The 144,179-nt window shown below is 38.8% G+C and overlaps 7 protein-coding genes across 11 annotated transcripts; 3 read left to right on the top strand and 4 right to left on the bottom strand.

The window, feature by feature from the left end:
• Nucleotides 1-878: 878 nt before the first annotated feature.
• Nucleotides 879-16,916, bottom strand: si:ch211-278j3.3 (E3 ubiquitin-protein ligase RNF19B). Its single transcript, XM_054618759.1, has 9 exons — nt 16,698-16,916; nt 15,229-15,710; nt 11,201-11,406; nt 10,903-11,050; nt 8,587-8,749; nt 7,392-7,506; nt 4,143-4,274; nt 3,270-3,540; nt 879-2,475 (listed from the first exon to the last, which is right to left on the bottom strand). The coding sequence occupies exons 1-9, from the start codon at nt 16,848-16,850 to the stop codon at nt 2,193-2,195; spliced, it is 1,953 nt and encodes a 650-aa protein (XP_054474734.1). The 5' UTR covers nt 16,851-16,916; the 3' UTR covers nt 879-2,192.
• Nucleotides 16,917-27,621: 10,705 nt separating this feature from the next.
• On the top strand, nt 27,622-36,733 carry znf513a (zinc finger protein 513a). 2 transcript variants are annotated; one of them, XM_054618760.1, is made up of 5 exons: nt 27,622-27,831; nt 28,964-29,100; nt 31,072-31,206; nt 34,416-35,186; nt 35,348-36,733. In XM_054618760.1, exons 2-5 carry the CDS (start codon nt 29,061-29,063, stop codon nt 36,310-36,312), a joined length of 1,911 nt encoding a protein of 636 aa, XP_054474735.1. In that variant the 5' UTR covers nt 27,622-27,831; nt 28,964-29,060; the 3' UTR covers nt 36,313-36,733. The 2 variants fall into 2 exon arrangements, with proteins under 2 accessions (XP_054474735.1, XP_054474736.1); XM_054618761.1 differs by lacking the exon at nt 27,622-27,831 and adding an exon at nt 27,949-27,977.
• A 2,911-nt stretch (nt 36,734-39,644) lies between these two features.
• snx17 (sorting nexin 17) lies at nt 39,645-65,296 on the bottom strand. Of its 2 annotated transcripts, XM_054618729.1 has the most exons (16): nt 65,201-65,296; nt 64,721-65,005; nt 60,342-60,416; nt 58,437-58,554; nt 56,735-56,799; nt 55,210-55,320; nt 53,683-53,773; nt 50,537-50,624; nt 47,389-47,458; nt 46,701-46,793; nt 46,216-46,419; nt 43,022-43,150; nt 42,726-42,803; nt 42,143-42,217; nt 42,004-42,045; nt 39,645-41,857 (listed from the first exon to the last, which is right to left on the bottom strand). In XM_054618729.1, the coding sequence occupies exons 2-16, from the start codon at nt 64,778-64,780 to the stop codon at nt 41,738-41,740; spliced, it is 1,419 nt and encodes a 472-aa protein (XP_054474704.1). In that variant the 5' UTR covers nt 64,781-65,005; nt 65,201-65,296; the 3' UTR covers nt 39,645-41,737. The 2 variants fall into 2 exon arrangements, with proteins under 2 accessions (XP_054474704.1, XP_054474703.1); XM_054618728.1 differs by having other exon boundaries at nt 64,721-65,296.
• An 856-nt stretch (nt 65,297-66,152) lies between these two features.
• On the top strand, nt 66,153-68,839 carry atraid (all-trans retinoic acid-induced differentiation factor). Of its 2 annotated transcripts, none has more exons than XM_054618701.1 (7): nt 66,153-66,347; nt 66,485-66,618; nt 67,005-67,073; nt 67,539-67,610; nt 67,682-67,824; nt 67,935-68,035; nt 68,160-68,839. In XM_054618701.1, exons 1-7 carry the CDS (start codon nt 66,255-66,257, stop codon nt 68,262-68,264), a joined length of 717 nt encoding a protein of 238 aa, XP_054474676.1. In that variant the 5' UTR covers nt 66,153-66,254; the 3' UTR covers nt 68,265-68,839. The 2 variants fall into 2 exon arrangements, with proteins under 2 accessions (XP_054474676.1, XP_054474678.1); XM_054618703.1 differs by having other exon boundaries at nt 66,160-66,347; nt 67,703-67,824.
• A 765-nt stretch (nt 68,840-69,604) lies between these two features.
• eif2b4 (eukaryotic translation initiation factor 2B, subunit 4 delta) lies at nt 69,605-74,250 on the bottom strand. 2 transcript variants are annotated; one of them, XM_054618617.1, is made up of 13 exons: nt 74,164-74,250; nt 73,652-73,689; nt 73,370-73,550; nt 73,048-73,251; nt 72,868-72,950; nt 71,822-71,913; nt 71,619-71,733; nt 71,370-71,446; nt 71,104-71,206; nt 70,830-70,957; nt 70,394-70,571; nt 70,079-70,259; nt 69,605-69,960 (listed from the first exon to the last, which is right to left on the bottom strand). In XM_054618617.1, exons 1-13 carry the CDS (start codon nt 74,183-74,185, stop codon nt 69,761-69,763), a joined length of 1,602 nt encoding a protein of 533 aa, XP_054474592.1. In that variant the 5' UTR covers nt 74,186-74,250; the 3' UTR covers nt 69,605-69,760. The 2 variants fall into 2 exon arrangements, with proteins under 2 accessions (XP_054474592.1, XP_054474591.1); XM_054618616.1 differs by having other exon boundaries at nt 73,048-73,254.
• Nucleotides 74,251-86,124: 11,874 nt separating this feature from the next.
• On the top strand, nt 86,125-89,599 carry nme6 (NME/NM23 nucleoside diphosphate kinase 6). Its single transcript, XM_054618868.1, has 6 exons — nt 86,125-86,316; nt 86,870-86,965; nt 87,697-87,799; nt 88,105-88,144; nt 88,862-89,022; nt 89,198-89,599. The coding sequence occupies exons 2-6, from the start codon at nt 86,873-86,875 to the stop codon at nt 89,347-89,349; spliced, it is 549 nt and encodes a 182-aa protein (XP_054474843.1). The 5' UTR covers nt 86,125-86,316; nt 86,870-86,872; the 3' UTR covers nt 89,350-89,599.
• A 267-nt stretch (nt 89,600-89,866) lies between these two features.
• Nucleotides 89,867-94,633, bottom strand: baalcb (BAALC binder of MAP3K1 and KLF4 b). Its single transcript, XM_054618973.1, has 5 exons — nt 94,571-94,633; nt 93,544-93,724; nt 92,655-92,871; nt 91,083-91,279; nt 89,867-90,551 (listed from the first exon to the last, which is right to left on the bottom strand). The coding sequence occupies exons 3-5, from the start codon at nt 92,833-92,835 to the stop codon at nt 90,387-90,389; spliced, it is 543 nt and encodes a 180-aa protein (XP_054474948.1). The 5' UTR covers nt 92,836-92,871; nt 93,544-93,724; nt 94,571-94,633; the 3' UTR covers nt 89,867-90,386.
• Nucleotides 94,634-144,179: the final 49,546 nt, after the last annotated feature.

The following is a 144,179-nucleotide window of genomic DNA, read 5'->3' on the forward strand; positions in this document are numbered from 1 at the left end:
TCTATTAGTAAGTTATTTAAAAATCAAAAATGATTTGAAAATCGTTTATTTCTTGAATCATCAGTTTGAAAAAAATATAATTATAGGCACCCTGGTAACCTAAGACAAAGGTTCCAAAACTGAGGATAAAGACACCTCTCGTGAATAATTGGACCATTTTACTTCAGAAAAATATTCAAATAGCACAAAGTAGATCTAGAACTACGGCCTTACTGCTGTACACCTCCGCCAACCAGTCAAAGTTGCAGATTCCATCTATGTCCGTCCAAAATTCATCATGTTATCCTATTAGACATTTGTGTGAAATAGTCATCCATTGCATAATTAATTCTTGTCAGTTATGGTTTGTGATCAATTCTTTTCAGTTCATCCTTGAGTGCAAGTGACGTTTGTGCTAAATTTGAAGAAATTCCCTCCAGGTGTTCCTGAGATATCGCGAGAATGGGATGGATGTGAGGTCACAGTGACCTTGACCTTGGACCTCCAAATTCTAACCAGTTCATCCTTGAGTCCAGGTGGACTTTTGTGCGCCTTAAACATGATGCCTCTGGCCATGACTGTCGGCACAGAAGCATAAAAAATGTTAGACCAGACTTGGAGTTTGTTGGACAGGTTTCCAACAATACATTTTAGAGGTCACATGCCAAACAGATTATGAACCACTAAATAAAATGATTTACATAATCTGCAACATCCCCAGTTCAATTTCCTTTGTATGACCTTTGTATGACTCCAAAGTTTCCAGTCTGTACCTTTACTGTAAAGCCATTGTGTAAATTGTGCCATATAAGGAAACGGGGGAACTCTACATTAGAACCTCTACTGAAGGTAAATCAATTTGTGACAGACACAAAATATGCATTGTGTTTTTTGTCCTTGGTGAAATCTTTATTTAATTTCTCTCCACAACCCAGCACAGGTTATCATTTCATGTCCGAGTTCATCTCTCACAAGTATTTCACACCAATACTTGAAGCTAAGCAGAGCATGTATGTAATTCCCATAAATCATCTAGTGGGGGGTTATTAGAGTTCAGCCTGAGGTGGCATGCTGCTGTTGTAATGTTGGTGCTCTGTGATCATTTGAGAGGGTCTTAAGTTTATATTTAATGCTCTCAGCAGCACACACTACTGCAATTACACTGACAGCTGCGTGTGTGTGTGTGTGTATGTGTGTGCGTGTGTGTTTATGTGTAATCCTGGATACACAGCGAGTAGTAGAATCATGCAGCTACTTTTAAATTTAAGAAAAAAAGGCTGCAGTTTAAAAGGAAATAGCCTCTTGAAGGCTAAAAAGCTGCACTAAAATGATGCAAAAGTGGCATTGCCTCCTGTCTGCTTCCTTGGAAGACTGTGGATTTGTGATCGATACTTATAATTAATGGTATTTAAAAGCCATCCAGTCAATAAAATCACTGCCATAATGTCACAGAGCACTTTTTACCCCACTAGAGAGCAACAGTTACAAGCTTAAACAGTTTTCAGATGTCATTTTCAACTGCTTCACAAAATATAACAGTGCAACATGCGTCGTCTGTTTAAGTTTGTCCAATTTAGGTGTGACCAATGCATCTTAAAATGCTGGAGGTATTTCTTTAAGGTAGAAAATAAAAATCACCCCTGATGTCCTGCAACTTGGCCTGTGAAACATGTGATATTAACTTGCTGACACAACAGTTTTTAAATCCTTAATGCCCCATAAAACAAATCATGCTCTTGGGTGTCTCTTTATTTGTAAAGGGAGAGTGAGGAGGGAGGTGAGGTCACTAAAAGAAGTGTTGAAGTACAGTCAGATGAAGAGAGAGTCTCATGAAATAGATTTATGACAGGTGGAGTGTAAGGTAGTCTCTTTCAGAAAAGGACAACACAGAAAAGAAACATGCTCTCAGTCACTTCCGTTTTAAGATGAATTGATGGATGCTATCCTGTCTCCTTTACAATCTATACCCCTCCAATGCGTATGTCATAGTCTCATGCTATTTGTCTCATACACACACTCACACACACGTTTACATTATCTCTCTCTAAACCCGCGTCTTCCTTAGAGGCTGGAGCTAGAAGGCAACTGGTGGGAGGGCCTGTCTTGGAAGCAGGAGGTGGCCAACGATTTTCAGGTCAATCCAGTGTCAGCTCATGGATTTCCTTATTTTCCATAAAATCTCCAACTAAGTACAAAGTCTACATTAAAGGACCTCATACGCCGTCTATTTCAAAGACTGGGAAAACTGTCCCTTCATCTCCTCCTGCTGCTTCCCCTCCTGGTTTCTCTCTTCCTTCCTGCTCCTCTCCTCCTCCTTCTCCCTCTCGTCTTCCTTCCAGTTCTGAGGCACACAGGTAGTCTTGGGACTGGGACTGCGAGTGTCCCAGGGACTCCACTGACAAGCTTCGGCTAGACAGGATGCTACTTAGGCTGGACTGGCGGGCGCCTCTGGGATGGGTCTCAATTTCCACACGGACTTCAATATTGGTTCCTTCCCTGTGGTGAAAGTAGAATAAAAAAGGAAATCAATATGAAGCTGCAAGGCAATCGAAATTGAAAACGGAACTATATGCAAAGAATCTGCTGAAGTCATACGACAGATCAACAGCAGGATTATATGCTTAAACATAGGTATCATATTTAATGAAAGTTTCCAAAATAACAATTAAAGAACAAGACTAAGAATGTACAATCATGCCAGCAGCTCTGTAAGGCAGTACTTAGGGCACTTACCTAGTTCACCATCTTAGTTTATGGTGTTAGAATGCTAATATCTGCTAAATAGCACTAAACACAAAGTACAGCTGTGGCTGATGGAAAACGTTATTATTTTTAACCAAAGTATTGAACACTTTTGACGATATTCTCTCTACTTTTATTGTTTCTGTAACCTTTGTAAAGGGTAAATAATGCATAACTTTGTAATTTTAATCTTATATTCTGTTTTTAGGGTGACTTTGAACATCTGTCTAGGGACTTCAGATGAAAAATATCCTCTTGGCTAACTCTGGCGCATTTACAGAAATGGTTTATTAATGTGCATTCTATATATAATAAATCAAATAAATAAACCAATAAAATAAAATAAAATAAAAAGTTATAACAAATAATCCTGAGGGTAACATGGATATCTGTACCTCATTTTCGGCCAATTCATTAAATAGTAGATGAGATATGTTTTCAAATATCCCTGCTGTGGGACTAATAAAGGATTATCTTATCTTCTCTTATATTTCAGTCAAAAAAAAGAGAGTGGTAGAAAAAGGAGGAGAAACAGAGGCCACATTTACCTCAAATGAAGCCCTTGTGTGTCATCAAGCTTGCTGTCAGGCACAATAACCACCTGGCAGTCCGATTGGCTGTCCTGATGGGTGTATCCGTGGTGATTAGTGGCTTCATCCAATTCTTCATAGCTATCTAGCTCGGGGGGCGTGGTGCTCGTACTGGGGAGGACGCCCACTTCCTGTACACTGACTCGGACTTCCTGGACGCTGGTGTCGCTGAGCGTTGGGTTTTTCTGACCCGGCCAGTGGTCACTGACTACATGAGAGAATAGAAGATCTATAAGAGAAGTTGAAACTGCATCAGATCAGGTCGCGCTTTGGAGCAGAAAATTACAATGCACCTAGTACTGATGTCAAGAGTCCTTAACTTAAGTTAATTACACAGTTATAAAAGGAATAGCTCTATAATTTGGGATATACGCTTATTAACATTCGTGTTTTGTTTATTATATGAAGCTAGCCAGGAGATGATTACCTTAGCTTAGCATCAAGACTGGAAACAGCTGATCTGGCTATGGCCAAATAAAAAAATAATAAAAAAACACATTGTATCTTGTTTGTTTGAATCACACACACACACACACACACACACACACACACACACACACACACACACACACACACACACACACACACACACACACACACACACACACACACACACAGAAACAGTTACAGTTACTTTCTTGAGCTGGTTTCCTCTGCTTCTAGTCTTTATGCTAAGCTAATCTACGCTAAACTGTTTGCTGTCTGGCTCCAGCTCCATGGTTAACGTCGAAAAATGAGAGCGGTAGCCATTTACTCATCTAACTTTTGGCAATGAAGCTAATGAGCGTGTTTCCCAAATTGTTAAACTATTCCTTTAAATTCTATACTCACAGCTGGCTAAGTCCTCCAGTTGGATTTTGTGTGTTTCAGGGGGCTCATTCTGCGGTCGACACCAGCCGTTCCTACAGAGCGACATGGGGACGACCCCATAGACATAAGTCAGCATTAGCGGCACACCCATACCTGCAGGAAAACAGAAGAGTATAAGAAAAAAACTCATAATACATTTCTCATTATGGTTGGTCTTGAGTTTGTGAGAGAAAATGGTCAAAGCCAAAAGCAGCAGATGTAAAGATGTCCAGGTTTTCAGTCCCTGGTATGGATCAGCCTCCAAAGACACTCGATTCTAGACTTCACATAATGCAACAGGACACTATATTTTGGTAGACCCTCTATGTCCAATAAATCCTCCACATTCCCAAAGAGTAATGCAGTCTTTCTTGAGCCAAAACCAAGATGTAACTTGAGTAATTGACAGACTTGTTTTCCGCTGAAGACATTACACATCTGATTCAATACTACTCCCTGTGACTGAGTAATGCCTTTATGTTAATGGATTTTAAGTTTTACAACAAGTTAAATTGATGGTTGGCCTATTATAACAGTTTTATTATATTATTATTTCTGCAATACCCCAAATAAACACAAGAGGGATCCCCTCCCGCGTCTCTGTGCATGGCACACAATAATCTGGAACACACTGATCTATAAAGCTTCTATTGGCATTTTAGCCTCCATATCTATGCAATTGTATTGTTTTGAAATACTGGGAGCTTTTGCTAATGCTCTAGGAAGTTATATCTTCTCCTAGGAATCAATTTCCTTGCACACTTCCGAATCCATTCTCTTTTAATTGGATGCAAGCTGATCATGCATTTTATGTTTTTATCTTAATCTGCTGCATATCTAAATGTTTTTCCTATATTTCTTGCGCTTATTTATAAATCTCATTTCATGCCTTTCAGCTTATGCGATTTGTGAATCTTGATTATTCTCTTCATATTTGATTTAATTCATTGTAATTCAGACTCATGTGTTTTAAAACCTGTATGTTTTGTGTTCTATGAGATGCTGTTATGTTCTCTGGGACACCCATGGACAAAACCTTAATTGCATCTAGTATACTGTAAGATGATGTGTATATGTATTTATCATAATGAGAGGCGGACGAGAGTGGTGCCTCAGTGGACACTTGAGAGTGACTAAGAGTTAGAAGCAAAACAGAAACCTGTTGATTGCAAGAAATGACTGAATCTACAGAGCCCTTTTCATATTTAGTGATTATTTGCCTTCTTAATTTCTTATGGTAATTAAAAGTCTTCAACTCACACTGACAGAACAATAAAGTAATAAATGAAGTGTTCATTGCGATGGATCATTTTCTTTCATATAAAGTCAAAATAAGAATATCACAAGTTAGATTTTCCCCCACTCTCCTTCATAACCTTCACAAAAGTACTTTCAACAAGCCTCACAACCCGTTGAGCAGCAGCCTCCCTACGCTGTGTGATTATGCAACCTGTGATTGAGATAGGAATTTGGTAACACAAAGCAGCTCCGACCAAACAAAGGGACATCATTAACACAGCGGGAACACCGGGGCGCTATTGACTCAGCGGTGGGGTGAAACCAGGGCAAGAGGATGAGCCTGCCAACCCAAAAAGTCCACAGACAAGAGAGGGATGTGTGTGTGTGTCTGTTATGGTTCAAAAAGAGAGGAACAACAAAACAGGGAGCAAGAGAAGAGAGAGAAAACAAAATGAGACTGAAGGGGCGTAGAGACAGGGATGCAAACACAAGGGGAGATACACAGGTGATGGGAGAAGAAGGTGAAAGGTAGAGTGCGGCTGAATGTGTTTAAGTGTGTCTGTGAGGGTGTGTGTGTGTGTGTGTGTGTGTGTGTGTGTGTGTGTGCCGAGGAGGGCCCGTCAGTGTGCGGTTCAGTGATGGTTGTGACATCGCAGAGGGAAGCTGAGAACCTGCTAAAGCCTTGAGGATTTCTGTCGCAGCCATGAATGTTACCTACAGTAGAACGGGGCGTTAGTCATCAAAATGCTACTTTGAACTGTATGCGTGTTTTTAATGAAATCAAGTGGTATGTTTCATACAAAAACTTCACTTGTTGGTATTTATACATACACATATATATATATATATATATATATATATATATATATATATATATATATATATATATATATATATATATATATATATATATATATATATATATATATGGCTTTACAAGGTTTATGGCAGATCAAGCCCTGATATAAGTTCAGCTGATGATTGACATAAGACTCACTTTTCCAGTCCTTGTGGACAAACATGTGGAGTCTGGAGTGCCTAACAACCCAAAAACTGAAATAAAAAAAATAACAATTGTGGGCTGCCTGGATCAGAAAACAAATGATTCACGAGCAATTCAGATTTGGCTTCCCTTCTTACTTCACATGAAGGCTAATTAGAATATTCCGCCCCCATCCGAGTATCTCTACCTATAGCTTGCAAACTACCTTTACAAAGGAGTGCATTGCTTTTCTTGCCAGCCAATCAGTGCAGACTGGGCTTTTTTTGGGAGGGGACGGAGAAAAAAGTTAATTTTGAATATTAAAGCAGGTAAATATGTTTTAGTAGAAACCTAAAATGCAAGAACGAACCTGAAAATAAGCATGATATATGCGCCCTTTAAAGCAGTAGTTTTACATTTTGGGAAATCTGTCCATTCATTCGCTTTCCCTCCAACAGGATTGATACCATTTTTGTGTCTGTATGGTCATTTTGAAGCTCTTGCCAGCAGCTTTAAACATGGGAAACAGGTAACAAGGCTCTGTTGAAAGGCAACAAAATACTAGCGCCTCACTGCTTACTGAAGCATATTTCACAAAATGTTGACATAACTAGTTTTTAAATTGTGTATGCAGAGTGTGAAAATATATATAAATATGTGATGTTTCTCTCTCTCGTTGATCCAAGACTGCTCACTCATTATTATGGAAGGGATTATCCGAGACACTCCACAGCTAGAAGCCAGTTGACCCACATGAATCATATTTTCTTTAATGGCTTTTTTAACAACATGAATATTGCCCTCTGATATTAGACATTTTGCTAGAACTACAGTTTTATTATTCAAATAAAAAAAGATGATTTACATATGATGCCTTTTTGGTGTCTGACCTTAACTGTTCTGTCTCGGGATACGGTTGTAATTTGATCTCCTTTTTTTCATTTTACACTTTAATCACTCCAATCTGTGTGCTGTGCAGAAGGTGGCCATGTTGTTGTTTTGTTCCTTACCCACAGTGATAGCCGCTATGACCGGCGACACAAACACTGACATCATCACCCCACTTGCCACAGTCAAGTAGTGTTTACTTCCTGAGATATTGTTTTTCTTACAGCGACCATGGACCTAGAAGGCAATACAGAGAACACAAATTAGATAATGGGAAATTTAATCTGATCTTTGTTGCTCTCATTCTCTGCAACCACTTATTCGTGTCCACTCATACATGCATCCCAGCATGCATGAGGGGAAAGGAAACCAAAGAGCTCCAACACAAAGACATACACAATTAATGAATATTAAGTGAACACTTAAGCTGCATGTAGGCGTGTCATTAGTTTCCAATTCAACTGATTCCATGAATGTGTTGATTCAGGATAATTAATTTCACTTTAAACATACTAGTCCGCAATATGGGAGCAGTTTGCACATTCTGGACTGTCTGCTGTCGTTGCTGACACAGGCATAAAACTCAACCAGGCGCTCAGGAAGTAAGAACATCCATTTAAAGCTAGGGTGGGCGAAAACATCCATTTAACCGATAGTTATGCGCGTTCATGTGAATTCAGTTACATTGATAGGAAGATAATGACCGGACAGTCCCACAGCCAATAAGAACGGAGAATCGGAGCCTCGCTCTGATTGGTCAAAGTGTACATGAGCGGTGGCAATTTTTGGGTGCGGCCCACAGAGGCAGGGGAGAGCAAAGTTATGAGCAGATATTCTCAGAGCACTTCACCTACATATAGCTGACTGGCTATTAGGACAGTTTTGCCAAATATTACAGTAAAGAAATTAATTAATTAATACCCACCCTAGCTTTAAGATAAGATAAAATAAGATAATCCCACATTAGTCCCGCAGCGGGGAAATTTGAGGATTACCTCAGCAGAGAGGATAGTGCAAACAAGAGACATAGTAAAAAAAAAAAATGATCAAAACAAGTAAATAAGTAATAACACAGTAAAGAATATTAAATAAGTTAAAAAGTTAAAAATCCACAATAACTAAAATATTATATATACAGACAGAATAATTGTAGTATTGTACAGTATATTGCACATATTTTTATATTGCACAGATTTATATATTTGTTTTTTAGTGATGTGTGGTCTACTGGGAGCAGAGTTGGTTGTGCAGCCTGACAGCAACAGGAATTCAAAAGTTATTTGACAAGAAACAGGATTTACTGGCTGTTGTTTGTACCTTGCGGCCCATGTAGATTGGTATGCCCACAATGATGACTGGGATGGCGATGCCCGCTATAAGGGAGATGACCACCGGTGCTCCGAGCAACATGCCCACCTGCCACAGAACCTTGCGGGTTTGAGACCATGGCTTCTTCCCCCAGAATGTACACCCTGAGGGACTGAGACACACGGGAGAAACAACAGGGGAGATCAGATAGGAGGTCAAACTATCATTATGCACATAGCTCAGAAAATAAATGGTAGAGAATAAAAAAACATATAGCCATTTTAGCCGCATGAGAGTTATGGCTGTATAGGTGTCAACCTTCTTGATTCTGTCAGTTTGTCCTTCACTTTGGTCTAGACTGAAATATCATTAAAACTATTGGATGGATTGCCGTGAAAACTTGCTACAGATATTAAAGGTTCAAATTCTAATCACCTCCCCTGAGTTTTCATCTCTGGTCAACATTTTTTAATTTGCCCATTACTTTGTTTTGTGGCCAAATACCTGCAAAACTAATGACATATTTTTTAACTTTGTTTTTTTAGTGTAAATTAAGAAATGTTAGCCTGCAGGTTAAACTAAGATGGTGAAAGTAGTATAATAATAATAATAATAAATAATAATACAATTTTACTTGCTGAACATTTAGCTCAAATGACAAACTTCATTCTTCAAATATACACAAATGGTGTGTACACTCTCATAGACACACTCATATTGATCATAACCCTTAATGCAGCATCGTCTGACTCTGACACAAACATAAAACGATTTTTAAGGAAACAAGTCAAATAAATGAGTACTGACAATATGAAATGTCTGTCTCATTGCTGTCATTACATCATTACCTAAACGCAATGACCTCATCTGCATTTCTCATTCTAGCTTTGTCCTCTTCCAATCAATTACAGTCATTTGCAACTACCATTCACACACTCACTTATCTCATGCTGCTGTTAGATCACTTGATATGACATTAGGTATAATAAAGTTGCCTTAAAGTGCTTCTTTAATGTAGAATCAGCCTTTGGTGGTGTTGTGGTGTACTTCTAACTGCCAAGGAGAGCAGCACAACACAGAATAATGCCCTTTGGTCTTAATTAAGCAGCAATTAACTCGGAGCAGCACTGGCAATATGAGCAACAGAATTAGCACCTTAGGGCTACTCTATTTCTGAATGCATGCTTTTGTATCACAACAGCAAATGTCACTTTAAAGCCTGAGTGGGGGGAATTATGGGAAGGTATTAAAGTTGTGCTCTCTGTTGCTCTGAACTGGTTGATTTGTTGTGTGATGGTAAAAGCTTTGCCCTTCTTTAGGATGTTGTAAATATAATGTGAAGTGTGACAGACAGATAAGAGTGAGGGGAGAAAAGAAGAAGGGTGTAAAGACAAAATGAGGCGCATGCAGACAAACACAAAACATCTCTTTCTCATCTGAGACATTCATCAAAAAATGCATGTGACAGCATGACAATCAAAAAATCCATACATATATACACACTTCTTCCAATTTAGCTTATCAGCTTCTAGCTAGCCTCATGGCTTGAGTTACATATTCTGCTGCATGGAAATATGGAGGCAGAAAGAGCTGATTAATCGATGACAAGTCAGCAGTGACTCCCTTCCAGGACTGGAAAAATCAATGGAAGCCCAGACTGGCCCAGTTTTTTTTTATCTCTGACTGGGTATTGCTTTAAAAACATACAGATGGAATGGAGGTTTTATGAACACAGGTATATTAATTCTAGTACAACTCTTCCTTATCTTACATATGCTGGAGTTACTTGTGTCACAGAGCATTCTTTCTCCTCATGCTGCTGTGTGACTAGGATCAAATTCTGCTGTTCTTTGTGTCATGATTTTTCTGTACATTCATTCACTGTGTACAGTTGGTCCCACGCACCAAAATAGCAAACTGTGCTGATGCAACTAAGGCTTATTTATTATTATTATTATTAATATTTTGATGATTATTTTTTCAGATTTTAGTTTGGTCTATAACATGTTCGAAAAAAAAGTAAAAAATGCCCAAGCAACATCTTTAAAGACTTTGTTTGGACTGACCAACAGCCCCTTACCAAATTACTTTAAATTTACAATCAGAAAAGAAGCAGAAAATCCTTACATTTAGGAATCTGAAACAAGCAAGTACTCTGCATTTTTCCTCGATAAATGACTTGAACAATTTCTTTGTCATTATATTTAGTGTTGACTAATTCTCAATCGACTAATCATGTGATTATCTGATCTCAAAGTTAATAAACTTACATTGTTTAGTTAGATGTGGCCATTTGGTTTGGTGTGTTAATGCGTTCATGAGTACCTGAGGTAGTGCACGTCGGTAATCTCCTGCATACACAGCCAGCAGAACTGACAGGCACACACAGTGCAGTTCATACGGTTACAGCTGCCATCGTTGGTCTTCATGATGTAGGCACCGCAGCGAGGGCACGCTTTGATCTCCTCTGCATCTTCAACAACAGAGTAAATATGTGAGAGGTGTCCACAATAATTTATTCATCCATGAAAACATAGTAAAAATAAAAATAAATCAACTAGTTCCTGGCAGAAAAGGTTTGGAATAGAGAAAAACAAAAGGTAACAGCAGCTGCTAGTCTCACCTCCTCCAGGTTCTTCATTGAAGACGTACAGCGTGGAGGCGTCGTTGCCGCCTGAGGTGTGGCGGGCTCGCTGACGCCGGGCCTGATCACACGTCTGGTTGGGGTGCCACAGCTGCCGACAGTGGTAGCAGAACTCTGTGTCACATCCCTCACGGCCACAGCTCAGCTTGGGACACTCTGCACAGCCGTAAGCTATCACTGCATAGCTGAGGAGAGAGGAAAACATGATAGAGGGGACAGTATTAATATGTCCATAAAGGGGAATTCTTTGTTGTTAGGGACTCTTCATAAAGGACACGTCAGCATCCGGCATCATGCGAGGATTAAACACAGGCGCTCTCCCTACTCACTGTTCCACCCTGTTGCCCTGAAATCTTCTGCTGAGACTCACGGTGGCTGCCGTTTCATTTAAACATCACATATTTTGTGGCTGACTGGAATATCTGTGAAAAGTTGAGTTGTTTCATTGTTGTCTTTGCTCACAAACAGCACAATAGTTGACTGTGTGCGCCTCAGTAAATCACAATTCAAAGAGTGTCACAAGTGTCTGAGGGACTGCTTTCCACAGTTCAACTCCTGAACCAGAAATAACAAGGAGCTTTTTAAGCCTGTGGACCTGATCTCACTTCTCAGAAGGGACATTAACATACATTTAAATATGAGTGAAGTACTTGAAAAGATCCTCTAGGCTTTTTCCTTTAGAGTTTCCATTATTTTGTGGCTTTCAGGTTTGTCAGAAAGGTAGATGAATCAGACAGTCTGAGGGCCACACACACATAAGAGGATAATGACACTGCTGCCTGGATCCCACTTCGGTGTCGGACTAGATTTAAACAGTTATTGTCTGATGTTCAAGTTGAGACCTCATGGCTGAACAACAAAGCTAGCGTGGAGCAGTTCATGCATAAAAACGTGTTCAGGTATCTGTGAATGTCTTTATCAAAGAATGCAGCATTTTAACGCCATACATTTATTAAAAACCTTAACACGCTTCGTCATGCAAAGATGTTTAATGAGGCTATGACAAAACATACAGAAACAACAGTCAACATCAATCATATCATAATTTATATCAATCAGATTTGGTGCACTTTTATTTCTTGCCGTTGTAGACTGATCAACATGTTTCCAAAGCCTTTTGGAAAAAACATCCTTTTACACATATATTAATTGTTAAAGAAATGTTTTAAGACATCTAAAACTATTCTGCTTTGAATCATAATTTGTACCCAAACCTATGAATATATCTTATTTCAAAAGTATAACTACTGGACACAGGATATCTTCTAAGTCCATTCCCAGTGTATGTGTGGTAGAGGCTTCAAGCTTCCATATCACAGACATGTAAGTTACATATTGGACCATGATTGACTTCAGAACTGTTTGTGATGTCACTTAATCCTCTTAAAGGTACACATTCAGACTTATAAATAGAGTTTATTGACCACTAATACCATCAAAGTGCAATTCTTTTAAAGCTGGTCCCTATTATGTTTGTATCATGTGCACAAGGTTGCACATGTCTTGTGCAGAAGCACTTGGTCAAACAACACACGGATCTGCAGTTTCACACAGATCTTTGACTGAACTATTATAACTTTTCAGACTGTACTGTTTTAACATAATGTTTTACGTCATGTATTTTATGTATTATATTGTCATTTCTGTGGACCCAAGGAGGTTTAGCTGTCGCCAAGGCGTCATCTATAGGGGATCCAGCTAATAAACAACAATAGACAACACAGCAACATAGTGTGACAGCATATGGTAGAGAAGAAGAAGAGTTTTAGTGGATGTAAATAAAGTTTTAAAATACTTAAAAAGTATCAGCTCTGCAAATGTCCAATGAGAAAGGAAATGCATTTAACACACTTGTGATTCGGTGGGAAAAACTGAATGTAAACAGAACTTTGTTTGTTAACAGGAAAACTACTATGTAACTGACAAACTGTATGTTTAATAATAATCAGGGGGAAATTATTTCTCTGCATTTAACCCAAAAAGAAGCGCCCGGGGAGCAACTTGGGGTTAGGTGTCTTGCTCAAGGACACCTCGGCATGTTGCCGGTAGAGGGGTTTGAACCACCAACCTTGTGGTTACGGGACAAGCGCTCTACCTCATGTGCCACAGCCACCCACAACAGAAGTCCAAACTAAAATGTTCTTTATTATTCAGATCAATCTGATAAGCGAGCTCTGCAGCTACAGTAACATCACGGTTGAGAACTTAATGTAAACTTTATGCTCCGTCAAACAGAACACACACGCTTCATTTTTAGGGCATAGACAAAAATCCTTCCTCAAACCATAGAGTATGGTTATGTTAGGTAGAAAATGCTGCTAATTGACATCAGCACAGGCACAGAAAGATTTGCACCTTGAAATACTTGTACTGCGGCTTCTGTCTGTGTGCGCTGAGAAAACATGACAAAGAAAGAACCACTTTTTGCCACACTTTCTCAGAGCCGACATAATCTCCAGCTAAGCTTCTGTCACTAAGATCTCGAGGAATGTGTGCATGTTGGGAGCATGGGAATACACAGACCATAACCAGTTTACGTAATCAGTCACATCCTCAAAGGCTGCTCTATGTGGGAAGTATGTTATTTCAAATATTAAACTCCACTGACCTCCACATGTAAACATTTTTATATATATATATATACGGAACTCATAATTCTGCAGATTTGTAGGAGAGGCTCTAGAAATCTGATCCTGTTTCTGTGAGTTATATTTAATTCAGAGCAGCATCCGACAGATTGGCGTATTGATTTTTGCTCCACTCATTCCTCATGACCAGGCAGTGAACACTGAGTCGGGGAGACGCACATTCTGGGAAGACCGACAGTCTACCGCAGAGTCATGAACCCTGGTGCATTCGTGCTTTTGACCACAAAAATTCGCTGGACATATTCACACAGAACATGCACACACACACACACACACACACACACACACACACACACACACACACACACACACACACACACACACACATTATGGTTTCCCGTCAGCTGCCCTATCCTGTTACCTCTTCATGAACATTAAGGTCATCCAGCAATGCATCAGTGTCTGTACATTTTGTTAACAACAGCAGAGAAGATGAGTTAACTCAGAACATGCCTTGATTTTCCATTGCATTGTGGTCTATTGTGGAAATGGAAAAGAAAAAACAAATCTAATATATATTTTTAGAGGGTATGTCTCCCTGAATCATTTATGATGAAGTCATCGATCGATTTTGCAATGAAATTACATTGTAGCTGTGCTTTAAACATCTCTATGTAACATGATGTAATCCACATATCAGCCAGTTCTCCTCAGGGAGCAAGAAGAAGTAAAATGGCCTCAGATATGAAAGGCACATAACTATTTTTAAAGTGTCATTGTTAGTTGATTTAAGGCGAGTTCTTCCTTAACCTCCCAATGCAACATGTATTTTGGTGTTACTATATGTAGTCCCACATTTACATTGATTATTGTAGATACGAAATGGAGAGAGGCGTGCTTCATTCAAGACCAGCTCGTTTTGTTTCAGGATCTGCAAAAATATTTTGGTTGCATCACACTTTTAACAGCCTTGGGATGCATATGCAGCTCAAACTGAGCTTTCATTGGCTGTCAGTTCATCTTTTCAAAGCTCCGCCAATCATCCTGACACCGAAAAACTGCTCCAAGTCTTGTGTTTTACAACATAAAGCCGGTGGTGGGATGACAGGGTTTTGACAAAAGCTGCCATATTGTAACAGTGAAATAGGCCTCTCTTTCTTTTTTTATCAAGATAATTACAGTACAGGGAATTGCTACTGTGTGACTAAAGATGTCAATAAAAAAGACATTTCTCGGCAAGTTTAGACTATTTAGAGAAGCCATTGTTGTCAATATTCAACCCTTATTAGTTTATCGTCTCTCAATGTTGTTTGGGAACTCTCTTTATACCAAAAGTGGGTCTTTGTTATTGTTTGTGATTGTGAAGTGAAACATTGTATAGTGTAAATATGCAACCAGCTGTGGTGTTCTGATGCTCACCTGCAGTCAGGTGCAGGGCACCAGCGTGTATCTGGATCAGAGGCCAGGAAACGCCTCAACTGGTACTCCTCAAAGCGCTCCAGCAGCGCCCGGTCGTCCAGGATGTCACGAACATCCAGTGGCGCCAGTGTCTCGGGGCACTGCGGGCACGCGATGCACACCCTGCTCTCCGATATCTCGATGCGCAGGTACTGGCGGAGGCAGTCGGAGCACGTTCGGTGGGAACAGGAGGAGAGTCGTGGGAAGTGGCAACGTGGTTGACTGAGCAGGCACAGTGGGCACTCCTCCAGGTGTTCCTCCAACAGCTGCTCCTGGCTGGTGGAGGAGACGGACAGGACGCCGGTGGAGCCGCTGCTGGCCCCGCCCACGCACTCAGCTATGGCGGCACCGTCATCGCCTCCATCCGCCGCCGCCGCCGCTGCAGGTTGACCTCCTCCTTCTCCTCTTTCTCCTCCAGCATCTTCTGCTGTGAGGCTGAGGTCCTGCGAACCATTACAGAGCTGCTGATTTACCAAAGCCAATAAGATAAGATAAGATAAGATAAGATAAGATAATCCTTTATTAGTCCCGCAGCGGGGAAATTTGCAGGCTTACAGCAGCGTAGAGTAAAGTGCACACAAGAGACATAGTAGAAGAAAGACAAGATAAAAGTAAAAAATTAAAAATAAAAAAAAACAAGTATTATAAATAAGCAATAAAAAACTGTAGAAAATCAACAATAACTGAAATATTATATTTACAGACAGAAAAAACTATTTTAACTATTATTTAACTATTATTGCACAGTGTAATGTATTGCAATCACGTATAATAAAGAAATTCTCATACACAGGTTGACTTGTGAGGGTTTTCTGCTTGCTGCTGTTCACAAAAATGGTTTATATTAAGAAATACAAAAGGAGCAAATGGAACATCCTCACATTTCTAGTGAAAATCATTAATACTGAGTGAACATGGAAGTGGATACTTGGTGTACTTGGTTTCTAGGCAACATAATTTCTCTAAACTACCAATTAATTGAATAAACACTCTAACACACTAATGGATTTGGGCTATAATGAGAGAGGATGGAATCAAGCAGAAACTGAAGTTAATGATCTACAGCCTTGCTTCAAGTTCTTCTTTCTTTCCTGAGACATTTCACTTCTGCCCGAAAAAACTAGACATTAAAATAAATAAATAATCTGTGTCATAATGTGTAAATCAGCTGTGATTATGAAACAAATATATAAATACCTGACACATTAGTACATTTTCATACAAATGCAATTTATGTCTGTGTTTTTGCAAAGACAGCAATATAGATAAAGATCCAAGTAGACTTCTTAACAGACTGGAATATAATAAATCCAAAGATTAAACGTTATAGAAAAATAGAAAAAAACTGCCTAATTTAAACTCTAAAAAAAAAAAAAAAAAAAATAGGGAGGATTAATACGATAAATATGGGATTACTTGCTCAGTCTCACCTGCTCTGGATGCTCGCTCGGGGTCAGGGTGATGGCCACCTCCTCTCTGGGCCAGGCTTCCACCGGCCTCTCGGGCTTTGGCTCCGATTTGGGCTTCCTGCTGAAGAAGTTCAGGAAGCTCAGCGGTCCCGTCTGCTGCTTGGGCCTCTTCATGGTCAATGACTAGAGCGGTGGCAGCAGCTGAGGTGGACAGGCCAACGACCATGAGCAGGATGCAAAAGCGTGTGGGTGTGTGTGTGTGTGTGTGTGTGTGTTTGTGTAAGAGAGTGTGAGTTTTGTGTGTGGGTGGGGGGTGGGGGGGTGCAGCGGGAGCTCTCACGGCTCAGAGTCTTGGAGCTGGGCGGCTGCTCTGCTGTGCGAGGGAGGAAGAGCGGGAGAGATGGAGAGGCAGACGACGGGGAGGAGGTAATCCCTGCCCGAGGGGAACATCACTAATTTGGAACCTTTCCGAGGCCTGGTCATGTGTCTCTTCAGGCTTCTCTCCCTCCTCCTCAGTCTGAATTAGTCCTGAACTGGCCGACTGTCCTTCATCGTTTTTTTTGGAGTCGTCTTCACCGCGAGCGGTCACTTACCCTGAAAACAAACATCACAAAATTACAGTGAGTCCGAAATGATGGGATGTGCATTCTGACTTTTTGTCAGGAAATATTTGGTTATACAAAAAAGTCCCTACAGGAAAAGCGGAGCTGCTAAAAAAAGTCACAGGCGTTTGCAAAAGTTCAATACAACTATTTATAAAATTTCAGTGGAATGACATCACGATGATTATATATTTAGTTTTTTGACAAATGATTCCAAGAAAAATACAAAATGTAAAAAGAGTTTTTGTTTTGTTTAATGTAATGCATTACAGCAGAACACATGTTATTGCATTCATTTTAATCACCATATTTTATGTGTACTTACATTTTCCATATTTTGATACATATCCATATCCCTTAAAGTTTTTACATTAATAGGAATATTTTGAGACATCTGGAATTGGATATTAATTTAATCTTGTGATATTGATCTAAACCAGTGAATGCCAACCTGGGGGTAAGGACGACGGTCACAGGATGGTTAACGGGAGAGGGAAGCAAGAAAACCATATTTCTGTTGTACAATATTATATTTATTTTCCTGACTTTACACAAGCCTTTGCTCTTCTTGTGAATTCATGGGGAATTTGTCTTCTTCAGAACCCCAAAAACTATTCAAATATAGCAATAAATAGCAAGGAAATGAACTCTTTGGTTTAACTGGTCACCACCTGTTGACATATGCAGCTGGTGACGAAGGTACACATGTCTTTGTTTCACAAGCCAAAAAGGTTGGGAATTAATTATCCAAATTGTCCAGCCCTTCATCATTTACAACTGAGTAACAAAATCATTGGTGTTAACCATGTATTCAGCTACAGATTGCTTTGATTCATACTGTAATTAAACTTTTATTCTCTTTTCTTTATACATTTTCTTGTAGAAAAACCTCTCAGTGAACCCCATGCTCATGAATATAAATGCTATCTAGGAACTCTTTTTCCTCTGGCTGCAAATTCTGAATCCTATTATACAAAACAACAACAGCAAGATGACTTTTACTCAAAAACATAGATGGCACAATCCGTGCTTTGAGGGTTGATTTGTTATATGATATTAATATTTAATCGCTGCAAAACTACTTCACATAAAAACAAGATATATTGTGTTTTAAATAGTGAGCCCAGTTTCTCTCATTTACTCAAAACCTGAGCAGACAAATAAACAGGAACTAATCCGAGATTTCAATTAGGCCACAAAGAGAGCAGAATCAATGCCATTTAACTCCAGAAACTTAATTTAAAATCTCTTGAGAGTCGTTGATGATGAAGAAAGTTCAAACAGATAAGACACTAAGGGGTTTTGGGGTCTCTGCGACACAGCCTGGCCAACATACCGTCTGAGACATGAGCAATAAGGTCACAGCCATGACACACAAAGAGCAGATGGACGAGAGAGATGCAGGGTGAGGCAGAGGAGAGGCAGTGATAGACAGCACAGACAACTCATTCTGTCTCCATTAGGCAGAGGCGAGCTTTCATAATCAGGCCCAGAGAGCAAAGAGAGCATGAGGTGATTCATGCAACCCCAGACCAATTAAAATAGCTGTCTCCATATTGACACTGTGTCAAATCGGACCATGGAACACTGCATGAAATATGAAGTGATGATGGACTGTCATCTATTTTAAGATCTGTTTCACATTTTCAAAACTAAAAATATTTTTTTTTATATCAAATGATTTGGAGTGGCTAGAGGCAGGGTATACATGGCTATATGCCTCATCATTCTTCAAACAGGGATGCACAAAGAACCTGGATTTATGTAACACTGCAGTGCCTAACCTGCCTTCTCGCATAGAGACTGAGAGTTGCAGTAGTATTTATATTCTAGTCCTGTGGATATGTTGAAATCCACATGAGTAGCCGGCTATTCTTGCAGCAGCACATCATTATATACAGTATGGTAATTAAAGAGAGACATTCTTGCCCTTTGAAAAGTTGGCACCATAAACTGATGATTACTGTTGATATTTTAAATGCAAGATATGTTTCCACTGGCTCTGCCGGGAATACTGTATCTCTGTATTTTGCTGAGAAACAATTCGGCCAATACGCAATAACATAACAAAACGGGTACTGAAATGCATGAAACATTTGCAAACAGCTGTTTTTGTCAAGAGTTCATTTGTTTTGACGCCGGAATTTTCTGTTAAAACAGCTGCAAACTTTAAGATCCTATTTCAAAGGATGTTCCAAATCTGTTTAAAAACGTATAAACCTTATATTCAAAAACTTTACAGATTTTTTGAAACAAAGATTGCTAATAAACACGAAGTAAAATCAACATATTTTGTGATGATATCAGTCCTGGTCCTCTTTCAGACATCTACAGGAATATGAACTGGCTAGACAAGAGGTGTTTGTGAACACATTCAAAGCTTTATGTTTCACACAGGCAGACATAATATGGAGGATACCATAACAAAGCCACAGCTACAGTATCCATACAACTCTTACAAACAGTTTCCTGTGCTGGCAAATTCAGCTCACTGGTGTTTGTTCAAAGGTCTACTTTATTTTTTTCAAACATTTTTTATGCAAAAACTGTTATCTAGAAGTACGTATAAATTCAGACTCAGTTCTCTCATGAAAACCTTTGTTCGTAGGCTTTACATATTTCATGTTTTATTTTCACCAAACAGAGCTTTTCTGCATCGAATTCCTAGCAACTGTGTTGTGGATCCGCTTGAATTTCCCCAACATCCATTTTCCACAGGGACTAACTTTCTTAGTACAAGTAAGCCAAGTACAGGTTCCAAAGCACCGACCTATGTGATGAACACATCCCTGTGCTGCTGTTTATTTATAGACATGATTCCCACATATGAAGAGATCTAATGCACACACGTAACACATTGAAAATAGCTCAATTTGCATGCAGTGCACATACTGTCTCTGCTGTGTAGCTACACATTCACATATACACACTAAAACACACACACATGCACACTGACACATGCTGGAGTACGCGCATACACACACAGTATTGAGTGTTTTTGAATTATAGCTTGGTGAGTTCCAGCCATGGCTTATCATTCCACGCTTAAATGACAGATAGAAAAGTAATTAAGCAACACAATTTAAAGCCTTACTTAGACAAGTTGTCACTCTGAGGGAAGGTTTCCCATCAAAAATGTTCAGAAATGTTCATTTTGCACAAACCTCACTGCTCTTACACAGCTGAGCAAAGATAAAGCCAAAGGCAGACAGTGACTTCGTACTGACATAAAATCAACAAGAAGTTAAATATCTTCTAACCTAAATGATAATATTATCATACACAGAAATATAAACAATGAAGGACTTTGTCCTGAAAGTTCACAGATAAATATACAAAATCAATTCATTTTAAGATAAAACAAACATTTCTATATGACATTATACAAACAATGTATTTCACTGTTAAGTGTTGGCTAACTTTGCTGAGTTTTGGCACCTGAGGACCAAGATTTTACAAGGATTTATGTTCTCAGACTTGGATCGATCTGGACATAGAATCAGCTCCAGTTAGTCAGACTAGCTTTTGGACCAGTTATGGCCCTTAGAATCAGCCCAAGTATTCTGGAAAATTAGATTGAGACTACCAACTAAGAGTGCCGATGTAAGGCCAAAGCTGGGCCGAGCACGTCTGGCTTCCATTTATCACAGATCATGTTCTTTCACTCCAATTGTCTTGTTCACAATCTGTGCAGAGCATCATTGCACTGTTATAGATCATCATCATTTTGAATCAGATCATGCATCCATCAGAAACTGCAGAAAAAAAGACCACTGACACACACACACACACACACACACACACACACACACACACACACACACACACACACACACACACACACACACACACACACACACACACACACACACACACACACACACACACACACACACACATCCGAAGACACACAAACACAAAGGCACACATACACATTTGAATTACAGAGATGGAAAAGACGGAAGAAAAAGCTTCTTGCAGATGAGATGCTGTTTGTTTTCTATGATCAGTGGCTATGATACAGAATCAATGTTAGTGTTTCAGCTGACTCAAGATCAGTGAGAACTACTGAATATAAACTTCTCACAACAGAACAGGCGCTAGTGAAACATCAAAAAGCTGTGTTCCTCTTAACCTCTTAAACCTCATGTTTGTGGACAAACAGTTCCTTGTTTAGTTGTTCACTGAAGCTACCATATATTGGGAACATGTGTATAAAATTATGCTAGACATTGGGTATATTTCTATTGGAAATAATAGTGGAGCAGCCATGAGTTTAGCTTGATTTTTTTTTTTTAAAGTACACAGATTTAAAATATGTTAGCCTCAAGGTAGAGTTAGAAAAAGGTGCAACTACCGTCAGATGCAATGTGACCTGAGTCATTCACACACATAAATCAAAAAACCTTCTTGTTTCAATTTGTATTTTCTAGTAAGTTTTGTGCCAAAAAGAAAACACCTTCTTATATCTTAAGCATGATAATATTTATCTGAAATTGCTGAAACTTTATGACCCATCTCTGTATATATGCAATGCCAAGGCGGTGGGCTGTAAGATAAAAGGGGGAAAGACGAGTCCTACTGTCTTGAATGTCACCCCTCAGAAGTCTCAGGGGAACATATAGTTAACAACACGAGGGGTGGACCCAGATGCTGCTCGGAAAGAGGGCGTACACCATCTGTAAACAGCTTAATGATTTTTCTTTTCCTTGAATAAGTGTGTGTGTGTATACAGTATAATGTAAAATGCTCCTGAGGTCAAAGACACACTTAAAGATTTGACCTACTCTCTTTACACTCAAGGGCGGCGGCACTCCAGAAATACGGCCTTCACAAGAATTCAAATTCTTAAGGCGTCTCAGGGGATTACGGAGAATTAAAGGACAAATTCAAAATCTGTCCTAGAACTTTCTTTCTGTGCCAGAGCACACAGTGATTAAATCCCTAATTCTGACAGTGTTTTTTCACCCCTCCATTATTGCAGAAATTCTAACCTTAATTGGAGATTAAATGGCTTTGAATAACTGTGATAACACTTTAAGTATTAGTTCAAGTTATGTGTCATACACATGAGTAAAACTGCACAGTGTTTTGTACTGTAACCTGCTGCTAAAGGTTTGGGAGACATCCAGTACCTCTGAGAGTTAAACAGACACACCACTGGAGAGGGTAAGAATATGTTATGTTGAATTCAGTCCCATGGGAATTAAGATAAATAAATAACTCACTGTAGTCCTAAAAAAGAAATCCTCTAGTACATATCTGTGCAGTTCTACTGTTCTACGGTGTATAGTGTATACAATGACTAGTGTTTTATAAAACATACTTAGTCATACAATCTGTATATTTTATATATAATGTTATGGACTTTAAGTCCTCTGTCTAACTACAGAGGACTTCAACAAGATGGCTGTTCGACCTTGTGACCTGCCGAAGCACTTTACAACGGACCAACACTTATTCTGTGTACTATTAGCTACGCTGGCTCACAAAAACAAAAGCTTCAGCCTCACGTCTCACTCCTAATTCACAGCAGCAAAGCCTCATTTTTTATTTATTTGCAACAGGCAAAAGAAAACTGATCCGTTGGCCAGAAGCACCAGCAGGCATCATTACATAATGAATAAAGGCTTTGGCTGGAGTCTTGTTTTCTTACCTACTTACTGACATGATTTAGCATGCTGATTCACACCAATTTTAACCCGACAACAAAATATGCACAAACTCTAACATATTTCTACAGAAAATGTTATAGCTAAAACTTTTAAAAGGGGCATTCTACCAGTCTTACATATAAATAACGGTTTAATCCTGACGATGTCACTAGGGTTATCTCAGCTTGGGCTTGGAGACTTTTTACCCCCAAAAAATTATTAGTCTCAAAACTGGCCCTAGAATCGGCCCAAGTATTCTGGCTCAACATGTGTTACAAACTGGAGGCACGGAGTTGGGAAGACATTAGCATTTAACAGGCAAGGATGGTCAAATTAAATTATACTATTGGGATCATTATTGGAAATGTAGGACATCTCTGGCATAATCTGTCTCTTGGGAGTTCTCAACTTAATGAAAGTGCGATACTAAATAGCTGGAGGAGCCCTTTGAAAAACTGTTGAAAATAAAGCAGCTTGTACTGATTTTGTTTTTCTCAAAGTTAATCATTAACTCATCTACAGGTGACGATACAGTGAAATTACTCTTTAAATGAGTGATGCCCTATCACTGTAACATTTGACCTGAGCATATGGTTGACTTTGTGACAAGATCATTTAATATCCAAACATAATTAATCTAAGTTACATTTTAAACAAATGGGAGGTCATGACTTTAATGTTATGCATTTATTGCAATAAATCTGGACAAAATGCACAGTAATCCGGTGCATGTGGAAGTTTTTTGGGGGGTAAATATAGAAATTTATAATTTCACAAATGACTGTCTATAGGTTAAAGTCTACCGTGGCACTCTTCTTATTGATGACAGATAAAATGACAATGACAGATGGGATTATTACACAACCAGCTTCTGCCCTGAAGCATTTCCCCCCTTTTTGAAAAGCCAAACAGGCACTAAACTGGCCACCTTTTTTTCTCACTATTTTGTCCTTTGAATGAACCATATCCTCACAACCGTGTTATCTCCTCAGCTTTGAGGCATTTTTTGAGGACACTTGTTAACAAGCTGTTGCTATGCAATCACCGATCAGAGAGGATGTCTGATGTTGAGTTCTGCCTCAGCTGAGGGGAAACCTGATGATACACCCTATTAAATATCTCCTTCTCTTCACTGGACACAAGCCCACATCAGCAATGCGGGTTTCACAGGCATGAGAGTGACCTCAGTCTGCCCACACACACACACACACACACACACACACACACACACACACACACACACACACACACACACACACACACACACACACACACACACACACACACACACACACACACACACACACACACACACACACACACACACACACACACTCCTGCACCCAGCGGCATCCCTGACCAAAATGTGCTGTTTCTGCATCATGTGGAGCTCAACACTGAGCCTTAGTGACCTCTGGCAGCCTGCAGAATACTTTACGTTGTCAAATAACCACAATATAAGGGATTACAATTTTTTTAAATGATATTAAACAGTAGCCTATATTGGTGAGGGATTGCATAACAATGCTGTATGTGTTCGTAGTGTATTGTAAGTCACTGATCCATGTGTTTAACTCCACAGATTAAATAAGAGAAGAACCAAATAAAACAATAATAAGGACATTTATTGGGGGTGCAATTCGAAAGCCTGTCATAATAGCATACTGATCAAAAACTCAGCCTTGCATAACCTCCACATTCATATAATAAAATAATTTACACATGTCCATACTTCCATTTTAATCATGTATAGAGGGGTCTGTCCAGGGCATCAGTATGCTCTTGCAGGGAGTGGCATGTTTAATAGGCTACGTATTCGCATTCACCTCCATCTCCACATCTCCCCGCATAAACACGAGTCATAGCGAATTTCAAAGTCGTCTGAAATGCGCGTCGCAGAGTCTGCGGATAAAACACACATTATGTTTTCTATTACGTAAACGGTATCTTACCTCTCAGTGCGGCGCCTTGTCTTTGCAGCGTAGAAATCAACAACTGGCTCCTCCCCTTGAGGACCAAACAGTGGCACAGAGATCTCCCCCCATCCTCCACCACCCCCCCCCCCCCAGGTCTCCTCTTCTTCACTGCTGCACACAAAACATATCTGGAGGTCCTAAAAAAGCTGCTGAGAGGCGATGGTCCGGTGCGGTGCGGTGCGGGAGAGAGAGCCGAGGAGAGGAGGAGATTTGGCGGTGAGGAGAGGCTGACCCTCCCGGTGCAGCAGCAGCGGACTGATGGCTGTGCTGTGCGGTGGCCTGGAGGGGAGGCACACTGCAGTGACATGAACCAATGGGATGACGCAGAATCCCAGGATCTCCTATTCATAAATGCCCAGTCCCATGCAGAAACACAGTGGTGGTCACAGGTTCTCACTGCTAAATATACACACACACACACACACACACACACACCATCTCCTTTTTATAATTTGACCCGGTCATCTAAAAATATGTTTTTGCTGATCATTTAATATTTAAAACTCATCTTTCACTCTCCTGCCCAGGAGAGTTTTATATTTTGTAGGTCTGATGATGATTTTAAAAAAAAATAAAAGCCAACAATTCCTTAGGGATCTCCTGATGCACCTTCTGAGGCCCTGGGATCCCATTGTTAAAAACACTGCATTGTCAATGTTGAATAACAAATAGGACATTGATTATAAGGGTACGAGGTCAACCAATATATTATTTAGACTAGCCTAATCCCAGATAAATCTATATGCCATAGATGTACGTCTGGGTCTTTGTGACTGAACAAGGACCTTATAAATCTTTGTATTGTCCCTATAATGTGCTGTATACGTTTGAATCATATATCATAACTTTTGTTGGACTGGGAATTATAATAAACAATATAGAAAATGCAATTTAGAGGGCCTTTCCCTAAATATAACATTTGATTATTTTGTGAAATGCAGATAAATACCTCAAATGTCACAAGACATAAGCAAAATGATGCAACTTTTGCATATTTGCCCATATTTAACATGTTAAAAAACAATGTTGCTACACTTGAGGCTCTTATGCACTTCCTACAAATTAACAATGTACTATATTGTATCTTCATCAATTTGGATCGTCTATTGGGGTAAGCTTATAGTTAGAGCGTTAAATAGTATTGTGTAAGAGGAGGGTTTTTTGTATTTTGCCATACTGTGATGAGGTTACAATGTCAAAGTAGACTGCTGTCTACTGCTTTTTGGAAGTATGTCTGCTTGGGAGTCAATTTCCTTTCTAAATAACTAAATGAATGCATTGTGTTTTGTTGTACTGATTACATTCTCTGTTTGACTAACAGACGCACAGGCCCAGAACTATAAAATAATTCAGTCAAGATGATCATAATATGTGTAATTCCGCCTATATGTACAGTACCAGTCAAACGTTTGGACACACCTTCTCATTCAACTGCTTTGAAGAATCTAAAATATAAAACATATTCTGGTTTGTTGAGCATTTGTTTGTTTACCACATAATTCCATATGTGTTCCTTCATAGTTTGGATGTCTTCAATATTAATCTACAATGTAGAAAAAAATAAGAAAGAAAAATAAAGAAAAAACATTGAATGAGAAGGTGTGTCCAAACTTTTGACTGGTTCTGTATTTGTAAAAAAAAAAACTACAACTACAATGACTTTGTTAGGGGTAGCAACCGGAAATTGTTTTCGGAAACGGAAACACCCAACTCACAGAGAGGATATGGATACAACACAATGGAATCAAGATCCCGCCAGCAACAATAACACGTCCGGTGTGCGCCCCTGGCCTTCAGGATAAAAGCAGCACATCTAAACCATTCAAAAAATAGGTTCTAAAAAAAATGTGATTTTGATATTAATAGTACTAATTAAATGCAAAGGCATGATATAGTTGAGCCACTACCAACATATCGTTTTGTTCCATCCAAAGAAGTATAACGTTGTCTGGATGAAAATAGAAATAGAGACAAAATGAAGCCACAAACAAGTTGTGCTCTCATTTATCACAGTGTCTGCAAGGTCATACAACTCATTAATGCCACTAGAAATAAAAGAAATACAGTACCAGTCAAAAGTTTGGACACACCTTCTCATTCAATGGTTTTTCTTTATTTTTTATTTTTTATACATTGTAGATTAATATTGAAGACATCCAAACTATGAAGGAACACATATGGAATTATGTGGTAAACAAACAAATGCTCAACAAACCAGAATATGTTTTATATTTTAGATTCTTCAAAGTAGTTGAATGAGAAGGTGTGTCCAAACTTTTGACCGGTTACTGTAAATCCGACGTTTACACTGTATAGTGAGGTGATTTTATGATTTTTTTCTCATTCAACTATGTGAAGTACCAGTCAAAAATTTAAATAAAGAAAAACCATTGAATGAGAAGGTGTGTGGTACATGTTTTACTTCCTTTTTTTTTATTTACACAGATTAAATGACTGAAGAACAAGAACTTAACGTCCGATAATTAATTAATTATATATATATAATATATATATATATACACACATATATTATATATACACACATATATATATATATATATATATATATATATATATATATATATATATATATATATATATATATATATATATATATATATATATATGTGCAGTTTAGTGTTTAATCTGACTTTTACTTTGTCACTAGTGCAGACGTCGCTTTTATTCTGAAGGATTCAGACCGGATGTCCTCTTGTTGTTGCCGTCGCTGGATCACACGCGTATCAGAAAATCAATTAAGTTATGAAAAATACCATTAATTGCCTTTCTTTGTCACCGCAGCTCATGAAGAAATGGCGGATCTCCAGACGTTGTGCATCTGAGGACGAACCCTTCGCACCCAATGGCGTGTTTTCCGACGACAAAGCCCAGCTCAACCCACGGGGACATTTACGTCTTCTAGGTGAGTTAGCTCGATGCTAACTAGTGAAGTTGACATTAGCTGCTCGGCTAATTTAGCTTTAGGTTAACGTGTTAATCCACGGCTAACAGGGGCTGTCAGTCACCACTACGTGCTGATGAGGACGCCTTTTGCTCAGCTACTAGTAGGTCAGTTTTCCACCCCAAAAAAACCCAATGCAAACCTTTCATGCTGCCATGTTGTGCAGGGACAACATCTGTTAGCTGCATGCTACATGGAGACATCTGTGTTTAAACTGCGAGCTGATTCGCCTGATTGCTCTCTTGTCGGACTGCAGCAGCAGAGCTAATGTGTTAGCCATTTTTTTTGCTAAAGTAGCCTGATAGCTGGCTGCTTAATGGTGGATTTTGTGTGTTTTGTATACAGTTTATTTTTATATATATATATATATATATATATATATATATATATATATATATATATATACACACAAAGTCCAGATAAAACACTTGTGTGTCCTGTGATGCTCATTTGCATCCTCCTACACTGGCTTCATTAGGACTAAATGGATTTCCTGGATAATGATAGACTAGATACACTGCAGCAAGAGCATTTATAGTCAGCAGCTTTATTTAGGTATGGGGCTAAACAGATGTGAACTTGCTAGATAATCTATGTATCTATATACCTGTGAAATTACTCAGGTTTCTGTAGTCTTTTATGTACTCTGGGTGTGCAGTATTGGTTTTGATCACACTATCACTCTTGTTCAGCTCAAGGAGTGACTTGATCAAATTCAGTCTCTATTAAGAAACTATTAACTATAAAGCACATTTTGGAGCTGAAACAATTTTTTTATATTTGTTAGTTGATCAACAGAAAATGCATGGTAACAATTCTAATTATTAATCATACATGTAATTTAAAAGAAAAAAAAAATCAAAATTCACTGGTCCAAGCTGTCAACTTTCTTTATTTTGTGATATCTGTGTGGGTTTAGGACTGTTGGTCAGATAAAACACAATTTGAGGAATGCTTTAGGAAATTGTGTTGGGTTTGAATTCTAATGGGTGGGTAACATTTCATTTTCTAAATTAAAAACTTAGACTATTCATCTACAAAAATAATAACTACTACTGATTGATTTTAAAATGATTTTGTCTTGCATCCATAGAAATACTGAAGAATATCTCCCAAACGGATGACAATGAGTTGATGGTTTTCGAAGTCTTCGAGAAGACGTTGCAAAAAAGAGAGAGGCTGTCTGGAAGATGCCAAGAAAAAAACAACAGAATCCACAGCCAGTCAAGTGTAGGTATTCAAAGATCCTTTTAACTTTGAAATGTTGGTCCCATAACTGAGCTTCATAAACTGTCTGGCATCTTTATTTTAACAACATACAGTAACTCTTGGCTTCGCATTTAAGTCTCAGATTCAATCCCTGTGAATGTTTGCCTGGTCGTTTACAACGCGTGTCCTCTTTCTCTGCTCACATCTGGATACCAGGCGTTGCTGTTTGAGTACTTGAAATGTTTCACATTCTGCATAAATTAGATTAAGTTTGGCATGTGCATACTGCAAGTTGCATCTAAAATTGATAAAGTTAGAAATGCGCAGATGTAAAAACAGATGTCATAGTCTTCTATTCTGTGTCGAAACCGATTTAGAAAGAGATGACTGATCATGTTAGTAATTACTTGAGCCGTTTCGGGGAGATATTATATACACAGTACTTTTCCTGCTGCACCATGCTAACAAAATGTGGACTAAACCAATTTCTCAAACCTCACAGTATGGCTAGATGTTAGTGTTGCCAATTAGCAGAAGGATAGTATTTGTTAAACCAACTTCTTTATCCCCCAACATTCACATTCATATAGTTGTAAAAAGAATATATAAAGCTTAAGAGAGACTGTCACTAATTCTTCATGTTGTTCCATCTGTTTTGCATAGAAAAGGACCACAATCTTTTAAATGCTCAGTTACTCATGGCTCATTATTTATTAGTATGTACTTAAAAACAGTGTTATTGTCATGCAGTTATAACACATCAGAGGGTTTCTTAAGAATTGCTTTTTTTAGAGAGACATTCACTTGACCAGCATATCCTAGTAAGGTTGTTTTTGTTTTGTACCTATTTAATAGTCACCTACTATCTAATTTGATTTGATGTGGTTCTGTGAGAAAAAGAAACGTCCCCCCTGATAGATTACTGTCATCATGTTATACACCAAAACGACCAGTAGATGGCAGCATGGTGCCGTTTCTGAAGGATTTGCTCAGCAGCCCTGATGAGCATGATGCCCTTGGATTGGCCCGGTGAACGGTGACAGCTGTGCGATATCTGTTTGGATTCCATCAAGCTTGAGAGACCAAGTTAGGATTTCAGGCATCATTAGCTGTAACTGCAGTAAAAGAGCTCCATCTGTCAACTCTAAGCGGTTAACTTTTTTGTGCATAAGATGCTGTTTGTACACTGGGGACGTAAATAAGATTGTCTGCCAGATTTTTACTATTATCCAGTATGTTAAACAAATAACCTTGTCGTGTCACTGAAAGGATATTCACAAGCACAAAGACAAACCTATTACTGATTACATGGCTGATTGCTTTTAAATACACCCCATATTTGCATACTTTACTCAATTTAATTTACTGCTCAGCTTAATTCCTTTATGTTTCAAAAATAGTTGTAGTTTATTTTATTTTATTTTATTTTTTTTATAAAAACTGTACAGCTGTGCCCCAAATTGTTTAATAACAACAAATGCATGAGGCCTGGTGTCATAGGACCTGGCGACCGGCCAAACAGCAGGTAGCCGGAGGCAAATGTCCTTGGATCATTCCTGCTTTATGAGATCCAAACAAAGCATTTTGTAAAGTCTGCAGGAAAGAACGATATTATTATTATTATTATTATTATTATTATTATTATTATTATTATTATTATTACTACTACTGTTCATTCACACTGAATACATTGCAATGGAGACCAAGCACCTAACTCCCCTGTCCTGACTTTCACCCATTCTCATCTGGTCACCCGATTAAAGTTAACTTGCCGTGGGCGAACATTAATAGTCCTGATCGGGCTTCCATGATTGTATTTGAAACTGGGCTGTGGAGTTTCTCTAAAGGGTTTCTGTCTGCTTTATGTGTCATAGTCCGTTAAGTGCTTGCCAATAACAGTGAAATATTCGTGCAAATTGATTAAAACTGCCCACTCAGTGAAATGATAATAGTCATACAATGTTGTTGATTCTCTCTTTTCTTTGACTGTAGTGGATTCAGAAGATGGTGTAGCCATTGAAGCTCCGGGAAACCTCAACTTAGACACAGACTTCCTTCTAGGACAAGACCTTGAGTTCGGTGATCCTGATCATGACCACAAGATTCTAGGCCTGGAAAAGTTCTCAGGTTTGTAAACCTTTTCTTTTTTTTAAGAAAGCGATTTAAGCATTTAAAGTTATAATCCTTAAGATTTCAGTCCTGGTTGATTTGGCAGCAACAACGGTTGCCATGGAAACAGCAAGTGCTTGAGCCGCTGCTTTGTCAGAAATATAACAGGAGAGCAACTGGTATATTTTTTTGCACCAATCACCAGCCGGACAAACTCATGATAATTCAAGACAAAAAAGTTTCACTCTACACAATATCAGTGCATTCTAAAATGGAAATTCAAAATTACATTGTGACATTTTCTAAAATGTCACATGAACTTTATTTGCTCTAAATTCAAATTAATTTTGAAAGGAATCATCCTGTTTCCATTTCACTTCATAATGATAGACCACCTCAGCATGTAACTCAAGACAATATCAGGACCTGTATAGACGTGTAGATTGAATTTCAACGTAAAAGCCTTCTAAAATTTCACATTAAGCTATGTTCCCCTTGAATTCAGGTTTTGAATTAAAAGGAAACGTCTTGGTTTCCACTGCAGAGTAATTGCAGACCACCTCAGAGAGTCACTGACAACGTAAGGAAATTCTGAGGTCGAATTTCAAAATTAAAGCCCTCTAAAATGTCATGAGCCATGTTCCCTCTAAATTCAGATTGATATTAAAATGAAATGTCCCATTTCCACAGACCAGTTATACTTTGCAAGGATAGCTGACCACCTCTGAGTGTAACTCAGACAGTATTGGGACAATATTTGTTGAATTTCTAAATTAAATCCATCTTAGATGTTGCTCGTGACATTTTGGATGGCTTTAATTTTGACATTGAATGTCCAGGTTGGCCTGACTGCAGTCATTTCACCAGGTGAACACTATTAATGTGAAGCAGCAGCAGTAGAAAATATCCAGTTTGTTTTAGCAGTAACTTAATAGAGCTCTCAAACAGTGAAGCTGAAATCAGTTGGATAAAATGACCTGCTGCATCTTTTCCTGGTAATCCAACGTGTGAAAGTAGGAATTTTACTGGGACTAGCATGACTTCAATAACAATGAAAACTGCCATATAATTACAGAATGTAAAACACTAAAGTGTTGTTGCAGAAAAAAATGTTGACCATGAATAGTATCAAAAATGAGGTTTGATTTCATTTCAATTTAAAGGATTATAGCTTTAACAGGTGGCGTGTGTTGTTGAGGTCTGCCTGTCAGCTTGTCTGTCTTTATAATGAATCTGTTTTCCACTCGTAAGGTCGATCTATCAAACACATTTTTCTCTCGGTGTCTTAATTGTTTTCAGTTGCGTGTTCCCCTTCCTGCGTGTGTTTCTATTAGCATATTTCCTAAACATCTTAACCCACATATGGTAAATGAGTATTGATTATACAATAAAGCGAATGGGGGGGTATCACACAGCCGGATCATTAAAGCACATTTCAAATCGACTCCAGTTTTGAACCACACTTTCCTGCAGAAAGGACGATCGCATCATTATGTTTTGACTTCCTGCCGTTACTATGTAAAACATTTAATGAATCGCTGTATTACTAAAGGAAGTGGAGGCTTCATTTGTGAAGTATTCGCGCCACAAACGAGGACCAGTAGGTTTTTACAGTTTGTTTGTCAGCGTAGCCCCTCTGTGCGACTGTCAGAGTGATGGAACCACCAGCTCATATTTCCCAGCATGACTCTTTGTCAGAGAGAATGATCTGAAAACTGGAAAAGTAGAGGGAAAAAAAGGAGCTGAGACACCATTCCATTATTATATAAAGGGTCATAAAAATAGGACCATTACCATCAAGGACACCATTATGCGAGGGCATTTATTTATCATCATCATCATCATCATCATCATCATCTGCTGCTGCCTCTGCTCCCCACTGCCATTACCATTTCCCCCTCATCATCATCATCTACATCTACCCTCACCATCGTCATCATCATCATCATCAACTACCCTCATCATCATCATCATCATCATCATCATCATCCACCCTCATCATCATTATCATCAGACGCAGCAGCCTCACCATTATAGTCATCATCATCATCATTAGGCTCAGTAATCATCCGCGAGGGGTTTCCACGGGGCAGATAAAAGGGCAGCGTCGACTCTCGCCCTCCTCACATTTTGCCTCGGCGTCTGTGAAGGAGGGTTGTTTTTCTCTTCTGGCTTGTTCTCTCTCTAGAAGAAGACAGTGAAGCGTTCTTTGTCTTGAAGCTTTCTCTTCCCGTCTCTCTGGGAAAAGTTTCTCTCTTTTTTTTTTCTTTTCATTGCCTGAAAACCTCAGATTGCATGAAACCGCTCAAACCTCGCAAGTAGCGCAGTGAGTATGAACTGTTTCTCTGAAATGGACTTTTCTCACTTTTTTTTTTTTTTTTTTTTTTTTTTTTTTTGCTGTGAAGAGAGATTCTGTCTGTGCTGAAGTCATGTTACTCTCTGTGGTGGAAATGGAGGGGCATTATGTGTTACAGCTTGTTGTTGCTGGTGGTTTTCTTTATACGAGTTTTAAGTCATTCAGTGAGATTTGTAAAAAGATCTGGTTTGAGTTGGATGTGTGCCTCCAGGTGTCAGTCTGACCTCAGTTCTTTTGTATGGAAGTGAGCATCTTGGTTAAACTCAGTAATATAAAATGTGTCATTTATTCTTAAATAACAGTGAAAACATAAAAAATAAGTGTTTGATTCACATACATGTTGTGAGTTTAGCATTGAATTTTTTTCACAATTTATCAGTAATCACAAACAAATGAATTATTTAAAAATGGTATATTTTGGATGTCCATATATTTGAGTTCAACATCTGCAATAGTGATGGTACTTCTGTTTGGTTTAGAGGAACAATACAAATAGTCTTATTTATAATGATAGAGATGGTTGTGTGTTTGTCTCTGATGCTGGTTGTGTAGGTGCTTTTGTGTGACTGGCTATGTTTGTTGTTTTCTGTTTGCATTATGTCTGCTGTACTCAGATCTGTATTGCAAAATGAATATTGTAGGGCTGTATACAGTATAATGCAAAATAAGCCATTCTAGATAGATTGAGGACAGTTGCAAATGTAAACCCTTGGTGTGAAACATTGCAGATTGGAATAAATAGCAGTATAGAAATGTGCTCTGAGTTTGTCAAGGTCTGCAATGACAATCAGTGTTTTGGGAAAGGTCTTTGTTCTGAAAATATGTGCAGTGTTTAAAAACGTGTTTCTTCTGTTTGTCTTCCCGCCTTCAGAAGTAGCTGCTGAGATCGGTTTCTCTGTGTATCCTCTGGGTGAGGAGGAGAGCCCTCCCTACAGCCAGCTCAGCATGGAAAGTGAAACGGACAACTCCCACAGCACAAGCGACAACGGTAGGGATGACGAGGGCAGCGCATCCCAGTCCGAGCCCTCTTTTCCTCCCTACCTGTCCTGCAGGGGCTGCGGACAGCTCCGCGATGAACCTCTGGGGCCGGGCATAGACCTGGTCGGTCCATACTGCCTAAGGTGCTGCAAAGCCTCCAGGGAAGCCAAAAGCACGGACTTCTGTTCACCTTTCGGAGGCATCAGCGGGATCCGCTCCGGTTCCCATTTGCACCTCGACGGTGAAGGGTTGGGCAACGGGATGGATGACAAAGAAATGACAGCTGAGGACAAACTGGCCAAGCTGCACCAGTGCCACCTGTGTGGCTTCTCCTCGCGTTACGCCAACCACGTGAAGCGCCACATGAAGACGCACAACGGGGAGAAGCCCTATAACTGCCCCTTGTGCACTTACGCCTCGGCCCAGCTGGTCAACCTGCAGAGACACCTGCGCATTCACACCGGGGAAAAACCTTACAAATGTGACATCTGCACGTTCGCCTGCAGTTCCCTTGGCAACCTCAAGAGGCATCAGCGCATGCACGTGCCGTCTGCAGGGCCGGGACAGGACATCCCGCAGCGACCTGCCGGTGGCCAAATCAGCCTGAAGAGGCATGTGACTGGGCAAAGACCCAATGAGGAAGTGTCTTGTTCTTCAGCCAAGGGTATGTATCACGTCCTTCATTAATTATTTCATCATCTCCATAACTACTTTGTTGTCTTTTTTTTAATGTTGTGACTCATGATACAGGATCTTGTAACATGATGCATCCTTTGAAAGCCTCAATCTGTCTCTTAGTTTCTAATAACTCATCTTTTTGTGAAGTTTCAGAAGTTACAAGGCCCACTTCAAATGTGAGTTTGGGAGCCCAGAACAATGACTACCTATCAGCCTTTGATGGCTTAAAGGGGGCATCACCACCTCCCGTACCAGCCTCTAACCCAGCTCCCGTCCACCAGCCTCCCCCCCCGCTGAACACCACAGACAGCGGGGGCAGCAGCAGCAGGGCGCCCAGAGGGGGCGTAGCGGACGGCGCCGCCCTCGCTCCTTCACTTTTCCCCTACACCTGCCGGCTGTGCGGCATCGTCCTGGAAGACGAGGACGGCTCCTCGGCCCAGATCTGTGCCAAGTGTACCCTCGAGATGCTGACTAAAGACTCCTCGTCGTCTCCCAACAGCCCCGGCGAGCGCAGCGACAAGGTGTACACCTGCGCCGCCTGCCCTTTCCTCACACACTACCCGAACCATTTGGCGCGCCACATGAAAACTCACAGCGGCGAGAAACCGTACAAGTGCCCACAGTGCGACTACGCCTCAGCGCACTTCGACAACCTCAAGCGCCACCACAGAGTGCACACAGGCGAGAAACCTTACAAGTGCCATTTGTGCGATTACGCCTGCGGGAACCTCGCCAACCTGAAGCGCCACCAGCGGGTGCACTCGGGCGCGAAGCCCTTCCAGTGTGCCGTGTGCAGTTACAGCTGCAACCAGAGCATGAACCTGAAGCGCCACATGCTGCGGCACACCGGAGAGAAGCCGTACAAATGTCAGGAGTGCGGCTACACGACCGGCCACTGGGACAATTACAAGAGACACCAGAAGAAACACGGCCTGGCCACGGACGGGTGGGTCAAAGTCCCAATGACCGGCAACGACGAAGAAGAGGACGCGAGGAAAAGGATGGGAGGGGGCAATCCAGCTCACAGAAAAGAAACAGGCGTTGATATGCAGTATATGTCTAGGGAGGGAGGTCAGACACTACACTCGTGCTACAAACTTGAGATTGTATAAAATTTTACTCAGCAAAACTAAGCTACCAGCATTTTTCTTTTTTTCACAGAGCCTTTATATTGTTTTAGTGTGTGTCGGTCTGTTAGTGTTGTCGGATGTCTTCAGAGGCTGCTAATTGTTTATTTGTAGATCTCGCACAATTAGTTCTGAATATTATGATCCGCTTTTTTTTTTTGGGACTAAATAAAGTGGATGAGTGGAATTGTTTTCTACTCTGCGTTTGTGTCAGGACAAATATACGTTGTCTACTGTGGAAGCCCTTTGACTGTCTTATTCTGTACGTTAGGCTAATTATAACAATCCCCTCTCATATGACAACACATATCTGGTTATTACATTATCAAATACTCTTCATTATAACACATTTTTGCCTGAACTGTTGAGCTGCACTGTGTAGTTTATGTTTTTTTTGTTTTTTTAATAAGGGGTATTTCCTTTTTTTTTTTTTTTTTTTTTTTTTTTTTTTTTTTAAATCGAAGATGTAAGTCTCAAAATTTTATCTCAAATCTTTAAGTTTTCTACCAAAAATCGAATGAAAGAACTTGAATGTTATTAATAGATGATCACATTTTACATAACTTAACTTACTAGCTTCATGAGGTTCTTTTAACTCGGCTACACAGTGCAGCTTTAAGTAAAGACGGGTCCTTATTGTGCTCTGGTAATGGCATGCCTTCCGATTGATTTACTAATGTATGTACTTCTAGCAAAGTGCTATTTAATTAATACTGGAATTGTTTTACCCTTACTGAACTATATTGATTCATTAGGTTGCGTTAACCTAACTAAGTAACTGCATTTGTCATTTTTTGCCAAACCCCTCAGGATTATATCTGTGTGATTTGGAAAACTATAAAGACTATTTTACCACTAAAATTGCATGCACAAGCATTTTGACAGGCCCTCTACAGGTTGTATGGTTAAAGTAAAAGCACAATCAGACTAACTTGTGCAGGGGGGGGGGAGCATTGGGTGATTCCAGAGTAACAAATCGTAATCGAGCATGTCGTTCAAAGGATTTCTTTCCTCTCAAACTTGTACTTTCTACAAATAATTCATTTAAAAAAAATAAAAAATCATGGGTCATTTCGGTCACGTTCCTTTTGATTAATGTTTACTGTTAACTGTGAAAATAGCCCATTCTCGTGTTTTTTACTTGAAAAATATCACACTATTAGTCAGCATGTGAGTGTGTAATAGTTGTTTTATTTTTCTAATGTGGCTGTAATACACTGCTAGGAGTGCATTCTTTAATATATAGAAATGTATTTTTCTTTATCATTTTGAATGTGTGATGTGTCATTTAGTTCCAATGGGAAACATAATAGGGACTGTGATTTAAGTTAACGCTCTTTTTGAATTACTATTATATGCAAGGGAGATATTTTTCAGGTTGCCAACATGCCATGACACAATGGAGAATTGATTAGTGCTGACGTCCCCCAAGTGTCCGTTTTTGTCTTTATGCAGTGTCTCATAAATGCCTTAAGTGAGGATTTTGAAATAAACACATTGAATTCATTTCATTGAATGTCAGACAACAGGCTGGATCTGATTTATTTCTTCTTTCAGCACTCTTTCTATGGATGACAGTGTGTTGATTGGTTAGTCAGTCCGTCACTTTGGTCGTTCACGTTGACATTTGTGGTTCTGAGTGAAATATTTGGGCTGGGTTGCCATCATTTTTATTACAGACATTCAGGATCATGATTACCAAATATCTGCAAAACTGGCATCGCTCATCCCAGCTATACTTTGACTTTAGTGATATTTAAATTAGTAAATGTTGGCATGCTAACGTGCTACACTAAGATGGTCAACATGAGCATCGTTGTGTTTTCTAAGCATGTTGGCATGCAGACGTTTAGTTTAGCTTTTCAGTTTCTAAATTACCTCAAATATAACTTTCTCTCCTGGAATTTCTTGTTTTTTTATTGACAGATGGATCTAAATATATTGATTTGTTTGTGCCAAGAAAATATCTGCCAATTTATTGGCCTGGCTCTTATTATTTATTGACAGACGTGTTTGCCGATATTGATTTAGCTGTTCCAAGAAAATATTAGCCTGCTGTAAAGACACATTAATGAGATTCAATGTAATATTACAAACGAATGAAGGTATGTAGAGTCAGACCGATAAATCGGCTGATATTTTCTTTGCAGAGATTAATTGAAAGCGGCAAAGCAGTCTGTCAATAAGAAACAGGAAATTATAATTAAAGTAAGTTAGAAACTGTGAAGCAGTTCTATAGTTTGTCCTTCAGACAGCACAGACGAGTCTTAATTGTCAACTATAAATTGTCCTGCACACGATATTTCTCGTTTGTGTATGGTGTTTTTAAGACAAATCAGAATATTTGCTTTTGTTTTGTCATTTGGGCTTTAACTAGATAATAACTAAAGAACTTAAAACAATCAGCTTCACTTTTAGTTAGTAAAGTAAAGTTCAAAGGCTACTGTGGTGCTAAGAATTGGTCGAGAGAGGAACTGAAAATAATATGGGTTGCCTTTAAATCCATCATGAACCCAACAAAGTAAAGCAATAAGAGTAGACTTAAAAAAAACTTAAGAAATCCAACCCCTATCTCAAATAAGAGCACAAAAAAGTAACTTGATTGTAAAAAAATGTATCAAAAACTGTCTTCCTAAATGCGACAAATCAATGGGTAAATGTCCTCCCTTCAAAATGCAAAATATAAACCAGGAAAAGGCATTATCGCTTAAACAGCAAAGACTAAAATGGTATCAAACTCACCGGATGTTGGGTTGAGAGAAAAACAGGATCAGGTCTTGGCTTTGTTTACCTGCTGTCTCCAGTCGGTCGACGTACCACCATAAAAAATAAATATTAAAACGTTAAACGTGTAATTTCTCCCCAGCTCCAACCATACTCCATCTCTCCTCCCAAACAAAACCAAAGCTTCCTCCCAAACAATTCTCATTTCCCTTTGTTCCCCTAGGCCACGCCCCCTTACACCTGTGGTAACAGAACACCTGACCAGTGTTGAATTGTGGGAAGTGAGAAGTTAAAGGAGGGATGAGAGGGACACAATGCACCAGAGGTTTAACCTTCCAAGGAATTTCACCATTAAACCCTCTATAGTTATTGCACATATATTTGAATTCTTCTCATTTCCAAATACTACCATGAGGGGAGTTCTCTTGACTTAAAACTATTTTTTAAATTGTTGTGATGTTGGTTGCTCTCTATACTGGGTAAGATTCTTTGCATATTACATCAGACAACATTCTGCTGATAAAGAATGCTTAGCAATGATAAAAAAAACACGAATAAAGTAGACCATTAACAGACAACTGAGAACCACAAGATCACCTAAATCGTATTTATTTTAGCATCATGACATTTGTCGCTGACCTTACCACTAAAATCAAAATGAAACGTGGAATGAATAAAGACAATACAATCATGAAATTTGACATTTTTCTGGAAAAGTGATGCTGATGATGAATCCACTTAAATTTGGCACCTACACATTTATTAACATCCAGGACCTTGCATGGTATTGAATAATGAAAATAAAAACGAATAGTGGTGTCCACATTCCCTCTACTGTAAATGCAACTGAAAACAGAGAAGAAGCACAGCAGTGAAAGAAGACATTTAGTATATTGAGAACATTTTGTTTTCTACAGTTCTGGCTACCAGTGAGAGTAAAGCTGTTGATCGGTTGGCATCGATTTACATTTAAAGGCTTCGAAACGCGCCAAGATGCAGCGCGACAGACAGCACGCCAGTAAAAAATGGAATGACGTGTCTTATAAAACAGTGGGATATGGTCATTTTGTTGCCCGCTCCTCATAAACTTTGTTCGATCCAGCAATTGAGATCACATGAGCCACTTCACCAAAGCACCTTTTCAACTAAATCCTCTGAGATGATTGGCACAATGTACATACAAATTACAATGAACTGAAGCCAAAGAATGATCCCAACAACACGATGAAGATGAAGAAAATCAGATGCAAAATTTGTAAACACTTTACATTGAATCTAATAAAGTCCCCTAAACATTATGTAAACAATGATGCGTTAGTCCATTTAAACTTTTTGTCCTATACAGCTTAGATTACATTTGATCTATTTGATTACAATAAGCTATTGGTGATAAAGATATTAGTAAATGTTCAGAATACTTAATTGCATGTACATAATATAAAAAGTGACATTGTCATAATTTTTTATGTTTATTTTGTGCAAAATGCTTTAGTAAACTATAATTTGGCATTTATGAGAAACCTTTTTAAAAAATGGTTTAAAAAAAAAAAAAAAAGAAATCATTGATGGATTAACAGAGCCCCATGGAAGAAAATGTATCTCCACACAATGTTTGAAGCCGACGCTTCCACTCAAACGTTCATCTCCACCTGTAATACTGTGCAAAAGTGATGGCTTCAGCAAGTGCAAGCAGCTCGGCCAAAACGACCATCTATCAAGTTCTGCAAGATTCTAGGTATCACCGGCCGACACTACCCTTTATTTGAAGCTTCAACCAATGTCTTGTTAAATGACCACTTAACTCACGAGCTGAAAAAAAGGAAAAGTTAAGGCATCAGACTATTTCTGAAGGCAGTATGAGTGACTGTGCCAAAAAACGTAAGCTGAAAACGCCGCTGGTATCCTGCTAGTATATTTTCTGACTTGGCACATGAGTAGCATGACACACAGAGGATCACTAACAGTATAAAAAAAAACATGCCATTTTGGTATATAGCCAAGCCAAACATTGATCATCCATATAAGTAAGCAGTTGCTCTGAATAGTCTACAGTTTTTGAGATCAATTTCAACACATTCACTGGACTCTGGGTCGTTATGAGGACTGTCCATGTCCGGTTCTGCTGTATTATCACTAGTGCCGGGTCTAATAAACATTTGGCTCTCGCGTTGGTGGGGTAATATGCAGCCAGAATTCAGGATCTCGCAAGTTTTCTACATGTAGTTTATAATATATATTAATTTACTTTGTACCTCATGTATCGAACTGCATGACAGAACCTCACATATACTGTGGATGAAACGGCAATCCTTGTGTGAGTGAAACTGAATTCACCAGTAACAAACTATAAAGCGTCCCTATTTGCGTACCTGTAGCTTTACATGCTATTGACTGTACGTTGCCACAAGTTTAATAACATAAGGACAAAGTTGTTTTTTATATGAATATGATGATCGTAACTGAAATATAAATCAAGATGGGCTTTCAGAGTCTAACAGAAAGGACACGGTCAAAGATTAAACGAGAGCTTAAGGCAGCGGTTTCTCCAGGAAGAGGCTACAATCTTGCAGAATCGGAGGAGGCGTGTGTGGCCCGCTCGGCTCGGCTCGGCTCAGCTCAGCTTGTAATCTTTGTCGTCCCAGTCGCTGACGGTTGGATGAAGATGGGAAGTGGGGCGGATCAGGGGTTACAGGTCGTCATCCCCGATTCCCTCGAAAGCATAGTTGCCATGGAAATCATTGCCGCTGATGTCGTTTGCCGAGTTGGAGGCGCTGATCCCTCGGAGGGACACCGAGCTCAGCTTGGTCTAAATGGAATAATGAATAATATACTTAAGACCCAAATGACATTGATTCATAAGAATATATGCGTGTATGTTTTTTTTTTTTTAAAACACAGTTTTTCTTTTTAATAGATTCACAACAGATTTTAAAAAGTCAGAAATATACTCACTGAGAGTTTGACGATTTGTTCACGGTTCGGGTCAGGGGAGTCCTGCAGACAAAAACAACAACAACAAATGATCCTGACGTCAACATAAAAGTCCAAATTCAAACCTTCAAAAACTCAGGCATGTTATTCCATTTCTCACCAGTAGAGGGGGAGATTTCACAGCTTGCTGACTGTCTGACCGGTGGATGGAGCCGCTGTGTCGTTTCCTCAGCATCTAGAAGGAGACGGAGGACAGCAACAGGAGAGAAGAATACAATCAACATTATTGAGAGGATATCCTTTCAATTATGAGCTTTGCTTTGCTTTTACGCGTGTTGTGACCTCTGCAAATGTGTGTATTAAATATAAACAAATTCGATATCAATCCAATATATCCACCGTGCAATATACATCTGTGCTATAACAACAATCATTCTGTCCGTTTATATAATATTTTTGTTATTTTTGTTTTTCTAAAAGTTTTTTACCTATTTATTATACTTTACTGTGTGATTATTTATTTGTTGTACATGTTTTTTTTTAATCTTGTTTTCTACTTATGTTTCTTATTGGTTTGTTTGCACTATCCACTATGCTGCTGTATGCCTGCAAAGTTCCCCGCTGTGGGACTAATAAAGGATTATCTTATCTTTTTCTTATCTTAAATTCAAAAAGAACGTGGCCAATTTGTTCATATATAGGATAAAGGATTATAGGAGTGTTTCATTTATCTTAACACCAACCTTCTTAATGCTGCCGCCTGACTTCTTCACCATTAATTCGTCCACCATCGACTGAAGGCAGATGCTCATCATGATAGCCTGAAATCACAAACCCAAAGTCAATACCATCTTTAACATTTAACAGTATGAAGCACGCTTTAACTCAGCGTCTTTCCTAGACATTTTGAAGAACACATAATGGAGTAGTTTGAGTCAAGAAGAACTGCAGGTCTTACCATACTAATCAAACTAATTCAATGCTCTACCCTCTCATCCTTCTAGCCCCCCCACACTGACCACCCCGGTCTGTTTCCTACCTGTTGACTGGTGATGGTGACCCACTGGAGGCGGTCCTTGCTCATCAGATACTCGAAGGCCAGCTCCAGTTTGACGTCACATTTGGAGGCGCTGCAGGGATTGGTGGTGCCGTTGGCTACCGGGACTTGCTGCAGAGTCAAAGGGGGTGGTGTCGTCATTCCTATGATCCTCCAAATACACCACAGCTATCTGAACTGCTATCAACAACCGCCTATGATTTAAGTTTATTCTGTAGTGGGCTTTTCCCCTCATTTAGCATTCAAGTTAAATATTTCTTCTCCTGTTTAAAATGCATGGAACAGATTTCAATATTTTTCTAACCAACATCCAACTTGCATTCCTAAATCGAGGATAAGCTTGGTATTCTGCTCCATGACTAGAGAGGGTCGTGTAAGCAGCTTAATCACATTTCCTATCCAGCAGCACATCTCGTCTTGTTAAGCTGCCACTCTTAAGCTACTGCATCACCGATGACAGGCAGCCAAATCTTAAGAAGACACATGCTAAAAGATTAACACTGGGGCAATGAAAGAAAGAAAGAAATATGTATGAATACAGAATATCAAAATCCCACAAGAATATGTGGAGCTCAGAGAGACACGGCTTCCCTGGAGACGAGCCCTCATTCCTCATTAATGGAGCCTGAGCTCTTCACTGAGACTATAAACTCGCTGTACCTCCCACCTAACCACACACACACACAACATAACAAAAAGAAGAAATACTGACTAAAACAAAGGTCTCACACACACACACGCACGCACGCACGCACACACACACACACGCACACGCTAACTGTTTATACATTTTCTCTCGGATGCATTATTTGAGATTTGACTACGAGGGGGGTTGCAGCGCTGCACCAAATGAGATGTTTTGAACAGTTTTTTTCAGACGAAAAGGCTCATTAAAACGACTTTGACCTCTGAGAATGAGCTCAGGAATGAACCACCCTTCTGGACAGCGCGGGGGCTCGGCCTGTAATCAAACGAGCCAAGATGCATTTTAATTTTAGAAGTGTTGCCATGTGTACAGATCTCTGTGAGAATGAACTTTTGTAGAATCATAAAAGCCATAACGGCTGTGCTGCAGGAACACTAATGCAATACGAACAGTGAACTGTTTTTCCCATCTCAATTTAAATGAGGTCGCAAGTCTAAAAATGTTTGCATGTAAAGCATTTTTCAGCTAGCTACAGAAATGAAAATTGATCCTCCAAGCTATTAGAGGAACTGTCTTTTTTCAAGACGACTGGCAACAATGAGTGCCGCATAATGCTTTGAATTAATGCTGACACTGGGTGACAATTATGGATTTTTTTTTAATTCCTTAAAAAAGGATTTTGTTATAGATTTCTTGCCAGCTACAGTTTCAAGTAAAGCATAATAAAGAGGCAACCAGAGAGTGGTGGATTTATTAGTTTACATATTAAAATAGAAACAGAAATCTGAGCAGCATCTTAAGTATTGGTCAAGCTAACTAACCATCGGATACTACATTTCCCTTAATGCAACTGGATCTGAATCTTCATTAGACCCACCCTGACTCCTTAAAATCCCACAACACTTTGGGGTAAAAATGATCATTTTACAAAAGTTTAAAGTTTCAAACTCGAGCCGAGATTCCCCCGATGACATAATCAGAGTTATTTCCTCAGTTTAGAGAACTCCTCCAGGACACAGCAGGCATTATAAAACAGGCTTTAACAGGCAGAGTGGTACTACCCTAAAGTGACGCCCCAGATGGTTTGTTACACAGAACCAGCTGAGAAGCACTCATTAAAAACTATTTGGAAAAGGGCAGGCACTTTCAGAAAATACTTGGCAGGTGGATGGACCATCTGTCAATCAAACTGTTACCAAAGCCAGTCAAGAAAAGGGCAAAAACATCTTTGCCTTCGAGAAAAGCTTTCAGTGCCGTTCTCTGCTTTTCTTTCAATGAGGAAATACTCTCCAGTTCCTTTGCAACATCTATCCAAACCTCTTGAGGCACTGCCATTGTTTTGAATGATCAGTTGCCTCTCTGTGTCCGTGGCTGCCAGTAGTTCCTCACAGGACCCTGATTGATCAGACTCACTGTGGTTCAGACACGAACGCAATACTTAAAGCCTGACAGGATGGGTTTTCATATTATCTTGTGATCCTGCCTTTTTCCCTTGATACCACGAGAATCCAGCTGCCGTGAAAGGTAGGTATTCCACATTCTGAGTAAACTGATCTAAAAATGTTGGTGAAATGTCCCGATAATACTCAACACAGGCTGTTATTTTTCCAGTCGTTTCAAATCTGTGTGGCAAGCTGTTTTTTTCCCCCTCAAATGCCTGGCAGACTGTGACTAATCGAGTCTTCTGCCTCCAACATATTCCTTGAAAATAACAAAAACAAAAAGGAAATCTTTCGCTGAAAGTACAACACGGTGTTTTGAGTCATTAGTGAAAATCAAAAGGCACAGTGTGTAGCCGCTCAATCAATCACTGTCATCTTCTGAGCCGAGTCCGACAGATCCAGACAGCACCTCATGTTTACTAATCAATACAGTTACTAGGTGACTGTCTAAACAGTAGCCTCATGCGTTAAACAAATTACCATTGTTGTGTGAAACAGCATCTTTGCTCTTTCTTTCTTTTTTATTCTAAAAAGTCTGTTATTATTATTGTTATTATTATTATTATTATTATTATTATTATTATTATTATGTACAGATGTACACAGAGCGGGCTGTGTAGGTGCTTCCTCTTACCGCATACCATCAGAGTCCCTTCTCGCCAACAGACTATTATCACTTTGAATAAAGGATTGCTGCTCTATATGTGAGGCTGGAGGATCAATACAGCGCTATCCTTGTGTGGGCTGCGTGTTTGGGTAATTGCACTGATGAAGATGAATGGTGTGGAGGTCAGCACTAGGAGTAAAAAAAAACAAAAACGAATGCTTGGCAAGTCTAAAGACTTTAGTTCCTGCTGCAGTGGTGAGATGAGCTTTGTTAAAAAAAAGGCAGCTTTGGAATGACAGGAGCCCTTGTTGGTTTGAGATGGACTCAGGCCAGAGCTGCTGCACCTCTACTCTGCCAGCTCATAGTCTCCTACTAATATGGAGCGATTCCAATTTGATTATTTCACAGCTTCGGAGACACAATCATGCTTGAAGGTGAATTCGCTCATCCTCAGCCTGTCCCACGCAAACATTGTACTTACGGAGGACGTGACTCGCCAACACCGCATGCGTGTGACCTTGAAGCTCCCCTCCTTCATCTGTTCATTGGGCAGCTTCACGTGGAAGTTGAGCTCGTTGTTGCCGGCACTGACGATGACCTGGCAGCCCTTCTCGGGGAAGTCGGTGATACAAGGGTCAAACTTGATATAGCCGTAATATTTGAGAGTCTGACCCAGATGGATGAACTGGAGGAAAAAAAGTTAACAATTTTTCAGATAACTAACATTTTTTGGGGCGGAAATTTCGTCTTTGAATCTGATCCCTGGGGAAAATAACTTTGAATTCTCTACTGGATTGGTGTAATTAAAAAAAAATCCTATCAGGGGAAAAACTAGGCTAATTGCATCACAGAATGCATTAGAGGCAGTGCTCTCTACGGCCTACAGATTTATCCTTGGACAAAGACACTTCAGAGTTATCAGCTCATGTGAGGTAGAATCATCCAGAAGAGACGCCCTTTGCTTACTTCTTTCTTGGAGCCTTTCTCCTGCAGTGACTTGAGCTGCCTGTGCTGTTCTTTGTTGACGAGTATCCAGCCTCGCTCAATGTCAGACACTGTCTGGTGAAGCAAAAACAAGAACTGAAGTTCAAAGCAAAGCAGGTCCTTGCGTTTCCTTCAGTACACGTGGGAGAAATCACACCCTAAGTCGTTCCATGAAAGAGCGCAGGTCAGCAAACAATTACACAGAAACACTCCCTGCTACACAGAGGCAACACTCAGCAGTTCAAGATGATAATCAAAGTTGTAGCCTGAAAAGTGCTTAATACAACAGATCACAGTTGTTGCAGCAAAGGGAATCACTATTAATAGGATCAGGGAGGTACACAGAAGATGTACAGGATTCAAGGTGTTGCAAAGTCAAAACAAGCTGACATCGCAATCAGATAATGGAGACCCGGGGGATGGACAAAAAGCATTTGGCAGCCCGGGGACGTGTGCTTGATTTAGTTTTCTTGGTGTGAAGCTGGCACCAGACAAGCTCGATAAAGAACAACAGATGCAAGATGTACACAAACCAAATCACACATCGTTTGGATTATCTTTTTGGTTCTCAATGCCAATTCAATTTTAAACGTTTTTTTCTTTTCTTTTTTAAGACCACTGTTGCAATAAACGACTGCATCTGGTTTCCCTTCATAATGAGACCTCTTACCTGGGCGTATAGCAAATTCAGGCCCACTCTGTTGTCCATGACATCACCGTCGTACGCCATGTCCCAGTAGCTGCAGAAAGGAAAGGCAGTCACTCTTTACATCCATCTTTTCCCCCAAACATAAATTAAAATGAACAAAGTGGCACAGTTACAATTATAATTTGTTTGAATGACTTGAAGAGTCGTTTGCCACCAAGAATATATCATCTCCTATGACCATTTGTCTCCTCACCCAGCAGCATCCCCCCCCCTTAGCGTTAATGTCATGTGAGGACTACGTGTCCAAAGAAAGCGTCAACTTTTCATGAGTAAATAGGAAGAGGTCTATTTTAAGCTTTGTGACGGAAGCGAGCTTATCAGCAAAATCCAGTGGTTTGATCCCTGGCTGCTACAGTTCGCATGTCGAAATGTCCTTGTCCAAGGCCCCTTGCCATCAGTGTATGAATGGGTGAATGTAGCGTACAGCACTTTGAGTGGTCGGAAAACTAGAAAGATATAAGATATATAAATGCATTCAATTTACCATTGGATCAAATTACATTGAAAAAACGGGAATTAACTTTGCTGAAACTGTGAAATGAGAGTGACTTGGAGACTAAATTCCTCAACTCAATGTCAATGAAATAGCAGTGCAAGAGATTTAATCTCAAGGAGTATCTCCTGTCGAGGTTGAAGGACAGCTGGTATTCTGTGAGTGAGACGGTACAGAGTTTTGTAAGGCAGCGCTACACTTGTATTAGACGCTATTAGTGGTACTTCTGTGCATGGAGATGTATCAGAAATTAAACCACATATTAAAATGGCCCAAATTGGATTACAAAAAAAGATTTAGGCTATATTGTGCAATTAGTGTGCAATTTAGAATACTTTATTTTCAAGTGGTTTTATATTGTAGCCACTGGATGTGAAATTTCTATATTCAACACTGGTTTAAACAGTTCAGGATTATTATTGTCTGAGTTAGCAGAGTACTGAATTTTGTTTTTCCACATGAACTCTTTGGGTAGAATCTAATTTCATTCATGTGTCTCAACGCCTTACTGCAGGCGTGAAGTTTAACATCTTGTAATTGCGTAACACAAGTGGTGTTTAGTGGATGGAAAAGTTGTTCAAGGAGATGTGAAGCGTGCTGCCTGACCACATCTGCAATTCAAAGCAGGTAACAAGGGAGAAAGAAGACGGAGACACACAGAGAAGGGATCTGGGAAGGAAGGGGATAAGAGTGTGGGGGGGGAGGAGTGCTTTTATTTTGCTGCTTTAGGTTCAATTAAAAGTGCCCTGAAAGCCCCTTCTGAGACATATGGTCCTTGAATTCCCTTAATGCATATACAGGCTACAAATGTCCATTAGCCACACTATTGCATTATAAATATATAAGTGCATATTGGTGCTGACCTACAAAAACCTCCACTACTATTCAAATCCCCCTTTTTATTCCATGACTACTCTAACATGAAAAGGTTTAAATTATGTTAATTCAATGTTTAACAAAATCTCCTCCCTTTTTTTAGCAGTTACTTTTAGCCAAAAAGAGCTTTTCTTTTCATTTTGAACTGATCCTCCCCTGGATCGGTTACACTGGGGGTCTGTTTCTTTCCTCCACCTCCACTTGTTAGGTCCACATTCATTCTTTCCTCCTCTTCCGCAGAGAAACTAGGTCAGGAGTACTTAGACTTTCCTTGAGGCAGAAAGAAAGTAAACATCCCGTGTACCTCAGTCAGCAGGAGGCAGGGTGACGATGGAGCGGGCATATGAGGAAGTAGAAAAATGTTGTGTAGAAGAGCGGAGCAGTCACCAACTTCAGGCTTGGTGGGGAAGCAACGTCAGTGTTTTTTCCGCGCATACCCACCCACACAGATCTGCTCCCACCAAGGAGGATTTTTTCACATTTGTTTATTTGCTGTAACATGGCGCTCTTGAGGGCAGATTCTAATTCCCCTGCACAAGCAGCCCTGACCTCCTTCCCTTTCATTGAAGACGTTTTCATCCTTAACTTTTAACTGTTTTCAGAAAAGGGTAAATGAGCCATAAATGGAGCAGAACCAGAGCGTTTTTTTCTGTAAAGCCAAAATAAATCAAATACACCACACGTGCTCTAGTTGGTTAATTGGCTAGTTTGATACTTAAGAATAGAAAGAGTTTTGCTTCATTAAGCTGGGGTTACTTTGTACGTTCAAATAAATTCTCAACACCGAGTATCCACACATCCAATACAGTCCCCTCAAGGAAAACAGCCTTTTTTTAAACTGTCTAATGTTAAAATGTAGTTGGGAGACGATATCAGAGTAGTGGTGGTTCAGATTCAAGACAATTGTTGCGGCTGTTTAAATATAATGAGAGTAAATGACCCGTCTGATTCAAGGGTGTCCAGTTCTCAGTGGCCAGAGCTGAAGATGTTAGTATGTACAAAGAGCAGTAGGGCTGGATGACAAGACCTCAAATCTATAGCAAACAAAATTATCATATTTACTTTTTAAATTTAAATACATTATCTGTTAGACATTAGTGCATGTACTTCCATTATCGCGTTGGCTCTGTTTTTGTTCCTGTTTGTCCTGTTAAAGTACAGTATGACCCGTTATAGATAATGGGCTGTCAGCCCTGTGGTTGGTTAAACTTCAGGTTGTTGTCAGTTCATAGACATTCATTTAAAAATGGAACAAAGGCAAAATTAGGTCATCAGATTCATGTCTATGATATGCCAGTCAAATGCGCCACCTGTCTTGTAATTTTAACTGTCGTCCTTGGCAAAATGAATTGTAAAACTAATGAATATGGTCTCTTTTCCAAATGAACTGCCACAGATGTTGAAGTCAGATAGGCAGCCTCTGGTTAGGCAAACCGCTGCTCTGACAGATTAAGAGCAAGTGCAGATAAGGAATTAAATGAGAAACGCCCAGAATGAAAAAAAGAAAAGAAAACAGTGTCTACTGGTTGACTGATTAAAATTACACAAAGTACAGCACATGTAGTCAATGTTCTGCCAAAGATATCTGACCTCCTTTTTTTTTTTTTTTTTACAAGATTAGACGAAGAGCACATGCAGACCCTGGACAATGAATCACATCTATAATTACATGTGGAGGGGAGCACTTTGGGATGAACATGATAAAAATTCAACGTCATGATGTGAGCAGGTGGTGGGTACCTTTTCCGTAGGATTATGTGAAATTCAGAGCTCCGCAAGCTGGTTATAGATACATAAGGCAGCTCAAACTCCTGCAGCTTCCTCACAACTGAGAGAGAGAGAGAGAAAAAAACAGAGTGTTAGGAACAAGGGCAGCTCCAATAAAGTTAGTCCCAAAGACTTTTGGATAATGATGGTAACAACAAACAACGAGGGAGGGGAGAACTCCATCTGGACAGGTCCCAGCAGGCAGAGTAAAACTTTGTCTGTGTGTAAGTGTATTTAAATGTGATGAAAAAGATAATGGGCTCTATGTGTGTGTGTGTTTGTCCCTAATCTGCAGCTGTTTCATTGCTGCCTGTTCCCTAAGGAGATTGAAGGAGATCTCAGGTGCTTAGTGCGGCTGCTGCTGTGTTTTCAGGCATCAATAAATGTGCACAACACCACAAATCTGATGACTAAACAGCCCCTCGTTTGCCATTAGGTTTGTAAAAGTATGTTTAGGGCTTTATGGGCAGATATGCTGTGTACAGGAAGCAGAAACACATAATGGTTGGTTTGATGTTGGAAATGTCTGCAGGAATAAACAAAAAAGGACACAAACTGAATGCTTAAAAAGGTTTTTTTTAACATTTTTATGCCGACTAAATCATCGGCAGAAAACGGCAAAAAGAACTTTAAAATGCAGATAATACTGGCACGGCTGTTTCAAAACACATTTTCTTGACATGTCTTTGCATATTTAGCCACATTCATTGATTTACACACAGATGTCTGGAAACTTCCTGCGTGTCAGAGAGGAATTGAATTCTTCTAGCTATCCTGTAATGTCAATACACCCACCAGCAGTTTTGTTTGATCTGCGGCCTGCTGCGCCGGATTTATTCTGGTAGTCGAGTCGTATTCAACACATGGCCCTTCTCTTTCATACCACTCAGGGATTCAGATTTAAACTGTGCCAAGAATATACAACATGCCTGCAATATTTGCAGATTCCTCTAAGTTCACCAGGCACCTTTTTAAGCCTGGAATGGATTTGGCGTGAGGTGTGGGGAGCATTTGGCAGGTGGAGGATGAGAGAAGAGAACCTTTGGGATTGAGAGGGGATTTAACCTGACAGCACGGCTGTGATGAATGGGAAAAGAAGGGATTTGGAAACTGAAATATGTTGATGTGGAAAGCTTTATGCCTGTGCCACTTTGGTAGTCTTGTGACAACAAATGTAAATGCAAATATTCTACTATGATTTGCATTCACACAGTTACTTATAAGTAAACAAGTGAGTGTAGACAAATATGTCAGCACCTTTTGAGTACCGGTGTGAGGGGTTTAGGGGGTATTCATGATAAAGAAGGGGGGCACAGAGGATAATGTAACAACACGAGTCAAATCAAAACTTCTATAAAAAATAAATGTTTTTTTAAAAGAAACTTGAGAGAGCCAACACAGCTTGAAAGACGGTAATAATCTGTACCTAATTTGCCGGGGCAGTGCTCAGAAACCAGTAAAGCTGTATATTAAGCCAGGAAGGTGGTGAACAAGATCACAATCATGGTAACATTTAGGGTTTTAGGCTTATAGAAAAGCAATTGGTCCTTGGCTCTTAGTCAACTAAGATTTCTGTAGTTGATTCTTAATTTTCATTTTCCTCCTGAATGACTAAATTGCGTTACATACAATTTAAAAAAGGTCTAACAAATACGACTGACTGACATGAAACCAACTCACAATTGAGACCATGTTTGCAATTCCAGTGAAGCACCTTGTCATATCAATGCATGACAATATACAGTATACACTAGACTAGCAAACCATGAATAGAATATTAACTGGAACTAGATTTTCGTTATTAATGTTTATATTACTTATAAATTCTCTTTTGTTAGGGTGTTTTTTTTGGCCATGCTGCTGCTGTTACAAGGGTGTTACCCAATGGGATTCATAAAGTATCTAACTATTTATTGTCCATCTATTTATGTTGTCCTGCTCCTGTAAACTGACTTGTAAAACTTCACTTATTAACAGTGAAGGACCATGGTACAGTTTTGGAAATAAAGAGAATGAACAAAGTGTTTCATTCATACACAAACATGGCCAATTTACATACAGAAGATGGGGGCAAAGAAAATTATAGCATACAACATATCTAGATAATGAATAATGATGAATAATTTGGGAAACCCAAACAAATACATTTTCCACAACCCCAAATTAAGAGTTTTTGTTTACAGAATAAGAATTACTTTATTTATACCCTGGGGGAAATGTTATATTACAGTTGCTCCTATATATAAACATAAAGAAATATAAGCATTTTGGATGGTCTAATATCTAAATGGTAATGATCTGGAAAATGACTTGACTAATCAGAAGTTAGTCATTTTGCATTTATCCCCAAAAAGACTTTAAAGCTTAGACCACAACCAAAACATCCTCAACCTAAAAAAAACCCTGCACACAGCCTGGTGTGACAGCTAATGCTACTTTAAACACAGCACAACTGTTTTGCATGAACTGGCCAACAAACACAAAGGGCCTGGCTCTCTCTGAGCTTCCGGGCAGCTAATAAATAAGATATAAACTCCAGCCAGCGATACAGTAGGAACTCCAGTAAAAGACGCAACTCTCATGAGGAAATGTGGTTGTTTGTTTTTTTTAATCAAACTACAGTAAATCTCCAGACGTCGAGAGAGATAAACAGAAGACAGTTGCCAGAGCAAACTCTTGAGAATTTAGCAACACCGGTAATGTAACAGCATTAACTCCAACTCATAGTTCCTTTGGTTCTCTGTTTGCAAGAATAATTTGTCAGCTATGTTCTGTGTGTCTTCTGAGAATAGTCCTTGGCTGGCTGATGAAGTTGTTTACATTATTTGATCAAAGCTCTTCCCGTACAGCTCATTTATTTTTCTGGTTATCTGATGGTTTGCAGCTGTAATGTGTCAAAAAAAAAAAAAAAAAAAAAAAAAAAAAAAAAAAAAAAAAAAAAAAAGAAATGCAGCATTTTCAAAAATCTCTGAAAATACATTCCGGGGGGGACTCTAAATACTCGGCAGTAATGAATTATGGAGAGTACAGAGAATACTTTTCTATTAGTAATAAAAGCAAAATATTAGCATTACCTTGAAATTCTTCTGATTCTTTACAAAAATGTTGTTGAGACTTACATGTTAGACCTCCATCCACACCTTCACGGACGAGGAAGAGACTGAAGTAGCCAACAAGGTCGTCTGGAAGGTCGAGCTTTGTTGCAACAGCCTGCAGAAAGATGAGGGAGTATGTTTTCATGATCAAATACATTCCATTCATCTAAGTTTCATTTTTCAGTAAGTTAGAACAAATGCAGAAACAAGATTGAAGGCAGATGGGATGTCAAAAAAAAGCTCTGTATTAAATGGGATTTTTCTTTTTTGTTTTGGTCCTTTTCTACACCGTCTGTGTATTTTGTGATAATTTTCCTGTTGAAAAAGGGGTCAAATCAAACCACATATCAAACAGCAGTACATGTAGTACAACCCTAAAGATGAAGGAGGGCTGTAGCCTGTAGTCTTAGGATTCCATGTATAAAGAGCTTTTGGTTTTGCAAAATATCACAATTATAAATATAGAATTCATCCAAGCAGCTACCTCGATAAGAAAATGTAATGTTTAGTATATATCATCTTTGTTAATATCTATTTCCAGTCCTGCACAAGGCATTATTGTTACATTCCCACACAAAGCAATGGCACTCTCTGACAGAACAACATCATCAACAATTTTTGCTGACTTGTGCTTATAGTACTACTTATTCCTATCAATCAACTCCTGCAGTGCAACCGCAAACAAATATAAACGTTGCAAACACTAGGTGTAACTTTGTATTGTTGAGACAATATACAGGAAATATAAGGCATTTCTGGTCACTGAAAAACACACACACACACACACACACACACACACACACACACACACACATTGAGAAACTCTTTGTTGCGATTAAGAGTACTGTGGCCTCAGACTTGCTGTGGTAAACAGAGGTCAATTGTGGTTAAACTTTCACAAGAACACTTTAACAAAACTCTAACGCAATGGATTAACAGGCAAGAGCAACAAGAGGACAAGTAGAAGTCAAGTACTAAAATGTTGACCTATAAAAACCCACATGTTGAAATCAGTTGGCCAAGGATTATTTTCCTTCGTGACTTCATAAAGTCCTGTCATGGTTGCTATAATCGAGAGGGTCTATATTGACTTAATTTGATTTACAATACAGTCTGTAGTGTCTGTAAAGCATCAGAGCTTACAGAAGAGTCTACATCTGTATTTGCTGTTATGAAAAACAACACAAAAATCCAATGTCTGTAGTTTAACAGACACAAACGCTGCAGAGGCTGATAACACACAGTGTTAAAAACCTCAGATGGTAACCATGAAGACTTCTGGCCACTTAAATACTTAATCAGCACTTTATTGTGTAATTTGCTCAGCAGTCGCCATGTTGAGAGCCATGTTGAGGCAATCCATCAATCATAGATATGCTCTGAATTTAGAATTTAGCTTGTTTAACACAGCGGTTTTTCTAAGATTTTTTTAAAATTAATTTTATTACCTTTTTATGATCAAACTAAATCAGATACATTCACAAATAGCTACTTAGGGGAGTACTGGCTGACAACAGAGTTTTTATGTACTCTTACACAGTGCACACTTACATCAAGGACGTCCTCCGTCTGATCTGAAGTCAGAATGTTGACTGTAACCTTCTGACCGTTGGAGAGGCAGATGTCTAGAGCGACATCCTCTGTGGGAATCTGCTGCGTCTCCTGTGGGAACGACACAAAACATAACAGGCTTTCCTTCAGCTTCACGGGTCAGCTGTGTGTTTTCATTCCTATCGGTCGACAACAGAATCAAACCCAGTCTCACAGGCAGAAAAAATATGGGCTGGTCAAAGAGGAGGCAAATATCCAGTGGAGATAAAAACAAAACAGACAAGCTACCCAAATGTCGAAAAAGAAGTCAAAGAAGGTGAAAACGGCCATCCCAGTTTCTCAGAGCTCAAATTGATGTTGTCCAACAAAATGTCCAAAACCCAAAAGATATTCAATTCAAACCAACAAATTTGAAAAGCTGGATACAGATTATTTTGCCAGTCATTTCTTTAAAAAAATGCTCAATTAATCAAGTAAAACTAAAAAAAAAAGCTAATTAAATAATTGACAAATTGTCATAGCTCCATTTATTTCACTACTCTGGGCTCACACAGAAATTAAGGGAACGGCATTAATTAGTTGTTTGTGCGACGATAAAACAAAATCCCGCAATGAATAACAAGTGAGGAGAATAAAGCAGATAACCCCAGCCTCTGTTGGCCTCAGGCAGTCCATCACCACCGCGGCTAAATCATCGCTTATCTCCCCTGTTTTGTCAGCGGGGGGGTCCTCCAAGTACATCCCTACCACTCAAGGTGCAGATGAAATGACAACACCGGGTGGTAACTCATCTACTATTCTGCACCTGCTGTCCTCACAGTACATGAGGTGCTGAGGAGGGGGGGGGAGAGACAAACACAGACTGTAATGAGAGAGGAAGACAGAGGAGGAGAAGCAGAATGGGTGCGACGTGGCCGCAGACGGATGAATCTGTCCATGAAGGTTATTGGATTTCACAGCCCTCCTGGCTACGCAGGTCACAGCTTGAACGATGACGAACAACCTCGCTACCTGGTCTGAATACCGTCATGAGTTTGTGTTTTTACAACATTATCCACTTCAGCAAATACCTTTTTTGCATTTTTAGTACCACAGATCTGGTGGGATGACTGGTTAGCCTACTTGTTCTTTTTTCTAATACAATCATTCAAAAAAGGATCCAGCTCCAAGACATGATGCAACAATGTTCCTCTATTTGTTAAAAGGTTGCCCAGTTCCCTCAGTAATGTGTCTGACGTAATCATTTCCCTCGTTTCTGCTTGCTAGGCAAACTCATTCTGACACATCTAACCAACTTCTTTAAGAGATAAGAGAACATGCTGACACAAACTGAGACAAACACAGCTACCTGATCCGTGCACGTTACCAAAAGCAATTACTAGTCGGGAAGAAATTACTGCATCAGCCCTGTGGGTTCAGGGAGATCAGCCTTCTTCCTCAAAAGGCTTGTTGACCATGTTGATGCAACAGAGAACAAACGACCTAATGCAGTTAGAGTAGATTCAAGCCAAAGCACACAACCAACCTGCTGTGCTTTCCTTAAGAAGCTGTTGAACATCTCACTGGCTCCAAGCAAAGGATCCTGACGCACTGGGAAAACAAAATGAGCAGGAGCGAAATTAGCAACTTGAGTACAAAATGATCTCACTTAGGGAGGAGCACGGGAAGTCAAGGAGAGATATGTTCGGTTTTCAACTGCAGCTTAACAAATAGTTAAGGGTCTTTAAGTGGACGTTATGTAAACATAAACCTCAGGGGAAGCCATTTCCCAATTGTTCTTAATTTTCCTCCTATAACAGAATTTTTATTGTGTTCCTGCGGAATGAGTTTGACCTTTCAAGGCAATTTAGCTTCAAATGGAAGTGTTTACTGGCATAGGTTCAATAAACTGTTAATTATTACAAGCCAGTTTCATCATAATGTAGTCCCCCGAATTGAAAAAAAATAAAAAATTCTATTGAGGCCGTTTTCAGCTGCAGTGTAGAGCATTTAATTATCTGCATGATAACCCTGTATGACTAACATTACTAAGTGTGTGTGTGTGTGTGTGTCCGCACGCTATTGTCCTTTAACAAATGAGTCTAACCCTTTGACAAAATGTCGGAGTTCTGAGCCATCTGCGTCAGAGGCAGATTGTGTTTGTGGCAGTTCATTTTCCATAACTATGTAAAAAGCCATGATGTAACCAAGTGAACTTGTAGCCAAGAACACCCTGTGTGCGTATGCTCCCAGACTATGAGCAAATACACACTTGAACAACGCTTCCTTGTTCTGCTGTAACTGCCAGTGCTTGAGAGGATTAAAACAAACCCTCTGCCTTGCTGCCAGTTCTACTTATTCGTGTGTGTGTGTGTGTGTGTGTGTGTGTGTGTGTGTGTGTGTGTGTGTGTGTGTGTGTGTGTGTGTGTGTGTGTGTGTGTGTGTGGTGTGTGTGTGTGTGGTAAGTTCACCCTCGGCCTGTTTACAACATTTGGTAAATATGGTGAAACCTTCTAAATTAGGATAAGAAAAAAACTCCAATTGAGCATTTAAGACTTAAAAGAACAACGCTTTTAAAACTGTCACATGCAGACATGTTTACCCCAAAATAAGAAGTTTATCTCCTGGTGTAAACAGCACAAAAGTATTAATTATACTTTATAGAATTCCGTTCAATTCGGAGAAAAGTATGAATCCCAAGAGGTGGCACATCATCACTAGAGAATCCAAACCCACAACATTTTTAAACACCCTACCAGGTCTGAAATACTGAGAAGGGATTGTTTTTTTTTTTCCATCAGGTGTGTCAGCATAACTCTGTCTAGTGAGGCTTTGGCTCAGTGTCCCAGCTCAGTCTGTGCTCAGATCATCAGGTCTTTAGTGAAACACTTTTATGCTTTTATAATGGCATGAATAGACCAGTGTGTGGCTGGACTCCCTGCAGCCACAGAGCCAACTCATTCTTGTGATTGTTGTGTAAAAGCAAATATTTCAAGGAAATTGTGTTTGTGCTGCAAACTATACTGGTACAATAACAAAGTCTAGATTTACTTTCCTATCATAACATGAAAACCCAAACCCCCTCAGGGATACATGCACTGCAATTCAGAGAAGAATAGTAGCAAATTTTTTTAAAAAAAACTGACAAAAACAACCATATTGTAGCTGGAATTTTAATTCAGCCAGAAACGGAGTGAAATGCAATACAACCCATCTGTAAAAAAGTCCATTCAGCATGAATAACTTACCAGCCTGCATGTATTTCTCCAGCTGTTCTCGTCTCTGTTCGACCTCAGCAGGAGTCAAAGTGAAGATCTTCTTTGGAGGGAATGCAGGCACCACATTGCTGCCATATTCTTTCTTTATCTGTTGGTACAAAACATAGGTTGTGTGAAGGTGAGGTTTGCAGAATGACAAGCTATTCAACCTGTGGTTTTTTTTTGTTTTTTCTTTCGGTCAGATGATTAAATTCATTTTTATTTAAATTTAGAAGTGAATGAAAACAGATATATAAGTGTATATGACCAAACCAATTAACTTCAGTACAGGGTAGCAGCATCTTAAATTAAAGAGTCATGGATTCATTTTTCTAAGAGGTACATTCATGCTGCTCGAGATGAATCACAGGTTTATTTTAAGCCCCGTTTCAACGACTAGCCGGTGAAGTTTCCGTGCATAACGCGCACACACACACTCTCACACACAGACACACACAGAAACAGACACACATCTGGAACTCTGAACGTCTAGTCATTCCAAGTTTACTTTGTCTTCCAGCTTCTTGACTCATTTCTTCCCTTTTTTTTTTATCATTTAAGGGCTGGTAGCTTTGAACCATGGAAGCCTTAAACTAAGCCATCACAGATCTAAAAAACATCACACATCAAATGTGGTCTAATTTTAACCTGCATGTTGCTGCAGGCAAAATCTGTACATCATGCTCATCATAAGGAATTTACTGTTTTTTTCTCATTATAAAACCCTCAGCTGCACAGAGAGTGCTTGAGGAAGGAGGGGATTTTCACCTTAACATACTGCCCTTTGGTATTTTCAGTACATCAGCGCCAGCACTGGTTCCACATACAAATCAGCTCTCATAGCCAGAGACACTAAGCAAAGGTAACAGATAAATTAGCTTTCATGGTTGGTTTTAAATAAGCTCTGGCTCTAACAGAAGTGTGACCTTGTTACAAATCTTTGTAGAGGAGAAAAACAGGAGAAACAATTAACATTCAAATTTCTCAGCAATGGTGCGTGCCCTGCAATCAGTGGAGTGTTTTGGGGTCATGCAAACGCCACAGGAAGTCCTCTGGGGTTGGTTCTTAAAGATTTGAGTATGTCTTCCTCACACCCTGTTGCCAGGCAACAGCAACTGTCAGACTAGATAACACAGACTTGAGGACGGAGATGGTAAAGTTTGGGCCTTGCTTGCTTATTTATTAATGTGTGAAAACTAGAGACTGGGCACTTTTATAACGTTGTGTTACAGTATATGCCATGGTGTACACATTTATAGCACAAAGAGCTTACAGGTTGTCAGCTAGAAACCCGGCTAATCTATTTCTTATAGACAATGCAGCTACCTCTGCAACAGCATTTGTTTCCCAAAAAAATGGTATGGTGAGCACTTTCACAAGTAAGTCAACTTTTAACTGCAACACTATAGAAAAAACAAGTAGATGCTAAATACACTAATTGCCCAATAACAGCTCCAACAAATAGCTGCGTCTGTGTAAAGCTCCACTGAGGCAGAGACAGGAAAAAATGCAGGCAACTCAACCCTTTCCAACAACATTTCTTTTCAGATTAAGATGCTTTTCCAAGCAGGTGAAGTGAAAGAAAGGCCAAGAACATTCCTTCCACGTCTCCAACCCCCACAAACCTCTTCCACAATACTGCCCATTTAAATGCAATAGTTTGGACTCTGGGAGCAATAACAGCACAGGACTTCAAGCCACCGTCGTGATTCAAAGTGATGGGGAGGTCTTTGTGTCGCGCGTATCGACCGTACGACACAAAGACGAGTGAAAGGTCACCCTGGGTGGATGTGGTGGCATTTAAACAGAGTTCGGCTCATCTCACAAGCAGAACAGTCACATCTGGTCCAAAGCACGCTAACAGCAATGGGTTCGTTGTGATGGCTGAAGCCTTACCTGTTCATGGAGGCCAAGAAGTTGACTGTAGCGTACCCGACAGTGCAGCACACCGTTGACGTGGATGTTGTAGGCCTGTGGGAAAGAGTGGGGACAAATCAAAACGTGAAAGACTGTGTGGAGGTCTGACATAGTGCAGAGAAACCTATCATCAAACGCTTGTGTGTATCCGTCTGAAAAGCTTGTGGGTGGACATCAAAACTGTCTAAATAGAATAATAACATACATAAGGATAGGAACATAAGAAGGAAAAATAGATACATATAAAATAATAACCTTTCTTTTTTTTCTTTTCTACATGCAGACCAAAGCTGACTGGACTTTCTTCAGATGCAATTCTTACAGTGTCAAGATATAAAACTGGTAAAAGACAGTGAAACAACCGCTATCATACTGTAACCTGAACATACAGTAAGTTTCCCCACCTATTTCCCTCACACCACTTCAAAACAACCTCAATGTCTTCAATCTTATCTTATCTCAACACCATCTGTTTCCTCACTCTTTGTTTTCATAAGGAGGACCAAATAAATCAATTGTAAATTGGATTCAATCGAAAGCTACTTATGAGCAAATTTCAGCTTGCATAATGCATAATGCAGGCTCTAAACAATACAAAAGGCAAAGATCCCATTGCTAAGAGAAAACCCTGGTTTGTTTTGACAGATATACAAGGAGATATCACTGAATATTCATCTGCAAAAACACCATTTGGAAGCAGCAGTCCAAATATCTGCTAGCCATCATGTTTAGAGCCAATCTCAAAGAGTAAATCTTTTTTTCATGCCAGATGCCTCATTAAGCATTGGGAATGATACTAAACCACAAAAATAACAAAGTGATACTTTAAATATACGCCCAAGAAAAGAAAAATATCTCTTAGTTTGCCCAAATACTGACTCGCTTACAAAACAGCTCTCTTGACCTGTAAAATAATCTTGTGTTTTTCGGAAGGTACCACAAGTCTGATTATTCAAGTCTGTTCATATTTATTTAATTTTTTAGAAAATGGTTAAAAAAAACATGACTTTTCCACCACCACACTGTCAATGGTCAAACTCATGGTCAAAGGCTGCTAAATGTTTGTCAAATATTGTGATTAAAAACAAAACCATTATTAGAACTAAAGACGACCGAGATGCAGATTATCTTTCCTTCCTTTTGCTTGACACAAGTATCTAAATTGCAGATTGTTTTTATGATTTATTTATGAGAAAAAAGTTAAATGGCCTGTAATAGTTGTTTAAACCCTGAAGACATTTGTCATTGAAAATAAAACGTGCCCTTTCATTTGCTAAGAGATATACGCGTCCACCAGCATGTGTGCAGCTCTGGTCGGGGTAGAGAGGAAGTGGGCTCAGTATGCTAGTATGTCAGGGCACAAACTGTCAGTACTTTAATCTTCCCCTTCTGTTTCAAATGAATATGTATAATAAACATGGTGGTAATCTGTCAAAACAAAAAACAAAAAATGTAAAAGACGCTTGACACCACTTTTGCATGCACTAATCAATCAATCTATAGTTAAAAAAAAAAAAAAAAAGTAAGAACAAACCAAAACTTCCAGAGGGAAAGAGGAAGTATAATAAATGGAGCAAGGCCAACGAAACTGAAATGTGTATGTAGGCAGAATCCAGGTCGGAAAGGAGAATGAGTATGCAGAATGTCTTGGCTCTTTTTGATAACACACAAAAAATAACCCTTCATTGTTTTGTATAGCAAGCAGTTCAACTCAGGGACAGGGACAACAATCAAACACTTCGATCTATTGTGCTTTTCTGCACACTAGCTCCAAAACAAAAATGTATTTAGATAAGGCACACTCATTCCAGTCAGATCTTTATCAGGCAAAAGGCATTTAGGATCGATGAAGATATGACTGGAAACGAAACATTGTATATTCAAATACATTTGTAGTTCAGGGTCAGTTTGCAGGCTTGACTCTTTTTAGCATTGCAAATGTCCAATAGCCCTGTGCCTACACCTACATATTTTCACTTATATGAAGTATGTGTAGGAAGAAATCAATTCCAGCCTGAGGAATTTTAAGATAGGTGCTTGTTGTAGCACATTTTAGGTTTATACATATTGCTCACTGGCAGATGCAGGTTAATACAAAACTATAAACAGAAACAGATGAACTTGTCTATTATAGTTCCTACCTGTTCCTCATCTCAAGTAAATGAGTCACCATCACTTACAGTGCGGCAAAGTCTATCTCTCTTTTTTACACACCCACAAACAAAATGTGAACCAGAGAGGAAGATACAAGTCCAACAGACAAGAGGAAGTGTGAGCACTCAAAATAAAAAGATATGTCTGCTTGCACCATATTTTTTAAAAAAAAAACGCAAAACTGCAGCCCTTGTTATTCTAAAAGGCCTTTTGCAAACCGTGCAGTTTCTGTGGCTTACTGGTTCCAAGGTACACATCCCATCTCTCAGCATTATAATCAAGCAAAGTCCCTTCCTGTGGGATAGATACAGGAAGGTCACAATGACAGGACTGCCAGCTGAGAGGTGAAAAACAGTCGCTTTAAAGTTCACACTGCAATCTAATCATATTACTGCGCAGCTTGCACACACACCATTAATCCATGAAACATAAAAGTGTTTTAGTTTAAATTCAAAGTTAATTTAGTACTTCTTAAGGCAGCTGGGAGATGAACATGTTTAAAAATGAATGAGCTTATTCCAAGATGTTTTTTTCCCTCCTTGGAGCACATGGAGTCAAGATGGAAGATAGTCATTCGCAGGTGTGCGACACTGAGAATGGCCAGCGTGATGTCACATGGAAATCAGATGTTGCAGATCAAAGCATCTGGAGAATATCAGAATGGTAGCGTTCTTCTATGAAAGAAACATTTTTTTTTTTTTATGAAAACTATAGAAAGAATATTCTAAAAGTATCCCAGTTATTTGTTGCTATGGTGTCATATTGACAGGAAACACACTTGAACCCAAGCTGTTCCCTAGCAACGAAATGACTGGATAGGTCTGGTTTATATGTTAATAGACACACATTCACACCAAGAAAAGGGAGAAAATACTTTTAGTTGTCAGTAATTCTTCTGAACAATACTGCCTCTGCCACAGACTAGCACAATGTATCCTGACTTTGTCCATAACTAAGGAAACATCCATCGTGAAACATCCACAACATGTTTGACGTCTATGATGCTTCATACAGCAGCCCTTTACCATACTCCATTAGTTGTCCTCTCTGACCACTGCAGAACATGTCAGCCGTTGTCTCAAGGCATAGCAATGGCAATTCAAAATGCTTTAGATAAGATATAAAACAACATTAAAGACAACGAGACAAGTGTCAAGTAAAATAAACACACAGTTGGATAATAGGAAACCTGCTGAACAACAACCAGAGCAAGATGATGGAGCCACAGATTATTGCTGCTCTTGATGTGTGGTCAAGACTGATATTGCTGTTAGTTGGGGGACTTGACAATAAAGTGAAAGCAATGTTGGCTGTAAACAACATGGAGGAGTGTGACATCATGGCGGCAAACCTCAAATCTCACGCAGATTTCAGGGGCTGACTTAAACCTGTTAAACAAAAGTGACTCGCAAAAGGACTGATGTGCTTTATGTGCAAAATCTGAGATTTTTGGCAAAGTCTCTTGATGTGGCGTTGACAGTAAATGACAACATGTCAATTAGTACCAACTTAAGACACATCATAACAATGCAACATTTTTGAGCCACATTAAAACGTTTACCAGGTGGAGGTCGATGCCGGATATAATGTAGCAGCATTATGAAGAACATAGGGTGCAAATTTCCCCGCTGCGGGATTAATAAAGGATTATCTTATTTTATTAATGCGTCCTCACATAATCACATTCAATCTATGCAGGATGTGTTGGAGGTCAGGAAGACTTTTACTCAACTTCCTCACGTTTTAATGACCTAAATCAGGTAGGTTTACTCGCCTCACCTGGATTGCATCCTTATGAAACAGAGTAATTGCATTTGAGATACAAATGAGTATTTATACATACTTACACCATACCGTTATACCATAAATATACTGTATATATCTTGCATTTCATTTATTATTTATCTGTTATTTATGTATCTAGTATACTGCACTGCACCTTTACTGCTTCTTTTTGCACTTCTGGTTAGATGCTACAAAAACTACATTTCGTTGACCTGGTACCTTGTGCAATGACAATAAAGTTGAACCTAATCATCTAATCTAATCTAATTTGTAGTCAAACATTATGCCATAGTTTGGCCTATGGTGATGCACCACTGTTCATACTATCAGATCATTTATAACAGTAAACAGAGGAACTGGTGCTGCATTGACATTAACCCGACCTGTAGACAGCATAAAACACCAATGATCATGCTCACCACATAGGTTGATCCATTTTCTCCCGAACGGACCTCCGTTTCGGGGATGGAAAAATGCATTTTTCTCTGGGTGTCTGACGACCAAAGTCCTCAAACGCCACAGCAGCGTTACGATGGAGAGGAAGGACACCACAGTTTCACCACAAAGTCCACTGCAGTGACTGTCGGCGGTGACTACGGAGGAGGAGGAGGAGGAGGAGGAGGAGGAGGCGGCTCTTTATCTGCTGGTTTGTAGTCCGAGGAAGGCGCTGCCAGGCCGGGGGAGACTGCTGACGACTTTACTATCTGTCCAACAACAAGTCATGCACCGACGATCATTCGCACAAAACTTCTCCCACGTCAGTGTCAAACTTTTCCAACTCCAGTTCCTGCAGCAGCCATGTTGCAAGTGTTGAGTAATTGCACCCTCAGTGTTGGCGTTTTAAAAAAAATCCCTTTAACGCACTTTTAAACAATCCGTGATAACTTAAAACCACCTACTGTAATATTTGAGTTTCAGCGTGTACAGGTGACTGTATTCAGATGAAGTTTCGGCTGAAGAAGGTGCAGTTTCTTCCTGCAAAAAAAAAAAAAAAAAAAAAAGCCCCAAAAGCGTCGCAGAGTCGGTGGCAAACCTTTTTTTTTTCCCAAAATATGAGGGGAGACTGTTACACTTTTTGTGCTTTCATTTATTTGGCTTGTCAACTACATTTAGAAGAAGAAAAATTGATACGACGACGAAAGGTAACTCATGGATAAGATGTGAAAGAAATCGCAGAGAAAGGAAGATGCACCAGCGCCGCTATGCCATCCTGTGCTCGGTGTATCTGGTGGCCCATCAAGAGGCATTGCAACAATCCTTCTGGGCGAAACCAATCGCGTTTTCAGCCGGGGGGAGGGGGGGGTTCACTATTCGAGGGTAAGAAAAAAAGGGAAAACAGGCTTAATTTCCATCACACGTTTTAGATTAAATTATATAAGTGTGTAATATCATAACATGAATTTGTCAATATGATGTTTTTTCAAAAGAAATTTAGCTTGTAAAATCATCTAACTTAAAATCCCCACTTGATTTGTTCCAACCCAAAGTGACAGTCGAAATCGAAAAAAAAAAAAAAAAAAAATCGTCTAGATTTTGTAAACAATTCTAGAAATGTAGTGAAATAGGACGATATTATTACAAGATACTGGATGTGCTTTTGTCATAAGTAGAGTATAAATGAGAATGCATCTTAGGTTTTACCAAAGGAATCCATTGATTGCATAAAAACATGAAATTAAGGCTTTGATTGGCTGCAACATTAATTATTTATGAATATTTTTGGGGGTTTATTCTGCAGACAAAAACAAACTGGATGCTTATTGTATGTGTCCACGCGCTGTGTGTTTTTTTTATTGATTACATAATCAGATACTATGAAATAAAATGCGCAACAAAAATTGAGTGTATGCGTAATTGCAGCGCAAAATCGAGTTAGACTTGTAGATAAAATGTTGGAGCAGCTTCCTGTCACGTGTGCGCTACAGTAAGGTCATATGACTTCAGTCGTTGAAAATGAAAGCTGGGTGCAGCCAGCTTAAACCTGTACTGCTTGTTTTGATTCTGAATTTATGTTTTTATGCAAGTTATCAACTGAACGAGCTGCAGGTAAGACTTATATTCTGCAACATAACATCTGTGGACTGTAATAAGTAAATGACACATTATATCTATTGGAAAACAGATAGTTTTGGTGGATGTTCAGTAAGTTATCTGTATTTTCTGTAATGATTTGTAATTGGCAGGTATGTGAGCTCTGCAGTGGCGCAGTCCTGAACGGCACCGCAGTGGGCCGGTTCTGCTCCTCATCCGCTGGTCGGATAGACGGGCGATGCTGCTTGAAAAATGACAACACAAGCGACCCTGAACGCATCATCGGGTAGGAGTTTAATGTCGCCTTCAATGTCTATCAGAAATATTTATTACATTTTAGTACACCTTGACAAATGGCCTGTGCATAAGAAGTTGTGTCGAAAGCAAATTATTGATATTATAGAACACTATTATAAATTAAATAATAATAATAATAAGTGACTAGGCAAAAAAGTTAATGTATTTTTTTATAAGATACTCATATTATCTTTAGATATTCCTAGCTGTAATTGTTTGTATTTGTTTATCTTTGTCAATTTGATAACTAGGAGTGTTTATGATCCATTTTTTGGTCCCGGTGTCATACCTATGACAATCTGTGTGTTGCTGAAACTTTTAAAAGTGAAATGTTAATAATGAATTTGTTTTAACAAGTTTTTTTGTTTGTATCAGGTTGGATCTGTCCAATTGTTCACTAACTCACGTGGAGGATCTTCATGGAGCGTCAACAGCATTAATGATGTATGTATAGTAACTACAGTTTCATAGGTTTTTACATAACACACAGTATAGGGTATAGGCTAAATATATCTAGACCCTCCCTCAGTGACTCTGTGAGGTTATTTTTAAGGCAAAGTAGAAGACCTGAGCTCATCACCACAGTATATGTTAGTTCCACATGATAAATTGTTGTAGACTGCTGCACTCGAGAAGTACGTGGGCGATTCCTCCGAATGTTTGTTAGTGTTGATAAGTTTGTTAGGTGAAAGTTTCTATTCCCAGCACCAAATAAAAACTTTCTCTCCTACTTGCAAGGACCTAAACTCTTCAACTACTCTTAGGAGAGAAGATCTCTTACAACAGAAAGAAATAAATAGAGCAAATTTAGATTAACCCCACACAAGTACACAATTAGAGCACTTCATCAATATCCATATGGAACCATTTGTCGTTGCCCCTTTTAACTTTAAAAATGTTGCTTTGCAGAGACCTCTCCCTCAATCCCATTGTCAACATCAGCGACACGGCATTTCAAGGATTTATTGAGTTAAATTACATGTAAGTATTCTGTTGCAAAAACTGAACTATGACAGCTGCTCATGAGTATATGGCATTTTTTCTTTAAAAAGTCCTTTTATGTGTTTCTGTAGGATTTTGCCACAAGACATAGTTTGTCCAGGGGGCAACGCTTCTTGGGAAAAGGTGGAGTTCAAAGAGGGAAATCGCCTTTGTGAAGGCCAGAGGGATATGTGCAACCAGACCGGACAGCTGTGTAAGTTCCCACCTGATACTCTTCAATTGTGACACAGCAGATATAAAACTGTAGTAGCCTTCTGGTAATATTTGACAACTGTTCATTTGATAATTATTAACCATCCTCAGCCATTAACTGCCCAGAGAACTCCATCTGCGCCCCTTATGGCCCCAGCTTCTTTGAGTGCAGCTGTGAGCACAACTTTCATGGATACAAGTGTCTTCGAGAGGTCAGTTCTGCAAGCAGCTTTGTTTTAATCATCCAGATTCTGTATTTCATTATCAAGTTCAACATAAGTGCATGTGAATCTTTTTGATTATTTAAAGTTGTGTTTTTATTTTCATTGTCAATAGGGGGAGTTTCCTGTTCTCCTGGTGTTTGGGCCTCTTGGGGTGTTTATGGTTGTGATCTCGTTCCTGCTGTGGGTCACGCAGAGACGTAAGGTCAAGTCACTGTGACGCTGAACTGCAATCGAATCCTTTATCTGCAATGATATACTGAGCTGAAACTGAAAGGGAAAATGATGACACTAAGCCAGTGGTGACAACAGGCTATTTTTTTTTTTAAATATTAGGTTTTATATTTCTTTATTTTATCAGGGTACATTTTAAAAACTGGCAATTTTTTGGGGCAATTTTAGAGAGATAATTAATTTCAACGTGTTGCTTGAAGTTTTAAATTGTATTTACATTTTTGACAATAATACAACTGTTACAATTATGACTCTATTTTTAAATGTAGTTGACTGACACAAAATATCAACAAAGTGATTGTGTGTGAGAAAAATGCTGAGGATTCGCTTGCTGTTAATTGTGCCAAACCTACACTGTATAAGTGAGTTAACACAATGGAACTACATGTCCATATGCACATTTTAGGGCATCTGTAGAATTTGGCAAATTGTTTATTGCATGGTGAACATGTACTTTAGTCAGAGCGAAAAACAAGTCCGGTTCACTTTATGAATTGTGATGTGAACCATCAAGATTTTCTGTATATAAAAGTATATTAAAAAGTAAGACATTGTGTTTAACTAGAGGACTTCAGAATGTTATTTAGTTTTTGCTTTTACTACATTTTGTATGTTTCGTCTACAAGAGGAATCAAGTGAGTTTCACTTACCTCATCTGCTAAAATGTGCTCACTAGTCACATGAGGAAAAAAAAAACTGTCAACGTGGATTGGGAAGTGGTTCGGATACCTCTACAAAATAAGATTTAGGTTTCTTATGACATATTAAAAACAATAAATATATTGCTATGGTTTAGTAACCAAGAGCATTTTCTAATAAATGGCTACTGTAAAGGAAACGGTGGGTAGCTGTGGATAAGATGTTGCAAATCAAATGAGATTTGAAGCATGTGAGCATCATTTGTTGACTTTGTGGACATAACAATAAACTGACATCCTTTGCCAAAAAAATTGTTTTACTACCTAGTTTATGTCTCCCTCTTAATCTTGTCCAATTGATCCGGTCGTTTAAAACTAGTCAGAGGAATTTTATTGCTCGAGATATTGTACTGCAGCTCCGAGTAAAATTAGGCTCCATTTCTTTCTGATTTAAATCACATGCTGTGGTTGACAACGGATGCGTGTTGTGAACCACAGTTGAATTGTTCTGCTCTAAATCAGGCAATTAAAGGTTCTGTTATAAAGAAACAGTCACAACATGGATCTAATAAAACATCTTGCCTATACCCAATATTTAAATGAAGACAGAACTACCTTCCTCACCCACAGAGAAACAAATCTCTGTAATTATCCAATCCTTCCATAAAAACACACATAGACTCCGTTTAAAAATGTTTATGCCTTTTCAGATATATATTTATTGCATGCTCAAAGCACGATATTGTGTTGTGTGCAAGCATTCAAGCTCACAAACTCCCCCATCAAAGAACACACACACACAGAAACAGCCTCTGCGCTCTGACTGGTGAGAGCAGGAGGTCGTTCACTGGTCCACGTTTTTCACTCGAAGCACCACAGGGACCGAGGTGCACGGGATCATTCCCAGATCTGTGATGACTATGTCCACGAAGTCGGGCGGCGTTACGTCATACACGAGGTTGAGCAGGCCAAGTGAGGTAACTTCCTGCCAGTGCTCTAGTTGGGTCTTCCCTTTACGGGTCACAATGAGGTCATCAGGGTCATCTGGAATTTAAATCGATACACAGGTCAAATTGAGCAAAAAGCAGGACTTAAAGTTATATATTTATGGAAGAACTCGACAAAACCAACCAGCCAACTGACTATTTTTTTTTTCCCGTACCTAGTTCATTGGACACGAAGGAATCAGTCTGCACCCTCTCACAAAACTTGTAGGTCTCACAACACACCAGCACAGGCACGTTAAAGGCTTTGGCCACCAAGGCTATCTGTGACGTCCCCACGCGAGACATGACGTAACCGTTGGCCAGCAGAGCGTGAGCACCAAGGAACACCTTTGATACCTATGGAGGTCCAAGATCAAGACATTATGATATAAACACAAAAAAAAAAGAAAAGAAATACTGGCTTTGGCTACTCTTTGGGTAAATATAAACGCCTTGCTCTATCTACTAAGGGCTCGAATGTGTGAATGTACCTCTGGAAGGATGTAGGAGACAGCCGAGATAAGGACGTAGGTGCAGCTGATGCCTCTCTGGACAAGGCGCCTCAGGGCCTCCCGGCCCTCCAGTCGAGGCCTGCTATCCACCACGATCACACGGAACTTCCTGTTCTTCTCAAAGGCCTCGCAGAGGATGTGGTTGACCAGTGACGAGCTGAGCATGGATGAAAGTATAGATGGTGGTTTATGTTAGAATATTTAGAAAGAAGGTGGGAGTTTAATAGGCGAGGCAAGAAATAGTACGATAAAGTGATAAGAGGGGTTTAAAAGCAGGACTTTAGGTCTGGATACATGAGTGTTGTGTTTTGTTTTGCATGACAAACAATAAAGTGGTGCTTGGAAACAGGGAACTGTGAAGATTCTACCACTGAAACTAAAACATACACACGCAAGTCAGCTTTAAGACGCTTACCATCCATAAACTAGGATGACATCTCCATCACTGATCTTTTCTATGGAGTACTTGGCAATAGCTTTAGCAGCAAGGATGATCTTCTCATTAATGTAGTCCTCGATACAGCGCAGCAGTTTGCGCTTTGCCTGAACAGAGAAAGAGAGAATTCATGAGGGGGGAAGAGATAGAGACTGTATATCAGAAATATGAAGTCTATTGTATCTATGGAATATACAACAAGTTAAGTTTATGATCTCGGGTTAAATTCTGAGAAGAAAAAGTGTGACAATACCTCTTCTTCTTTGCATTGACTAGGAATATTGGAGATCTCTTTCTTGATGTATTTGATTGCATTACCCATGCTGGCTGACAGAGGGCGACATTGATTCAGAAAACTGCAAGAAAAATAAGACAGAAGAAGAATTTTTTATATGTTGAACAGTGAAATGTAAAAAGAATTTCATGGAGTGACACATGAGGAAAACCGTAATGAAATGCTGGTTAGTAAAACTAAACTAGTGATGATGCATGAGTAAAATTGAAACACTTGTTTTATACCTGATATAAGGTTTCAGCTTGTTGACCAAGTCTCTAGATAGCTCCTCATTTGGAGGCGTAGTATAGTCTCTTATTACCTGAAGCGGGGGAAAAAAAACAATGCTTTAGTTTGTTGACTTTAAATCTATTCGCAATAGAAAAAAATATGTTTCAATCTAACATAAATAAAATAAATTTCTGAAGAAATTGCAGTCAAGATGGAAAGGAAAATAGGATGGTTATGCAGTCAGACCTAATAGAGCTTCGTACCTGTTTGAAGGCATGCAGCAGGGCGACAGAGCGAGCGTTGGATCCGGCCACAATGCCCTGTGAATACTGGAGACCCAGGCGAACAATAGCAGGGTGAATCACTGTGGAGGGAATGCTGCAACAGACAAAACCCGTCAATAACAATAAAAGGGATTTAAGATTATTTTAAGAAATGAAGATTAAATGGTATACTGTCAGTTTACCCAAGTTGCTGTGTTAGAGGGGCTTTGCGACTGTACTGGTGGAGATGAGAAAACAGGCTGACTTTGTAGCCGTAGTCCGACCGGAGTGGGATCTGAAATAAAGCAGATTCGAGTCCACTGCCATCAATACCCAGTAATTCAGTGGTTAATACTGAGATCATGAAGGAAACACACAGTGAAATCACACATAGACGTAAATTATCAGTTAAGTTCAATGGATCACAAGGAGAATTAAATGTTCCTATAGAACTAAAAAATCCTGTATTACTAGTCAAAGGCTACTGTCACATAACATTTAGTGAGACTTGTTCACGTTTACCTTTGGCAACACAGGAAACCTTATTTATATGATGTATATTTTTGTTGTAAATGCTCTCCAAATACAGAGAAGTATGGAGTACAACCACAGACCTGCACAGCAAACAGCTCAGTGTCGTCGGTAAGCACACAAAGAACAAAACGATACATTTAACATGTTACCAACTCTTCAAACGAACACAAACCACCGACAAACCACCTCCGTCTCAATGGACCGAAAAATGAGTTTGCATTCTCAACTGTTCCATTTACTGAGTGGTGCTGAAGTACGATAACAATTACATGTTAGCAAACAAAACTAGACGGATGTCAATGGCACACATATTTAGGAAAGTCAGACCTTGACATTTGTAGCAGCATTGCACCCTGGTGTCTGAAAGAAATGTTAGGTATGATCACATGCTGTTATAACTCATGGTTATGTGAGGCTGCAGCGAGTGACAAACATGATTAATAAACACTGCAACTTAAGGTTATGCTTGTAAGTGGCCAGAGAAATATGCTGCTCCAGCACATATAGTCAACAAAACAAATTATATAGTATGTTATTTGCAACAGGTATTTACAATGAAGTTAGACAGCAGTTTTAGTGCGTGAGAATTAACCAAAAAGGCTAATAAAAAAGATGGTCCTAAGTTTGTGACTGGCAGTGCGAGCTCATTACGTCAGGGCAAGCTGTGCTGGATCAGACAAAGCATTCCATTTTTGGACAAAATAAAGTAGCTAACCTGTTGTCTTTCCAATTTCTTTGCCAGTTTCCTTAAAACGTCCGGGTTGTCCACTTGGACATGTTCTGGGAGCCTCTTCACCACTGGAAACACACATAAAAAGTGTGACTTTCTCCACAGTATATAATGTATAACTTCAGATTGTCACTACTCATGCTGGCCTTCTGGCTTCTACAGTACCTGGCTGCAGCTCACTCGGCGGTGCTTTAGGTTTCCCCGTGGCGGCCGGCTGCCCCACGTCTCCCTTCTTGCCCTGCTTTGAGGCCCTCTCAGCGTCTTGCCGAGCTCTCCTCTCAGCCTTCAGGTCTGCTTTACTCTTAGCCGGCTTTTCTGCCGGGGCAGGCGATTCTGAGGCAGGCACAGGAACCGGAGCAGCCGCGGGCACTACTGAAGGTAGCGAGACACAGCAGGGTCAGGGTAAAGATCACTCACAGTAATGGATCTCACTTTTATTGGTAAATATCACAGATAGAATGATTGTGACTGTCCGATCAATATGCACCTTTCTGTGAGGGTTGCGTTGGAGGCTGGGCAGCTGAACTGACAGGCTTCTCTTCTTTCTTCTTCTTCTTTTCACCTTCATGTGGAGCCTTGTCATCTTTTTTCTCTTTGCCTTTCTTATGCTGTTTCTTCTCTTTCCTCAGCCGCTGCTTCTCCTCTTTGGTCAGCTCTCTGCCTTCAGACTGTTGAGCAAACACGTCGAGAGAGAAAACATTAGTGTTGGGCCCAATAGGTTATTTATTGCCTTATAGGAGACTGTGGCAAAACTCAAGAACACACTAACCTTTACTCGTTGAATGTCATCTATACTGCAGAGTCCATCTGTGAAACAACCAATGGATGTGTAAATGATTGCATGCATGCATCTCACACCTCTGTAAGTGTGTTTCATGTAATGACTGAGCAGCCCTCATTACACACCAGTCCTTCAGTTCTGGTGATGCTGTTAGCTGGCTGTACAGAATGCCATTGAACTGTCTAGGTTTAAGATAAGATAAGATAAGATAAGATGCATCATGCTAAAGAAAACAGTCACAGTTTCACTTATTCTGCTCGTTAAAAGAAACCATTTAAAAAATGATGCAATAACACGACCACCTCCTGTCTAGCGCAGCGGCATGCTAACGTTAGCAGCGTTAGCTTTGTGGGAAAATAACTCCGCTACAAGCCAAACTAATAAAAACACAAAACACAGCCTACATGTGCGAGACGTGCTCGTGGCTGCGCCCACCGCTACGTTATCAAAATACCCGTAGACCGTATTAAAGTCCAGCTGTTACACTCTCCTGAACTCACCTGTCACTCCACTGTCAGCCATGTTTACGATGCTGCTTAACTTCCTCTGCTGCTGCTGCTGCAGAAACTACCGACCCGGGAAACGCGTATCGCCCCCTGGTGGCTAAACGCGATACTGCTACCGCCTTTTAAATCTTAGAGGCGGCTCCTGTACAATGACAGGATATTTATTATCATTGGTTATTTTGTTGTAAAGGGTTGTTGGTTGTAAGGTGTAATTGTATATTTCACCTTAAATGACAGCATCTACACACTTTTGTAACAAATGTCTGCTCACAATGACCAGACCTTGTTGCAGTTATTGTGTTTATGTTTAACAATCGATAGAGAATTTAATAATAATAATAATAATAATAATAATAATAATAATAATAATAATAATAATAATAATAATAATACATTTTATTTCTAGAGCGCTTTTCAGAGTACTCAAAGACGCTTTACAGACATTTAAAAACAGCATATAAAAGCTAAACACTAAAAACTTAAAACTTAAAACACAGCATTAGTCAGACATTAAAAGCAGTTTTGAAGAGGTGAGTTTTGATTTATGCTCACTTTCTCAACTTATACAGTACCAGTCAAAAGTTTGGACACACCTTCTCATTCAATGGTTTTTCTTTATTTTTCTTTTTATTTTTTTCTACATTGTAGATTAATATTGAAGACATCCAAACTATGAAGGAACACATATGGAATTATGTGGTAAACAAACAAATGCTCAACAAACCAGAATATGTTTTATATTTTAGATTCTTCAAAGTAGTTGAATGAGAAGGTGTGTCCAAACTTTTGACTGGTACTGTATATTTCACCTTAAATGACAGCATCTACACACATTTGTAACCTTGTTACAGTTATTATGTTTATGTTTAACATGTTAATGACACATGACACTAAAAACCTGTGCAATACAAATACACTGTGCAATTATAGTTATAATAGTTTTCTGTCTGTATATATAATATTTCAGTTATTGTGGATTCTTTACTGTTTTTATTGCTTATTTATAACACTTGGGTTTTTTTATCTTGCTTTTCTTTTACTATGTCTCTTGTTTGCACTATAACCTATGCTGCTGTAATCCTGTAAATTTCCCCGCTGCGGGACTAATAAAGGATTATTTTATCTTATCTTATCTTATCTTAACAATCAATAGATAATTTATGCTCACTTTACTCAACTTATATATTTGTTTGTAAGTTTCTACACAACTCATAATATTTATTCATTCATCGGTAAATAACGGTGCATTGCATGGCGTTTATTTTATAAAAATCCACTACAGTATAGCCTAGGAATCATTTTGATTTTATATTTCCCTTGAATCCCTTTGATTCTGATTATTCATTGATTTACCCTATACAGGCAGGTCTACAGGGGTATCAGCCATAGTTTAATGCCTCTATTTAAAAAGTGAAAATTGTGTTGCATTTTCAATTCAGTTGGGAGATAGTTCTATAATTTTGCTCCTTTAAACAGATACCTACTGTCTTCTTGACCTTCCAAAATTCCAGTTAACATGATTCTTATCATTGTTTGAATCATGGAGGCAGCCCGTGGTTCTGAGCCATCTGGTAAAGACTCAGGGTGCATTGTCAGACTCTGAACTGATATGTAATTTGACCTAAGAGATTTACATAAATAAATAAAAAGGAATCACACAAATAAATAAAAGAGGATGAAACATTTGTTATAGGAGATTCAGGGCAGATAATGACATTTTTTTTGTGTGTGCATTTATTGTCCAAATTCCTATATCACATTAATGTAATGAGGAGCATATCTGAAAAAGGCTTTATACTGCTGTACGTGGCTAGTCACACAGCATTTATCAGTCAAGCGATTGTTTTTATTTTTTGCTTGTTTGCTTACTTGTTTGTGACAAAAATTAAGTAAATGATCTGTTGAGCAATTTCATTTACAGCACTCTCAAATCAATTGTTTTCTCCTGCCTTTTGGAATATACTGGAGGAAAATCAAATCATCTCAAAAAATGATTCTATGAATGGAAAACAGGGTGGACAAAACTCGTTATTAAATTATTTATTATTATTATTATTGTTGTTGTTGTTGTTACAGTCACCAATTATATTTTTTTTTTTTGGGGGGGGGGGGGGGTTACACATTTTTTACCATTCTCAAAAACAATCAAAACAATCAAAACTCTACACACATACAGTTTAAAATGGTATAAAGAAAACAGACTCTATGAATCTGTATTTTACAATTATTAAATGTTTTTGAAACTTTGAACATTAAGAATCATTTTTATTCACCACTGTATGTTGTCAACAATCTTTTATTTACTTTTTCAAACATCAATTGCAAAACAGGAAAACAACCAACACAAAATGACTGAAGAAAATAAATAAGCTATCATTATTAACAGACTACCACCTCTAAAGTATGCAGCATGCACCACAACGCCACTCTGTCTTTGATTCCACGCTGACTGAATTCACGACGCAGTAGCTGGTTGAAGGGGACCAAACCTCACAGAAACACCTGACTTGGTTCCGTTTGACCAGCCACAGCAAGGCGTGTTGCTTCAGCTGCAAGACGCAGAGCCAGTGAGAGCAGGACGAGGCATGCATGGAGGAGGGAGGAGAGGGAAGGCTACCCGGGTAGAGGACATGGAAAAAGAAGGAAATCAGGGAGGAGAAAAAGTGGAAATAAAAGGTGGACATCATCTGCGAGCTATTAGGCGATCATGTCCTCTTCAGCCTTACCTGATGAAACACAGAGAGAGAGAGAAATAATATCATCACTGAGTCTTTACTGACACATCCTGCATAGTTACAACACAGAAACAAACTGCCGTCATGTAACCAAGCAGATAGTTCCTATTTAGAGGTTTGGGAACCCTGACAGCCGGTGACATAGCCCCATTTCCAAATCCCAGCCCTGCAGGAGCAAACCTTCACTCTCAGTGACAGCTCCACATCTCTGCCCTCCCTCCCCTCCCCCTTTGCTATAACGGGTGACAGCTGTGGTCTGTCAATCCTCCGTGACTGTCCGCCGTTGGGGAAGGACAGGAATTTTTTTTCAAGAAGTCACTGAGACCCGATCATCAACACTGAGGGGTAATACTAACTGTGCATGTGCCTGAGCTGAAGGAGAGGGGGAACAGGCCTTTCACCTGTCGTCCTGCCACACATAACCACACATGCTCATGAACCCTGACATCCACCCCCCCCCCCCTCCCCCCACCTCATAAAACAGACAAAGGCACACTCAGACAATCATGCATGAACGAAGCTCCATCTTTTATAACTGTCATTACATTTTAAAAATAGTCTTTAAGTAAAACAAAAAAGGGCTCAGTGTGTCTCTTCTTCCCAGTGTGGTTGGCGCTCAAGACCCCTTGAAACCACACACTTCCTTACATTCCATAAGTGGTGTATTAATATGGGCATATAAGGAAGCATGTCCTCGCAAGGGGCAACAACTGGATTCCCCGCTCCTTTGACACAAAGCACCCTTTCATAGTCGCAGTTGCAGAGTAGCAGGAACAACCGGCTTAACAATGGTTAACTGTGACAGAGCGAGCAGGAAGGATGGGGCTAAAGAAGCACGGTCATCTGCGCCATAAAAATGTAAAGTTTAGTTTGACAGATGGGGAAATTTCAAGTTGAATTGCTGTTGAAATTGTGGCTTATTTGAGATTTATTTTCCTTCTGTTCCTGTCTAATACAAGCAAAAAGCAGGGCCTTCTGAGACTAAAAGAAAGAAAGTTAACTACATTGTTTTTCCTTTTCAATAAGTACTAATACTGCTAAATACCAGCCCATGCAGCTATTTGATGGGCAATGCCAATGTGATGATGCTTAACTCCCTTGTGATAAATAACTCTGGAGGGTGAGGCACATTCTGACACAAAGGTCACAATCTGTGCTATTTTCTAAACATTGTGCCATGCCAAGTCATGTTGATCCAAACAACTGTGAGATAATGTCCTTTTTAAAGAACAGAAACAATAAGAAATCAATGTTAAAAAGGAATCATATTAGAAAATGCATTGAAAATATTTGTTACTCACCTTAACTGAGTTCTGTTGCGTCTCCTCTTGTGGGTTTTCTTTGCTGAGCAGCTTGAGGCCACACTGGGTTCAACACGCTTCTCCTACACTGTCTTATGGTGACTTCCTTGATAAACTAACCACGGCTATGTCAACCAGCTCCAAACCAAATGGCCATCAGAAAGACGAGCCCCTTCTTCTTTGATACGACCGTGATGAGAATTTCCTGATTCTTTCCTGTATCACACCTCAGCTTCCCCCCTGACAGAGGTGTCAGGCTGTTGCATCTATCGTTAAAGTTACAGAAGACATCTGACAACTGGTTTGACGCCTGATTTTACTCACATTGTGCTGCAAATCAAGGAAACTGTAGGACGAAATAGTCTGCAGCGCCTGTATCTGGAAGACTTATGAGTCAATAAAAACCATGTCACTGTATTGCCCATTTGTCAAATATAAACCTTTTACATTTGCCAATATGGAAAAAAAAGGTACCCACAAAAAGTTGCTGCAGAGATTAAAAAGGAGCACTGTGACCAAAAACACACAGAAAAGACCAACCAACCTCTCAGACCAACCTTATTCCTTTAAACTGCCCTTTACACCCTTCAAAAGCCAAAACTCATCTCAGACTATCCCTCTGCTCCCTGAGAACCATTCCCCCACTTCATCCTGCCCCTTCTGCTCTCTTCGCCTCAGCTATCCTGCGATCAGCCATCCTCCTCCATATCTGGCCCGGTGGATTGTGCTCCCAACAGGCCTTGCAGGTCGGCCTTTTCTATCCCGCCAGGAGCGCCCCCCTCCAAAGCGGCCTCCCACCTGTTGGTGTCCTTTAGAAGCCCGGGCCTCTCCTGCGCCTCCTGTCCGGCCCAATCAGGACCCTGACAGGGGGAGCCAGCCTGTGAAATCACACCTCTCAGCTGTTCGCACTGGGCTCGAGACACCCTACACCCCTGCCGTTCCTCTGTTCAGCCCCCCCCCCCCCCCCACCCCACACCACCCTGCCTCTATTTTACACCGAATGTCAATGGCTCCCTTTTAGAGGAAAAAAGGGAGAAAGAGAGGGATACAGAGAAACAAGGAAGCAACTGCACGATGGGCGTGTTTTTATTAGGTTTTGGGGGGTACAGTCAGAACAGCAGTTACAGCAGCCCACAAGTCACAGCTGAAGCTAAGGTTGAGTTTCATCCCAGTTTGGTTTTCGCGCTTCACTCTGGTTTCATTGTATCATTTACAGCGTAGGAAAAAATGACTGTCAAAGTATTTAGTAACCGCTCACGATCTTTATGTGACGACATGATGACTTGAGACGATGACCTTTGTGAGGTAGCCTCAAGACAAATCACTCTGCGTCACGGTCAACCAAATGTGGTAAACCCTTTGGTAAACTGTAACGATAATGAAGTACAGCCAAAGACATGTGAGGAGTGCGACTCGGTTATATGGGTGCTCTTGTGGCACCATAAAAACAAGCAATAAATTCTCTGACGGCCACAAGGTGACCATCCTGCCGCCATGACACTTACAAAACAACACTGAATGTAATATAAGCAGGAAGGGGAAAGAAAATCCGATCAAACACATTTTTGTCAGCCATCATAAACCTTTCATCCACAAGTATCAGATCTGTTCTTCTCATCGATCACATAGATCACGGAGATCCTTATATGACAGTTTTGGAAGCATCTGTGTGACCATACAGTGATTACCATTACTGCAGAGGCAAACGGGCCAAGCTCAGGGGTTCATTTTCCTCTGCTGCAAGCACAAGCCGCTCCGCTAAGGTCAACACCTGTGTTCTAAAATCAGCGCTGGGGTTGGGTGTGATAGGAACCCAGGCCTCATTCACAGAAAGCTCGAGCTCAGAGTGGGGGGCTTATATTGAAACTTAAAACTCTCGCTATTTTCGAGGCACTCGCCGACCACAAATAGCCGTCCCGTCGCATCTTTGTAGCTCCCGTTTTTTCTCTCCGCCACAGGATGTTGTCTAAATTCGACAGTTGTTCAATATTTCCCATGGCCCTAAGCCAGGGTGTATCACAAATGCAACATTTCCACTAATGTCAGCTATGCGCCACGGCCTTGCCAGATATATCTGGATGCTAGGAATATCCGATGACTTCTGTTGTTTAGTGGATTCTTGATCGCTCACACCGGACACAATGGTTAAGACACAAGTCCTAATCCTGCTGTTCCTCTCAACGGGACAGCCGATCACTGTCACATACGAGCTGGCTCATGGGCCGACACACAGTTCAGCCAAAGTCTCTCATCTAATCATCTGCTTGTATTTCATCATGTGTCATGCATCATGCATAAGATCTCATCTTACTCTGTGATTTCTTTCTCATCTGTCGACCCCTTTTCTGTTCAATTTATTTGAGCTCCAATAATCAGTCTGGTGGTCATTTATAGATCTTGTGAATCCCATGAAAACTCTCACAAAACATACTTAGGTTATGTTAGAATGAGATTCAACATTCAGATTTCACTAATTCAAAAGTTCAAAGTTCATTTTTAAGAACAATCAAGCCAAAACGGGAAGAAGACAGCACAGGGGCTCAGCGGTCGTACTGCATGTTATCTACAAATTGGGTCAGGAGGTTATTTTTAACCCGTGTTCACATACCGGGGCCCCCGTTTGCTAATCACTTTGTTCCCCTCTGTCATACCCATCTACCCCGTTGCCAACGTCCCACTGCTTCTAGGGAGGTCACAACACATTTTTCTTGGCAGGAGGAAATTATTCCCCTTGGGACAGCAGGTACGAGTTAGACTGACTAAACTCCAGAGCAGTTTCTTTAACAGTGGATAGCGTGGATTTCTATTGGTATTAATAAACTGGCAGCTGACAGCAGATCAGGTCCTGCACATGCACAAGGTGGGACAACCTCGCAGATTAACCCCTATTCTCTCGAGGAAACTCCCTGTGGGAGTTGGACAGTTTGTCAATTTTACTTAAATCTCCTATTGCACAACGTCTCCTGTCTGACTCAATGTGGTTGTTTTTTTGTGTGTCTAGATAGTTTGGTAAAAGCCTGGATAATATGTTTTGAGATGGTATAGAGTAGGTTTATGTTTATACATAATGTCTCCATTTGCAAAGTTGAAAGTTGTGTGAGAGATAGAGCAAAGAGGGGAAATATGCTTCATGTAAGCAAAAGGGAAAAAAAATCCCACAATATGAGGAAATAAAACCTCAAATTTAAAACTGGTAAAGGATAAAAAAATGCTTCAATGAGAAACCAACATGTGACAGTGAAGTGATTGATCTCATGTTGCTGACTCATTACGTGGTTTGACATTAATGCCACTCTCTGTCCTTCCCTGGACACGACAGTTGCCAGGGCTGAGGTTGACACAGCTGTTGCAGGGAGCCTGGTCCCGTGTGGTAAAGCAACGGAGCAGAAAGGTCAAAGGTCAGCAGCATTTAGGCGAAAAGAGAGAACAGGTGACGGAGAGGTGACGGCAACTCACTCCCATGATTCTCATAGATGGATGCTATGAGTTCATTAGATTTCAGAATTGAGGACTGCAAAAACAACTTATTCTATCTATGAGAATCTCTATTGATGTGTTTGGTTACGATCTGAAACACATCTCCACATTGGCCATGTAGTAAAACAAAAGGCGTCCCCCTTGATTACATTTAAGGTTTGTTCATATAGATTTTTTTGAAATATGGCACCTTAATTTGGCTCTGATCTGTTACTTTGGCCCCGAAAGGTGTTGTGACAGGAAACACATCCCTGTCTTTTCTCACCTGCCAAACAATAAGGACATAAAAGGATTCTGGGTGTCACATCGGGGCCTGTGTCCCCCCTTTAAAGGGCCCTGTTGTAATGGTAAGGCGGCCTCTGAGTGACCGGGTGACAGGTGAGCTGCAATGTGATGGATCATTGTACACCAGAGTAAACATTGTCGAACAAGAGCATGTGTTATTTACTCACAAATAAGGTCAACTTCTTTTTAAAGGTAAAAGAGAGAGAAAATGTCATCATAAGTCATAATAAATCAAGTTTATTCACAAAGCAATGACATTCCCAAAAGGCTCCACAGCCCCACAAATAAGGAAAACAGCCTGTTTACAACAGTGATTTACATTTATAACAAGAGTTTAATGTATTAGGATTGAATGTTGTAATTAAAATACTGGTAATTTTGTTTAAAACTTTCTCTCACACAAGTGGAAACTAAACTTTCTAGTCAATAATGATATGTACAAAGAAGTTTGGCATTATAATTCATATCACTTACGGAATCAACAGTATTAAAAATACTTAATAATGGGTTTAGTGCAAACAAAGGCAGAATAGTGGCATAAAATAAGATAAGATAATCCTTTATTAGTCCCGCAGCGGGGAAATTTACAAGGCACGTTTACAAGGCATGTTCCATAATATGGATACATCCATATAAAGATGCATACAAGCAGTTAAAAGCATGTGTGGTAAACTGAACATCTCAATGATCACTGTAAGAATATATGATTATATGTTTACTTACAGGTCTGTAATTGCCTCATCATTTCTAAGCATGTAAAGTAAAGGAAAAAGAGTCAAAGTTGTGTTAGGTGTGTTGACTTTATGAGAAGTTGTGGATTTCCAGAGGACTTTCCTTGATAAAGAGCATCCATTAAAAAACATGTCAATATTCATTCATTATTGAAAACTTTTTTCATCATGTATATTGATTTTTTTTGTTCGCCTGTGGACAAATCTGATGCATGTTCATCTGACCTGCCGTACATTGACTACAAGAGTACACTTTCCTTTCCAACAACCTCTCTATGACTTTGTTATGTATCAGTTTAGTTTAAGGATGTCATAGTAAACTATGGGAGCAGTAAAATGAAGTGTTACCAAACATACAGTGTATACAGTAATTGACATGTCAGTACTGGTTTTAGATCAACTTTAAAACTCATGTTTGAACCGTTTGAACCATAACTACTCCCACTTACTTTAGGCCAGTTTGTGAGAAACATATATCTTATACATTATCAACATAAACAGTTCTACATCATATAACTCAACCTTTTCCACAAGTTCTCCTTTGTACTACATGGAACATATTTTACACGTGTTCCTTTACTGTGGCTCCTGCTGATTGAATGAATGTGGAGCAGCCTATGGACACCCAAGTGCCTGTGGGGGTCGTCAGTCAGCTGCCCGACTCCAACCAAAAGGAGACGACAACTGCAGGAGAGGCAGCGGCGGCAGCAGCAGCAGCAGCAGCAATCAGCAGCAGCAGTGACACCGACATAAAACAAGAGATGGGGTTTATGGCGGGCAGAGAGCGGGGGGGGATCAGCTGAATCAACCACCCAGCTGAGGATGTTTGAGGCAAGAGTCAGAAGTGATCAACGGGGGTCTCTGTTCCATCCTTAAACCTGTTGAATTTTTTTTTTTTGAGCTCCCCAATGCTAATAATTTACTCCCCCATCCTTAAAGTGGCAATCCTTAATATTTCAGTCTATTGGAGTTAAAACAATCTGCAGACTTTTGTTGATACGAGACCTTGAAGTTCTCAGAATTGTTATTTTTTGTGTGTGTGTGTATAAAATGTAATGTAATACAGTATGTTTTCCCCTGTGAATGTTTTCACAGACCCCCAGTTTGTAATACTGTAAATAAATATATAAATATTGCAACACTGTCATCAGTGTGTCATACTCAATCCCCTTTGTGTTACCTTCTTCATTGATAGATGTTGACTCAACAGACATTTATTTAAATGATAATCAAGATTACTACTTTGATCTACAGAGATTGGAAGGCATCAAAAAGATAATGAATTAAGATTTCCTTACTAAGTTTTTCTACAGAAGGTGTTAGTCCTCGTTGAATATTTGTGGCATACTCTTTTAGCTCAAAAATTTCAATACATTTACGGAACTTATTTCATGTTAAATATTGGGGAAATTAATATCTGGGTCATTGCTTTCCTACATAACTGTAAAATGTAGTTAACTTTCAGATCAAAATCTTTATACAAAGTATTGTAGATTAAATCTGTGGTTTAAAATCTTTACTTGTGACCACTTACTAAACAACTGAGTCTATTTGGAGCTCTTTGTCATGTGTTGGATGTTGAGCAGTTGTCAGCAGATACATTAACTCTTTTAACTTCTCACGTCTTCATTTGAACAAGTGTTCACAATATATCACAAAAAAAAAGATTAGAGAGATTTCAAAACATGAAAAACTCTTCTTTCGTCTCCCATTATTAATTACATCACAACTTCTAACATTAATCTTGTGACCCTTGGAGGAGCCTGACCTCTAGTTTGGTAACCAGTAAATCAAACAACCTAACTTTAAAGTCATGGAAACTTTTTTTCAGTAAAATACTATTCCCACATGCATGCATCAGTATTCATATGTAATTTATTAAAAAACAGAATCACGTGACCTATTTGCTACCAAGCAAGTATTCTTACTTTCAATATTTTACATAAATTTAGCTGATAATACTTTAAGGAAAGTAGGATTTTAACAACAGGACTTTTACTTGTAATGAAGTCACATCGTCACATTGTGGTATTGATACTTTTACTTAAAGATCTGCGTACTTCCAGTTTACAATGAATAATAACACAACGCTTAGTACAAAGTTTGTGTATAAGTATATAGGTTTCTGTGCTATATTCAATCAACTCCTCACCCACCCAACCCCTCCTCTCACCCTCTCCCTCTCCATCCCCCTACCCCTGGGCGGTAACAGCTGTGGTGTCACCCTAAGTCACGTGACATGGGCAGGTGGGAGAGACCTATGTGGGACATCCATCCCCCCTTTCTTCCCTCCTATTCTCTCTGAATGTCAAACGACCCCCCCTACACACACACACACACACCTCCTCTTTTCAAGGGTGTGTCCATTTTGCATTGCCGGAATGTGCTCTGTGTTTGTAACTCATACTGTATGTCTGATCTCTCACATTGATGACATTCCACATTCAAATATCTCCCTCATTTCAGTCCCTGCTTGCAGCTATCATGTCGCTGTCTCTCCTCAGAGACTGTCAGCTACTACATCAACGGTCCAACCATAATCTACACTTACACTTTATGACACTAACAGTTCCATGTTATTAATTGTGAAGTGTGACTTTGTTGTCAGGGCGGCCTGCTTGCATGGTTTGAGTATTTCACTTTAAAGTTCCGATGAGACAATTTGAGGACCTTGCGCTTCGATAATTGTATTGTATTTTATATTGAAAGGCAAATTTGAAAATATTACAAAAATAACATTATATTCACTTTTTTTCAAGATTTATATTTTTTTAATTAAAAGGTGAATCAATGGGATAACACAAGGAAAAGGAAGGCTGTCTTATTGTAGATTTGTATTTCTATTTTAGAATTATGTTTTAAAAATTTGAGTATGTTGAGTGTTTTGTTTAACAGTGATAATAAAAATAAAGATCCACAATCATGAGTCTTTTTTGACAGATGATTAAGTCACTTCTTCTTTTTCTTATTTGGTATTCGGGCACAGTGACATGGTAAACCCTGGTGGCAGGCCAGTGCAGTGAAGTGGGACACAGTCATTTAACTTGAGGATTGAAAGTCAAGCAGTTGGACCGAACTTCCACAGTTTACTGGCCTACTAGTTAATGACACAATTCAAGAAAATGTCATGTGCGTCAACCTGTTGAGCCACCAGAATATCTTTATCAATCACAATGAACATAAAGCTATGTATGCACAACATACAGATTGTTTTAAGATAAAATAAGATTATTTCCTAATCACAGTAAGTAAAAAAAAAAAATACTCCTGTCTGTCACAGGTCCATTCTTCTAACTATTGTTAGTTTGATTTAAATTCCTCTCTTTATTAATTAACTCCTCATGGTTATTTTTTTTTAGTTTGCTTTAGGTGTCACCCTCGCAGTGGGAACTTTGTGTACAGGTTTAGTTTCTGGGGACAATATTACCGAGCGGACACAGTCGCCATTCATTTAAATCACGTTTATATTACAATACGCAGTCACATAAACGTAAGTAAAATAACTTGTGCTTGAAGACGACGACCAGAGACGTAGTTTATTTATTGAGGTTGCATTTCCTACAATATGGCGGCTCCCGTTGCTGCGCTCTCCTCTTCAAACTGACCAGTGTTTTGGAGGTAATGTGCAGTTTTTGGAAAATAAATCGGCAGCAGCTTAATGAAAACAATCCTGCCTCTCTACTCATGTTGTTTTCAATGCATGTGCATGTTTCATAAGATAAAATAATATAATCCTTTATTAGTCCTGCAGCGGGGGAATGTACAGGATTACAGCAGCATAGATATAGTGCAAACAAGGTGCATAGTAGAAAAATCAAACAAGTATTTTAAATAAGTAAGTAACTAAAAAAATATATTATAAATACAGACATAATAATTATATAGTATTGCACAGTGTATTTGTATTGCATATAATGTTTAGTGTTTTGTTTTGTTGTTTTTGGTTGTGCAGCCTGACAGCAGCAGGAATGAAGGACTTGTGGTGAACAGTTAACGTTTAAACTGCGTATCAACGTTGCACACTCTGCACACACACACTCATACACACACACACACACACACACACACACACACACACACACACACACACACACACACACACACACTCTGCACACACACACACAGCATATGAGTGATAACCTTTAGCTTTCGTTTCCGTCTTCTGCTGCAGACTATGTTACTCACAGCTCGCCGCCTGTCCAGAGTGCTGCAGCTCACCCTGGCGGTCATCAAACCCGATGCTGTAGCTCATCCTGTAATGTTGGAGGTGAGCTCACATGACTTTATCCTTACAGAAATCCTCTTTATCTCTTATAGACTGTCCTTTAACTTATTTATGTACACTATTTAAGCTGTTTTATCCATATTCTGTACTTTAAAAGGGGGTATTTCTATCAAGATGTCAAGGGAGTCTTCTCTAGAGAGCAGTGATATCAGATAAACAGTTAACATGTTGACCTCTGTGTATTGTTTATTATATTGTAAGTGATAGAAAAATAAAATCTCATATTGCCCCACCTTTCTCATAATAATATAGTCAAAACTCTCTAACAAACTTAATTGTTCTACAAAATATGCACAGCGTAAGCAAAACATACATAAACCAAACGAAACACTCAATATATACCCACTTTTGTTCAATTATTTGATCATTATACGTTGCATGTAAATCTGAATTTTGAATTAAGTCATTTCCCCAACAATTCCACAGTTTGACTTCACAAACTGAAATAAAGTTTGTATAGTATTAAGTTTAGACTATATATACCTTATTCAGTTATTCCATAAGATTTTAGATGGCTAAACTGAGTGTCTCTCTTTTAATTCATTTATTATTTTAGCTCGCTGTCAAATAAAATATTCCAAGGATATGGCCTGTTCATTGTTGTGGTGTTGTGGTGTGGCGCATGTAGTTTTGATCCAAACATGTTTAGGTATAGTTTAGTGATCATCAGCTACAGTGCAGCAAAAAAAAGTAAAACTTTTTTTTTCTTTCAGGCTCTTCACCAGAGAATCCTGGAAAACAATTTTGTGATTGTTAAATGCAAAGATCTTGTGTGGAGGAGACAGGACTCTGAGAGGTTTTACGCTGAACATTCAGGTATGTGGACACAACTTATTTGTGTTCAAATGTATTTCAAATAACAAATTGCTGCTCTACTGATTCCATCTGACCAGGCGGTTGAGCCAGCAGCCACATTATATATGTACTGTATGTATGCTTTGTAGGTTAAACAAGTGATTCATTCTTTACTGTATTGCTAGAACACCCACACACACACTGAAAGGTAAAATTGTCTTGTCAAAAGAAGGATAACCGAAAAAAGATTTTCATTCAAGTCACACAGTTCACACATTTAAATAGTTTAAAAGTTATTTTTAAACGTTCTTCTGTTTGCTTCTTAGGGCGATTCTTCTACCAAAGACTTGTTGAATTCATGTCTAGGTAAGCTACCATCCTTATACATTTACCAAACCATGACTGTGTTGAATATATTACTTTGGATGAATGTTGTGTTCTGTCTGATGTTCTGTCTGATGAAATTCACGTTCCACATAACCCACAGGGCTGACACAGAAAAAAGGCACACGCCAAGTGACAATGCTCCAATTTCATGCTCAGCAAGTCACCAATGAATCATTTTCTGAAACTTCACAACAGGGGTTTCAATTATCAGCGGACAACAGCCCCTGAGCAATTTGTATGAAAATAACCACGTAGCGTGCTCACAATAGCATGGATCTCTAGATTGAAAATGGTGCTTGTGATCACAATGTCACTTTTGTCTCCTTGCAGCAGTGAATCGGTCGTTGCCACAGCAACCTTTCTCTGGATGCTGTCAGTTTTTGGGAGACATCCTCAGCATGTCAGCCAGTCAAGTTCGAAACGGTTTTAGCCGACATTGTTCAGCTAAAACCGATATGTAATCATGGCCGCGCTCTCTTTATTAGAGGCTCTGGAGTGAATAGATTTGATTTCTATGAAGAGTCAATTTTTATGCTCTCTTTTGAAGCTCAGAAAGCATCCAATGTTTAGAAAAATCAAATGTCTGTAACAGCCACACAGAGCAGTACATGGTTTTGCAATGACTTTAAGCTAACACGGCATAATATGTGACTGTGTTCCACGACCGCTCAAACAGCTGTTACTCTTTCCTCGCAGTGGTCCGATGCGAGCTTACGTTTTAGCCAGAGAGGACGGCATACGTCACTGGAGAGAACTGATGGGACCGACCAAAGTGTTCAGAGCCAGATTCACCTCGCCCGCTACAATCAGGGCTCAGTTTGGACTCACAGACACACGCAACACAACCCACGGCTCAGGTAGGAAGTATGTCGAGTGTCAGCTGTTTACATGTGTAAGGCTCCTCAGTGCTTCATCTGTAGCCCAACATTTCACAGCATGTTCTCCAGCCATGCATTACCAGCTGGGCTGTCACATAACATACAGGTTACCATGTTTTCAAATATTCATATTTTTAATCTCAATTCTCTCCAGATTCTGTTGAATCGGCACAAAGAGAAATCCGTTTCTTCTTCCCGGACTTCAGTGTGGAGGAGTGGATGGAGGAGGAAGAGCCGTCGTTTAGATCAGGACAAATACATTATGACCATCAAAAACAGATTCATACACTTTCAACGCAAAGCTGACCCCAGAACTGCTGTTAAGGTGTCTGATCCCCAAAGGACCACTTGAAAAACTCTGCAATTGTTAGTTGATCGCTCATACAAAAAACGCAAGCTGCCAGAGAGGATGCCATCATTTTAAATAATACATAGATATGTGTATTGTTCGATTATCCCACAAAAGTGCATGTTATTTATTTGTAATCGCAGTTCCTCAAAGTGCCAATTTGTTCATCCCATGTTTTTGTCATTAAACACGATTTTTCCTTGAACATGGACAGATATACAGCCTATGAAGTCATTTTAAAGAAGCACCATGAATGTTTTTGTTAAATTTATTTGTCATTAGAAAACAGGAACGACTAGATAAGAAAATGTAACACTGTATTGTACAAAACGACACAACGTAGAAATACAATGAATTTACATTGTCATCACAAACTCCTCTCCAGGCTTCACTGTAAATAGTGCAATCATCACAATCAATTTCAGTTTCCTGAGCCATTTAGATTGTAACACAGCAGCAACTACATGTTGTGTATCAATGTCAAATAACAAAACTATATGTGTAGCTTTTGAATATTCAATAATGTGAAATAATACTGTTATTATAGCTTTGCACGCATATTTATCCTCAGAAAGCGTCGTAAAATAGCAATGAGAAGGCTTTTTAGATTCTAGGTCACTTGAGAAATTTGAAGCGTGCCAGGAAATGATTTTCTCTCTTTTGTGATAAACTATGAACTCTTTATTTATGGTCTGATACTATATGTACTGTAAAATGTCAGTTTTGTGTATTTCCTCCGACTAACCTACAGTTTTACATGTCAGTTTGTTCTACAGTTCAGCAAGACATTGTTGTACCAGGTACCATAGAAGTAAATATTACAGTATTAGGAACTATAAACTTTTTTGATTTTAGAGAATGAGCCATGTTTTCAACATGATGATCTAAATGTCATACAGTTCAGAATCTCACCCTAATTGTGCTTTCCATAGTTCCCTTGTTTCACAGTTATTTTAGATTAGTATTTTTTGGCTTCCTACAGTCTCCCATGCATTCAAGTGTTCTGTGTGGCCACCTGTTTGAGGCTTTCCACGGGTTTCATGACCTCGTAGGTGGTGAGGGACTTCTTCACCTTCCCGTTCTTGTCCACCTGATGGATGCTCTGTGTCACTGTGATGGTCACTTGCTTGGTCGACATCCGATTGTCCTGCCATTTAGTCTGATGATAAAGAATGAAAGATTGGATATCAAGTTTGCTTTAAGGTTTGTTGAGACTGCAGATTGTGGCATGATGAGAAGGGAGCATCTAAGCTCTGTGTTGTTTTTTCAAAATCAAATCAGTTCATCTATGGACAAGGGGAATCTGTGATGCAAGAATATACTTTTTTTTTTATCATGGATTATTCTTTAGCTGCTGTGTTCTTAGGTGTGTTCATGTATTTTAAACGCAGAGGCGTGTGCCAAAATATGACAATGTTAGTAAGGCTGCAGCTAACACTATTTTCATTATATATCATGTTTGGATCAAAGAGAAGCATCAAAATGTCACATTTGAAAAGCTGTAGCAATTGTTTGCTTAAGAAATTACCAATATCATAGCAAAACAGTTGCTGTTTACTTTATTTAAGCTCTAACTGTAACGTATGAGCAGAACATAACAACAAAGACAAATTATTTGATCCTCCACATCTCTTAGCTACAATATTTCTCCCACAACTAATTACTTAATGCATAACAACAAGAGTCTTACAATCTCTTCGGTGTGTAGAACACTTCTGCGCTGCACTGTGGTGCCAGACGACGGCAACACCTCCTTGGTTGGAGAGCCCAGTATTGCAGGCGGGCTGCTGGGTTTCACGTCGCTCAGACTGGCTTCAGAGACGGCCGAACAGACCTTTAGGTAAGCCTGAGCCGGAAGAGGGAGGCCATCCTCGAAGAAATCTGAAACTGGAAACAAAAAAACCCCCAGCTTTGTCTCATCCTGGATATGAGGGTGAAGGGGTAACCTTCAACATGGACTTCCTGTTACAACTTCAAGTGTTTTTCCACAAGGCTCCGTCACTCACAGAAGAATCAGGCTCATTGATGTTTGAGCTAAGATGGTTTTAAATTGGATTCACACACAAAGTAGCTATAAACAAAGGTAGGGACATCCAGAACTTTCTCATGAAAGTTAATCAGATGACAAAAATGATTTTAGCAGAAAAACAAATGAAATGCATAAAACATATGGAGTTACCTAGACAACATATTGTACAAAACAATCCTAATGAAAGACTCAAAAACCAGATAGCAGATGGCAGAACATGATATTTACCCATTCTATTAATTATTTTTGACAGTATCAGGTGAACTATTTCTGAGATTATCCACATATTCTGGAAATATTAATTCAAATGGTTGGCCAATTCTGGATCTGTTTTATCTCTGCAGAATGGAGGACAGAATATGTCTTCACAATTACATCAAGGCTCCTCTGCTTGCATTCACTAACCGCTGTATCTGTTGCCATGAGAGCCAAGTCCTGTCTCATCACTGCGGCTTTTGATGTAGCCTATTATGTCCATTTACCGGTTAATTTCCCTTTTGGCTTCAAAGAAAAACAACACCCACAATTTGGTGCACAGAAGGACAGTAGAATTACAGTCTGATCCATCTGATTCTAGGCTGGATGTGATGACTAACTGAACCCTAAATGAAGAAAGGTTTTCAAATGTTGAGTCTGCCACACATCATGGTGTCATACACAACCCTTAGCTATGCATGAGAGTCACGTCAACCGCTTTTCATCTTCATTTCAATTTTTCCGAATGCAGGATGGCTTCTTGTTTCAATCGGTCGTGCAAAACCTCTGAAAGTGTTTGACCTCAAAAGGGAAACTGTGTTATACATACAGGATTTTTTTTCCTGCAGAGCAAAGCAGGTAGACTAACACACACTTCACTTTGATGCTGTGGGTGTAAAGAAAGGCCATTCATTGATAATTCAGTTAAATTACTAACAGCATAGGTCTGAGCTCCCCTAGCTTGTTATGAATAAAAGCAAATATTAGACTAGCCTTTAGTGGTCCCAATGAAAGTAAACGGTTAATCTAAACTGACATAATCATTATGAAAAAAAACTATGAATATAAATGAGAAAACATTAGAGTGAAATTGCAGATACACTGTGTTCTGTGGTGTGAACCTAATTAAGTACTAATTGATACAACCATAAGTGCATTATTTATATGTTCTGCAGTTAAATTACTGCCTGTTCCTGTTAGAAAAACCAATTAAGTATTCATTCATCCATCCACTCAAACATGATTCATTCTTCTAACCAGGGCTGATTGTTTTCTCAGAAGCGAAGCTGGCCTCAGAGTTCTCAGAAGGGATGCTCTGGATGGAGGACAGGGGGATGTCAGTGTCCGTGCTGGTGAGCCATGTCGACTCCGTCTCTTTGGTCCAGCTCTCCAGGTACCGAGGCTCCAGAGCGTCAGTCCTGCTCCCCCCACAGCCCATGGCTCTGCCTCAGGGCTCGCTGCCAGCTGGACTTTTCTTCAGAGCGGGAAAAAAAAAAAAAGAAAATCAGATTTACACATGATTGGAAGCTGTGATATTGGCAGAGTGAACTGCAACGTTTTCCCAGTCGACAGAAAGATTTCAACCTAACATAACACGCTGAGGGCTATAAATAAATTGGTCAAATGAAAAAATATTGAGAATTGACAATCATTTATTCCTTGTTTTTTGCCAACATTGAAATACTTAACATTTTCAGTGTCATATTGGATATGCATGTGCAAACACATATTAGTTCATGAAAAAAAACTGAAAAAATGATTAATATGAACCTTAAAAAAACAGACAGTGAGTTGTCCTACATAGTGACAATACTTATGTGTGGGGTCAGTTAGACCCCAGTTAGATATCTTGAGAACTAAATACACAAAGTCTTTGTTTGGGAGCTGTGGTGCTGCGTCAACACCAATCACACACAATACAGAACATAATGAATATCCATTGTATTTAGCCGTGTTATACAGCTGGGGTCGCCTTGGGCCTTGTTTTTCTTATTTTGTAATACATAAACCATTCATCTTAAATAAATAACTGGCATATAAAACATTTCTGAAAATAATCATTCGTTGCAGGCCTAAAATAAATACTGTACTGTTCCAAATCTAGACAATTTCTCATATGAAACCAACACAAACACATAATACTTACAGCACAGCACACAGCTGTGGGAAAAACCTCTCGTCTTCATAAGATCCGGCTCCAGTGACTTCTATCCTTCAAAGAGTAGGTTGAGTGGTCCCTTTTGTCCTTCGATCCTGTTTACAGTTCTCCACCAGCATCTGAAAGCACCATCTTCCTAGTCAAACAGTCATCAAAGCACGCTAGTCACCTGTGAGAAACGAAGACAGAGAAGGACACTATAGTGTCTATATAACATTTACTAAACTCAATGCATTTGACAACTCTAGCCCACTATAACTGAAGCTTTGCTCTGCCTGATACACAAAGATAACTGAATCACTCTCTCCCAGAGATGAGTAACCAACTATTTGTGGTGCATGGCCTTGAGTGCTGTATTGTTCTGCAGTGTTTTGTACTGCTGTGACCATATATGATCTCCTAGTTTATTGTATTACATGTGTGCTACTGAAGCTGCAGAAATATATATTCATCTACCTAGAGACCCAGCCTATTATTTTTGGATAGCATCTTGTAAAAAAAAAAAATCTTGTAAATCAATTACAGACCAACTAGAGCTACAGCCTAACCACTCGTCACAATGATCAATAGTATTGGGCTTTACTGAGCCCCTGTTAAAACGCGTTGCAATTGAATTAGACGCTAAGTAAATCTGAATTGTATTGATTCACCTTACACTGAAAAACGTTGTTTACAATCCGGCCTCCTATAGATCAATATATCGCCTGGTTAAAGCTCCTTATTCAATGATCTTTTTCCCCGACAAATAGGCTCAAATAAGGGAATACAACTGGTCACTACTGTATGAGGTAAAGACGCAGTTAATGCACATTATGAGACTGTCGAGCAGTACAGCTCTTGCACCACTCTCATTGTTTAAGGCCAAAATAAAAAATAGCAACGAATCAAACAAATAATGCACAATAATAATAAAAATAATAAATAATAATCGCTGTAAAATGCCTGATCGCCTCCGTTTAGTTGTACCACCGTAGAGAAAGCAAACACCGCGCAGTGATATGTGATAAAGGCTTACTGGTGATGGTGATCCCCGGTGTCGTCTCTGCGTCCGTCCGCTGCTCGGTGAGTCCTCTCGGCTGTAGCGGGTTAGTAAAGAGACAGTGCATGTTAAACCATTCAGCAGGCTGTCATGGAGAGAAGAAGGAATCTGGCAAAATCACTTTTTCTTTATTGTGCCTTTATCTTATATTATATTATATCTTATATGTTTTATTTGCTTTGCTTTTTATTGCATCAATTTTATTGAGATATATTTTTTTTTTTTTTTTTGTCTATTTTGTTTGATCTTGTATCTTAGTTTTCTCATGCTCTTGTTCTGTTGTTATATTGCCTTGTATCTGCTTTTGCATTGCTGTTGTCTGTCAAAGCACTTTGTGAACTCTGTTTTTAAAGGTGCTATATAAATAATGTTATAATTATAATAATTATTACCTCAGCGATCCATCAGATCAGATCATTAGTCTATCATTTTAAAGTTCAGGCTACCTGCTGTTAGGTAAACTTTAAAATAATATACTGGTTCTCTGTGGTACTTGTGCTCACATGGATTTTCTGCTTCCTAAACATTCATTTAGTTGCCTCTTTGCCTATCACCATTTGCAAAAAAAAGCCCAATAATGTAAAGGCCCACTTAAACACGACGCAAAATGTATAGGCAACATAGTGTTAATGCTTCAGAAGCTTGCCTACAAATACAAAAAGCATAAGTACTGATTAATTTTTTCCATTTCACCTTTCAGGCAAGACACCAATAAGATGTTCACTACTCTGCCCACAAGGGGACAGTCACGGCCCACTCCTGTACTTAAAAGGATGTGTTAAAGGGTTAAACATGGTAAATATTTGTGTTTCTGGTGGTTGTCTTGGTTGGTATATCTATAAAATCCAACCCAATTTCAGACTTACCACAGACTATCACAAGAAGATGCTGGATGCAAAAGTAAAGTGAGTGAAAATCTGCACTCCTGTCTTCATAGGAAACACAGAGTTAAAGTTTTTTTTGTCAAACAGACATTGATCATATTTGGTATATCTATAAAGTTCAGATGTGGTAGGGTGCGCTCTTAAATTCAGGCTTTTCAAGGAGAATTTCATGTACATGTAGCAAAGAGAAACAGTCCCACATCATAGGAAAAAAGTACCTGCACAAAAAATGGAAAAGGCTCCTCAGAATCTGATCGTAAGATACAGAACTATTGTCACTAACAGACAGGCCTTTTTCTCAGCAAACATTTTGCCTTGTCATAATAGAAAAAGTACAGGTGTAACTAAATCAAAATGTCAGATAGCTCTTCAACAGCTCACTTCTCCACATAGCTGATTCTTTCCTAAAGCTGCACTTCATTGATTGCTTGTGAAACTTCTCACTCGGCAGCAAAGTGCACATTCATCTCAGCTCTCTGCTTTTGATCTTTGATTTTCCACAATGAAGAGAAGCAACAGTAAACAAAATCTCTTCTCCTGCTTTACTGATGTGACAGCATTTGAAAAATACAGCTGCTATAAAGGAGCGATCTGTGGATGAAATCCATTTATTCATGATGTATCAGCTGTCAATAAAGCAATTACAAGAAAAAGAAGAAGAATGGAGCTTCTACTGAAGATCAATTTAGACTTGATGCCCAAAACACTTAAATTACAGGAGCACTCATCTGATTTACAACTCTTGGGAAGGTCTCCTGATGCTTTTATCAGTCACTTAACTCTCTGCCGTCTACATTACATTTTTCTTCATTACCGGACCGCTAGAGAGTGACAAGAAAGACAGAGGAGTACACTGGCTCCCAACCCATCACCCGGTCAACACTAGACACCGTCATCACTCATGCATACACTGCTGCACCACTGAACATCCACCTCTTCTATTTAGACACTGCATTTTGGTTCACTTTGGCGGATTATCTCAAAAGGATTAAACCACCAATTGGAGTCTTGCCCTTTAAATACATATTCAAGCATCATTTCATGCAGGTCTGAGCCGAGTCAAATCCCTGTGACTTTCTGTGCTCAGCCCCCGTCTCCTTCCTCCCCTTCGTCACACAGCAAATGAATCTCGCATCCTGTGGACAGTCTGGTCAATATGAGGCTGGACAGCTTTGATTTGTATGTCCTGCCCCTCTGTCCTATCGGGCCACTGGTCAATAAGCCTGTCTTCCCATTATACCCTGGCGATTAATGTGGCGCTCTGCCAAACGCTACACTGAAGTGAATCACGGGTGAACTCTCAGCTGCAGACATGGATGCACGCCATCGGATTCTATTGAAAATGTGCCTCACGTACGGTTTAATGCACGCCACGGCCTTCTCTTCAGTCTGCGATACATTTAGCAGACGTCATTTTTAGTTTTTTTTGTGCAAGTTCAAGTCAAGATACAAGTCTTGCATGTCTCTGAATGATAATAATTAAATGACTCATTGATGCATTTGTGTTTCATACATGCAAGACCGAGAACTTTATATTCCTAGACTTAGAAGGAATAATTCAACATTTTAGGAAATACACCAAATTGCTTTCATGTAAGCTTTAGATGAGATCACGAGACAATATAAATTAACGGAAGCTGCTGTCCACCTCTAAGCTCACAAATTAAAACAATATTTCTCATTTGTTTAATCCACACAAGTGTTACAATGACAATTTGTAGCTTTATGGGGGTTAATGTGCTTGAATAGTTATTTGGCTGGGCTAAGAGACTTCCTCCAGTCACCACTGGTTGCCTGGCAACCTCATGGTGATGGCAAGAGTAGGAAGTCACTGCTACCTCCCAGTAAGAAGCGTATTTCCCAAAAGGTCAAACTCTGGGTCTGAGTCATCAGAGGCAAAATACAAGTCATGTCTGTGAATGCTGACCATTAAACGTCACTTTTTAAAGATGTGTTAATGTGTTGAGATTTAACTTCTTATTGTTTGTGATTTTACCAAGTCAAGACTGCAAGACTTTGGGGAGTCAAGCATCACAACAGAGTTGAGCAAGTAAGGTCCAGAGTCCTCATTTTTGTGACTTACATAAAATCTAACTTACATGGGTCCAAGCTTTAAGTCTCCAGCTCTGACACTTAGATGGCTCCACTGATCAGAACCAATCAGAGACTAGTTTAGTCAGTAGGTACGTTTCCATCAAAGTGACATATTCCTGAAAAATCACACATAGTCAATGTGTCCCCATGCTGTTGTTTTCACAGTGTAGAGCAGTTCATTATTAGGGATTTGGCTTAGCTGAACTAAGTGTGTGTGTGTGTGTGTGTGTGTGTGTGTGTGTGTGTGTGTGTGTGTGTGTGTGTGTGTGTGTGTGTGTGTGTGTGTGTGTGTGTGTGTGTGTGTGTGTGTGTGTGTTAAACCAAACTCTGTTTTCCAGTTGAGCATAGCATTCTTCTCCCACTGTTTCATTTTTAACAGCTGGTTAAGGTTGATAGCGAATAATATGCACACTCCACTGATTTGCAAAGTTTTGTGGGATGGGAAAAAAAAATATTTTCTGGCAAGTTATGTCATGAGGCAGAGTGGTGTGAATGAGCCAATGTGCAGCAGCGAGGCAGCCAAATCCAAACTTTCACTGGGATTTCAGAGAGACAGCCAGTGGGTTACAGCGTCGGAAAACTAATTAGGAGGCTTTGGGTTTAGAGAGGGAAAAAGCTGTCTCCAATCATACAGGATCACTTATTTTGCTATCAATTTCTGAAATGTCAAATAGTATGATTGTTGCAGTAATACCATATTATTCCAATCCTTTTTGAATGTGATGTGAAATCATTAAATCTGTTCTAAAAAAATGGTCCCAATTATTATTAATAAAAATATATAAATTCCAGAGAAAAACTACTTTCATGCACCTTTGAGGACAACAAAACACTATGTAAAGGATACCGGGATATTATCATGTTCACTTGTCCAGACGCCATCAGCAAATTGTTGATATTGGAGCTTCCAGTAGGACAACAAGCGGCTTATCCAGATTGAGCTTTGCCTGGAGGTTGTGGTGCAGCGGCATCAATCACATCTCTGCGCCTTTATTTTTTGGCAGAGACGCCTCTTCTCCCCCGGACTGGAGGAGGAAAGTCTCCCCTTATGCAAAGCTGTGCCAGAGATCTAACCAGAGGTTGTGTTCTTCCAATCCATCATGGTCTGAGCTAACATGACACCTTTTCATTAGTGCAAAGTGCTGCAGGGGAGAGGCAAAACTACTGCCCAAAATACGCAATTGGGGCTAATAACAGTATTTGCAAGGCAAAAGTGGTGATGACATGACATGTTTATTGCTACCAAGTTAATTAAGATTTTTGGGAACAAGAAGGGCAGCTCAAAAATATGCAACCATTGAGTTAACATTATCTTGTTCTTGCAGATTGCTGACTTAAATAACCACTTTGAAAGAGCTTTGATGGTAAAATTCATGGAAATTATTAACAAATGTGCTTGCAGCTATAAATATATATTTTTCAAAACTTGGGAAAATGGAAGCTGGTATAAGAAAATGCATAACACAGCATAATTAAGTGTTTATACATCTTCATTGCTGTTAAATGGCCTTAATTTTGAGAACTTATTAAATGAATATATTTCATCATACCTTGATGAAAGACTTTTATCTCTTTGAATACATACAGAGGCTGTAAAAGAAATCCACACTTCCAACATTAAGTCTCGTTCCAAGTCTGTATCAAAAACTTGTACTCCTCTAAAAGTCATGTTTGACCTAAAAATGATTAATATTGCCACCATAACGAAGTCATTCTCCATGACTGATTTGTATAATTTCCCTCACTGTCATTTAAATTATCAGGGGAAGGGCTAAAATCGATCTTTAGCCTCAATTGATATTTCCCCATTTTAAATTCTGGTGAAGGCTGGCCAATAAATGCAGCCTTTGCACTTTTGTGCTTCATTCGTTTTATCGTGCTAAACACACAACTCTAATCCTATCAAAGGCAAGGAGTATTCCAGAAAGGGCATTAGTGGGGGCTTACCAAGCGAGAGAGCGGAGCATTAGTATTCATGGAATTTCTTGGGACAGACTCTTAGTTTTAGAGAAATTATCTTGGGAAACTCTGAGGAGGAGCTCACATAAACATTAAAGTATGAACAACCATAAAGAGTTGTGCTGGATGTTGAAGATGAAGCAAAAATGTGGACTTAAAAAGGGTGATGAAATTTGGGGGTCAACAAGCTGCAATACGAATTATTATTTCCTTCTATGACTTCTATGAAAAGTTTTTGGATGTTATGCAATTTGAAGTCTTGTAACTTTCTAATTTCGGTCGTCCTCTCAGCTGCCTGTCTTCTGTAAATCTTTCTCTGTGTGTATGTGATTGCCGACGAAAGAGAGACATTGTTTGTAGTATTGGCACATAGCTGATGCACTAATCCCTAAAATGAAAGTGAGACGGAAAATGTTTGTCCAGCTCCTGTTTCAAGATTTAAATATTGAAAAGCTTTGTAGATGTGGAACTGGATGTTTTTTGGTTCCATTGTCACTAGAAATTAAGAAATCATTAGATTTGCATCTAGATGTCACTTAAGCATTTAAGGACCAGATGTGATCTCCGTCATCCAGAACTTTAACATCATTATGTTGAGGAAATTTCTTGCAATAACTGGAAGAAAACCAAGAACACTGATCTGAATGCCAATATAATAAGGACTTACTCTTAAATGTCACATGGAAATGATCAAATACATTGCTGTGCCTATTAAATCAATAAGATTTAACAATGCAAAAGTGCAACAAATGTGCCAGGTGAGTGTCAAGATTAAGTGACATCTGGTTGTTGGGTTGCATCTTTCCCAGTTGAAATGTCAATAAAGTAAATTAACTAAGTGTCAAATCATCATAACAACAAAAACAACAAAAACAACAACAGGAACCATGAACCGACACAACATAGGTGCTCTGCCATTTGCAGTGTTATGTGAAGGCGCCATCATGTATTTCACATTCAGGGTTTTTATAAGTGCATAATAAGATGTTGGTTGGCAGCTATTCGAGCACTTCGAGGGAAAAACTATGTTATTGGATTCCATATTTACTGCTGAAGAAAACTTTGAGATTTTACATAATTAAAACATAACCTTAAAAAATCAGAGTTGAGGGGAAATTATTGAGTGAGTTTGTGTTGAGGCACGGACATGTTTAGCATTTAAGTGTTTATACTTTATGTTTACAACAATATTTTCCTGCATATGTTAAGTAAAGGCCATTTCAATAGAGGGAAATTCAATGCAGTGTTCAGAGTTACACGTCCCTGATCATTTTGGGGCCAAGATATAGCTCTCAAGTCTGGTCTCAGAATGATACGGAATAAGTCACAAAATCCCCTAAATTACAGGGTCTCTTCCCTGGCTCTTGGGAGTAATAATATCTGAAACAAATGTCATGATAATAACCCTGTTATATTAAGCAATATATGTGGTAAAGGCCACAGGAACACCAAAATCATCAGGTATTATAAGAGCGGCACTAAAACTCATGTAACGGCTGAGTCAGAAAAGATTCCTTTCGGGAACAAAAAGCTGTTATTAAATGTCATGGTCATTTCACTTTTCAGATCTGTTTAAGTGGAAATTTGACCCTGCGGGTGGCAATAGGGGTGTTGATTGGGGACTGTAAAATCTGCTATAATCTACTAGATATAAAATAATGTTTACAATTAGGCCTGATAGTGGAGCTGCAAGTAAGATGACCTAGGGTCTAAATAAAACATGAATGTGCCGAAGAAATTTCCTAGAAAATGCCCTGTATGTGAAAGTTTTGAGCCGTGCTAGTGGCATTGCTCTATGGATGGAATTGTCTATCTGTCAGTCGGACCATCACTTCGGTCCAGACTGAAATATCTCAACATCTACAAGTTGGATTAGCATACAAATCTGTACAGAAGTTAATGGTTCAAAGTCATAGTGTCATAAAATTAAATGTGAAATGTCTTCACAAATATTGGATGGATTACAACACCATTTTGTACACATATGCATGTCCCCTTCACATTAAATTGTAATAACTTTAGTGATCCCTAAACTTTTCCTTTAGCTCCAGGTCAGTATCAGGTAAAAATCTGAATTTTTGTCTGGCTCCTCGTTTTCTAACAAATTGGAATTAAACCTTCTCTGCAGTGTGGAAATGCCACCATTTAATTAAGAAAATCTGATATCAATTTCACAAAAGTTTTTATACTCATGGTAACCAACTGAAAACACCACTACCTTTCCATTCATCCGCTTCATGTATTATTGACATGGATTGACATAAAGTCTAATAATCTAAAATCTATGTTGCTTAAATACTGCATGAATCAAAGGGTAATTATTATATATAATATTATAGGGCAAAAACACTTTATTTTAATTGACTTATAATATATAAACATACTGTGAAACAAACACTGATTAACACACATAATGTATATATACTGAATTCATTTTGATTTAATTTTCTAAGTGGATCAGTTGCACAGTTATTTAGTGACATTCTGACAGTATAATTTCTACCACTGGTGAAGTGTACCTGAGCAGAGCCAACTGTCATTGGAGCCTAATGATCCAAAAGATCATTTGGGTAATTAGTCACTCTGAACTCTTTAAGAAATGTTAATGTTCTCTCAAGAGAGCAGGGAGACATAAGATCAATCAAAGAGCTGATTCAGATTTATTTTAGATTTTTTTTCATCAGAAAGTTATAAAATAAGCTTTAGATCCTTAAACAGCATGAGTGAATGAAAGTTGAAGACACATGCTTAAAAAGCTTGTATATGCAAATAAAATCATTAAAAAACACATTACAGTGGGTGTACCAAAAATAATCTATAAAGTGAATAGGCTTTTCAAATTTTAAATGTCAAAGCAAAAGTCAGAAACCTGACAAAAAGCATTTAAATAGCAGCTGAATTAGACCCTCCATATTTCAGTGTCATTGACCGGGGATACATAAAACATTTATTCATGAAATGATACAGACACAACACCACAACTACGATGCACCGAAAGTGATTTCCACCCAACTCTCCCATCTAGTAATTCTAATTAATCTGTGAGTGGTGTCGCTAGGTTACAGTGATGATTTGTTGCTGTGTCAGGGGATCGTAGGGACACTTGTGTGTGTGTCGAGTTATTTTAGGCTACTGTTTATTTAAATCCCTGTGGTGGCAACACTTGCTAATTTTTCATTAGAGTGATTTTTCAGTGAGGGATCTACTTAAACTTAAAACACTTTCTGCACTCTCTCCGGAGATCTAACTGCCAAACAACACCCCCCCTCTCTCATACAGATTCAATACATACCAAAATGAACCCACATGACAGGGGCAGAAGTGTGTGTAACAATAAACATGTGCAGGCGGCGCAGCAGATGGGATTGTTTCATACACTGCTGATTCACTGTAATGGGAACAGGGAACATCCACAGCTTGTATTCTGAAGTATGCTCCTCACAACTCAAACCGACGGGACAGGTAAGGCCTACAAGTGGACCGAATTCTGAAAATAACGCAGTTAATTGCACAATCTGTTATGGTTAAGGGCCTCCATTTATTACGCTACAAAAGCCTGCGGTTGTTATTGTCTTGCATTGTTCAACCCATTAACAACAGGCCCTAAAATGCATGTTTTGTTGCACAAAATGATCCGAGTGAAATAATTGTGTCTGAGCTGATGTCCCTCTAATCATGAAACTGACAAAAATGATTTAAAGTGCAGGGTCCCTGCTGTTATGGCTCTGACTTTATGGTATATCATCACTGTTGAGGGGAACTGTAAAGGTATTAAAAACTGTGTGTTGCTGATAGCAAAAAGTGACATAATGTATTATGACAGGGGAAATTGCTGCTTCATATTTGTATAACTTTTTTAATGATATTTAACTACATAAATACATACAAATGAGTGTATTAGTGTGAGAATAAGTGCCTCAAATGGCAATTACCGCCATATTAACCGTGACATATTTTAACTTTTTAAAGAACCTGTGCCTGATTTGAAAGGCGTTCCACTTTATTATTCAAATGAGAGTCTCCTTCAGTGTTAATTGCAACATGTTTCTTTGTGTGAGAACAAAGGAATATTCTTGCCTATTGTGGGCACAATTTGGTCTGAATGAACTGAAAAAACATAGTTACAACAGTTATTCCTGATGCCAAAGTGTGACGTCAGCTGACCGATCGAGCCGACATTCTCTATGGCTGTTCACGCTCAACATTTATCTGATGTGACATACTGTAAGTGTCAACCTTCAGCTGCTATCGCCGTGTTATTGAGTGACTTTGTCAGTCACTTTGGCAGCTGCTACTGCTGATTCATGCCCCTTTCTCTGCAGAGCAGTTTGCACCTGCTGACAAAATCAAGTTTCACACATCAGTTGAATGTCAACTACCACTGCTTTGAGTCTTGTGTAATTGCAGGTGGTGATAATAATTGACCTGATGCTGACACGTGGTTAGTCAGCCGTGATGAACTCTCCCCCAAGTGGAGCATAATGACATTATTATTTTGTGAGAGAAAATTCAAGATAGAATATAAACTGAATATGAACTTGTGCTCATATGATAACAGCTCTTTACAACTTCACCATCAATTTAAAGACATTATACTGAGACTCAATTACACTCCAGTTATAATAACCCTGACGCTGAAAGATCAGAAGCGACAACACACCTGAACACAAAACAAGGCCGAGAGTGGACAGTCATGCTAGCAGCTCTGTGAGGCTGCACAGCAATGCTTTCAGCTAAATGCTAACACCAGCATGCTAACAGGCTCACAGCGACAATGCTAACATGATGATGTTGTTTAGTTATAACTGATATCTCTTCTGCATTCACATGTAAAATCTATAGCAACGGGACAAGATTTTGGCAACCAAAGCGTTCGGGTCTCTGTTTGTAGTACGAGGTGTATTGACCAATAACTTTGGAGCAGGCTTTGTTTGAATGCATGTAATTAGTCCGTGTGGAGAGCAAAAGAGGCCAAACACATTGGCTGAAATATAATCGCTAAACCCACCAGCTGTCGCCTGCCCATAATTGAGCTTTTTATTGGTTTAAAATTAGCTTGTAAACTGGCTACTTGTGAAACAATCTGGTTGTACACATGGTCTCTCAACTCAAACTCCAGTCTCGAATGTCAAGATGCTACTTGGACTGTGAAAAATGAGCAGTCCAAGTCTTTGCCCGGATATCTGCTGGCTACAACAGAACTCCAGAAACATAGCCCCTCGCCCCCAGAGGCCTATTCATCATCAGACTGAAATTGAGGTTTAACAAATACCAGGGGGACAATCTTGAACTTGATCTTGAGAGTTTATAAAAATTATCCTCCATCCAATAGTTGTAAAGACATTTCACTTGAAACCACCTCATGCTGGCGCAAGAGGAAGTCAGGAGATTACCAAAGTAACTACAATACACCATCTGGGGACCATGAGTGTCAAAAGGATGTGCATATCCATCTGGTTGATTTCGAGATATTTCCCTTGTTAGAGGATCATTTATTTCATCATCAGGGCACCATGGATATCTGCATAAAAATAACTTACCTTTCCTATGCCATGATCAAAATTGGTACCTGCAATATCTTTTGTGTCTATAGCCAGTTTTGTCAATAAATGTAATTTCTTTCTGGAAAACCAACAATGGGCTCACACAGTATGTGCCTCCTTGAAGATTTGTGAGATGTAACTTGGGAACAGGAGACTGCAAGACATGTTTGAACCAATGAGAACAATAATGGGAGCATACCAAGTAGAACGAGAACTTTTCTGGGTGATATATCAGGTGAGTCAGTAAAGCATGTGTTGAGTTTGACCCAGCAGTCTGTTAGTACTGATGAGAGAAGCACTTTGCACTTCAATCTGCAGCTTTAATTATACTCAGTCACAAATAGTTAGGAGCCTTTATCGTCTTTTTTTCCCAGAGTTTTTCTTAGCAGGTTCAGCTCATAAAACTCCATCCTAACTTTAAATTGGTTATTTCCAGTGTACGGTCAAGATTTTCAATGAGCGACCACATCCAATGGCAATTTAATAATAATTACAATGATAATATAGGAGAATAATGTGAATGCACAGGACTGCATAGACCTGTTGCTCTTTTTTTATGGATCGGCTGATAAGACAGGTTGGGTCTGCTCCAAATGCGGGAAATAATAACTGAAGCTGACGTGTTCCTCCAAACAGCCACAAGTTCAGCTGCTAATTACCAGAGATCCATGACGAAGTTTCCATTTGTCTGGGGAGATCACGACCTCTTCTCTTGATGAGGAAGATGAGGAAGAGGGAGAGGGAGAACGAATACAACATGGGATGAGAAAGATGGATGATCTGTCAAGGCTGAGGATGTGATTAGTGTGAGCGTGGAAAACAGAGGGGAGGAAGGGTGAGGACGACCTTCAGACCTCACCCCGAACTCAGCTGTCCATCATACTTCTAAAACCATGGAAACGCTTCAGTGAGGGGTCATCGGGTGGCAGTCTCTGCTGAAAGTCTCCCGTGAGGAGGCTTCTTACATGAATGATAAACATTTTAGAGCTGAAGCAATTCGTTGACCAACAGAGAAAATAACCAGCAGCTATTTTGATAATCAAGGAGGCCATTTTAAGTAATTGATCAAGCAAAAAAATTGCACCATTTCACTTTTTCTGACATGTCATGGAACAAATGATTCATTAAAAAGATATTGGCCGATGAATTTCTAATAATATATTGTCAGTTACAAGTAAAAATCCTAATTCAACTATGTGCAGGATAGCAAATTGTAATTTAATGTTTTAAAACCACAATGAGTCAATAAGTTTAAAAATAGCTACAAATCTTGAAGCATTCTCTAAAAAACATCTCTAGTTTGAAAACTCAAAAGCTCAAGGGCTTCAAGATGAATTTAATTTTAGCTTATTTTATATGCAAGTGTTATTGTACTGTGAAGCTTTTCAAGCAGATGGTAGAAGTGCATCAATTGAGAGCTATACATTTGATTGTACTACAGTATGCTGAGAGCTGCCGACTTCTGATGAATGAGTTTTGTTTTCTGCTGTGCTAGAGCATATTGTAACTTCTCTCTGCCCTAACAGTATAAAACAGAGGCAGGGATTTACACAGAGGAAAGTCTGACCTTGTGTTTACCTTTGGAGCCAGGGATTAGAACCCTTTTCCGATTTCGTTTTAGATCACCAGTCCTGACACATCATCACGCCGTCCTGGTATTCGATCATCTTGTTCTTTTAAAATGTCCCGTTACACGACCAACATAAAATATAGTCTACAAGAGATATGTCAGCTGGCAGGCTTTTCCTCATCTCCTCCACATTTTTTCCCATTAACTATCAGCTCTGGCAAATCTTGGGCACAAATCTTGGGCAGTATTTTTTCAGACCACTTGGTGGCAACAGTGTCTCATGTTGTTAAGGCCGACTTTATTACAAATAGAATTGAATAAAAGTAACCAGTGAGCGAAGACACATCAGCCCAACGCAATTCCCTCCATGAACATGCATCACTTTTGTTTTTTTCACTAAAGGTGGCTGAACATGTAGAACTGCAGCATCCAGAAACCTTCACATATCAGCAGTTCCAGTTCGAGATTGTTGTATTATAGTCCCGTCATACAGCACACTACATGCATGTGTTATTCACACTATGGACAGCAGTGATCGGGCCCATTGTAAGAAAGTAGTACCACAAAAATTTGAGAGTTAAGTTGAGGTTTTTTTCAAGTTCCCACTACTCTGGCAAACATTGAAATAGCTTTTGTCCAGAGGTCGGTGTTTAACCTCTCACACTAAAATGTGCTGAAAAGTTCTAAACTGAAAGAATTTATTGTTTTGTGGGGATTTTGAGATTCATGTGTTGGCTTTTCAAAAGTGGGCTTAGAACTAATTAGCCTTCAAAAATAAATGATCTGGTGATGGCACTGATTCCACAATAACAAGTAACAACAAGTTTGTTTGCTTTGTTTGCCTTTTCCACATACTGGAGCCAATATAATGCAGATTTTTATTTTTTTGCATAAATGTTTCTAATTATGTCAAAGTACTGTGTTGTGATTGAAATGACATTAGACTTACAGTTAACTCAGTCAAATGTTAAACTGTTATGGTAACCTTTTTTTAAACTGGGGCAAAGGGCTGATGAAAAGGACACACAAATATAATGCAATACAAGAAAACCTCTGGAATTTCCAAAAAGGGGCATGAGCAAATTTAATATTCTGTTCTTCAACCCTCACTGAACCACAGCAGTTTACACTGAGAATAACATCAATCTAATAATAGAGCTTATCAGAGCAGCAGACTCCCATAAGTGAGTAATTAACAGCCTGTGGATATGAACAATTCAATTATTCCCGGTTTCAATTAATGCATGCTCTACCTGATTTAACCTCTCTGGATCAGTTTTCAGGAACATCACCGTCATTTCATTTTGCCAACTCAAATGTCAAACATTTATTTGCACTAAGTCTATGAAACATGGCGACCAGATTATTTGTACGGTCTCAGTCTGAGTTGAATGTCAGCCCTCCTTTGCTAATTTTTCTGCTGCTGGACATTTTGTGTCCTTTTCAAAATTCAAAATTAAAATGCTGCTTAGTCAAAATCCTCAAAAGACACTAAAACACAGTTTAAAATCAACTGTGAGACAGTCAGATCAGTCTTGTTGTTCTTGATCGCACAAGTCCTGTGACATTTGCATTTACAATCTACTTCAGACATATCTCCAATCTGAAGCTGATTAAGTGAAGATACTGCATAATGTATCTACCGTTATATAACGTTTACATCCATGTTTGACCAAAATGTCATCACTTTATAATTTTATCCTATGCGTTATCTGTGTGAAATTGTCATTATCAGCATATGAATTATTGAGTTATAGCCCAAAACCTCACAGTGACCTTTGACCACCAAATCCTAATCAGTTCACCCTTAAGTGCAAGTGGATGTTTTGTGCCAAATTTGAAGAAATTCCCTCTGGCCACAGCTGTCACCGGCGCGGAGGCATAAAAAAATCAGATCAATCACTAAGATTAAAGGGGTCCTAGGAGCACCATTACTTGCCTTGGGCCTTCAGTTCTGTGTATCCACCTGATTTCACCCAAAGCTTGTTAATGCATTCTAACAAAGGTTTGCTATGCAGAGGATAAATGTTATGTGAGGACAAAAAAAACATATTTGTATGGATAAAACAAATAATATAATAAATACATTTTAAAGCTGCTGGTAGTATTTTGTTACAGTACCTTCAGACAGGGCGAAGTTTCCCCTTCATTTGTCCAGACAGGGTGCAGTTTCCCCTTCATTTGTCCAGACAGGGTGCAGTTTCCCCTTCATGTGTACAGTACACAAGAGTTGTGTCCGTCTTCTCATCTAACACTGGGCAAGAAAGCATATAAGCAAATTTATAAAAGTGTCCAACTATTCCTTTAAGATACAGTTATTGCAGAAAGTAAAATGCGCACAGCTGTGTTATGCTATTTGAGTATAAAAGCATTACTTATCTATTTTTACCTCCAGCGTTATTTACATCTCTTATCAAATATTTCTGGTGCGCATATTTTTAATTTGTAATTAAGCTTTCCCTTTGCTTGAAACAAACAATAATAACACTTCCATGCAGCAAGCCTATAACTATAATGGAGAGCTATTTTCAACTGTGTTTAGATCCCAGCACAGGAGAATATTGGAGCCAGTAGAGGGGAGAGGATGTTGGAGAGTGAATATGATGAAGGTGAGGGTGTCACGAGGTAATTCAACAAAGGTATTAAACAACATCCGGATCTATTGCAATCAGATAACTTGGCCTCAGTCACAGCCACCTCATATCTATAAACTATCTATGACGATAGTTTCTTGGCATTTATCAATGCAGATTCAGGAATATGCAGACTCCTGTGCTTCAGATAGAGCAGCTGTTCCGCAGTGGCGTTCTGAACCTTTTCTTTTCAACAGTTCTTGCTTATCGGCACGGCCTGTCTGAAGAGTGGATGAGACTTGAGAACAAGAGCGGCTGATTGCAAAAAGACCTTGATGCTTGTTAAAGTTCAATCGTCTCACCAGAGATTATAACTTTTTTAAAGCTGTACGTGTGAAACCGAACTTGTGAGGGGGAAATGCTTCTTGTTTATTCAAACCCTGTTGCTGGAGATTCTCCTACTCTAGCTGTATTGATTAAACTTGAGAAACGTCCAGATCCTTCTGACTCGGGTGGCAAAGGTGGAACACAGACTCAAACAAGGATGGCAATGCAGAGTCATGATGTTTAAGCTGTTGGCTGGAAGCTGGCAGTGATGGAAGGAGTTCAGATCCTTTACCTAAGTAATTGTACATTGATGTAAATGTACAAAGCCTGCATTCAAAATCCGGCTTAAGTATAAGTATAATCAGCAAATCAGCAAATATAAAAAGTAAAACTGCTCATGCTGCAGGAAAAATGGCCCTTATGAATGATATATTATTACATATGACATTGCTGCAATGTGTATATTACATTACATTACAGTCATTTAGCAGACGCTTTTATCCAAAGCGACTTACAATCAGTAGTATGACAAGCCTTCGGGAGCAACTTGGGGTTAAGTGTCTTGCCCAAGGACACATCGACTGCCGAAGCCGGGTATCGAACCACCGATCCTCTGATTGGAGAACTACCTTGCTCTCCACTACGCCACAGCCGCCCTTGTGTAAGCAGCATTTAACTGCTGTAGCCAGTTGAAAAGGGTTTTGTTTTTACTACTTTGTACAGGTACTTAGTTGAGTCCAGTTGTTTCCAGCTTAGGGGTAAGGCCCCTCCAAAAGAGTCACAATATAAATCTGAGAGGACGTGTGATGATTAATGGGTGAGGACTGAGAAAAAAATTGATAACTTCTACACACATTTACAATTACTACTTGGGGCTTTCTCTAATCCGTGCTTTTTACATTTTTTCCACAACCCAAAAAGCCAAAACTAGTCACAACAGCTGTTGGACAAATGAAGTGATGTAAAAAGTATTTCCCTCAAGTTTGGAGGCACCTGTTATATTAATGTTTTTCTTCTTTCCTTATAATAATATATAATGAGTCCTGTAACAGAGATACATAAGGGCATAATTCAGACACCAAACTATTTGAAAGAGGATCATTTGGGCTCTAAATATTTTGGGAGGCAGTTTTTCTTTGGGCCCTCTGCACTCTACTCAGTGGTTAGATTGAAGCGGTTTAAACTGTGATATGTCAGTCCATAGTATGTCCAGCTGATATTCTGTGATTAACTATCATTAGTGCTGACCCTTCACCAACCTTCTATTATTATCGGGATGTTTTAAGAAATCTTACTGAAGCACCAAACCTAAACACCTATATTCCAGCTTGTAATGGGCATCATCACACACTTGACACCTGTGTGTACACCTAATCTGCACACATTTTGATGCTAAGCTTCCAGTTTCTTTTTCCAATGACTGGTGATTTCTTCTATTCTCATTCAACATTATCTCTGAGTAACTTTTGTCTCTTTCTGCCCTTTCAAGTGTCAGTCTGGTTGAACCGTAGTACAACGTTTTGTTCTTAATGTACAAAACATGACTTTTTTTTCATACAAAATAACATCTGTTTGTAAAGAGGATTTTCTACAACCTAAAATCATGAAAGACAATTCAAAAATATAGAGTAGTTCTCTCAGCCATCTGACGATTTAAGCTTTTGTGGCAGGCAATCACAAACTTCTGAAAGGCGGTATATACGTATTATATTTGCAATCCATCACTGACTACAGTAAGCATATTGTTTAAATTCTACCAACGTAAGCTCATTTGATGACTCTCGATTGTGTGCCATGTTTGCCTTTTGTTTGGTCACTTTTTGTTGCTTTTTGTTTTATAGTATTAGTAACGTCAAGGAAGCATTTACACTGTGTTCATAGTGTTAGAGTTATCATTTCTGTATGGATTCAGCACTGAACAGACACTAGAAATAAATTCACTTGACTACCACGGCTGATACAAAGTGCACCCTTGAGCATTTAATCGCAGTGTGTTTTTCATAAACAACCTAACTAATTTGCATCGACTTGAGACAGAAGATGCAAATAAATTGACAACCATCATCTCATCAGATTGGCAGAGAGTAATTTACAGCTAATTACAGAATTATACAACAAGGCTAATATTGCTAACTGAGAGAAGAGGCTTATTTGGGACACTTAGGAAGGAAAGTTTAAAGCATGCTAATTTCTCCAGAGTGTAATAAATGTTTTATTTCCTCCCTTAAGATCAGCGGATACCGTATGATGTCAGAGACACGTTCCTGTTATGGTTTAATGAGCCTGCTTTAGATGACTTTGAAGATAATTCACTTTAACGCCTCACAACTATTGATTCTAATAGGGATGAATGTCCCGGACTTGTTGCACTGTTTCTTTGTCGTGAATGTCAGCAGGGCAAAACAACTAAGAAGCCTTTCCAGCTCATGCACACAGTAAGACACAAAGAGACATCAGTGTTCACCTCCTGACAACACAACTACTGTGACTCAAATCATTCATGTCATACTCATTTTTACTCTCTTCATTATAACTCTCTTCAAAGCCAAATTAGTGGAGAAAATGTTAATTGTATTTGAGCATTCAAGTTGATTTAAAGCATCTGCATCCTGCAACTAGTTGATTTGTTGAAGTGTGTGTGCAGCTATAAATGTGATTATTGTTTAAAATGGCAGCCTGACAAGCTTTTCTGCCTTTCACAGTCAGAGGACAAATAAAAGTGTTTTCAACCAGTTACACTGCAATAAATGTTGTGTTTTTAGACCAGCAAACCCCATGTGCTATTGAAAATGTATTTTCTTTAACAGTCGACATAACAGTCGTTATTTGGTGTATGCACATATAACAAAACAAGTATTACTGTATCTGCTGCTCTTAACGTTATTTGAATTTAATTAAGTACTCTTAAACTATAATAAAATGCATGGCCTAAGTGCTCACTTAAACTATTCTGATGTTATGTGTAAATCTGTAAATAAGTAAAGTTAAAACAGGCAGAAATTGACAGATATTGGTTTCTGTTCATGGCCTAGGGCCAATTTAAAAGATAACGATGCAAATGTATCAGTATTGACCTGTGAACTCTGGGAAAGTGCGTCCCTGACGTCTGGCTCTGCACCTGGGATGTATCAAAGCTCCAACTCTAACATCCAAGGACAGTCACAGCTGTCTGTCCTTTTAAAGACTCTTAAAATGTAAGAAAGTATTTCAATTCAGTGCAAAATAATTACACATCCAAATGATCCCATAGTAGATTTAAGACATAGAAATATCTCTGTCTGTACTATTCTCAGCCCTTTTCAAGCTGCCCAGCTGAATGAATTATCTTTAAATAGCCATGAAAAAAACTAATTAGTCATTCGGTGGACAGAAGAGGTTCACCCTTACTGCGTTATAGATTTCAGAGTCCGGTTAGTGCACCGGACAAAAGCGAAGAGCAAAATAATTGAAAAAGAGACTTTGCTTTATTTAATTATTAAACTTTTTAACTAAATAAAATATTAAAATAAAAACTAGGAAAGGGCCAATAAACTGCCCCAAACAATCTAAAATATTATTTTAGCTTTAAAGCTGATGTCATTAACATTTTGGAATTGTATGTTGACATAATCATTTTCAATCAAAAAGATTGTAATCCGCTTTAAATGTTATTTTGTATCCTTAAGCAAAAGGGTAGACCAAGAGGATCAAGTAAATGCCTTTGTTTGGGCTATGTGAATTAATGAATATTGGCCATGTGCACTTTGAGTAGAGTCTTTAACAGAGAAGTGTCCTTCTTCAGCATGAAGGAATAAATAAATGTAGATGTCATGAGCTTCTAATAATGATTTATGAATAAGTTCATCCGGCTGTACCTGGTCATAGATTATGGCTCCAGCTCGTGTCATGGCACATTTTTCTGCGTCAGTGTTGTATCATATAATCTTGTATATCTGTGGCCTGCCGTCAGCTGTGAATCATACAGTCATCAAATCCACATGATCCTGACAGTTGAATATTCCCTATCTTACTAAAGCTGCCAAATAGAAGGATGCGACTCGTACGGTGAAACAGGAGTATTTTATCTTTAATGTGTGTGTCTACATTAAGAATCAGGAAAATCACACTTCCTCTGCTACACTCTGCCCATCACAGTGACCCAGGCAGGAGAGCCGAGTCAATCTACAAGATCTATGCCTCTAACAGTCTGCAACAGACAGTCAATAACCACTGTCAGCCGCTCCATGTTCATCATTTATCCTCCATCTGGCCTTAACTACTGTGAGCTCACCATGAAATATTGTCTCATGGAATCCATCATGTGTGGAGGATCCAAATCAAAATGAGAAAACGTGGCATTTCAGGACACTGGTGAGTTTACACCAAGAGTTACAGTATATGAAACCCTTCTACACATTTAAAACACAACTTCTGTAAATCTATCATATGAATTCACATAAAGGCTTGGAACCTGCATAGACGCACCTCCTCTCCTGCCATCAATGTCCAAGCGTCTATTAATAAATTAATTAACAGATTATTATCTGCCCACCTGTGCTCTCCTGTTCCTGGAAAGAAATGGTGATCACAGCGGTGACAATAATACTATGTGGACTGCTCCATAATATTTTGCATGTAGCCATAACTGTGTGTGAGGATGTGCAGATGGTTGAATTCATATAACATGCTGATGTCCTGTATACAACTATGATACAAAAGCTGTGTAAAAATACAAATGAAATATCTGCAAATGTAAGGAAAGGAAATCAATATCCATGACATCCCTTGAGATTTACAAAAGGGATAGATCTCAACGAAGATCCATCTTCATTCAAAACTGATACATTTTATCAGTAAATTTGAAGTCTTAAGATGTCGTCACATATTATGTTCAATTGTTTATTTTCAGTGCAAGCAAATGGCTCCGTTGTAAAAACAGATTGAATAATATTTTTTTACCGAGTCAGTTATATTTTCTCAAAGGTGCAGTGTGAAGGATTTGGCGGCATTTGCAATCAAAAATGTTTCCCATGTCTGAGAAGTGTAGGAGAACTAAAGTGGCCCACGCGAAAACACAAATGTCCCTATCTAGAGCCAGTGTTTGGTTTGTCCTTTGTGGGCTACTGTAGGAATATACCAACAAGCTCCATCAAGAAGACCTAATCTATTTGGATATGTAAAAATATAAGGTTATGAAAACGCAACGATTCTTATTTTCAGGTGATCATACACAAAATAAAACATGCTGAGTAATATTATCCATTTCTGCCAATTGATCCCCTTAAAAAAAGAATAACTGTCAGTTACAATAACAGTATGATTTCAGGATCTTTAAGTTAATAAGTTAATAATACTTCAATTTGTCGTTGCGCATTACAGTGTGTAATGTAAATAGGATAGAGAGGTGTAGTAGTTAAACATCCCACTGAAAAAGTGCAGCATCTTCTCACCATCCTGTCTCCACTAGTCTGTATTCCGGTAAGAAAAAAGGTGGAGCCAAAGCGTCATTCTCCTTAAGACAGATAAAAGTAAATGTTGAGGAAAGCATACAGTACGCACTGCTCTCATAGATGTCATTGACCTTTTCAAAGGATAACAGGTTTCACTTCCATCCAATTTACCTTTGGTGAAAAATACAGATTGTAGAAAGTACCCCAGTATTTCACTACGACAGAGCGTTTAAAAAAAATAAAAATAAATATCTCTTTGATTATCTTTCAGTATAAATTATAAAATAAAAACTTTTCTCTGTTTTGGAGTTTGTATTTATTGTTGAGGGAAATTTATTCTGCAACTTCCACTAAATAGTACTGACAGATTTTCAAAGAAAAAACTAAACTTGCTCATTGTGGCAGCAGAAACATTTGTTATCTCTTCCCATGTGCACAACTTGTGGTTATCATTTCCTGAACACAACAGGCCAGAGGATATTGTGTTTGTGCTACAGTGGCTCTCATGGGGAGTCTGTTCACTTGTATGTTTGCTTGGCTAAACACATAAATCTCTTTAGGAAAGAACAGCTTTCAGACCAGAAGACTGCTGTTGCAGTGGCACTCTGGTGAGAGAGAGTGACATAAAATGAACCTCACAGAAGTGAAACTAGAATAAAAAGATCCTTGAATATGTTAGAAGTCTCCTATAGTAATGGTATATGAGATATTTAGATTTTTTTTTATCAATACGCTGTTCACGTCCTTTTTGTAAAATAACTGTTCGTCGTCTATTTTTTTTAATTTTTGAACAAATATAATGAAACATTGGTTTAACATTTTCTGAATCTTCTTGATTGTACAGGGCATTTAAAGAATAATTAAATGTTCATATACAAATAATGGGATATCTGTAGATAACAAAAAAATATTTAAATTAAAAGTTAAGTTTTTAAGATTTTGGGGCATTTTCTATAGAAATAATAATAAATAAATAAAAAAAGTCAAGTCTTAGTGAAACTGTGGCCAGATCACTTGTAGTACTGTAGAGACAGGACACAGGCTGTGGTCCAGTTTAAATATGGGCTTGCGGCTGCCTTGTAGTTTGAGGTGAGTGGAGTGCACTTATACAACGCTTTTCTACCTTTACAATTGCCCTCTCATTCTCAGGAGCTGCCATGCCTGCCCATCGGGATCAAATTGGGGTTCAGTGTCTCGCCCAGAGACACTTCCACATGGGAACAGGAGCAGGGGAGGAGATAGAGAAGTTGGATGAGGCTCATGATTAAATAAACTATTTCTTGGCTGGTAACTTACTAGAATCTCTGCTGGTTGCCTTATACCTGCTTGAAGGTACCATATTGCGTTTGTTACACTTTCCTTTTTGTACGTATTAAAAAGCTAGATATAACAGGTTAATTTGTGAGCTTTAGAGATGCTGTTGGATGGATTCTTAGAGAGCTGCTAGTTGCCTCAGTTTCCAGTCTCTGTAATGTACTAAGCTAAGTCTTATATTTAAACTGATAGATGACCTATCATCTTTATACTGTAGACACTTTGGAATGATACCTAAAGCCCTGGGCAGAAAAGAATAGGCCACACTTGCTCTTAAAAACCTGGAATGAAAGCACTTGAGTGTGCATAAATAAATTCAGCTCATCTGGCGGGCGGTTCGGCGTGGTACGAAAGCCAAGAGTGGCCGTTTTCAGTAATGAACAAAGGTGCGGCAGAAACAAGCTCATTCCTCCGTCGTTCCAAGATGTGAAGATGTGATGGCACATTGGATGGCGTTCTAATGGCACTGCTTTAACCAAATGCAGAGTCATTTCAGACACTTGACTCTAATAATAGCTCATGGAGGCTTCTGAAAGAGAAAATGCTGAACTTTTCTGCTTCTGGCAGCAAAGTAATAAATCTGAGGATGTGACAAAAAAATATATATATATATATTCATAAAGCATCTCATTCAGTGGTCTGGATTTGATTCAGATGCCAATTAGAAAAAATATGAATAGACTTTTCTTATTACTTAAAGCCTGACGGGTCTGCTGTTAAAGAAGGTAATGAAAATGAACTTTAAGGGTGAAAAACAAACTTTTCTACTGAGCAAGGCGGAACACATAGAAACGCTATGAATAAAACCTCCCAAAGCATCAAACAGAATCCAGAATGGACTTTGATGAACAGACAATGAACACTAGCAATTCCTTTATATATTAGGGATATTATTCGCTAATGGCATTTTCTACAGCCTCTATCTTATTCAGCTTTGATGTGTCAAGAAGACCAATACTCAGTCTCTAATCATAGCCCCCTACCCTCTAGTTATTGTAATTGCTTTATTCTCATTGTATCATTTTCTTCTGCAATCCTTCTCCTTGATCATTCTGTGGTGACAAAACTTTAACCCTTGGACTTTAAATAGTTGATGGGAAACGGTGAATCAAGCTTATTTTCTATTTATATTATTATTATTATCACTATTATAACAATAATTATGACTTTTCTTAAAAAAGACATTGTTTCCATTAAACATTATTCCAATTTTAAATTTATTTGTATTGTTACAATCACGATTGTCAAACAAATAATTGTCAAACAAATGATTTTTCAGTGAAATTTTATAGTACAAATCATGCGGTAGCTTACAGTCACCCTCTCCTTTACAAATGTTTTCCCAAAGCAGCACCATCAATATGATGTAAGTAATTTCCTTTAGTTTGAATGCCAGGGGTCCCAGAATTCCTCACTACAGTCTGAGCGTCAGTATATTGAGATTGTTCCCTTTTCATGAACAGCTGTACTTTGATTTTTCTGTGATGCAGACATATTGAAATGGTCCCTTGTGGAACTCCTCTATCCCCATTATAGACTGATAATAGGTTTGATTGATTCCACAACAGAGAATAGCTGGTTTAAGTAGCTTACATTCTTACAAATATATCTCCATTACACACTTAAAATAAAATTTAAAAACAATGTGGTCAACATCCAGACACCTAATGTTGCTTAACATTTACTTTAATATTGTGTTTTACAGGTGCACAACCAACATATTCCAAGATGTGAGAGCTGAGAATAATGTTTAGTTTTTATGGAATTGTTCTTCTCTTTAAAGGCTTGTGTGTGATAACTCTATCTCTATTCACTGGTTTATAGAAAATATGTCTGAATATTAATTGTACGTGCTCTCTACAACCCTGCTGCAACGCTCTATAAATGCAGATGACTGAATGAGTGAGAGGCTAAAGATTCTCACTTCATTGGTTAACTACTCCACAATTACAAGGCTCTATAAAAAAAAACAGGGTTCATCTATCTGTGACATGATTGCTATTATAAAGTTGCCATGTGACTGTGATATACGACCCATTTACGTGCAGATCTGAAAAGAGCCATCGCTTTGTGCGGTTCAATTAACCTACGCACGGTGGTGAAGGGCCAGGGGAACTGTGCAAAGGGCACATCGACATGGAGTTCAATTAACCACACGTCTGCATGGGAGAAGTGCAGTTGCCTTGGTATCCATTTAATCCATTACATCAACAGTGATCTAATTTTATCTCCAAAAGGATAATTAGTTATTGTGCAGAAAAGATCATTTGGCTTCCAGTGTTTCAAAATGCAACCAGTCTTCCTCACCAACATTGTTCACATGGGCACACTAATAATCTTTCACACGTCAAATAATGAATTAAGTGCACAACAGCAGCAGCTATGTATTCATTCCTAAATATGCCGTCGATAGTGACAACGCAGTGGCCAGACTTCACATGGCTCTCTGAAAACTTACAGTAGCTTGTGTGAGGCTGAATACTAGACGTGTCATTTGTAGATGTGTGACATTGAAGCATTTCAACGTCAGTGTGATGGAGGAATGATACAACAAGTCTTTTCACCAATGCTGCCTATTCCTGTACACACAGCAGGTTTGTTCTAACCCTTGTTAAAGGATCATATTAAACCCATCATGTAAAGGGTAAATGACCTACAGAAATATATTGGCTACTGAACCAACCTCTAGCTCATGAGTCCTTGGCACATGGCCACGGCTGTCCTTTGCTAGGTCTCACACCGAGTGTCATTTGTTTATTATTTATTTAACTAACGTTCTCTTTTTGTGGTATGTGCTTTGATTAATACTTTCACAAAAAACCCTAACATAATAATGGTAAAGTATCTCTGAAATCTGGGTTGAAGGGCTTGGAAAACCTTTTCTCAAAGAGCTTACTTGCATCTAAATGCTCAATACCATTTCATGAATGCATAACAGACATAAAGATTCATTTGGAAAACATTACCCAAGCTAGCTGCTCTCCATTTCCTTCAGACCCACAGGTAAGATGAGAGAAAATACAGCCTTGTGACACAACAGACCTACTTGTGGAGAGCTTTAGGTGCTTCACATCTGTCAGTTGTGTATAATGTGTTTCCCTCAGTGTTACCTGGAGCGACAAAAACGTGACAGGTACGTCCAGATTCAAGTCGCTGATAGGAGGAAGTCAGACATGACTTGTAGAGGGAAATCACACATCACTCACAGAAGGTTCTTCTCATCCTGTCCTACCTGATGTATTCAGAGCAGCTTTACTCTTTTAAAAATGACAATTGTGAGGGAGAGAGGAGCTTTGTACTATCACCTTCAAAAAGGGAAAACATTTTTGGCGTTTGTAACAATGACCTCATTAGAATTCCTATACCCTAATCTGGAATTTGATCTGAAAAATGATTGTGTTCGTATAGGTTTATAGGTGTATTTTATTGTATAGAAGTCCGGTTTAATTATTGTCAATAAAGCTAAATATAGTTCTGGTCTTAGGTAAGGTTCAGGTCTCTAATTTGGCAGTAAAAGTTAGATTCAAGCCTGTGCAGAAATAAAATATTACAAGGTTTTTTATTTTTCATTTTCTGTTCCTTTAACACCTCACAGGTCTATATGCTCGTCTCTTGCTGTATTGTCAGAACAGTGAATGTTTGCAGACCATGTTTTGCCTTCTACTGACCTTGTGGAAATATGCTCACATCCTTACTGCACATAGCTACAAGGCTACTGAAAACCAATTGCAACATATTTTTGACACAAAAATCCACCTGGGATCAAACGAAAATGTAAGTAAACATGGTTACGACTATGTTGCTCTACCTTAAAATGCAATTTGGCACAAACAATGCTGTACACGATTTGCATTCATGACATTAAGCTTTAAGGCTGCTGTTTTAAATTACATTTTGTACCCAATCACAGTAGAAAAAACGAACATCTGCAGTCACACGAGCATGAAGCCAAATCTTGGCTACTTGAAAGTTAAGAGTCTCTGTGGTAGAATTACTTTTGGCCTTACTACACTAATAACAGTGTCTGTGCACTATATAGCAATCAGTGTGATGCAATCAAAGGAAAATCAAGGCTATTTAAGTTCATCATGACTCAACCTGAAACTCAAACGGCAGAGGGTCTGTGTGTGAAGATCAGAGTTAGTCTTTTTCCGTGATAGCTCATAATGACACCTTACTTTGGGGGGATATATAATGATAAATTCCCACACCGTTGGGATATCTGCTCTGGAAGCAACCCTGTGATGCAGCAATGTGTGAGTTGTCTTACGTATGACAGGGTAACCATTTCAATGTGGCGACATGTTGGATATTTGAGGTTTACTCAAATTGCATTGACCAACTATTACTTGTCTGCCAGTTCACTTGTGGCTGCACAATATTTTACCATTCCCTCCCAAAATAATGATGTTGAGTGGAAACACATCTCATCAAAACTTTTAAGTGTGCCAGCAGAAAATGAGCATTGGTAGTATTGGAGTATATTCTGCGCTGAATTGATGAGAGAAGTTGCTGGTTCTGTAAATATTTGTGATATCCTACATAATCAATCCACATTTACAATCCATTGTGTGCCTTGCAGCTTTAGCTTTTCATAATAAAACAAAGTAACACATTTACTGGAGAGACCAAACACAATTTTGATAAATAATTCATAGCATTCATATCGAAAGATAATCAAAAGCGTAATTTAAATAATTTAAAATGGGCCTCCCTGAAAAATCCTGCACCCAGAATCATGTCAAACATTTAACTCTGACATTAACATAAGTGCTGGGGTAATTTAAATCAGAATCTTAATGTTTTTTTCTTATCTTACTATGTGAAATTACTCCCAAGTCCAACTGCTGACATTTCAGTGTGTTGTTAGCGGGGTTTGCTTTTGTGAGGACTTTTATAATGTCTTGGAGTTTTAATCTATATACATGTGCAGGTAGGGTTTGCCGAGGTAAAGATTTCAGAGAGTCTTCTCTGTAATGTTAATGCTATTTAATGAGCTAGCTCGCTGCAGCTGATCAAATCTGTTACCAATGGTTGTCATTTCAGTCGGCAAAATAATTGGTTGCCAGCTTAGATAAAGTCAGTTTATGTCTACTTCTGTCTGAAATCAAGGAAACATTGTTTTTAAATATTAGTAACAATTTCGAATGGTAAATCAGCCACCGGAAATGTGTCGTGCAGGAACAGAAAGCCCCAGTCTAAATTTACTGAAATTAATTCTGTTTGTATTTTTCTTCTAGTCTACACATTTGCATTTTACAGAATCACATTTGCATTTTACAGAATCTCTATGATATTCAGTACAAATTGGCACAACTCAATCAAATCAATCAAAACAAACAAGTATAGTTTGGTCATTGCCAGTCAATTCATTTGGCTATCATCCCTAGTTTCTAGCAGAAGATACTCTGCATCAAATACATTGATACATTACAAAACCTGTTGTACATTCCGGCGCATGTGTGTTATTGCAGTTTTATCACACCATAATCCCCATTGTTGAGAGGGGAACTCCGTTTGGTGCCGCCGAATTGCCCACAAAGCTTTAACTCTCGGAAACAGGCGGGTTTTATTTCTGAGAAAAAGAATGACATCTAATTCCCCTCCATTGCCCAGTGGGGGCAAACTAAAGCTGCTTTGAAAGGGCACTGATCTAAAGAGCCGCCCTGATAAACATGCTGTGGCTTATTTTCTGGTTTTGATCTATCTTCTGGTCACAGTGGGTCTCTCTCTGGGACTTTGTACAATGTTTGAGTTGACCAAATATTGCTTTCTGGGTATTATACTGCAGCAAGCTGAAAAAGCATCAATTTACTCCTTGAAGTTTTGAAATAGAACCCTAGAGACTAACACATCCGTCTCAACTAAAACAAATCACGTCTCCTTTGCTATCATATACATATATATTTTTACTATATACATGTATACATATACATGTATGACTGAATTGTATTCAGTATCATTTCTGTTGTTCTTCCTCTGTCCATATACCACATACTTTATTCGACAGACCAGAAGTTTGTCTGCTACCTGCCTCTTATGTGTACTTCCCAGAAGTAGCAGCAAGAAAGAAAGACCTGAAAGTTAATAGTTCATGGTTAAGCAAATGAATGGCTAATGCTCACAACTTCACATCCACTGCAACAGGCGGAAGATGGAGAATGACTAACAAGTGCTTCAAAGTCTGTCAACCTGTATACGTATTATAGTTTAAGAGCCATGTCAAGACAATGCATTGCTTAACAGTTCCAATGAAGCATGAGTTAGGTTTCCGCCCATGTCCGGAAATGGGCATATGTACCCATCTGACAGTCTACTACAGTAGCTTGCTTACACATAGCAAACAATAACTTTCTCACATGTCTACCTCTGGCAGACACAGGGTGCTTAAAATAATCATTTGACATGCTTAAAGTTTTAAAGAAGGCATAGGTATTTTGCTAGCATTTCAGGCCTACACTGCATCCTGTGGCGGTGATACATTCCCCCCGCGGTGGCCGTGGTTTTAACAGTTTGACGCTTTCCACTTTGTCTCTATAAACCATCATCCGCTGGAAGAGAAGAGGTTTGACCTCCTAGAACTCCAAACACTGGCTTGACAATGATTATGATCACTCAAAAGGTACACATACACTCATGATAAAAGATGTGGGGTGGATGAGGTCTGTTATTTTATTTCTTTGAGAAATGTGAGGCTGGTCTGCCTGCAGGACACGATCAAAGCCGAAGCCTAACACAGGCCAATTAAAGTGTCCAGTGCAAACACTGAGCAGAGATCAAAGACAGGGCTGCATTACATGACAGCCACTGCAATAGGAAGTAACTGCATCCCATTATGAGTGTGAGCACATCCACTAATGGGGCTTTGCATAGAGCAATACATTATTATTGCAAGGATGGTGCTGGTGTCTGTTCAGGTGTCGTGGCCAATCTCTCGGATCAGTGAAGCAGGTAGTAGGCTATTTATTTTTCCTTTTCCAACAATACTTTGAAACTTTGTATTATCACTACTATCATTATTTTTGGTGGCTTGAATCACACAAGTTTAGATGCATCCTATATTATGAATGCTATGAATTATCAAAGCAGATACTGCAGAACAGCTTTTGCTATTGCATTGACAACAACTGTCCCATCTAATCCAGACACATTATTTGATGCATGAGGCAAATTTTGTAAAAACGTCTGCAATATTCCGCATGACCATGATGTAAGACCCCAGAGAACAAAATATAAGCAAAAGTGGATTACAGGCTGTTGTGAGCGCCTGGTCCATGAATACCATTAATGTGACACTCAGTTTGATGCTACATTGTCCTTGTTTCCTCAGAGCCAAGTGTGCAGGTGAGATCTAAGCAAGGTCACACATATTGCAAGTTGGTCAAACTAAAACAACACTGCAAATTTTTTTATTCAGTGACGCAGCATTACGTCAAATCAGGTCACAATGTGGGGTTTATTATTCTCGTGTTTTCTTCCAGTAATATTAATAGATTCTAAATTCTTTTGGGCATACATTTGCAGAAATGCATGAACTTAAATTTAAAAGTCATATTTCGATTCTCCAGAGAACCATTTGGTCACAGTGTATGGAAAGTTTTGATATTGACCAATCTGGTTTGCTTTGGCAATGCCAAAAGGATATTGCAAACAAAAAGATATCGACATACTGCCATGATTCTCAACAGATGGTAATTATCACTGTAGCTGCTACTGCTCTGTGATGCAACTGAGTGGAACCTTCAAATTAACATCTGGCTCCATCATTAAGTTGTATACACAATTGACAGACGGGACCAAAATATGTCATGCTCTACTTCAAAAGGTCTTTGTTGACCACGTCAAAGGCAAAGTGTCTTCCTAATTAACCAAATTAACCATACAGCAGTGTGATGATGACTCACCTCTAAAAAAAACTTTTCCATCATGTCTACCATGTCAGATGTTGTAGCTGTTGCTAGGAAACACAAATACAGAAGACATACAGGTCAGTTAATCAGGGCAAAATGCTTCACATCAGTATTGTGGCCCAATTAAAGGCCCTCTGTTGAGCTTTCATTTTACACAAAAACAATCCTGTTTGAACTGAATATTCCTCACAAAGATGCACCGTGTGTATCCTTAAAGTCTTAAAAACACATTTAATACATTTATTTTAAACCTGCATTGTTTATATGGGTTTGGTGTCTCCTTTTCCTCTTTTATTGGTGCATTACTTCTGTAATAGATCATTTCTACCTCCAAATACTGCCAACTCAAAGATGAAGGTTTGGTTATGTTTAGGTAATTAAAATTACTTGGTTTCATTTCACCATCATGGTTAGCCTCATGTGTCAACAGCACTTTTAATGGTCAAAAAAACTTCATTCTAAAAGGCCAGTGTGTAGGATTTTAAATGTTTAAATGTGATCCAAGAAAACGCAAATGACACCTGATCCAGTGTTTGGTTTGTCTGCTTAAGGCTACTGTAGAAATATGGCGATGCAACATAGCTGACTCCCTGAAAAAAAAGCCGCTCAGTATACATTTAAAACACTTCATTCTAAGGTAACAAAAACACAATGATTTTTTATTTTCAGGTGATTATACTTGAAAGAAAACATACTTATTAATATCATATTCCAATTCTGCAAATACATCTCCTAATTGCTACACATTGGCTCTTTAAATTATTATAGAAATACTGGTCTGTAAATCATGTCTATTTTTACTGGCCAGTTCCAAATTAATGAAAGTGAGCAAAATTCTATTACCATGAAATCTTAGATCAACCCCTCTTCTAAATGAGTTTAGCTGATATTATGAACTGTGATACAGTGAGGTATAATTAGACTCTCTGTAGAAAAGGCGCTCTTTTATTTTGGAGCCAGAGTGAGATTAGATGCCTTTCAAATAAAGGTCTAATTAATTGGGTCTATATCACCACAAATGTACAGAATCTGCACTTGTACTAAAACTGAGGCACAATATACGTACATGATTTTTGAGGCTATGTACTGTATTTTATTCTGTGACCGACACTGTCATAACATTGTGGTTTCAATAATTGTGATTATTTATTAAACGTCCAGATAGTACACTCCATGATTGCAATACAACCTAAACTCAAGGCGTCTCTGAATACTGCCTGTGCGAGTGACACAGCTTATGAATAATGGTTGTTCAGTGTGACGGCACAGGTGAGAAGCTCTGTCAGTGTCCGTGACAAGTTGCAACGCTGTGCACATCAACTGGCATGAAACACACTGGCCACACTTAAGGCAGCCGCCAATCAGCCTGTGAGGTCACTGGAATCTAGGAAATCTGAACCCTTCTGAGTTTCCCCACACAGACGATAATTAATAATTGGATCCCTGAGGAAATGGGTCCTTCAATCAACCCGCCATTATTGTGGAGGGTGTGTGAGTGTTCGCCCATCAAACGCTCTGTGATTAATCATGGAAGGAGCATAATTACCATCAAGGGAAAACAACAGCTTGTATTGTTTTGTCCAACTCCTAAACCCCAACATCCAGAAGAAAAGATATTTACCACAAGTATGAACGTACTTCCAGTGATTACATTGTCTTCTTATGGTGACAGGTATTGAAAAATAAAACAGAGGCTCAAAGTTGTAAGCTGCTCTGTAATGAAACTACAGATAATTGGTAATTCTTTCAATATGTATGGCCCTGCATTATTCATTTTTGCTTTTAATGCAGGCATTAGTACCAGCATATTTGGAAAATTACAACTTTGATAGCTTCGACTGCAAAGTTCAGCTCTAGTATGAGACGGGCTTTGCTCATGTTACCTCATTGGATGTTTAAACTTCCCTCTGTAGAATGATGTACGTATGTGCAGAGTTTGAGTCTGCAGGGTTGTTTTAACTGTCATCTGCAGAGGGGCTGGTTTCTTTAAGACATCTATGTAGAAGCATGATTCATGACATCACAAATAGAAACCAATCTTGGTCCAATACTTACACAAATGGAATGTGGAAACTTAAAGTTAGTGTACCATAATGGGCTTTAAATTGAAGTAGGACACATCTATGGGGCGGCTGTGGCGTAGTGGAGAGCAAGGTAGTTCTCCAATCAGAGGGTCGGTGGTTCGATACCCGGCTTCCGATACCCGGCTTCCTTGGGCAAGACACTTAACCCCAAGTTGCTCCCGAAGGCTTGCCATCGGTGTGGACTGGATGTTGCATGAATGTTAGTTAGAGTCTGATGGTGGCACCTTGCATGGTAGCCTGTCATCAGTGTGTGAATGTGTGAATGATATGTAATATACTACTGATTGTAAGTCGCTGTGGATAAAAGCGTCTGCTAAATGACTGTAATGTTATGTAATGTAATCTAGTATCCAGCAGTTGAAGCAATCATTTTTGAAATATTCATTTTTTATACATTTTTGTTAAAGCTGGGATCCATAACATTGGCGAAACCAGTAGGAGTACGCTAGATTTGATAAATTATCCAACCAAAAAAGCCTATTAACTCTTCTCCAATGTGAGTAGCTAGTAGCACTAGATCCAAAAGTTGCTTCTAGCAAGAAGGTTGTCAAGTCGGCAACAAAGACATACCGTCCCCTCAGGCTTCCCTCCAAAACCACTCCTCCAAAATATTCATTATGAAGGTAAGGATTAACGTTGATCTTTAACTAGTTAATTGAACTTTAATGTGTAAAAACCTTATCAGACACAAATTATTTATTTTTAAACTATTTTTCTTTGTGTTGATTTTGGAAACACAAATTAGACAATAAACAAATCCTAATTCGAGGTAAGATAGTAGAACGAGCTCAGTTATGATTGTGACGATGTGATACTAGGTGGTCATATGTGGCTGGAGATTTTAACACTTTGGCTTTCTTCTGAGATATAACTGAAATTCCAGTAAAAGCTTGTAAGTGGACCTTGACTTGTTTTGTCAATATTTATTTGCAGTCTGAAATTGCTTCAGTTTTCCCATAAAATATTATTGTATGAACCCTGTGGTGAGAGCTAGTCTGAGACTTGACAGATTGCAAGCTTTAGTGGATTTCTCTATTGTCTTCAAAATAAGATAACAATGCATTATGTGTGTATTGCATCGACTATTGTGTTGCACTGCTTTGCCCATTGTTCAGGTAAAATAAATATTTTTAACAAGCTTTTCATTTACAAATAGTCTTTCAATTATAGCTAATACTTAGCTGAATATTATGTTCAAGTGTGACCAGCTTTCTTATTCTGTAATACTTTCCACATTAGAAAGGCACCAATACAGCATTTCTATCACCAAAGGAACGATGATTTAAAGCCAAGCTCCAGTGACCCTGTTCCCTAAAAATAGCTGCAAAATGGGAATAAGAGTGAATTTTGACTGTAGCCAATCCTTTTGGCACACTCTGATAGCCATAGAGGATGGGAGGCTCAGCTGTGCAATAAAGGAGTGGAATTTTCAGTTAGACTCTGTTTCATTGTACTTGTATTAAGTGATGTCTGAAGCAATCTCTTAATCACATTGTCCATCTAGAGGTGAAAGGATGACTCAAGCTTAACCATGCAAAGTCTCTCCTTTCATCATATGACCTTTGCAGCTGATGAAAAATGTTTTTTCCCTAATGATGTATCTGTTCTACATGATGCATTATTGTTGGGCTGAAAAAGGAAAAGGGTAAAAAATAAAAACACATTTAAGAATTTAATTCCACAAGGATTGCAATTTATCTTTATTATATTTAGGTTAAATACAATATCAAGGCTGTTAGAATGAAGTTGTAATTATAATTCCTCATCCATTCTAATTAAAACCCGTACTACAGTGAATTGTATATTTAACATCCGTTCTGTCTGCAGTGAAATATTGCTTGAAACTGTACCGTGCAGCCTGGTCAAATTCATTTTTTAATACTGCAGTAGCAGCGTTCTTTATGAGTGCGCTCTAAATTATTATTTACAGCTCAACAGGCTTTGCTTTTGCTTTGCTGAACAATTTTCATTCATCAACAGTAAAAAGCTATATCATCCTCTGGGTAGCAATCTAATTCAATTCAGGTAATTTAAGTTAAATGGGGTTATTATCTAATTCAGGGGAAGGATGATATTACATAATTTGCTCGGGAAAATGGGCATCCGCTTCACAACTCGGAGGCTTTGAAGTGTGAACAGTAATATTTTCTTTTGAGGCTGTCAACAAATAATAAAGACAAAACTGGGAGCTTACACTTGGGGAAACAATGCCTTTGTCCCAGCAGACACCCGGGAATTTAATTTAATTGTTTTCTACAGGGAGCCTGTCATGAGTCATTTTCACAAATCTGTTTTCCACATTGCATGCTTATTTTTCTGCAAAACATTTATTATGGGGAGTCTAATATGAGCAACAAGGATGAAACTCATTCTCAGAGACACCATCTAAGATTACAACTACTTATTACATCTATTCCCCCTGTTGAGATAAACAATAAACCTCGTTCTGTGATTCAGCCTGTAGCTCAGTTCACACCTGTCGTCATGCAGAACTGAGACAAAGACAATAACATGATCAATCTTCCAGGTCCAGTTTTAGCAAATGAACCAGTAGATAAATGGAACGTTGTAAAGTCTGCACCATTAAGCAGTCATTCAGTGGAATGTCATTATTGACCTTCAACACCTGTGTATAGGCTTACAACATCCATCAAGTAGCACTGAGATCAATACATAGATTACCTTCAGAAACACTAAACTGAGTGACACATGCCAAGGTCGGGCTATTTTTACTAGTATGTTGTAGAGGACGTACACAATACGGCAAAATGAGTTTAAATGACACATCTGATCATCTATATGTTTATGTAAAAACTAAATATAGGAATTGTATGTTCCTTTAATGATGAGTATAATCATTGCTGAGGTGTTCATTCTATTTTAATCTATTCTATTTAAATGAACAATAGAAAACAGTGAAGGAGAGGAGTTTGAGATTGGGAAGTTAGGAAACAGCTTCAGAGAAAGATAGAAAATAAAAAGAAATAAGGTTTGTTCCAATCTGTCATCCATCAGGTGACTCTGCTATTTGAGCGCCAGCCTCATTTACCAGTGGCCAGTTCAATCTGCTGCATTCAGATACAGGCAAGCAGGTTGTCACTTTGAATATGTTTATTTATTCTCATTCCAGGAGGTCTGCTGCAACATGAAGACAGCTGGTTCAAATTGATTCTCCGGTACAAATAAGTTGGGAGACGGAACGGGAATGAACCGTCAAGAATAAGTGTGGTGGCTGCATGCACTGTTTCTTTCTCTGCTGCTCCTCACAAAATGCACCCCGGTGTGGAAAATAATGTAATTTTGTGAAAGGCTTTGCTTTTTTTAATTTTTTATTTACCTTATGTTGGACAAAAAGACACAAAGTATTATAGCCTGGCAAATATTGTTTTTTTAAGGCTAATACTGATGACAATATCTGATATTAAAAATATTCTATTGTCTGCATAAACCAGCAACAAACTTTCATTTTTTAAAGGGTTGCCTACGTTTGGTTCTCAAGAATTATGACGAAGGAATGTCCCTAACCAGACATTTTACTGTTGCAAAATAAACACAAGCATGTTACATTAATGTGTGTAAGATGAGTATGATTTTAATATGTGACAATGTAAGCAGGTCATGTGTATACTACAACTTATTGACGGAGTAAGAATTACATATGGTTTGTATTAACAGTTTTATAAGCATGATTATCTCTATTTTTTTGTCTGCAGAAATCTCTTGATGTTGCCAGAGAAAGTGCACAAAGCAATAGGGATGTTTTTGTACTCGCTTTTTCTATGTTAGCATTGAAAAAAATATATATGATGAAACTCAACTGCATTTAATACATTGAAAAATGGATGGCCGCATACTTTGAAACATTTTGCATTTCAGTGTTTTCCATACATGGTGAAGTCCCTGAAGAGACAAGCAGTTCACTAATAAACAGGGAAAATCGCTTTGAGTGTACTGATGTGTTGGTGTCACCATACGAACATACAGTAAAAGAAACTGCTAACTCAAAGTGTGAGAGGTTAAAGAGTTCATCCATATTATCAGACAACAACAACTGTCCCCTTCCTCATACAGAGTGTGCTGCTTGTGGGTTTGATCATGTAACAACAGATAGGGGTTGATTTCTGGGAGCCTGAATGCTGAAAGATCCCCTTGAGGGTATTTCACTTGTGAACTAAGCTTCTCAATATGAGAGTGTACTGTAGGGCTGACAACTGTAATCCAGACTTCTCACAAGCACAACCATATTGGCGCTGTCCATTAATAACATTGAGCTTTATCGTCTTGGTATTGAACAGCTGTCATCACAGAGAAATGCAAGGTTGTTTCTCATTTGATGTACAGTGTCATTATGTATGCCTAATGATTGCAGTTCTGAGCAGTATAAATAATGTATATTATTTGATAAATGAGATAAATAATGCTCTTTTATTTATTAGTGCCTTCTACATATTGATTATTTGTCCTTGGTTTTACAATTATTTTTATTCAAACATCTTTGAAGCTTTAACAAGAAAATCAAGTTATTCAATCTAATTTACAAAACGTATTATTTATAACTCATGATTGAAAATATCAATTCCTTCTGTCCAAAATGCTACATTTTAAAAACAAAACAATATCCATGGCAGTGGATGATGAATGCCATATTCTGGCTGATTAAATTAATTGTTTTCCTCCATCATGAATTTTGCTGCGTCAATCCTTATTTCACCTAGTCTATTCTGGGTACAGTCTGTGTTCTGAAGTTAATGTCATATATAAAGCAGTGGAGAAAAGTCAGTACTGGTTCACAAAAGTCAAGCTACTTCAAAAAAAGGGCTTTTAATAGACCCTTAGGTAACTATGAATAAATGACCGTGACATTTCTTAACCATAGACTGTTTAAAAGAAGTGGACGTAGTCACAGTGACGTCAACCATTGGTTTGTGCACTGCAGTTTGAAACCTCCACGTCTGCTTATTCGCTGTTACCATCTTGGTTTTTTTTTGGAACAAAACGTGACACGATGGGGTGGACATTTCAAGCACCCAAATGTTACAATTAACTTTCATGAACAAAAAAAAACAAAAAACATAAACCGCTTTATTGTCTATTTTTCTCTAAATTTGACCATCATTTACTAAATTAAAATCATGCTGTATTGAAGAACACTTGAAACTAGCGATGGAGACCAGTAACTCATGTGTACAATGTTTACAGAGGTAATATTTTAAGTTAGAAGTAGGGTCATTCTCTCATAGACTTCTATACAATCAAACTTCATTTTTTCAACCGGAGGAGTCGCCCCCTGATGGCCATTAGAAAGAATACAAGTTCAAGGCACTTCCACATTGGCTATACTTTTCTGAACGAGAGATAGCCGCCTGGTCTTGATTCAATGTAAATAAAGAAATACAAAATATCACAGTATTCTCTATGTAGTTTTGGAATTATACATTGTAAATTTGTTTAATGCCCACAAGCTTGTTTGATTGTTTCATCAATAAATTTGCACCTTTATTTTCTACAATAAAATTAATAGAAAACAAATTAACTTCAGCGAAAAGCAAAAATAGCCTAATGTGAAACTGTTTATAATGTGATTAAATGAGTGAAACACTCCAGGAACTTCTTCTTCCCCTATTTGACATTGTCGGCTTGGCAGTCCTAATAGACTTCAGGAACGATTGCCATGTCAAATGACTCAGCTCCTGCTTAGTTTAAGTGTGTGTGTGTGTGTGTGTGTGTGTGTGTGTGTGTGTGTGTGTGTGTGTGTGTGTGTGTGTGTGTGTGTGTGTGTGTGTGTGTGTGTGTGTGTGTGTGTGTGTGTGATTGGGGGGTGGGGGGTATACTACAGTGGAGAGAATATGCACCCATAAAGAGAGAGGAAAAACAATAAATCAAGAGCAGCTATTGATGTACAGCCTTGACAAAAGCCTTCCAGTTTTATTCAGGTGCACTCAGTCTGTAAAGGAGAAATTGTAGCTGAAGGCAATCATTGATCACACTCAGTAATTGGTGATTGGAAACGTCAAATTAGAGCCTGTCAATAAATTCAGACCACCACAGAGAGTGTGGGGTTGTTACTATGAGACAGAAACAAGATTTAGATATATAATAAAGTTATTTTTTGCATCCTTATCTCTTGCAACATTTTTACAAAGGCAAAACATTTTGTAGCCCAGTTGTTCTTAATGCAAAATTATAATGTTAGTGCCTAGAAAAACAACATATGGAGCATTTAGTAGCTAAAGAGACTTTAAAAGCAGTTGGAGGAGACCAAAATAGAGCTAAAAGGAGAGTATTGGACTTCCATACATCAGGTGGACACAAACAAAACACATAAATGCTATCTGGCAGCTGTGTGAATAGGCCAACACGTTTTCCTCATCAAATTGAAAGGTGGATAATATGTCAGTGTCGTATTAACAGCCTGTTTCAGTGGCTCCCAAGTGACCAAAGAGAGATGGTCATGGCTAAAGAATAAATCTGCCACAGGAGACTGGATGTTACCTTGCACCAGTTGTAATATTTCCATGAAATCTGAGCGGTTTGGTCCAATTCGGTTCTATTCAAATAATAAAATGCAGATGGCATGAAGGAAACACATTGCAGCTTTATTATCTGCCTTACATGGGTGTCTGTGCCCATCTGTCCTGTGTTTCCGTATTTCAAACAGACCGTTTTAATTGAAGTAATTCCCACTGTGACCTCAAATTAGTAATCACAAAAGCTTGTGCCTTCTACTGCAAACCTGCAATTTATGCAAATATGTTTTTGATCAGAGACATTTAGGCTAAATACTGCTAATATTTTGAAGGGGACTCAGAGGGACTTTCAGGAGTATATTTCATGTGATCCACGGATTTAAGAAGGGATGAGCTTCGCGATAACAGATGATGAGTGGCTGCTGTCAGGGTTACAAGGTTGCTGATTTATCTTCGTAGACGCCCTCAGAAATCCAGGTCACAGGCAAAACTGTGAAAACATGCGTGCGCACTCACGCACAAGCCATCTTCATCATCATTACATCAGCTCAGGTCAGCACTAAGACAGGGTTAGGCTGTTTAGTTCTAACACCATATTTTTAAGGCTTCCAACATGGCAGCATCTACCAAGGTCATAACTATTCCTGGCACTTTTACTGAATTGCAGTGACAGTTTGGTCTTAAATCACGGCCCCTGGCAGAAGAATTATAAGTGTTAGCTGGGGGGGGTCTGGAGAGGTGACTCAAGGCTGATGTCTGACCTTGGGGCAAAGCTTCACTCTTCTGTACATGTCACCGTGGCATTACTGATTTGATGGGTTGTTTGTGTGTTGAGTGTTAAATGTGAAGAAAGGTTGTGACACCTATTTTTTTAAACCTGGAATACTTTGGTCTTTTTTCAGCCATAACCTGTTATGGAAAAGAAAGCATTTTATGGTGCCAGCGCTTTGTTTTCAAGACTCTTCTATCTGCATTAAATAGAAAGGTGTGCTACAAAGTTACAGAAAAAGAAAACAAAATACAGCAGAATTTAAATCTCTCAAAGACATCCTTTTATGAATATATGACATCAAAACAATCCTTCCCTAGTGGTGTTCAAGTTAATAGGATTGTTTATCCGTTTATACCTCAGCATAAGAATTTCTCCTATATCCTGAGATTGTATTTTGACAGACTTCAGGAAACTTCCTGTCAATGTTTATGACATATTCTTATCCCTTTGGCAAGGTTATATATGTCTGTGTATTAAATTATATATTGGGTGATGCTCTTGAAAAAGGCAGTTCAGAATACAGATGACTTCTCTCTCTCTCCGTCAGCCCTTCGGCCTGTGATTAATACTGACTACAGCCGTGCCTGGATATTTGGCTGGACACTGTTTCATCCGTTAAGTGAAAGATGGATTAGGAGCTAGCTACTGTTAGCTGTCCTTTCTCAGGGGCCTTAAGAGCACATGGATGCGAGTCGTTTATGCTAAAAAACTATTTCTAAAGGGATATTAAGGAATGCAAATCATGTGATCAAAGGTAAGAGACATTGGGTATTTTGTTCTACTATAGATGTCATAAAAGTCACAGTGGTTTGTATGTTTGTGTAGCTATCTCTCTGCAACATCTGTGATAGTGATACTGAATCAGGGTACAAACTCATTGATTGTCCTGTAATATATGACTCCTCTGGTTAAGCCATTGATTACTGTCTCAGTAGAAATGTGGGTCAGGGACATAAAATATGCGATCATCAACTTATTAATTATACTTAATTACAACTGGCCTTCGTCCTAGTCAAGGCAGTAAGTCATATCGCAGCCACAGAACATAATACAATGTCACGGTGGAGATTAATAACAGCAACTTTCTGCTTCAGGTTGATTAATATTGAGCCAAATGAGCGAGGAGAATTGTTACATATGTGAGGAACTTCTTGTTGCGGAATTACTGAGAATTTATTTCCTCTAATATTCATTTTCCAACCAACAATTCTTTATTGGAAGTGACACATTATAAGACGTGTTAGAAATCATCTACTCCTAAATAGCTTTGAGAGAAATGCTTAAATGGATGCTGTAATTGCATCGCAGGAGAATAAACGTCATGAGTTTTGTTTGGCAAGGTTGAGTGGGTGAAGTATTAAGTCACTAAATTTCCCCTTGGTCAATTTCATTCCCCTCGTCAGCATTGCAAACAAACTGACAGCTAAGCAGCTCACGTACCTACAGCAAACTGCAAACAGCAGCATATTTTAAAAACAGCCCTTAAGCAGGGGGCAGTTCTGATGCGGTGTGTTGCTATGACACCATTTGCCACGGTGAAACGCCTGCTGGCCAAATATCGATAGCCTCCCACATCCATTTAAGAAAAGACGCAATTACTTCTTATTGCAATCACCGCTGTCTGCATGTCAGAGGGAAGAAACGAGTGGCCTGCGACTCGAGGTTTTTCCCAATTTAACAGCGACCCGAGCCTCAAAGTTAAAGTGATGAAGATTACAAACAGGTTGGATGAATTATTTAGATCAAGAGTAATCCTGGCCCCCAGGTGACGAGGAAGGTGGACTGTACATCAATCATGGGTCTGTCCGATGGTGAGAGACGTGTTTAGGCCTGGATTCAGATCGCTGTTGATTGGTGTTGTCACGCAAAGTAGCCACATATAATACGGGCGGAGGCGGGAGCGATGGAATAATTGACATGTCGCTCATGAGGAAGTGCCTCATCCTCCTCCTCCCCTGTGAAGTCAAGAGATTTATGATGCAGTGATTCACAAGCATTTACAGGTCTGCCATCATGCACTTAGTCTGCAGGAGATAGCCTCCCTCCCTCTGTCAAGGCGTTGCAGTCCAGAGAGAATAAAAAAAATATTTGGCACTGCTCTGCACATGTGACAGGAGAGGACATCCTCTGTTGTCTCTAAGAGGATGCTGCGCACCCACAGAAGGTAAAAGTGTTTTAGAAGGAGCTAATTTTCTTGTGTGCGTCTATTACTCTTGACGTCGCCTTTTCAGGTCACCTCGGTAACGCTTGTTCGACAAACTTCAAGTTGATGAAACTTTGGGTTCATAAACAACAACAGTCGGAGCAACATCTCCCCCGTCCTTGGACCTTTTGCTCTCCGTCATTAACAATGCGCACAGATGTGTTTCATAATAAGAGCATCCTCTGCGATCACAATAGCACAGTCATTTTAATTTGATGAGTCGTTTTTGGCACCGCCTGACAATCTGTCCTTGTTTGAAATGCAAAATAAATCAGTTATTGATTAACAGCACAAGATGTATGTGTGCAGGCTAATGTTTTGTGCTCTGTCTAAAGCGCAAAGTCCATTTAATAAAAGCTTTTATAACTTTCATGACTGACAAATATGTCATTTAGAATAATTGCTAAACTCTTCAGTGTTGACTGCAGCCATTAAAATCAATTAGGAAATGTCATTACTGGAAAATAGGACATTTTTAAGAGCTCTGAATATTACAAGGGATAGAGATCTGACATCACAATTTTTAACTGGATCTATTCCAGGCAAATCACTTTGAAAATTAAGAGCTGATGGGCTTTAAGACCTCAATCAGGATAAAGTCAAATTTACCGTTTAGGTCCGATATACTTTCAAATAAAGGTTGACAAAATTAACTTTATTAACAAGAAGAATACACTATGGAACCTAAAAACACTTCCAATAAAGGTTGATAGCAACATTTGTCCTATGTAGTCTTGCGAAACTGCAAAAAAGTACTGGAACAAATCTAAGGATAATAATTACAAATCAGAAAAAGGAGTCTCACAATACGCAACATGTTTTAATATAACCTGTAGTTTACACAAATTTAAATGATTAGAGAACAAAAAGAAAAGTATATAACAATAAAAAGCACAGAATGTGCAGGAGAGGTAAGACACACCAAAGGTTTCATAGCCAAACCTCCCCTCTAGGTTTTACAATCCTAATACTATGGAAGTTTGTTATCTTGAAGTAATAATAATAACTTTAATAAGTTTCATTTATTATAAAAAATAATAAATAAAACAATCGTAAAAATTATCATTTAAACACACATGCTAAGCATATTAACTATGGTACAGATATTTTTTTATATTTAACTTAAATACAGGTTTTGACAGAGAGAGGACTGGAATTTCAATGAGATGGTCCTCTGTCATTTATGGCATCTTGACCAAGAGTTTTATGGTAATAAGGAAGATGAATATCCTTTGCTTGTCTGGTTGGAAATGAATGGATATCGAAGGTCATTAAAAAGGAGCTGGGAATAACAATTGGTAAGCTGTACTTTTGAAACGTACATTTATTCATAATGATACATGGTTGATAGATGTTAATATTTGAAAAAGGTTAAGAGATTTAATTTCTAGTTCTAGAAACATTACAATAATGGACTGTAATTTAACCCCATTAAATGACTCAGTGCAAGTCATTACCATTATTATTATTTTTTTATTTTTTTACATAGTACACTATCATTTCTGGCTCTCATGTCAGACCTTCTTGTTTGATTCATCCTTTGCAGAACCTCCACATCCAATTACTATAAATTGTATTCATCACATCATCGTTTGTCTTATGGGGTTAGCGGCGGCTGTGGCGACAGAGTGGGTCGTCGTTTAATCACAAGGTCGGCGGTTCGATCCCCAGCTTCTCCAGTCTGCATGTTAAAGTGACCTTGAGCAAAACACTGAAACCCAAGTTGCTCCACATGGGTGAGCCAGTGCCTTGCATGGCCACTCAGCTCTGGTACATGAATGTGTGTGTGAGGGAGAACTGTAAAGGGCTGTGTATGATAAAGTAGAAAGGCACTATATAAATGCAGTCCATTTAATGTACCATTAATTATAACTGCTACTATTCCTTTTAAGGCAGGTTGTCAGCCAATATGACCTTTTGTCATGAAAGGAAATGTAGGCTGCAAAGACGTGGTCTAATAATCAAAGTGAAACTTTGACTCAGGTTTGAAAAATGCTGCAAATGCCTTTAACCAACATGTTGTATTGGATTTCAATTTGGCAGTGCATTTAAGTATTGCTGTCTTTGAAAATCATTTTGTGAAGTCTATTTACCTAACTCTTGCAGTGCCATATGTACTATATGAAGGTGAGCCTGCTAAAAAAATGAATAGATACTTTGAGGTTTGTTCCTCGACAAACTGTCATTCAGTCAAACTGCTATTTATTCTTTGTTTTTTTCCTGAACCATGTTTTGATACAGAATAAGGATATCTTATAGTAGGACACAGTTGATGAGGTTGTGACCCCTGGCCAGCCTCGAAAGCATTTAATTTATGGTCTGCAATATTACACCGCGGTGCACTGGCAGACAGAGATATGATACTGAGAAAACAAAATTTAATTCCAGCTTGTGATTATTATTATTATGTTTTTTGTTTTTTTCTCCGCAGTGCTCCTTATTTACATACACACTGAGGGTGGAAAAGACACCTAGCTAATGAGAAACTGCAGTTGCCATTCGCCATCTCCACTGCTTGAGGCCAAGTTTAGATTGGCTGAGTATTACTAGACGTAAAAATACACATTGTGGCTTTCCTTTTCTATAAAACTCCATTTTATTTCTCCACATATTAACTTGCGTATCACAGACTTGTATGTCATATCCATTCTGGGTTTTTTAATTCACTATTATCTAAAAAATGCATTGATATCATTCCATAAATATTTTTATAAAGATACAACACTTACACATAAATCTAACTTTGCTGCCTTATGCATATAGCAGGACGGTCATTTCAGTGTATCACATTAATTAATTTCACCATCTTTGTGTTGCATCAACAAAATACATTAGCTGCAAAAAGATAAAAATGCAGTCCAAAGAATAGAGATGTAAAAAAAGACATTTGATACAGTACTATATATACTAGAGCTTGAAGCTCAAAACAAATGAGTTTGCAATGCTACAAGCGAACAGCAAAGATCACAAAATTAAAACCACTGACGGCCACAATGAAACGCACAGACAACGTTTTAGATGCAATCGAAAATGCATCTGAATATCAGAGTTTGATTCAGAGACAGTGCTGTTTCACATTTTCTCCCCCTTGTCTTTGTCTGTTTTGCTGCTCAATGAAGGGCCTGTATGAACTGTCAGTGTGGGCAGAGACATTTCCCCGTCCAAGTAAACCCAGTTTCACAGCATTGTGCAGATGACTCTCACAAAAAAAGATGTTTCAACTCTTTATAACCCGTCTTCGACCAAGTACCATCTCCAGCAAAATGGAGAAATGTAAAACAAAAGAATGCCTTCTTTGTATGCTAACTGCTAGCCCCTTTTTCGCTCCAAAAACACGTTAAACCCACGGTTATTTTACCAGCAGTGTGAGTGATGATAATATCCAGTTGCTGGTGGGCACCGAGGCGCTGTTATTCCAATTTTTCCTGCAATTAGGGTTTCAAATCTGTGATCGAGTATATTATCCACTTAATTTATTTTCTCAAGAACGCTGGCGGTCATAAGAAAGTCTCCCCGCTTCTGAGCTAGTGTTTGCGCCGACAGATTAAATTTGAAACATGAAATGATGCTGTAGTGGGGCTACGGGCTGTCAGCCCCACTAGTCATGAAATTTGTGTGATCTACATTAAATACAGACACATTCTGAGCATGCTTATGCATACTTTCCCCCTTACAATACAAACACACTGTGAGAGAGGGGCTAGCCTCTTTATTTGTATCTATATTTATATGCAATTTAGGAAGATGTTATATTCATACATGATAAATTAAAGCAGATAGTAAGCTTTGAGAATTAAAAATAACGTGATTTGTATGGACAGTTCTCTTCAATGACGACAGGTGGAGCTATGCCCCATTTTTTCCTGAAATGAAATTGGATTCCCATTTATAGCGAGCAAAAAAAGAGCTAGGACGTATTGTCCTCTAATCTTTCTTTTGACTCCTCAGCAACAGTTGGCGTTGAGGGTGTATACCACACCCGATTAGTCATATCACCCCGCTGCTCCAGTATAAACAATTGAAAGGAGAAGCGTCCAGGACAGCAAAGTGGGCTTTAATGGTGCCAACTCTGCATCAGCAGGAGAGAGGACACACTGTGTGTGTGTGTGTGTGTGTGTGTGTGTGTGTGTGTGTGTGTGTGTGTGTGTGTGTGTGTGTGTGTGTGTGTGTGTGTGTGTTTTGACTGAGTGATGATGAAAGACAGCAAATAAATCCCCACCTGTGATGAACTGTGTGCACACATGTCTCTCCTATGTGCACCTGAAGTACACACAAATGTGTTTTCCTGCTGTTCAGGAAACAGCTTTCAAGATAACTGTGAAGATCTACGATAACATCTGTGTCGTGAGATTCATCTACGAGCCAAATATAGCAAGATTAAAATAGGAGGCATGTTTACAAATATAGCAAGATTAAAATAGGAGGCATGTTTACAGTTGCTCTGGTAAGAGAGTTTATCACATAAATGAGCAGGGTTTTTAATGTTAAAAATGTGTATCAGGTAAAACTTCCTCAGAATCCCTGCCCTGATTTCACCCTAAGCTTACATAAATGTGAGTATACAACAATCTGCGAAATTTGAAAGATATCGGTGTTAGCGAAGGGGCTTATCCTAAGATTCATCTTCAGATAATGACGACATGCGGCTGCTGATGCTTATCTTGAGCTCTTCCTTTTAAACAGACTTTTTAACACAACTACATCTGTGTCACCGTGCACTGCTTAGAGTTTCTCTTTCTTTTTGCATCAGTACACCTAAGTCACTCATCGCTGGCTAATAATGTACGATAACCCCCAGATATATGGCTCTCAGTGTGCTGGGCGATAAGATCAATATGGTTCACATCGCTTCACAGGCCTCCATGTGGGTTCTCTCTGTTGGGATTTCAGCGTGACATTACAAAGTGAGAGATTTGATGACAAGTAACCTGCTCAACAAACCAGCTTACTGTGTTTGTGGCCATTGTTCAAGTCTGTGCAATGCTACAATTATTCTCTCTGTTTATATAATATTTTAGTTATTGTTGATTTTTTGATTCTTTTTTTACTTATTTAATATTCTTTACTGTGTTATTACTTATTTACTTATTTAGAATACTTGTTTTGATCTTCTGTTTTCTGTCTCTTGTTTGCACTATTCTCTCTGCTGCTGTAATCCTGCAAATGTCTGATAGTTGCAACCTTGATATGACAATAGTTATATTAACAGTAATGCGACCTAATCAGAACTGCATTTTCCAATAGTTCCAATCTGAGTTGGAGTTAGAAAGTGGAGACAGATTACCGCTGTGGACTTCAGAGCTCCTCTTTTAATCAGCTAGCTATCAACACAGGCTCGTTTCAGCTGCACTGACAGTTGGACAGACCCGGCCAATGTGCTCTTCCACTTCAGAGAGGTAATACAAAGTGGCATCTTCACTCACAGGACACAGGAGAAATGTGAAATTACCCATACCACCTGCCCATGGTCTTTGCCACGCTTGCTTTCAAGATAATGAATTTCTGCAGGCAGTCTCATTGAAGGGAGCACCACTTCACCACACTGCACAGCTGCACTTCAGCAGCAGAAATATTTCTAAATAGGCTCATTTGGCACAGGTACTACAGGAAAGATCACTTCGCCACACTGCAGGAGTTCTGAGTCATTATTTTCAGAGCAAAACTAAATTAAAAGTACAAAGGTCTCAGATGTTTTCCCCAAAACATATTCTGTTTAATATTTGGAATTTATCTATTATTTTTTGTCATCTACACTAGTCTATTTTCAATCACAGCTGATGTAAGTAGGCTGTGACTTAGGAGTTGTAGTAGTCATCCACTAATTAGAAGACCGTAGGTTCAATCCCTGACCCCTGCAGTCTATATTTTGAAGTGTCCTTCGGTAAGGTACTAAACCCCAAATTGTGAGTGTCAGTGTGCATGTGAATGTTTATTGCTCCTAATGAGCAGGTGGCACCCGGTATGGTAGCATCTGCCACCAGTGTGTGAATGTGTTTGTGTGAATGAGAGAAGGCTTGCTTATGTTGCTGTCCGTTTAGCATTTAGCATTTACCAGTTACATGGTATTGTAACATACCAATCAAAGTAGAGATGGTAAGTACATCAAGCTTTTGAGCAGCCTTTAATGCAAGCTATACACATGATGTAGACTACCAGCTTTGTGAGACTTAACATAGACACAGAGTGACCAGTGCAAATTAGACCAAAACTAGGGCTGAAACGATTTTTAGAAACAAGGTTACTAAAAGCGATCGATTCAGATTCTATGCTTTGTTAACACCCCTCCCCCCTACTAGCAGCGATGGGCAGCACAGGCCTGCTTGTATAAATAAAGGAGATAACAGCTGACGTCAACAGAGGTTGCATTGAGTGACATTATAATGCATTCAAGCTCTATTCAGTAAAAATGAGTATTGGACTACGGCCTCACTAGTGTCTCGGTTCTTCAGTCTGAGAGCTTCGTTAGGCGTCACAATACAGATAAGACTTAAGCTCCAAAAGCCTGCTTAGTTATATGATTCGTGAAACGTAAACAAAAGCAAGAGACAGAAAACGGTTTCGGTTATTTTTGCAAAACTGTTATGGCCCCTTTCACAGAATAATCCATTCTCAGTCTCGGGAGAAATTACCTCTCTGGGTTGTTGGGAAAACACCTCTATTGATGATGAACACTGGAGGCTATCAAAGCTGTCAGTCACGAGCGAGACTTAAGGGCTAAAAACATTATTAGTCATGCCCCCTGTGCTTCCTCACAGTGGAAGTACATCCTTCACTCTGTCACTGCTTTCCATCACCTTAATCTATGCCCTAATTAGCACCTAATAGGTCCATTTGTCACACAACAGGAGCATGGAGCCCTTTGATAGACTGTGATAAATGTGTTTCATAATAGTAGCTGTCGATTCTTTGTGGTCTACATTTATTCTGAGATTTGATAGAACAATCAATTATCAATCTCCAACTCGGATATTTATTTTAAAATTACATTACGTCCTTTTCATGTCATTTTCAATTTTCATTTATTTGTTATTATTTTTTCCACTGAAAAAGTACTTTACAGTTCGTACTGTTTAGGAGAGTTACGGTACAGAAGAAGCTTTTAGAGGGTCACGCCATTTATGTTTCCACTAAGAGACGTGAAAAAAAGGAGAGGGGTCTGCAGGAAAATACAGATGAACTGGGGTTCCTGGTATGTTTTCAGATAAAGAGGCTGAGCTGATAACACAAAAAACACATTTCACACAGTTGCAGTTGGTATTTTGGCTTTTTTGGTTGAATAAACACAGATTGCAAAACCAAACCAGAGGTGACAGTCATGCATTCAGTGTGAATAAACACTAAGATATAACCTCTGATGATAGTAGCCAGTGTTTTGGGAGTTCTAGGAACTAAAAGTCAAGACATATTGTCCTCTGCTTATTAGATTTTTATCATTCTTTTTTTCTTATTTGTCTTTACTAATTGCTGAAGTGCCCATCCTATTTTATTCAAACTTTGAACAGTTTGGTATACTTCAACCAAGCGTCTACAGCTTTAGGATTGTGCACTATACATTCACTAAAAAACAAGTATCCATGAGTTGTCAACATATGAATTAAATATTTTGCTCTATTATTTTTATAGTTCCAATTACACTGGACTTGTATCACAGTGCTTTGCTATAGTTACCTGGAGTTTTGAAATTTTACTACAATTTTTGGAGAATAATATCTCAACTCTTACTGAAAGATCAGAATTAATCTGCACACAATAGCAGTTACTATTTGGTCTACATGAGAAAAGCCTTATACTTCTTTACATATCGTTCATTTGAAAAATTTGCTCAGATGTTTTGATCAAGATGTTTTCTTTGCCAAAAGGTAGATGCGGATGATGATGTTTATATTTCATTAAAATATTGAAAAGGTATCATAAATCTATGTCATAAGCTTTTTTAAGTGAGGTTTAGGAGACTGGCAACAATGCAGTGTTGCTTATGATAAAACCTATAGACTTAATTAAAATCTGTTGTAAAATTGGTGTCAAATGGGAAGTAGAAAAATGTATTTGTAGCAAACAATAAATCATCTAGGATTCCTTAATTGACTTTCCCTTTAAAGGACTCAAATGTCCTCTCACTTTCACTTACTGTGATGAGAATGAATTAGGGAATTGCACAGAGCTGCAAAGTGCTCCCTGGAAGTCCTCTATAAAGTGTGTGACTAAGAACTGCATACAAGTACAGGATCTACAAAAAGGAAGAATCAGCAAAGATAGAATAAGTGTTTTAAAGAAACATACCTACATGTTTCTGTATTTGAGATAATGTGAAATATAATTTTGCTGCCGATCATTTTCAAAAGCACATCAGCTTTTCAGATGGATTAATAATTGTCTTACATACAGGACAGTCACTGGTTGCACATAGCTACAGTACAGTATGAAAAGTACACATTTTTAATTTACCAGTTGAGATT

Source organism: Anoplopoma fimbria, chromosome 18 (assembly GCF_027596085.1).
Source record: "Anoplopoma fimbria isolate UVic2021 breed Golden Eagle Sablefish chromosome 18, Afim_UVic_2022, whole genome shotgun sequence".
NCBI classification, from domain to species: domain Eukaryota; kingdom Metazoa; phylum Chordata; class Actinopteri; order Perciformes; family Anoplopomatidae; genus Anoplopoma; species Anoplopoma fimbria.

Bases quoted from the DNA above. Each gene is read 5' to 3' on its own strand.
- si:ch211-278j3.3 (XM_054618759.1), bottom strand. From the start codon at position 16,850: ATGAAGAGGCCCAAGCAGCAGACGGGACCGCTGAGCTTCCTGAACTTC. The intron at 11,051-11,200 runs GTGAGACTAGCA...CTGTTGTTGAAG, and splicing joins CAATGAAGAACCTGGAGGAG to ATGCAGAGGAGATCAAAGCG. The intron at 2,476-3,269 runs GTAAATGTGGCC...CTTTCACCACAG, and splicing joins ACACAAGGGCTTCATTTGAG to GGAAGGAACCAATATTGAAG.
- znf513a (XM_054618760.1), top strand. From the start codon at position 29,061: ATGCCAAGAAAAAAACAACAGAATCCACAGCCAGTCAAGT. The intron at 29,101-31,071 runs GTAGGTATTCAA...CTTTGACTGTAG, and splicing joins GAATCCACAGCCAGTCAAGT to TGGATTCAGAAGATGGTGTA. The intron at 35,187-35,347 runs GTATGTATCACG...CTTTTTGTGAAG, and splicing joins GTCTTGTTCTTCAGCCAAGG to TTTCAGAAGTTACAAGGCCC.
- snx17 (XM_054618729.1), bottom strand. From the start codon at position 64,780: ATGCATTTTTCCATCCCCGAAACGGAGGTCCGTTCGGGAGAAAATGGA. The intron at 58,555-60,341 runs GTAAGGCTTCAG...TTGTACCAACAG, and splicing joins TTCTTGGCCTCCATGAACAG to ATAAAGAAAGAATATGGCAG. The intron at 47,459-50,536 runs GTACCCACCACC...TCCTTTCTGCAG, and splicing joins CACATAATCCTACGGAAAAG to CTACTGGGACATGGCGTACG.
- atraid (XM_054618701.1), top strand. From the start codon at position 66,255: ATGAAAGCTGGGTGCAGCCAGCTTAAACCTGTACTGCTTGTTTTGATT. The intron at 66,619-67,004 runs GTAGGAGTTTAA...TGTTTGTATCAG, and splicing joins GACCCTGAACGCATCATCGG to GTTGGATCTGTCCAATTGTT. The intron at 67,611-67,681 runs GTAAGTATTCTG...TTCTTTAAAAAG, and splicing joins TTTATTGAGTTAAATTACAT to TCCTTTTATGTGTTTCTGTA.
- eif2b4 (XM_054618616.1), bottom strand. From the start codon at position 74,185: ATGGCTGACAGTGGAGTGACAG. The intron at 73,255-73,369 runs GTGCATATTGAT...CGCTACCTTCAG, and splicing joins AACGCAACCCTCACAGAAAG to TAGTGCCCGCGGCTGCTCCG. The intron at 71,734-71,821 runs GTAAACTGACAG...TGTCTGTTGCAG, and splicing joins CCTCTAACACAGCAACTTGG to CATTCCCTCCACAGTGATTC.
- nme6 (XM_054618868.1), top strand. From the start codon at position 86,873: ATGTTACTCACAGCTCGCCGCCTGTCCAGAGTGCTGCAGCTCACCCTG. The intron at 87,800-88,104 runs GTATGTGGACAC...TTTGCTTCTTAG, and splicing joins GTTTTACGCTGAACATTCAG to GGCGATTCTTCTACCAAAGA. The intron at 88,145-88,861 runs GTAAGCTACCAT...CTTTCCTCGCAG, and splicing joins CTTGTTGAATTCATGTCTAG to TGGTCCGATGCGAGCTTACG.
- baalcb (XM_054618973.1), bottom strand. From the start codon at position 92,835: ATGGGCTGTGGGGGGAGCAGGACTGACGCTCTGGAGCCTCGGTACCTG. The intron at 91,280-92,654 runs GTTAGAAGAATG...TTTTGTTTCCAG, and splicing joins TGAGAAAACAATCAGCCCTG to TTTCAGATTTCTTCGAGGAT. The intron at 90,552-91,082 runs GTAAGACTCTTG...CTTTATCATCAG, and splicing joins TTCTACACACCGAAGAGATT to ACTAAATGGCAGGACAATCG.